Below are 144,179 nucleotides of genomic sequence, written 5' to 3' on the forward strand. Positions count from 1 at the left end.
AAAAATCCTCGACACTCAGTTGTGTTTGGAGTCTGACCTGCTGATACCCATTCCGCTTTTCTTGGTTTAATAATACTAACAGACTGTACATTTTTATAATCGTGCTTTAATGGACTCGGGTCCCTGCAATTAAAATAAAATGTCTTTTGTAAAATAATTGCCTTTTATAGACTTACTAAAATAAAATAACTTTTACAAATGAAGCCAGCAAAGTTACAGGACTTCGTTTACCTCCTTCAAATGAAAATACATCACCTAAGTTACATTTTGAATTAAAAAAAAGAGGTTAAAAGCTGCAAACTTCATCTCCATTCACACCTACGGTCAATTTAGAGTCACCAGTTAACCTAACCTGCATGTCTTTGGACTGTGGGGGAAGCTGGAGCACCCGGAGGAAACCCACGCGAACAACATTCAAACTCCGCACAGAAAGGCCCTTGCCGGCCACGGGGCTCGAACCCGGACCTTCTTGCTGTGAGGCGACAGCGCTAACCACTACACCACCGTGCTGCCCCAGCTGCAACCTTATAAAACCAAAAGTAAATAGATCTCTGATCTCCCTATCCCTGTCTCTGAATCGTACTGTCATGAAAACTAAATTGTGAGGCTGCGCCATGATGTCGATACTACATGGCACGAGTGTAGTATCCCTTGGCGGGAGGCCCTGTTGATCGACGACACAGTATAGCTGAGATGGCCGTAGGAACATCCCGTTGCTTGGTGCTGGAACTGATGCCGAGTTGACTTATCAGAACTGCCATTGTGCATGATGGCTATTGGCTCAAGTAGAGCTCATCCGCCCTTTGACAGTTCTTGTTTTTTGTCCTGCTGGGTGTCATGCCACCCTCCTTACTGGTGTGGAACCAGTGGGGGAGCCGGTTTAGACACCCGATCACCTGTCCATGCGGAAGGTTGTACTGGGTTACAATGTTACCAGTAGCAGGCTGTGAACCTGACCTTATTTATTTATTTATTTATTTATTTATTTATATCCCTTTCCAGCATTTTCAGAAGCACCAAGTTGACTTAACTCAGATGCCGAGGTTTTAGATGCTCTGTGGTACAATTTAAGCTTTATTTTGGATCATTTTCCATATATTTTTGGGAAAAAGTTCAACAACAAAATTTTCACCCCATTTCGCCACCCTTTGGTATCATTTTCTTATCTACAATACTACAGTAGAAATGTAAATTTATGTAATAAATAAATTTAATTTTGTATTGATTTCAGTTTGTAAAGTTATTGGTCACAAAATTCAATACAAGCAGTTCAAACTCGTCAAAAAGTTATTGGGTAAGTATCGTACATTCTCCCTCAAGGAGGCGTTTCACTACAATCATCATCATCCATGCACTTCTCCTTCAACAGTTAAGCACAACAATTCAGATTTGTTCTAAAAACTTATTTCTTAAATCATTTTTTCCGAAAATAAAGGAAGCAAATTCTGTAAGGCTATAACTGAACCTTACTTCACTGTAGCATTGGTTTCTCTCTCATTTTCCACCTCTACTATACTCCACATGTGGAAGCATTGTATGTGTATAGAGAGAGCATACAGAGGGATTTACGATGCTAAGCTAATCAGAAGCTAATGTTGTTGCTCCTTCTGCTCATGAAAACAAAATTGCTGTCTTAGAGCATTTTGTCTAAGGGTCCAAGTGCTGGAAACACAAATGAGACAGAATCTATTATTTATTACAAAAAAACTTGTTACGTTATGTAAAAATATGTTTAATTTTACACTTCCTTTAAGTTATGCTTGTATTGTTGGAACACCATGGCCTTTGCGTTCCCCCACAGGTAAAAGTCAATCTGGGAATCTTGGAGGCCACTCCACAGGGCCACAGCGATCAATCCAAGGACCTGGAAACTGTTGCTCCGGCCATCCACAACGTATGGAGCCTTTGGGGACACCAGGTAGGACATAAAGATACTTTTTGTTAGTATTTAGGACCTACACCTCACACTTCAGGGCGGCATGGTGGTGTAGTGGTTAGCACTGTTGCCTCACAGCAAGAAGGTCCGGGTTCGAGCCCCGTGGCCGGTGAGGGCCTTTCTGTGCGGAGTTTGCATGTTCTCCCCGTGTCCGCGTGGGTTTCCTCCGGGTGCTCCAGTTTCCCCCACAGTCCAAAGACATGCAGGTTAGGTTAACTGGTGACTCTAAATTGAGCGTAGGTGTGAATGTGAGTGTGAATGGTTGTCTGTGTCTATGTGTCAGCCCTGTGATGACCTGGCGACTTGTCCAGGGTGTACCCCACCTTTCGCCCGTAGTCAGCTGGGATAGGCTCCAGCTCGCCTGCAACCCTGTAGAACAGGATAAAGATAATGGGTGGGCCTCACACTTCCGGTCGGTAGGTGGCGGTAATGTACCCAGGTGACTGGATGATGCAGAATTTAAATCACCTGGCGGTTGAAGTAAACAGGTAAGTTCTACACTCCTTGTTATTACAGTCGCAAATGTATATATTTGTTGTAGTTTTTAAAATTGTTTGCATGTACTGTATAAATATAAGTATAAATATAGGCTGTTATGAGTTTCAGTGGATCATTCATTAGCATTGCATTTTTATTATTTGTAGGGTGGACAGGAATATGTGGCTGATCAGATCTAAGACAACATATGATGTAGAGATTCCATGAAAATATAAATTTCCTCATCCGCATGTGATTTCGTTGCTTATAGTGGTTATTTTCTGCAGTTATTCTTCTGCAATGCACAGTGAGTTTTTAGCATAGTTCGAATTACGTGGGAGCCAATGGGAGCTGAGCTCCCATTCCCTCAGGCTCCCATGAAAGAAGCAAACTTAATTTTCTGTAGAAGTCTCTCAAATACGTCATATCACCATAATAAGCTTGAATAGCCTATATCACCATAGAAATATAAATAAAACTCGTTTCATTTCCGATCACCATGCAGCCATAACTTCGTATTGAACGTGTTATTAAACCGCAACATGTGCGGCTGTACGTCTTCACCACCACACCACTATGCTCGCAAACTGACATTTGCAGCCTGCGAAATCGAATGTGAAGTTAAGTCCGAAGAAGACTTGTCCTCTACCTCACAACGATCTTCCTTTGTTTAACAATATATATAATTATATATATATACACTAGTGGTGGGACGCGATTAAAAATTTATCTAATTAATTAGAGCCTTTGAAATTAATTAATCGAAATTAATCGCATAGAAATATCTGACTTGAGAACAGGTAGAAAGACATATTTTTTCCACATAGATTTTGAATGACAATACATAAGCTTAAATCAAGAAAATATTGTTGGGTTAGCTTGCGCGCCATCTGCCAAGCTTGCTGCTACATGTTTGGCATTGAGGTGGTGTTTCAGGCTTGATGCGCTGCGGTGATACGCGAACTCCTTGTTGCACAATTTACACACGACCACGCTCTTATCAACTCTCCCATCCTGTATTTTATAACAGAATTTCCCCTGCATGGGGCCAACTAAAACGTTCTCATCCGCTTCTTGTACTTCTTCCATCTCTCCTTCCAAAAACCAGCGTCCTTTGAAAACCGGCGTTCTTCTCCTCCTGTTCTTTTTCTGTTTCCGTCCGGCTGTATTCCGTCCCGCATTAGTGCTGCCCCCACAGATAAAATCCCAAACGACTTCTTCTGAGTTTCCAGAAGGCTGTGTACACCATCAGACGTAATGCCACACACTCCACTGCTCTAATGCAGAAGGACGTGTCTGTTATAGTGTGCGATTAAAATGCGTTATTTTTTTAACGCGTTGATATTTGTGATTAATTAATCGAAATTAACGCGCTAATGTCCCAGCCCTAATATATACAATATATAATTTGTTTAACAATATATATGCGCAACACTGTGTGCGTGCGTGCATGCGCGCGCCTGTGTGTGAAAGCTGTGCACTGCAGTGCGCAAAAGTGCGCTGGTCCAGGAGAGCGAGTATGCATTGCTTTTTTTTTTTTTAAATAGAGACCCCCATAGGGTCAAATTTATAATTCGAACCCTGGTTTTTAGAAACCAGAACCAGAGAAGGCAAGATGTTCCTACTTGGGGATGTCTGTGTAAACATGCACAGCTCTGAAATACACAAACAGAGACTCATTTAAAGGTTTTACTGAAGAAAATGATTTGCTCTGCAGTCCTGAGCTCACAGGGGACACAAGTGGCAGCGAGAGCGAGAGATTTACGCTTTTGTTCTTTTAATTCCTTCTTTAAACTGATTGATTTCCTTTCTAATCTGGAATGTTGGTGTATTTGCTCTACAGCGGAGCAGCAGCGGCCACCATTAGGCTTTTAGTTCATAGTGTTAGTTTGTATAGCCGACTTCTACACCTGTCCTGTCTGTATATTTCCTCAAATAAATCAATAAATCTCCACCCTCGGGGGGTAAAGGGTCCGTTTGGAGAGATTTTCCGAGTTGCAGTGAGACCAGGGTAGGATTTAAGTCAGGACTCGCCCCGCCCACTTTTTTGATGGAGCGCTGTGATTGGACAGTTGTTTCAGTGTGCGCGTTTAAAAAAAAAAAATCTGATCCTGCTGATCCTCTGGAGAAAGGTGGAGAGTGTGTGTGTGTGTGTGTTGCGATTAAATGGTGTGTAATGCCAGTTCCTTTTTAAAGTTTCTCTTGTACCTATATTTTATATTTCATGTTTACTGTTTGCACTGCGGATAAGAGGGGAACGCAATTTCAGTTCTCTGTATGTCCTGCACATGGCATTACTGACAAAGTTAACTTGAACTTGATTTCAGTCAGCATGCTGGGGCTCTGTGACGTGGACTCGCCCCACCCACTTTTTTTTTGATGGAGCGCTGTGATTGGACAGTTGTTTCAGCGCGTGCTTTTTTTTTTTAAATCTGATCTTGCTGATCCTTTCTGTATGTCCCTTGGTGATGATGCAGATAACAGCTGATGATGCAGATAACAGCTCCAGTATGGTAGACATCTTATAAAAGTAGATTGGCGTTTTTGGTCTGACTTTGAACATACAGCACACAGCATATACACATGGCGTGAATCCACCTTTGTCTAAGTTTTATAAGTATTTTTTATTATGTCTCGACAAAGTTAGAATTCTGAGTTGAAGTGTTTACAAGTGGCAACATGGAGTGTTGATTGCCGAATGGACTGCTAGTTTGCACCCTTGGAAAGTGGAGCGAGGTATGCAATGTCTGTTTTTTTTTTTTTGTTGTCAAGATAATTAGTGAAATGTGTGAACCGTGAGTGTTGTTGAGGACATGTGACTATGAATGTTTTGTAATGTATGTAGGCTGTGCTTATTGGTAAACGTGTAATTATGGTGATGTGAATTGTGAAGGTGTAGGAATTGTTTGTACACAGACTTTTTTTTTATCTTTATTACTGGACTAGTCTTCTTCTTTGTGAAAGATGTATATTTTGTTATTAAATTTTAGTTTCACGGTGCTGAAGGAACGACGAAATAAAAGTGAATGCACCCGTTTCGAGACTCCATCTGCCTTTTCTTCCGAGTCCTGCTACACTCTGGAGAAAGGTGAAGTGTGTGTGTGTGTGTGTGTGTGGCGCGATTAAATGGTGTGTAATGTCAGTTCCTTCTCATTGTTTTCCTGCTTTGTGTTTGAACAAGACACGAAACGATGAAATGCTGATTTTGCTTCACACTGAGTTCTCTTCATCTCACACTGAATGAATGAATTTTCCTGGCGCTCCGGTTTTCTGCTCTCTGTAGAATAATAATATCGATAATAACTGATAGTTTTTCCCTCTCAGCCCAGAAGTTTGTGTTTCAGAGTGCCATGAAATCCTCTCCATAGCTTTATATCTCTCTCTTTCTTTCAGTGTAAAAGGTACAAGGTTGGTTATTTGTGCTGAAGTTTAAAGTCAAGTTCTGAAAATGCTGGAAAGGGAGATCAGACCCAGACTTTAATTTTATTTACATTTGCTTTTATAAGATTCCAGTTTTTTATCCATATGGTCTTTTAACCTCATGCATTTTTTTTTTAAATTTGAAATGTAAATAAGTAACGTATTTTTTATTTGAAGGTGGTCAAATAAGGTTTTGTAACTTTGCTGGTTTGATGAGTAAGAGGTGTTGTTTTTTTTTTTAAATTGCAGGAACCCGAGTCCATTAAGGTATGATTATAAAAATGTAGTCTGTTGTTATTAAACCAAGGAAAGCAGAATGGGTATCAGCAGGTCAGACTCCAAACACAACTGACGATCAGTATTGAGGGGTTTTTAATGCATGTTTGATTCATGATGTTTTTTCCTCAACAGGTCATTAATTTGAACTCTCGTCTCTGAAGAGAAGATGAAAAGAAGTTGCTCGAGCGTTATTGTGTACCATGGGTATGTATGTGTATAATGCAGAAAACTGTCTACTTGGTGTAAAATCTATAAACACAGTCTGTCATGCAGAAGGACGCCGAGGGTCTCTGGGCTGGACGGGTTGTGGGGAGAAGAGAGGGAAAAAAAAACCCTATATACTGTATGTATAAAGCACAGTCAGTGAACATACAAACATGGACCCATCTGCAGTAAATGGTAATAAAAATAAGAATCCAGGACGTAACTGTAGCGCACTTCAGTCAGATAAGTGGAATAGAAGTAGTTAACGTGATACAAGTTTTTATTTGTTGATGCCACAAAGGCTGGTTTGAGTGTTTCACACTTCTGATCTCGCATGTGATTTCACACACACTCCATTCTCTAAAGTTTATACAGAAGGGTGTGTAAACCCTTACTTAAACTGTGCTGAGTGTAAATCGGATAATCACTCGTTACAACTGTGGCGAGCAGAAAAGCATCTCAGAACACGCAACTACACAAGACCATGTCAGGTTCTGCTTGTGTTTTAGCAGTCCTCAAAAAAAATCTCCCAGCCTTACTTGCCCAATGGGCGAGCAGCACCCCAAACATACTTGCCCGAAAAACAATTCCACTTGCCCAGAGCTTTATTTTATTTTGGAGAGAACAGAATGCGCTTGCTTTTTTTTCAATAATGGGTGAAGAAGCATAATTATGATAAATCCACACCACGAATATATGCAGACACTTTCAGAAAGAAGGCAGTTCTAATAGCAGAGGAATGAGTCATTTAGGGTATATTACGCTGTGGAGAGTTTTGAATGAGTATAATAATAATAATGCTGGAGCTTTGTTTCTGTTATCAGAGGAACACAGTCCTGTACAAAATGTCACCATGGAACCAGAGTGTAGAAATGAACCTACAGTTTAATAGAGTTCTACACAAACACACTGAACTTTACAACAGCTGCACGCATGTGAAATGGAAATAAATCAACTAGGGCAGGAAAAACTATTTTGGATAAAATTGTTATTGTCCATTACACACTGATCAACCTGTGTGACTCAGCTGTGCCTTTGAGTTGAGAATAAATGAAGAGGGAACTGAACATTAACAGTTTATTGAAATTATTACACCTGGAATGTGCTGATTCTGTTAGTAATTATTGTACCCTCCACTATGAGAGAAAATTAAAATAAAATCTTCCAAAATTGTTTGAAAGTCTAGAGCAATATTTTATTTTACAAATAATTTCAGATATTGTTTTAACAGTAATAGAGTGCAGATAGCTGTGTAACTACATGTCCTTGGGGTTGTTGAACATGGAGGGGTGGGGAGACCATCCAGCCCACAGTTTAGGTCAGAGCCCTTCGAGAGTAAATGCTTTGGCTTTTTTTTTTTTTAAAATTACTGTCGGGACTTTTCAGGAAAAAGAAGGTATATTCCAACATGTAGCTAATGCTAACGCTAGGCCACAAATCTGCACCGTCACTTCGAGGAATTTTGTACGGATCATAACCGCTAATAAAGTCTAATTTCCGTGTATATCTGTCCTTCACTTTTTTCCGACCAAGACTGTCCAAGTAATCTGGTAGTAGAGCTTTTTTTTTTTTTTTTATAAGCTGTAGATCTCTTTGGACAACAGCAACAGACACCGGACATCTCCGCTTGGCTTCAGTATGTGAACAGCCAATCAGCGGGGCCCTTCTTTTGGGGAAGATTGGCAGGTGGAAACCCAATCATAGGCTCCCATGCCACAATGAGAGTATGTTGATAAATATTTAGAAAATACAAATATCATTACGCAATCTGAAAACATCAAAAGTTATTTTTATATATATATATATATATATATATATATATATATATATATATATACTGGGTCAGAGGTAAGGAACATTATTCAGTGATATCGTTTATTATTAACTCCAATCGTGATCTAAAAGTTCCAAGTTCGACACCTGCCCGGTTCAACCGTGCTGCTGGAAGATGATGTCCTTGACCCTCGTCGCCCTTAGCCAATTGGTATAATTGCGTCGTTACGTGGCCCCCTCTGAGCCGAGCTTTTCCAGTACACTCGAACACGCACATGCTTCGATGAATTATAACCAAAAACAAGGAAATTTGAATGGTTTCCTCAAAATATTTTTGTACTTTTATATATTGTCATGTTGATGAATAAAACTTTTGAATGCATTTCCCGTGAAATGAGACGAGCTACTTTAGACTGGTTCCCTGCTCTCTTGGCGCATAGTGAGCATACAGTCAGTGTCTCTGACGCTTGGTAGGATTAAGTTTATATGGGAACCAGTCCAGGAAAACAAGATTTTCGATAGACACAGGTGAACTTTGTTTTGATAAGGAGTCAGATGTCACGATGCGTGATTTCACTTTGCAGAAGAATAATAATAATCGAAATGTGCTACTGCCAGACTGATACTTCAAACCCGCATGATGGAGTGGTTGCCTGTGTTGCTTAGGTTGCCAGCACTAACTTTTGTCGGACGATTACCATTAAAGTTTTACTCGTCCTTGCACAAGCTTTAGTCGTCTCGGACGATCGGACATGCAGTTTTTTGAGCATTGTTTAGCCCAACGTTTTAAAGTTGCCAGAAGTGAAAGTGTGCGATTATTAATTTTTTTTCAATTTGTTTTTCTGCAGAACCTGGCTCAGTTTGCTCTTCATATTTCTGATAGACAAAGGTAAGAACTTGACTCACTTTCATAAACCACATGAAGTGCATTTTCTGAGGTGTGAAAATATCTACTTCCTGTGCTTTACCCTCAGACTGTAAATCCTTTTCCTCTGATTTTTATTAAAGTGTCGGGGCAGATCACCACAGTTGAAGCTGTTCTAGGAGACTCTGTGATCTTATCGTGTTCAGCCAGTCGCTATGAAAAGGACGTGCTCTGGCGTCACGATAACACCAAGACAGTGTACGACATCCTCGACGGTAAAGAGAATTTTCATGACCAGGATTCAGCGTACGGCGGCAGAGTCAAAGGTTTTCAATCGGAGTTCACAAAAGGGAATTACTCCATCAGATTAAGTGATGTGAAACACACTGATGCAGGAATTTACAGCTGCCACATCCCTGGCTCCAGGACTCTCCAAGTAGATCTGAAGGTTCAAGGTGTGTGTGGGTGTTTTTCCATTTCTGATTCAGTATTTGTTAGATTTGAGATTTCTGGAGCCTTAAATGCATCGCCTTCTGGTCCAGTTTGTTATAAATTCAAACATTGCACTTTGTTCCTTTTTATAATCCAAATAAGTATACAGTATAGTATCACTGGTGTGCAGATTATGCATATAGCCGAGTAAATGTTCAAGACAGATGAATCACAGAATTTATTCTTTTTTTTCCCCCCCAGCAGAGTCTTCAGACAGAGCTCCACAGCCCACAATTGCAGAAACGAGCCGAGGAGCGAGAAGACGGTGTGACACTCGTTTGCTTTTCTCTGCAGCTCTGTTGGGACTGAGTGTATGGTTTTTGTTTGAGCATTTGAGTTTTGTTAATTTGGTAGAAGACCTACACCTTTCTTTCTGATAAATGTTTATAATGTACATAGAGATGTACATTATAAACACATCGAAAAACTCTATGGGCGCTGTGTGAGACGGCTGCCTCTCCAGTAGCTCTGTAGTTTTTAGCACTTTAAGCCTCTTTTTTCCACCTTTTTTTACTTTACGTCTTCGTAAGAAGAGCAGAAGTGTGTTTTACTTGTTTTCTCGCTTTTAGTCGCTTTTTCTCACTTTTTAGTTTTCTCACTTATTTGAGAGAGGAACTGCTGGTCCTGAAAACAATGGGACGAGCCGGCATACGACACCCCATCCTGGCGGAGCTGAGGAGGAAACCCAGGGGCTGCAAAGCCGGGGCTAAGCTAAAGGCTAGGCTAGCGGACAACCGGCGGCGCTAAAAACCATCCATTCCCTCCGTTATCATGGGGAATGTGAACTCGCTGCTGAATAAAGTCGACGAGCTTTCCGCTCTGAACAACCAGCGGATTTACCGGGAGAGCAGCTTATTTATCTTTACGGAGACATGGCTAACACACCTTGTACCGGATGCTAGCGTGGACCTGCAGGGATTCACTGCTCTGAGAGCCGACAGAGACGCTAAAGCATGCAGGAAAGGCAAAGGTGGGGGACTCATCATTTATGTTAACAACCGCTGGTGTAACCCGGGACGTATCTCCGTAAAGACAGTTTTATGTTGCCTGGACTTGGAGCTGCTAGTCGTTAGCCTGCAGCCATATTATCTGCCGAGGGAGTTCAGTCACGTGATCACCATCTGCGTTTACATCCGTCCAAGGGCAGACGCTGTGCGCTGTGCTCCCAACCCCTAAAAATTGGGCGCACCAGCAAAAATCTAGGCGCGCCACTATAAAAGGTTGGGAGCACAAGCAAACGTCTTTGCCATACCAAGTATTACTCCTATTAATCAGTGTTAACAACCTTCCATTAAGTATTTGTATAGATTATAAAAGAAAGCCCACACTGATAGGTGCAAAAGAATTGGCGATGTGTGGTATTTTAGGTGGTTCTTGGGGAAGAAGGACAAATCACACCATTTGTTACAACCAACTGCTTTATTCCAGACTTGAACCGGCAGTCATGTCCAGGCATAACACTGATGATGTCAAGTCAAATACACAGCCAGGCATACTGACCTGACAGAACATCCTACAAGGTGGTACACAGGCATACTGACCTGACAGAACATCCTATAGTACGGGTGGGAGTATCGATTTGAGTATAGAGACCAAGGTGAGTATCGGAATCGGATCGATACTTTCGTCGCAGTTACTCTTCAAGACGTCCAGTAAATTACACGAATTTACTCAGAGCTCATGTGAGCATAGTTTCTCTCCAAGTCTGTCTGTGTAAACGGTGCACCCCTCTCTCTCTCTCTCTCTCTCTCTGCTGCGCACACCTTGCCTCCCCCCGCTTTGCCGGAGAGCTAGAGCATGGACAGAGTTCTCAGAAAAGGGAAGAATGTAAACATGTTACTGTTCCTGAACAAAAACCTTTTAATCTGTTACCAACATGGGAACAGATCCAAAAGGGCACCTCAAGGGATCCTTCCTTGGAGGGCCTTGTGAGCAACGAGACGAAGGTTATGAGCCACTTGTTGTTTACACCTGATTTGCACTATTTACTTTATTTTGTGCATATATTTGCATGCAATGGAAGGTTTTTTTTTTTTTTGGCGACATAGTCGAGGGAAAAAATCACCCAAAATTTCCCATTCATTTCTATGGAATTAATTGAAAAACAACGCACTTTTTCACAATGTTTTTCAAACCTCCGCTGCTCTGGCATGCTTTCACCTAGAGACATGATTCAAACTTTAAAACGTAGAGAAACTTCTCCTCTGTGGATCCTTCCCAAAGGGATCAATAAAGCTTTATCTAATCAATTAATGCTGTATTTTTCTAAAGATTAAATATTTTGTCCTGATTGATGTGATTCAAAACAGATTGGGACCATTTAATTTTTTACACGTGTACAATCCTGTATGTGTACAAAGCCAAGAACACCTGCACTTTTCTTTATGAAAATTTTTTTGTACTGTACATTACTGAATGCTGCATTTTTTTTCTAAAGATTAAATCTTTAACCCTGAATGTTGACTGATTTTTAAAACATAAGAATTAATTATTTTTTTACATGTGTAAATAAATGTGATTGAGAGAGAAACTTTCGGCACCCTTCTACATGACGGACTGTGTTTTATACATTTTACACCAAGTAGACAGAGTTTTCCACATTATACACATACGTACCCATGGGACACAATAATGCTCGAGCAACTTCTTTTCATCTTCTCTTCAGAGGCAGGGGTTCAAATGAATGACCTGTTGAGGGGAAAAAATAAAAACATCAATAAAACATGCATTTAAAAAAAAAAACCCTCGATACTGTCAGTTTTGTTTGGAGTCTGACCTGCTGATGCCCGTTCTGCTTTTCTTGGTTTAATAATACTAACAGACTACATTTTTATAATCGTGCTTTAATAGACTCATGTTCCTGCGATTAAAATAAAGACATTGTCAAATAATAGCCTTTTATTTACTAAAATGAAGTAACTTTTACGAATCAAGCCAGCAAAGTTACCGGACCTTATTTGACCTTCAAATAAAAATACATCACCTTAGTTACAATTTGAATTTTAAAAAAAAAGGATTAAAGCTGCAAATTTTCATCCATCCATTATCTGTAGCTGCTTATCCTGTGCAGGGTCGCAGGCAAGCTAGAGCCTGTCCCAGCTGACTGTGGGTGAGAGGTGGGGTTCACCCTGTACAAGTCGCCAGATCATTGCAGGGCTGACACATTGACCGTAGGTGTGAATGGTTGTGTCTGTCTATTTAGAGCCACCAATTATCCTAACCTGCATGTCTTTGGACTGTGGGGGGAAACCCACGCAGACACGGGGAGAACATGCAAACTCCACACAGAAAGACCCCTGTCGGCCACTGCGCTCGAACCCACAACCTTCTTGCTGTGAGGCGACAGTGCTAAGCACTACACCACTGTGCTGCAAACTCATAAAATCAAATGTAAATAAAAATAAACATCTGATCTCCCTTTCCAGCATTTTCAGAAGCATCGACTTGACCTGACTCAGATTCTGAGGTTTTAGCTGCTCTGTGGTGCAATTTAAACTTTACTTTGGATCATTTTTTCAAAAATACATGGAAAAAGTTCAACAGCAAAATTTTCACACTATTTTGCCACTTTTTGGTGTCATTTTTTTTCTACGTGAGATGTACAGTCGTGTTCAAAATAATAGCAGTGTGTTTAAAAACGTGAGTAAAGCTCAAAATCCTTATAATAGTTTTTATTTCCATGCATTGGGAACGCTGCACATTATATTCTACATCAAAACATGAAGAAAAATGTATCAATATTTTAATTACTTTACAGAAAATGAAGAAAAATGAATTTTGGGCTGTTCAAAAAAAATAGCAGTGTCTGCATTTTTCATTACAAACTCCAAATATTGACTGTATAAACTGAAAAAATCTTTAGGATTTAGCATTCCTGTGAATCACTAAACTAATATTTAGTTGTATAACCACGGTTTCTGAGAACTGCTTCACATCTGTGTTGCATGGAGTCGACCAACTTCTGGCACCTGTGAACAGGTATTCCAGCCCAGGATGATTTGACAACATTCCACAATTCCTCTGCATTTCTTGGCTTTGCCTCAGAAACAGCATTTTTGATGTCACCCCACAAGTTTTCTATCGGATTAAGGTCCGGGGATTGGGCTGGCCACTCCATGACTTTCATTTTGTTGGTCTGGAACCCTGATGCTGCTCGCTTACTGGTGTGTTTGGGGTCGTTGTCTTGTTGAAACACCCATTTCAAGGGCATTTCCTCTTCAGCATAAGGCAACATGACCTCCTCAAGTATTTTGATATATGCAAACTGATCCATGATCCCTGGTATGCGATAAATGGGCCCGACACCACAGTAAGAGAAACATTCCCATATCATGATGCTTGCACCACCGTGCTTCACTGTCTTCAGAGTGGACTGTGGCTTGAATTCAGTGTTTGGGGGTCGTCTGACAAACTGTCTGCGGCTCTTGGACCCAGAAAGAACAATCTTACTTTCATCAGTCCACAAAATGTTTCTCCGTTTCTCTTTAGGCCAGTCGATGTGTTCTTTGGCAAATTGTATCCTCTTCAGCACGTCTTTTTTTGAACGGTCGGACTTTGCGGGGGCTTCTTGCCGATAGATTAGCTTCACACAGGCGTCTTCTAATTGTCACAGTACTCACAGGTAACTTCAGACCGTCTTTGATCACCCTGGAGCTGATCATTGGCTGAGTCTTTGCCGTTCTGGCTATTCTTCGATCCATTCGAATGGTAGTCTTCCATTTTCTTCCACGTCTCTCTGGTTTTGCTGTCCATTTTAAAGCACTGGAGATCATTTTAGCCCAGCAGCCCATCATTTTCTGCACTTCTTTATGCGTTTTCCCCTCTCCAATCAACGTTTTAATCAAAGCACGCTGTTCTTCTGAACAATGTCTGGAACGACCCATGTTTCTCAGGTTTTCAGAGAGAAATGCATGTACAACATGTGCTGGCTTCATCCTTAAATTAGTGCCACCCGATTGACACCTGTTTTTTCACAGACTGAATGACCTCACTAATTGAACTCCACACTGCTATTATTTTGAACACGCCCCTTTCACTTAATTATTCAATTACACAGATTAGGGAACGTGCATATCATGAATGTTGGGTCTGTTGGTTTTCTACGACTTTACTACACCTACTGGTAAATTATTTGCCATGTAGTAATATAATTTCTACCAAAAGCCGTGATTGATCTGGTTAGTCATATTGGACTGCTATTATTTTGAACACAACTGTAAATATATGTAATAAAAAAAAAATCCTCGACACTCAGTTTTGTTTGGAGTCTGACCTGCTGATACCCATTCCGCTTTTCTTGGTTTAATAATAATAACAGACTGTACATTTTTATAATCGTGCTTTAATGGACTCGGGTCCCTGCAATTAAAATAAAATATCTTTTGTAAAATAATTGCCTTTTATAGACTTACTAAAATAAAATAACTTTTACAAATGAAGCCAGCAAAGTTACAGGACTTCGTTTACCTCCTTCAAATGAAAATACATCACCTAAGTTACATTTTGAATTAAAAAAAAGAGGTTAAAAGCTGCAAACTTCATCTCATTATCTCTAGCCGCTTTATCCTGTTCTACAGGGTCGCAGGCAAGCTGGAGTCTATCCCAGCTGACTACGGGCGAAAGGCGGGGTACACCCTGGACAAGTCGCCAGGTCATCACAGGGCTGACACATAGACACAGACAACCATTCACACTCACATTCACACCTACGCTCATTTTAGAGTCACCAGTTAACCTAACCTGCATGTCTTTGGACTGTGGGGGAAACCGGAGCACCCGGAGGAAACCCACGCGGACACGGGGAGAACATGCAAACTCCACACAGAAAGGCCCTCGCCGGCCACGGGGATCGAACCCGAACCTTCTTGCTGTGAGGCGACAGCGCTAACCACTACACCACCGTGCTGCCCCAGCTGCAAACTTATAAAACCAAAAGTAAATAGATCTCTGATCTCCCTATCCCTGTCTCTGAATCGTACTGTCATGAAAACTAAATTGTGAGGCTGCGCCATGATGTCGATAGTACATGTCACGAGTGTAGTATCCCTTGGCGGGAGGCCCTGTTGATCGACGACACAGTATAGCTGAGATGGCCGTAGGAACATCCCGTTGCTTGGTGCTGGAACTGATGCCGAGTTGACTTATCAGAACTGCCATTGTGCATGATGGCTATTGGCTCAAGTAGAGCTCATCCGCCCTTTGACAGTTCTTGTTTTTCGTCCTGCTGGGTGTCATGCCACCCTCCTTACTGGTGTGGAACCAGTGGGGGAGCCGGTTTAGACACCCGACCACCTGTCCATGCGGAAGGTTGCACTGGGTTACAATGTTACCAGTAGCAGGCTGTGAACCTGACCTTATATTTATTTATATCCCTTTCCAGCATTTTCAGAAGCACCAAGTTGACTTAACTCAGATGCCGAGGTTTTACCTCTGAGGTTTTAGATGCTCTGTGGTACAATTTAAGCTTTATTTTGGATCATTTTCCATATATTTTTGGGAAAAAGTTCAACAACAAAATTTTCACCCCATTTCGCCACCCTTTGGTATCATTTTCTTATCTACAATACTACAGTAGAAATGTAAATTTATGTAATGAATAAATTTAATATTGTATTGATTTCAGTTTGTAAAGTTATTGGTCACAAAATTCAATACAAGCAGTTCAAACTCGTCAAAAAGTTATTGGGTAAGTATCATACATTCTCCTTCAAGCAGGCGTTTCACTACAATCATCATCATCCATGCACTTCTCCTTCAACAATTAAGCACAATTCAGATTTGTTCTTAAAACTTATTTCTTAAATAATTTTTTCCAAAAATAAAGGAAGCAAATTCTGTAAGGCTATAACTGAACCTTACTTCACTGTAGCATTGGTTTCTCTCTCATTTTCCACCTCTACTATACTCCACATGTGGAAGCATTGTATGTGTACAGAGAGAGCATACAGAGGGATTTACGATGCTAAGCTAATCAGAAGCTAATGTTGTTGCTCCTTCTGCTCATGAAAACAAAATTGCTGTCTTAGAGCACTTTGTCTAAGGGTCCAAGTGCTGGAAACACAAATGAGACAGAATCTATTATTTATTACAAAAAAAGGTGTTACGTTATGTAAAAATATGTTTAATTTTACACTTCCTTTAAGTTAGGCTTGTATTGTTGGAACACCATGGCCTTTGCGTTCCCCCACAGGTAAAAGTCAATCTGGGAATCTTGGAGGCCACTCCACAGGGCCACAGCGATCAATCCAAGGACCTGGAAACTGTTGCTCCGGCCATCCACAACGTATGGAGCCTTTGGGGACACCAGGTAGGACATAAAGATACTTTTTGTTAGTATTTAGGACCTACACCTCACACTTCAGGGCGGCACGGTGGTGTAGTGGTTAGCACTGTTGCCTCACAGCAAGAAGGTCCGGGTTCGAGCCCCGGGGCAGGCGAGGGCCTTTCTGTGTGGAGTTTGCATGTTCTCCCCGTGTCCGCGTGGGTTTCCTCCGGGTGCTCCAGTTTCCCCCACAGTCCAATGACATGCAGGTTAGGTTAACTGGTGACTCTAAATTGACCGTAGGTGTGAATGTGAGTGTGAATGGTTGTCTGTGTCTATGTGTCAGCCCTGTGATGACCTGGCGACTTGTCCAGGGTGTACCCCGCCTTTCGCCCGTAGTCAGCTGGGATAGGCTTCAGCTCGCCTGCGACCCTGTAGAACAGGATAAAGCGGATAAAGATAATGGGTGGGCCTCACACTTCCGGTCGGTAGGTGGCGGTAATGTACCCAGGTGACTGGATGATGCAGAATTTAAATCATCTGGCGGTTGAAGTAAACAGGTAAGTTCTACACTCCTTGTTATTACAGTCGCAAATGTATAAATTTGTTGTAGTTTTTAAAATTGTTTGCATGTACTGTATAAATATAAGTTTAAATATAGGCTGTTATGCGTTTCAGTGGATCATTCATTAGCATTGCATTTTTATTATTTGTAGGGTGGACAGGAATATGTGGCTGATCAGATCTAAGACAACATATGATGTAGAGTTTCCATGAAAATATAAATTTTCTCATCCGCATGTGATTTCGTTGCTTATAGTGGTTATTTTCTGCAGTTATTCTTCTGCAATGCACAGTGAGTTTTTAGCATAGTTCGAATTACGTGGGAGCCAATGGGAGCTGAGCTCCCATTCCCTCAGGCTCCCATGAAAGAAGCAAACTTAATTTTCTGTAGAAGTCTCTCAAATACGTCATATCACCATAATAAGCTTGAATAGCCTATATCACCATAGAAATATAAATAAAACTCGTTTCATTTCCGATCACCATGCAGCCATAACTTCGTATCGAACGTGTTATTAAACCGCAACATGTATACGGCTGTACGTCTTCACCACCACACCACTATGCGCGCAAACTGACATTTGTAGCCTGCGAAATCGAATGTGAAGTTAAGTCCGAAGAAGACTTGTCCTCTATCTCACAACGATCTTCCTTTGTTTAACAATATATATAATTATATATATACACTAGTGGTGGGACGCGATTAAAAATTTATCTAATTAATTAGAGCCTTTGACATTAATTAATCGAAATTAATCGCATAGAAATATCTGACTTGAGAACAGGTAGAAAGACATTTTTTCCACATGGATTTTGAATGACAATACATAAGCTTAAATCAACAAAATATTGTTGGGTTAGCTTGCGCGCCATCTGCCAAGCTTGCTGCTACATGTTTGGCATTGAGGTGGTGTTTCAGGCTTGATGCGCTGCGGTGATACGCGAACTCCTTGTTGCACAATTTACACACGACCACGCTCTTATCAACTCTCCCATCCTGTATTTTATAACAGAATTTCCCCTGCATGGGGCCAACTAAAACGTTCTCATCCGCTTCTTGTACTTCTTCCATCTCTCCTTCCAAAAACCAGCGTCCTTTGAAAACCGGCGTTCTTCTCCTCCTGTTCTTTTTCTGTTTCCGTCCGGCTGTATTCCGTCCCGCATTAGTGCTGCCCCCACAGGTAAAATCCCAAACGACTTCTTCTGAGTTTCCAGAAGGCTGTGTACACCATCAGACGTAATGCCACACTCCACTGCTCTAATGCAGAAGGACGTGTCTGTTATAGTGTGCGATTAAAATGCGTTATTTTTTTTAACGCGTTGATATTTGTGTGATTAATTAATCGAAATTAACGCGCTAATGTCCCAGCCCTAATATATACAATATATAATTTGTTTAACTAATATATATATATATATATATATATATATATATATATATATATATATATATGCAACACCGTGTGTGCGTGCATGCGCGCGCCTGTGTGTGAAAGCTGTGCACTGCAGTGCGCAAAAGTGCGCTGGTCCAGGAGAGCGAGTATGCATTGCTTTTTTTTTTTTTTAAATAGAGACCCCCATAGGGTCAAATTTATAATTCGAACCCTGGTTTTTAGAAACCAGAACCAGAGAAGACAAGATGTTCCTACTTGGGGATGTCTGTATAAACATGCACAGCTCTGAAATACACAAACAGAGACTCATTTAAAGGTTTTCCTGAAGAAAATGATTTGCTCTGCAGTCCTGAGCTCACAGGGGACACAAGTGGCAGCGAGAGCGAGAGATTTACGCTTTTGCTCTTTTAATTCCTTCTTTAAACTGATTGATTTCCTTTCTAATCTGGAATGTTGGTGTATTTGCTCTACAGCGGAGCAGCAGCGGCCACCATTAGGCTTTTAGTTCATAGTGTTAGTTTGTATAGCCGACTGCTACACCTGTCCTGTCTGTATATTTCCTCAAATAAATCAATAAATCTCCACCCTCGGGGGGTAAAGGGTCCGTTTGGAGAGATTTTCCGAGTTGCAGTGAGACCAGGGTGGGATTTAAGTCAGGACTCGCCCCGCCCACTTTTTTGATGGAGCGCTGTGATTGGACAGTTGTTTCAGTGTGCGCGTTTTAAAAAAAAAATAAAAAATCTGATCTTGCTGATCCTCTGGAGAAAGGTGAAGTGTGTGTGTGTGTTGCGATTAAATGGTGTGTAATGCCAGTTCCTTCTCATTGTTTGGGTACCTGTGCAGCACATATAATTTCTAAAATAGATGTCCCTAGCACTACAACCTTGAGTTAACTTTGAGTTAAACCCATAATAATAATTAATCTCGAGGCTGATTAACTTTATTTTATTTCTACTATTGTTTAATTCTTATTATTTTTCTTCCCCAATTATTTTATGCAATTTTATTTTCTATTGTTTACTGTTCTGCTTTTACTTCTGTAAAGCACATTGAACTGCCACTGTGTATGAAATGTGCTATATAAATAAACTTGCCTTGCCTTACAACTGGACGTGTATATCCACTTAAGGAATGTGACATCAAAGCATCTGAAAGTTTCATGAAAGAGTTCAAATAATTTACAAGAGTTGTCCCAAAGTTACCAGCTTTATAATAAATTTAATAAATTCAATAAGGGTCATAAATAATAATAAATCATAATAATCAATTCTGATGGACTGTCCAAGTCTTTTTATCATGGATAAATACTAACTGAAGCATCCAGGTTGCTTTTTCTTCTAAATTATGGTACAACAGAAATGTTGTAATAGGGCTGTGCGATATATCGAATATACTTGATATATCGCCGAAAATTCTGTGTGCGATACATAAAATTATTATATCGTAACTATCGAGTATTTTATGGTCATCTTCCGACTTGCGTTCGTTTCGTGTTTGTTGTGTTTGTTTAAAACATCTCTCTGTCCCTCAGACAGTAACGTGAGAGGCTGCCTAAGGGTAAAGAAAACAATAACGTCACGCACTTGCCAACCAATCCCGGGCGACATCTCGGTGCTGAAAGGAACTTCCGGGAAGATTTTCTAGTTTTGCTGAAATATAGCAGCGCCGCTGACTCAGTTCGTGCAATCGCTGATTTTGCATAGGCTACCGTGTAAGCTCTGTCAATTTCAGCGGCAAATTAAAAATGGAAGCGGACGAATTGGTTCCTAAAAGAACTAGTAAGGGGTCAGTCATCTGGCATTTTTTTGGATTTCGCGAGGAGGACGTGGAACAGCAAATGCCAGTTTGTAAAGTGTGCAAAAAAAAAAACCTGTCATCACGAAAGGCAGCAGCCGGAATTATACACATCTGAGAGGCAGAGCCAGAAAACATTCAGTTCAAAAGTGCGCAAAGAGAAAAATGATGTTTTGCAGATCTCTCTCTTCTCTCCTTCAATCTCTCTCTCTATTGTGAATGTTCCAGTGGTTCTCAGTAGTCAGGTTAATAGCTTGGAGATCTATTTTTTAAAATAATTTAATGAATGAGCACTTTTCTGGGGCGGCACGGTGGTGTAGTGGTTAGCGCTGTCGCCTCACAGCAAGAAGGTCCTGGGTTCGAGCCCCATGGCCGGCGAGGGCCTTTCTGTGTGGAGTTTGCATGTTCTCCCCGTGTCCGCGTGGGTTTCCTCTGGGTGCTCCGGTTTCCCCCACAGTCCAAAGACATGCAGGTTAGGTTAACTGGTGACTCTAAATTGAGCGTAGGTGTGAATGTGAGTGTGAATGGTTGTCTGTGTCTATGTGTCAGCCCTGTGATGACCTGGCGACTTGTCCAGGGTGTACCCCGCCTTTCGCCCGTAGTCAGCTGGGATAGGCTCCAGCTTGCCTGCGACCCTGTAGAAGGATAAAGCGGCTAGAGATAATGAGATGAGATGAGCACTTTTCTTATTTAGGCTAAATGTCTCAGTGTTGAGCTTGCACTTTATTGATCTGAGCTCTGAGCAGCTCTGTATTGTGTTGCCCCTTTGTTGCAATTTTCAAGATTGTTTTTGCAGTTTGTGCCACATCTTTGTTGAATAAAAATAGTCTTATTTCAATTCAATTGTGATTAATCACTAACATGAAAATGTAAAATGTGTTGTTGAAAACCACCTGTAAAATTAACCAAGAATGTTATTTAATCTGCAGGGATTGTAGTGAAAACAGTAAAGAGTAAAAGTTAGATTTCATGGGGTCCTTTAGAGATTCAAATATATCGAGATGTATATCGTATATCATGAAATGGAGAAAATGTATCGGGATATTCATTTTTTCCCATATCGCACAGCCCTATGTTGTAATGAAAACAAGTTTCAGTTTTCACCCATATAGGAGCTCCAATATTTCAGTATCTAAAGGTTGCATAGAGGTTATCCTTCAGGTATAGTTTACCATGAACCAAATGAAGCATTTTTGTTGAGTTTAAGCTGTGTGTCATAAATTCAGGATGTTTTGTTAGCATTTGAAAATGCTTTCATACGCCATGAATGCTGTGTGTGTATGCGAACACCACATCTTCAAAAAATCATTTTGCAAAAATAAGGCAGGACACCATCACAAATTTTAAAAACAGACATCTAATCTTTCTAAAACAGTCAATTTTATGTTGGTGGATGCTTTTTTTTTTTTGCGCTATAACATGCCAAAAATGTCACCAAATTTAATTTTTTCCATTTTTAAACTTTAATATCTTCCAAACCGCTCATCACAGTTTTAGAATACAAAGTACACAGTATATATGGGAAGGTGTATGTGCAATATCAAGCCTCTGTCTTTTGAAATTGCACTTTCCACAGTCCTTCAAATATGCTGCCGCTGAGCATAGTGTAGAATTTCCGAGCAAATTCAAGCCCCCAGAATTCTATGATAAACCAAAAGCACACATGTAAAAGTCCATGTTCTACAAGTACCGGTGCCTGATTTTGACCCTTGAAAATTTGAAGGACCTAGCTTAAATACTTTTCTAGATACAGCAATCTCAAAGTGGCTCCCCAAAAAGCTCTGCTCAAAACGGGTCCGAGGTTAGTTGCAAAAATATTTTTTTATGACAAAACTATAAGGAGTTGGGAGCTAAAATTTAGGACTTTTCCTATTGGGAAGTGTGTGAACCTCCTGGATTTTTTTCAGCCAAATCTGAGATGTTCGAGTGGGAGCATTCGGAGATTTGATGTGGAAAGACCCAGGTTGGTTATTTCTGATGAAGTTAAGTCAAGTTCTGAAAATGCTGGAAAGGGAGATCAGACCCAGACCTTTTATTTTTATTTACATTTGCTTTTATAAGAGTCCAGTTTTTTTTCTTTAAATCCAGTCTTTTTACCTCATGCACTTTTTTTTTTTTTTTTTTTTTTTTAATTCAAAATATAAACAAGGTGATTGTATTTTTATTTGAAGGTGGTCAAATAAGGTTCTGTAACTTTGCTGGTTTGGTGCGTAAAAGTTATTTTTAGTCAATAAAAATAGGCGATTATTTTACAAAGTCAGGACCCTGAGTCGATTAAGGCACGATTATAAAAATGTAGTCTGTTCGTATTATTAAACCAAAGAAAGCAGAATGGGTATCAGCAGGTCAGACTCCAAACAAAACTGACGATCAGTATTGAGGGGTTTTTAAATGCATGTTTGATTCATGATGTTTTTTCCTCAACAGGTCATTAATTTGAACTCTCGTCTCTGAAGAGAAGATGAAAAGAAGTTGCTCGAGTGTTATTGTGTACCATGGGTATGTATGTGTATAATGCAGAAAACTGTCTACTTGGTGTAAAATGTATAAACGCAGTCTGTCATGCAGAAGGACGCCGAGGGTCTCTGGGGGTGGACGGGTTGGAGAGAACAAAACTATAAAGCGGAGTGTATAAAGCACAGTGAACATACAAACATGGACCCATCTACAGTAAATGGTAATAAAAATAAGAATCCAGGACGTAACTGTAGCGCACTTCAGTCAGATAAGTGGAATAGAAATAGTTAACGCGATGCCAATTTTTATTTGTTGGTGCCACACAGGCTGGTTTGACTGTTTCACACTTCTGATCTCGCATGTGATTTCACACACACCATTCTCTAAAGTTTATACAGAAGGGTGTGTAAACCCTTAAACTGTGCTGAGTGTAACTCGGATAACCACTCATTACATCATCATCTCTTCCCACTCGGCGTGGTCTCGGCCTTGGGGTGCTCCTGATATTTGCTCGATAGCAGGCAAACATCTATCAGTCGCTGTAAAGCTGCTTTGTCCTTCATGGTTCTCCTGATCTGCGTCTCATCAACTCCTAAAACTCTCTCAAGATGCGTCCGTTTCTTGTGGGATGTTCTAACGTCGAACAGGACCTGCTTCTGCAAGACATTATTGTCCATTCTACAGACATGGCCAATATACTTGACTTGCTAGTGTTGACAGAAATTACGAATGGGCAATGTTTGGGTCATTTCCTGTAGTCGTTCATTAGATAGCTTGAAACTCCAGTCTACTTGACCTTGAAGCTGGACGTCACGATCTTTCTGGTTTGGAGCATTCTTTCTCTGAAACCCACCTTTGACCATCTTCCTAAGAAAACCATGCCACACAGTCTCGACTTTGCCCGACTCTTTCTCTGTGAGTCCATGCCTGAATGCTGTATAGTAACCTGGAGCGAACACATGTGGTCAGAAATCTAATTCTTGTTGTTAGTTGTATTCTTCTATCTATAAGTACATGTTTCAGTTCATTCCGTTTCTGGAAGGCAGATCCGATCCTGGCATACAGGAACTGAGAGGTGTCCATTTCATCATTTGAGATGGTACAGCCGAGGTATTTAAAACTTCGTACGTTCTTGATTCTGTGGTCATTCATAGTTACCAAGCATCCCTGATTCTTGATCTCATCTTCTACGTGGAAGACCGTTGTCTCGGTTTTACTGTATGACATCTGCAATCCAAACCGTGTATAGGTTTGGTCATATATTTCGAGGATGCTCTTCAGTTCCTGGACAGAGTTAGCAAAAATGGCCTCATCATCTGCATACAGGAGTTCTGTAACATGAGTAATACCAGATTGAGGGGACTTCCTACGATATTCCCTTGGTGACACTTCATTAGGTATGCAGTATTCTATTTTAAGTCCTGCTTCTGGGTGCTTCTTCAGAACCTCACTCTGTGCTATTCGTACAACAAAGTTCATGTATATGTTGAAAATAATGGGGGACTCCAGGGCTCCTTGATGGCATCCTACCAACGTCTCAAAGAAACTTGTTTCGTTTAATACAGGCTTTCGTGCCAATGTATAATGCATGTAGTACAGAAACCACGTGAGGACACTTGAGTCGGATCTCCAAGCACCTGACCGGAGCATCTCTCGGAATCCAATCGTACGCCGCTTTAAAATGCATATCCTGGACCAATTTCGTGTTTTTTTTTTTTTTTTTATACGAAAATATGTCCCTTTACACACTCATCCAGAAGGGTAATTTTGAACAAGGCCATCTGTCTACAGCAAAAAAATAATAAAATAGCAAAACGCGTCTGGAAAAATCCCAAGGGAGCCTGGAGCCAGATTCGTGACGTCACCTGCGGAAGCGCCAGCAGGCTGCGAGAGCTTGCACGGTTTCAGTGCACAGCCTGTGTAGACCAAGTTTAGCAGCTAGCGATTTTGCATTGAAATATGGAATTGTCACCTGAGCGCAATGTTACTTCACCTTTGGATGAAGAATATAATGAGATGTCAGAATTGGGGCTTCATCTGTTTGGATTTGATGATGAGTCAAGTAGTGAAGACAACGGAGACAACACCGGGGATGTAAATAATACGGTCGTTTTCTCATAAACCAGTGCTGACATAGGATTCAGAAGGAGGCGTCCTGCACGTGACGTCATGAAAATCAGCATTTGCCGGGAAATCCAAATGCCAAGTTTTTTCAGAGGCGGACGAATTTGCCTCAAATGGCTTGATTTCAACTGAATTTTTCTGGTATTGTGCAAGGTAAAAAAAATTGCACAAAATGTGACAGATATTTGACAAAAGTTTAATATAAAATAGGAGAATTACATTGATCTTGCTCCTGAATTTACCCGTGATATGCACTTTAAGATCCACAAAGGCTATGTAGACCGGCGTTTTGGACTTCCTTGTACAACCCCGATTCCAAAAAAGTTGAGACAAAGTACAAATTGTAAATAAAAATGGAATGCAATGATGTGGAAGTTTCAAAATTCCATATTAATAGAACATAGATGACATATCAAATGTTTAAACTGAGAAAATGTATCATTTAAAGAGAAAAATTAGGTGATTTTAAATTTCATGACAACAACAGATCTCAAAGTTGGGACAAGGCCATGTTTCCCACTGTGAGACATCCCCTTTTCTCTTTACAACAGTCTGTAAACGTCTGGGGACTGAGGAGACAAGTTGCTCAAGTTTAGGGATAGGAATGTTAACCCATTCTTGTCTAATGGAGGATTCTAGTTGCTCAACTGTCTTAGGTCTTTTTTTGTCGTATCTTCCGTTTTATGATGCCCCAAATGTTTTCTATGGGTGAAAGATCTGGACTGCAGGCTGGCCAGTTCAGTACCCGGACCCTTCTTCTACGCAGCCATGATGCTGTAATTGATGCAGTTTGTGGTTTGGCATTGTCATGTTGGAAAATGCAAGGTCTTCCCTGAAAGAGACGTCGTCTGGATGGGAGCATATGTTGCTCTAGAACCTGGATATACCTTTCAGCATTGATGGGGTCTTTCCAGATGTGTAAGCTGCCCATGCCACACGCACTAATGCAACCCCATACCATCAGAGATGCAGGCTTCTGAACTGAGCGCTGATAACAACTTGGGTCGTCCTTCTCCTCTTTAGTCCGAATGACACGGCGTCCCTGATTTCCATAAAGAACTTCAAATTTTGATTCGTCTGACCACAGAACAGTTTTCCACTTTGCCATAGTCCATTTTAAATGAGCCTTGGCCCAGAGAAGACGTCTGCGCTTCTGGATCGTGTTTAGATACGGCTTCTTCTTTGAACTATAGAGTTTTAGCTGGCAACGGCGGATGGCACGGTGAATTGTGTTCACAGATAATGTTCTCTGGAAATATTCCTGAGCCCATTTTGTGATTTCCAATACAGAAGCATGCCTGTATGTGATGCAGTGCCGTCTAAGGTCTCGAAGATCACGGGCACCCAGTATAGTTTTCCGGCCTTGACCCTTACGCACAGAGATTCTTCCAGATTCTCTGAATCTTTTGATGATATTATGCACTGTAGATGATGATATGTTCAAACTCTTTGCAATTTTACACTGTCGAACTCCTTTCTGATATTGCTCCACTATTTGTCGGCGCAGAATTAGGGGGATTGGTGATCCTCTTCCCATCTTTACTTCTGAGAGCCGCTGCCACTCCAAGATGCTCTTTTTATCCCCAGTCATGTTAATGACCTATTGCCAATTGACCTAATGAGTTGCAATTTGGTCCTCCAGCTGTTCCTTTTTTGTACCTTTAACTTTTCCAGCCTCTTATTGCCCCTGTCCCAACTTTTTTGAGATGTGTTGCTGTCATGAAATTTCAAATGAGCCAATATTTGGCATGAAATTTCAAAATGTCTCACTTTCAACATTTTGATATGTTGTCTATGTTCTATTGCGAATATAATGTCGGTTTTTGAGATTTGTAAATTATTGCATTCCGTTTTTATTTACAATTTGTACTTTGTCCCAACTTTTTTGGAATCGGGGTTGTATTCTCAATCAGTTGACGTAAAATGAATGTAGCATCAGATGTTTATCTATTCACTCGGAAGCCAAATTGTGATGATAAGACATGTTTGTAGCTTCCCTAATCCTTTCAACAACAATCCTGGATAGCGCCTTGGAGACTGTTGCAACTATACTCAGCCCTCCTATAATTCTCCGCAAGTGATTTGAGACCCCTTTTGTACAGACAGGTTGTGTTGGCTCTCAACCACTGGGATGGTACTTGGAGACATGGCCATGTCATTCCAATCAGAAGCGTGATGTATTTTATTAAACTCATGGACATCGTATATTTAAGTTGTTCTGCATACACCTTGTCTATCCCCTGGCATCTGCCATTCTTAAGTCACTTCATGCTTTTCTTAACTTCTGTATTGTCGGGTATCAGAACACTTATCTCAGGAAGGTCATCAGGCGGTAGTATGTGTGGATATTTCTCCGGTTCTTCCAGTTCAGGTTGGGGCTCTTACACTCAGCTGCTAAAGTGCACACAAGTGTTTCTCTAGTTTCGGTGGTGGTATTAATAGATTATTGCTCCGCGAGAGTGATGTATGTTGTTTCATTAATCTGAATTCCTCCTCTGTGTCCCGTTGTTGACTTGGCATAATTCAGCTGGTCTGCCTTAGCTTTGAAAAAGGCATTTTTCAGTTGTGTGCAAAGCTTTCTCATTTCATAGGATAGCGGTTTTTTTTTTTTTTTTCCCCTTCACTGGGTCTTTTTCTGTCCGATGCCTGTCTGTGAGTGAGTTCCTGATAGGTATCGTTTGTCCACGGTTTTCAATTCTCGTCTTAGTCTTCGGGCGTACTGTCTCCTTCGGTGCCTGCTGGATGGCATTTATTACCAATTCTTCCATCTCATCTAGCTGCAAGAAGCTTGGGTCGTCAGTTAGAATTCAATCAAGTCTCACACTATATGAAGCTTGAATTTCAGGGTCGTCTCTGTTTTTGAATGTCTGGGTATGGGGGGGGGTGCTTTCCTTTTTCCGAAGATCTTTTTCACCTGTTTTCTTGTTGGAAAAACAGCCTGCATAACAACTATGCAATGGTCAGATTCAAATATCTGACTTTGCATTGGGTACACACGACAGTTCGTGGTCTCATATTTAATATACCAGTCAGCCATTATGTAGTCGAGCCTGCGTTTATAGCCAAGGTTGGAATAGAATGACCATCTGATCTTGTTGCGAACATTGTATTCAATAGGTAGAGTTCGTTGCTTTCTGCCGTCTTGATCAGCTTGACGCCATTAAAGCTTGTTGGATCCTTATCATTATATGGCCCTACACCTCTCCAGTGTTCTCCAATGGTGGCAATGATGTTTTTAAATGATGGATGGTCTTTCCTCATCTTCTGGATAGCCTTAAGGCCTCTGTATGCTCTTGTGACAAGGCTTTCGCAGATGGCTTTTCGCAGACAGTTGTAATTTATTGTTGAGCAGGGGAATAGGTGTGCATGATGTTATTCACTGGCACAACGCAAGGGGGCGCGAAGTCGCTAGGAGTAGTTGGTGGGTGTGGTTAGTGGAGTGTTTATCCTCCGGTTACTTATGACTAGAACTTTTTTTTTATTTTTTATAATGACTAGAACTGGAGTCGTATAGATGTACGTACTTCCTCAATCAACCGCTCTTCATGCTGCTCCATCTTCGCTCGTGTTTTTAAAAATGCCAGTCGTGAAAACAAAACAAACCGGGAAAGTAGGGAAGCAGAAGTGTGTGTACAGCGGGTAGAGTGGACCAATCAGAGCCCTCTTGTCTGCGGCGCTGTCTGCGAGGCTTCTGCGGTGGTCACAATTTTTGGGAGGTGCGCACAGAGCGTCTGCGAAGGTGGGGGGGCTACGCAGACACTGTCTGCGACACCATCTGCGAGGACTGGGTTGTCAGCATAAATTGGCCTTTATTCAGTGTTCGGTAGAAATTCTCTTTGGAGGAGATTCGGTGTTCTTCAGTTGGACAATAACAACAATATATTCCTCATTTCACCCCATTCACCTTAATCCTCACCATCGTCATTCTTCCCTCTATAATGTGCTCCACATCCAAGAGTCGAACATGTGGTGCTAGCACAAGTGCAACGCCTGCACGTGTAATATTCATACCATTTATGCAATACCCGCCAACCTTTAAGAACCTTGTCATCAAAATGTATTTCACCCTTGCCTCGCAAGCGAGCCTGCTGCATGCATGTTATATCCTGCATCAAATGCTTGCATTTTGTTACGCAATCCACTAGCTTACTCTCGCAGTTACAAATTCTAGCGTTGATTGTTCCTAAGTGAAACATGTGACCTCTCTGCCCTGATTTTGAGCTTCCGATGTTCTTCATAGTTGTCAAATACACACACACACACACACACACACACACACACACACACACACACACACACACGTAAAACAGAATGGTACAAATCGTTCTTCCACTCAATCAAGTTGTTACACTGCAAAAAATGGCCTTTCAAAAATAAGAAATAAAAGATTAAAACGAAGCATATTTGCTTGAATCAGGTGAAAAAAAAAAAATCTGCCAATGGAACTAGTCAAATTTGACTTGGTAAGATTTCTTAAAGTAAAATGAAAAATCTAACCTGTTTTTAGATGAAATAATTCCAAAATAAGATTGGGGAACTTATTACGCGAGATCTGATTAACTCAAAATAATCAAAATAGTTCTTATAACAAGATCGTACTTCTTACATTTAGCCATTCAAGTCATTTTTATTTATTTCATTTTAAGGGTATTTCACTTAAATTCATGACCAAGTCTTAGCAGTAAAAACTGAATTTAAGATAAATATACTAATATTAGGATTGTTAAATTCTACAACTAAGCACTGCTAGCTTAAAAGATTCTCCTTTTGCGACCTGTAATTAGTAAAATACTCTAGATACGAGACCAGAGACTATCTTGAATCAAGTTGACGACACGTGTAGCATTGCAACAAGTTTATTTTTTTTCCCATTTCAACATTCAAACATTAAAACATCTCTTAAGATTCCACTTCCTCAGGACCTCAGGCACCAAAAAAAAAAAAAAAACAAGTCTACGCATTTTGACTTACAGTGCTTACACAACGCCAAAGCAACAGTGCATTTTGGGGGCACCGACTATTCATGTGTACGAGGGGTTTACAAGATCAGGCACAAAAAAACCCCAAACAAACAAAAAAACACTGAACTTAACTCGCAGCATTCCAAAAAGACCTCACTAAAACGCCCTCCACTCACTCATAGCCTTTTTGAAGGCGCTTGTCTGGTCTAGAGTCTGTACAGCATCTAGAAGGACGTCATTCTGAATGACTGACTGAGAAAACACTCGCAGTAAACTTAGGATCTGTAAGGTGGAGTTGAATTGTAATGAAAGATTCAAAGATTTCAGTAAAGTTCATTTATTCCCAAAACAAGCATACTTTTTTCTTGAAACAAGATGAACCGCATTTGACACATGTCCAAAATGTACTTACTTGTTTTATTTTCAAAGGTGCTCCAAATAAGACTTTTTCAAGACATTTTGTCTCATCTCATCTCATTATCTCTAGCCGCTTTATCCTTCTACAGGGTCGCAGGCAAGCTGGAGCCTATCCCAGCTGACTACGGGCGAAAGGCGGGGTACACCCTGGACAAGTCGCCAGGTCATCACAGGGCTGACACATAGACACAGACAACCATTCACACTCACATTCACACCTACGCTCAATTTAGAGTCACCAGTTAACCTAACCTGCATGTCTTTGGACTGTGGGGGAAACCGGAGCACCCGGAGGAAACCCACGCGGACACAGGGAGAACATGCAAACTCCACACAGAAAGGCCCTCGCCGGCCCCGGGGCTCGAACCCAGGACCTTCTTGCTGTGAGGCGACAGCGCTAACCACTACACCACCGTGCCGCCAGACATTTTGTCTATACAAGATTTTCAAGATGGACTGTCTAAAAACTAGCCTTTCTAGCTAAATGAGGTTTTGCTTGTTGGACAATTATGTCTTATAATAAGGGTGGCGAGATGTTTTGACTTGAAAATAGACAAACTTCCTAAGATTATTTTTTGCAGTGTACTATCAGAATCAATCAAAACAGCTTCTTGCCTTTTATATCTATAGCCCAGAGTGAAAGACAGGCGCGGTTTTAAGGGGTGGCAAAAGGTGGCAGTTGCCACTGTAAAAATATGTCTTGCCACCCCAGTTGCCCCCCATTTTAAAAAGAAATATTTATTAAAAAACATTTTTGAAATTCAATTATCTATCTACAGAGATACTAAGCCCTCATCTCATCTCATCTCTACCTACCGTTATTTACCAGACCCTCCAGGATTTCGTGATGTTGCGATTTGCAACGTCAACACAAATTCAACCGATCCCCGTGAATTCAGGGCAGTGTTGCAATTATATCCAATCGCCACAACTTACCCGCAAATTTGACCAATCGTTGGCGTCGTCTTGAGGTGACGTCGACAAACTACCTTCTGCCTTACTTCCGTGTATCATAATTGTTTAATTTAGTCTTCAGGAGAGACTGCCTGCACTAATGACTTTTAATATTTAACATATCACTCAATTTTAATCACAAAAAGAGAAAATCGCAACAATTTCCCGCAACTTTCACTTCCTCCCGCAATGTAATCGCAACAAAAACCTAAACACCGCAACTTTCATTGCAATTTTTTGGAAAAACCCACGCAACATCAGACATTTTAGCCCGCAACAATCACAAAAAAGGCCCACGGAATCCTGGGGGGACTGGTTTACGTTATTTCACACCCCACCCCACCCCTGGAATTTTGAAATGGTTTCACCCAGAGAGAGACGTTCTGTTAGCATTACTAGCAGGCAGGGCTTTGAACCGGTTCAAGGAACGAAAATGAAAACCGGGAACTTTTTCTATTTCACATGGAACAGAAACGAAACCAGAAACTTTATTATTTTTTATGTTCCGGAACAGAAACGCTTATTAAAAATAATGGTAACCGGTTAATACCGGTTTTTATTTCGTTCCTCAAAGTTTCCGTAGCCTACAAATAAAAAAGCCATGAGTGTCTGAGCAAAGAAGAGCCTGAACGATACAACCTCCCTATTGGCTGTTTGTAAAAATGTATCCGTTGTTGCCCCTCCCACGGGAATCATCGCGGGCTCGAGAGACGAGACCTGACGAGTTAGTTCGTTGGTAGCAGAACAAAATGTCTGGACACAAATCGCGTTTTCAGAAAAGGAAAGAAAATAAACGGAGGGTTGAAAATACAAAAAAGGAGGCAGAAAATGCAAAACGAGTTTTAAGGTAGGACAAATGGTTACTTTTCTGAGGCAGCCCGCCGTGGCTGCCTGCAGGCTTATTTATTATAGCCCATTTAGTTAAAATAGTTGATATAAAATGTTTATAGTTATAGTTATGTGATGGTTGTCCTGATTTAGACTGGTGGTTTTTTTTTTTTTTTTTCTGGGGGGGGGGTTGCGCGATGTTGCACCTGGGTCCAGATTAGGGCAGAACCGGCCCTGGCTACATTTCAGGTGTAGTTTGTTTTATGTATGTATGTACTTGAATAGATGTGTACTTGGTCTTCCAATATGGCGCCTAACAAAATCTCGTGGCGCGGTGACGTCATGCGGTAGCCCTCTATAGGGCCTGACTAGCCTTTGGTAACACACTAAACGAATTATCTTTCATTTCTGGCACTTTTTCTGTTTGTGTAGATGGGAAGACATACTGAGAATCCAAATCACCAACATTTGAAATAATTGTTTTGAATTATTTCTTGTCTTATTTAATGAAGGTTGTAATAGAATTAGCCTACATTTGGCTTAAGCTGGATGAGACAGAGACATCATTTTATAGCCATTTGTTAAACAGCTGACAGGGAACGTAATTAACCGTTCCGGGAACGAAATTTTTTTGTTCTAACCGGTTCGGGAACGTCTATTTAATGGTGGAACCCAAAACCGGAAACGTTAAAATTCCGTTTCTGTTCGGAACGAACCAATAGGAAAAAAATTCTGGTTCAAAGCCCTGCTAGCAGGTCAGCCTAGCTCGCGTTTTTGTTTGTGTGCTATTCAGTTTAGTGATATACGGTACAGATGTGCCCATCCTCGATTTCCGTAAAACTAAAAGAAACAAATTAAGTATAAGTTTGAAGTCTTCAGTAAAGATCCACAATCAAAACCGTTCGCTATCTGTCTATTTTTTGATACATCGCTAGGGCAGAATAGTTCCATTCATTGCTTGGGAATATACTTTCAGAAAAGATGGTTTAGATGGTTGAATCCGTTTTCCTTGATGGTACAATAGCTCAATACATATTTGACAAGATGACTTGATTGTGAGTCTTTCTTGAGTGTAAGTAAAAATTATTTCTACGATTTGCATAAACTGCTGCATCGACAACCTATGCCCCCCTCCTGGAACCTATGCCCCTCCTTTGCCACCCTAAGGAAAAATCTCTGGAGCCGCCACTGGGGAAAGAGGCTACTTCATAAACTGGTGCCAGAGCTCCGTTCGCTCACCCAGTCGCAAGACTAGGCTCCCCGGGGTGTACCTGCCACACAAGGTGACGGAGGTGGAGATGGCTTGAGTGTGAGAGGTGATTAGACTTAGCTGGACTTTCAACCACTGCCTTCTAAGCCTAGCAGTAAAACTGAGAGTTGCGCATCACACAAATTTGTTACAACAATTGGTTACAACCGTGTTGAGCAGAAAAGCATCTCCGAATGTGCAACTACACAAGACCATGTCAGGTTCCGATTGTGTTTTAGCCTAACATTTTAAAGTTGCCGGAAGTAAAAGTGTGTTTTTATTTTTTTTTTCACTTTATTTTTCTGCAGAACCTGGCTCAGCTTGCTCTTCATATTTCTGATAGACAAAGGTAAGAACTTGACTCACTTTCATAAACAACATGAAGAGCATTTTCTGAGATGTGAAAATATCTACTTCCTGTGCTTTACCCTCAGACTGTAAATCCTTTTCCTCTGATTTTTATTAAAGTGTCGGGGCAGATCACCACAGTTGAAGCTGTTCTAGGAGGCTCTGTGATCTTATCGTGTTCAGCCAGTCGCTATGAAAAGGACGTGTTCTGGCGTCACGATAACACCAAGACGGTGTACGACATCATCGACGGTAAAGAGAATTTTCATGACCAGCATTCAGCGTACAGGAGCAGAGTCAAAGGTTTTCAATCGGAGTTCACAAAAGGGAATTACTCCATCAGATTAAGTGACGTGAAACACACTGATGCAGGAATTTACAGCTGCCACGTCCCTGGCTCCAGGACTCTCCAAGTAGGACTGAAGGTTCCAGGTGTGTGTGGGTGTTTTTCCATTTCTGATTCAGTATTTTAGATTTGAGATTTCTGGAGCCTTAAATGCGTCGCCTTCTGGTCCAGTTTGATTGTTATAAATTCAAACATTGCAGTTTGTTCATTTTTATGATCCAAAAAAGTATAGAGTCACCGCTGTGCAGTTGATGCATATACCCGAGTAAATGTTCAACACGGCTGAATCACAGTTTTTGTTTTTTCCACAGAGTATACAGTGAGAGCTCAACGGCACAAATTTGTGCAAACGAGCCGAGGAGCGAGAAGACGGTGTGACACTCGTTTGCTTTTCTCTGCAGCTCTGTTGGGACTGAGTGTATGGTTTCTTTGTTTGAGCATTTGAGTTTTGATAATTTGGTAGAAGACCTACACCTTTCTTTCTGATAAATGTGTTTATGTACGTCAATGAATGCTGTATTTTTCTAAAGATTAAATATTTTGTCCTGATTGATGTGATTCAAAACAGATTGGGACCATTTAATTTTATACACGTGTACAATCCTGTATGTGTACAACGCCAAGAACACCTGCACTTTTCTTTATGATAATTTTTTTTTATACTGTACATTACTGAATGTTGCATTTTTTTTCTAAAGATGAAGTCTTTAACCCTGAATGTTGACTGTGATTTTAAAACAGATCAGAATTAATTATTTTTTTACACATGTAAATAAATGTGATTGAGAGAAAAACTTTCGGCGCCCTTCTACATGACAGACTGTGTTTTTATGGGAATAACCATGGTGGGACTGGTGATGATGGGACTGTTGGGCTGTATTGCAGCTGATGTAGACCAATACCCTCTGCTTTAGCATCTCTTATCCATCCAAAACTTTGGAAATTAGATTCATGATGTTCCCAGCAATCTTTTGTAATACTTTTAGCAGGATGGTTGTCATAATGCCCCTGAAGATTGACCCAATATGCCATCATCAATTGTAGCCTTCCTTAATGGCATTTCCCGCATTTCCATCTGCACTGAAGACACTGGGGATGTTTGAAAAGACCCACTGCAAATTCTCAAAGCCTGACCTTGTATCCATCCATTATCTCTAGCCGCTTTATCCTGTTCTACAGGGTCGCAGGCAAGCTGGAGCCTATCCCAGCTGACTACGGGTGAAAGGCGGGGTACACCCTGGACAAGCCGCCAGGTCATCACAGGGCTGACACATAGACACAGACAACCATTCACACTCACATTCACACCTACGGTTAATTTAGAGTCACCAGTTAACCTAACCTGCATGTCTTTGGACTGTGGGGGAAACCGGAGCACCCGGAGGAAACCCACGCGGACAGGGGGAGAACATGCAAACTCCACACAGAATGGCCCTTGTCGGCCGCTGGGCTCGAACCCAGGACCTTCTTGCTGTGAGGCAACAGCGCTAACCACTACACCACCGTGCTGCCCTGAGCTTGTCGTACATGTAATACTTTTAATGTTTGATTCTGCTGCAGACATATATACGCTAGACATCCATAATCAAACACAGATCTCATAAGAGCCCAATATATGTTTTTTAAGGACGCTCTATTTGCTCCCCAAGTTTGTTCTGTCAAACACTGGAGAATATTGAGTATCTTTTTACATTTATTTTTGACCTTATCCAAGTGAATCTTCCATGTTAGCTTTTCATCAAATGAAACTCCTAAAAGGCGGCACGGTGGTGTAGTGGTTAGCGCTGTCGCCTCACAGCAAGAAGGTCCTGGGTTCGAGCCCCGGGGCCGGCGAGGGCCTTTCTGTGCGGAGTTTGCATGTTCTCCCCGTGTCCGCGTGGGTTTCCTCCGGGTGCTCCGGTTTCCCCCACAGTCCAAAGACATGCAGCTTAGGTTAACTGGTGACTCTAAATTGACCGTAGGTGTGAATGCGAGTGTGAATGGTTGTCTGTGTCTATGTTTCAGCCCTGTGATGGCCTGGCGACTTGTCCAGGGTGTACCCCGCCTTTCGCCCGTAGTCAGCTGGGATAGGCTCCAGCTTGCCTGCGACCCTGTAGAACAGGATAAAGCGGCTAGAGATAATGAGATGAGAAACTCCTAAAAATCTTACTACCTTGACTTGCTCAAGAGGATGACCATATTTTATAGAAATAGATGAGATTTTACGTCTTCTTGTAAAACATATTACTTGCATTTTGGAAACTGATGATCTAAATCCCCGTTTATTTGCCCATTTTTCTACTTCATTTATTGCGGCTTGCATTTTTGTTTTGACATATGATCTATTGCGGCCTCTAATCCGTAAGGCCCCATCATCTGCGTAGAGAGATTTGCCTATACCTTGTTCAACGGTTGAGAAGATATCATTGATCATCTCATCTCATTATCTGTAGCCGCTTTATCCTGTTCTACAGGGTCGCAGGCAAGCTGGAGCCTATCCCAGCTGACATTAGATTAGATTAGATTAGATTAGATTGAACTTTATTGATCCCTTTGGGAGGGTTCCCTCAAGGAAATTAAAGTTCCAGCAGCATCATTACAGGATAAACAGAGAATGGAAAATAGAGAAAACTTCTAGATAAATTAAATTAAGTATTTACATATACAAATATAAAAAAGAATAAGATATGGGGAGAAAAAAAAAGTCCATCAGGAGAGGTATTGCACATTGTCCAGTATTGTTTTTTTTGTCAGGCTAGGCTACTGCTCCTTCCCATCCTCTGTCCTCCTGTTACCCCTCCTCTCCCAGAGAGGAGTTGTACAGTCTGATGGCGTGAGGGACAAAGGAGTTTTTGAGTCTGTTCGTCCTGCACTTGGGAAGGAGCATTCTGTCACTGAACAGGCTCCTCTGGTTGCTGATGACGGTGTGCAGAGGGTGACTGGCATCGTCCATGATGTTCAGTAGTTTGTCCATAGTCCTCTGCTCTGCCACCGTCACCAGAGAGTCCAGCTTCACGCCGACCACAGAGCCGGCCCGCCTGATCAGTTTGTCCAGCCTGGATGTGTCCTCCTTGAATGTGCTGCCCCTCCAGCACACCATGGTGTAAAACAGGACACTGGCGACCACGGACTGATAGAACATCCACAGGAGTTTCCTGCAGATGTTAAAGGAACAGTCCACCGTACTTCCATAATGAAATATGCTCTTATCTGAATTGAGACGAGCTGCTCCGTACCTGTCCGAGCTTTGCACGACCTCCCAGTCAGTCAGACGCGCTGTCACTCCTGTTAGCAATGTAGCTAGGCTCAGTATGGCCAATGGTATTTTTTGGGGCTATAGTTAGATGCGACCAAACTCTTCCACGTTTTTCCTGTTTACATAGGTTTATATGACCAGTGACATGAAACAAGTTCAGTTACACAAATTGAAACGTAGCGATTTTCTATGCTATGGAAAGTGCGCACTATAATGACAGGCGTACTAACACCTTCTGCGCGCTTCGGCAGCACATTGATTCGGAGCTCAGATATCAATGCGCTGCCAAAGCGCGCAGAAGGTGTTAGTACGCCTGTCGTTATAGTGCGCACTTTCCATAGCATAGAAAATCGCTACGTTTCAATTTGTGTAACTGAACTTGTTTCATGTCACTGGTCATATAAACCTATGTAAACAGGAAAAACGCGGAAGAGTTTGGTCGCATCTAACTACAGCCCCAAAAAATACCATTGGCCATGCTGAGCCTAGCTACATTGCGAACAGGAGTGACAGCGCGTCTGACTGCGTCTGACTGACTGGGAGGTCGCGCAAAGCTCGGACAGGTACGGAGCAGCTCATCTCAATTCAGATAAGAGCATATTTCATTATGGAAGTACGGTGGACTGTTCCTTTAAAGGACCGCAGCCTCCTCAGGAAGTACAGCCTGCTCTGTCCCTTCCTGTACAAGTGGTTGGTGTTGCAAGTCCAATCCAGCTTGCTGTCCAGCCACAGCAAGCTGGGTGAGAGGTGGGATACACCCTGGACAAGTCACCAGGCTATCGCAGGGCTGACACAGAGACAAACAACCATTCACATTCACACCTACGGTCAATTTAGAGACACAAGTTAACCTAACCTGCATGTCTTTGGACTGTGGGGGAAACCGGAGCACCCGGAGGAAACCCACACGGACACAGGGAAAACATGCAAACTCCACACAGAAAGGCCCTCGCCAGCCACTGGGCTCAAACCCAGAACCTTCTTGCTGTGAGGCAACAGTGCTAACCACTACACCACCGTGCCGCCCAAATATATACAGTATATTTGGGCGGCACGGTGGTGTAGTGGTTAGCACTGTTGCCTCACAGCAAGAATGCTGATTTTGCTTTACACAGAGTTCTCTTCATCTCACACACTGAATGAATGAATGAATTTTCCTGGCGCTCCGGTTTTCTGCTCTCTGTAGAATAATAATATCGATAATAACTGATTGTTTTTCCCTCTCAGCCCAGAAGTTTGTGTTTCAGAGTGCCATGAAATCCTCTCCATAGCTTTATATCCCTCTCTTTCTTTCAGTGTAAAAGGTACAAGGTTGGTTATTTGTGCTGAAGTTAAGCAGAGATGCCGAGGCTCCCGGAAAATCAGTACAACTCCCGACCTTAAGGGCAACAAGGAAATCTTCCCGATTTCACAATAATAATAAACTAATAATAATAATAAATGTGTCTCTGTATAAACACGATGCTTCCACCTGCTATAAGATCCTCCTGAGTTTCTCAGATAGACCAGAAATGTAGGGAATGACAATGTTCTTGCGTTTGTTCCTGTTATCATCCTTGTCAGTTATGTTCCTTTTTATGCTCTTTAGGAAAGCCCTGCATTCACATAAATTGGGGGTCATTAGGACCTTGCAACACAGGGCTCAGAACATTCCTACAACGTTAGAGGGAAAAGAGGAGCAGAATCATATCAAGAAAGCACTTCAGAATTGCGGTTATCCCAACTGGGCTTTCCTAAAGAGCATAAAAAGGAACATAACTGACAAGGATGATAACAGGAACAAACGCAAGAACATTGTCATTCCCTACATTTCTGGTCTATCTGAGAAACTCAGGAGGATCTTCTACAAACACAACATTCCGGTACATTTCAGACCCAGTAACACCCTGAAGCAGAAACTGGTCCACCCTAAGGACAGAATACCCAGACACAAACAGGACAACGTAGTTTATGCAATTCAGTGCAGTGAGGATTGCATGGACTCATATATTGGGGAAACAAAACAACCGCTATACAGGCGCTTGGCTCAACACAGGAGAGCCAGCTCCTCAGGCCAGGACTCGGCTGTCTACATTCATCTTAACAACAAAGGACACTCATTTCATGATTGTAACGTATGCATTTTAGCCAGAGAGGATCGTTGGCATGAGCGAGGAGTTAAAGAAGCCATTTTTGTCAACCTGGAACAGCCATCACTGAACAGAGGTGGGGGTCTAAGGCTACATCCACACGACAACGGCAACCAGATGTTATTTAAAAAAAATATCGCGTCCACATGGGCAACGATCAGTAAAATATCAGGTCCATATGGCAACGCAACGCTTGCTGAAAACGATGCAATACACATGCCACACCTCTAGGGGCGCTGTAAGACGGTCCCTTCGGAGACACCAGAACAATAGAAGTAAGGACGCATGCGCATAAACTATTATGCGCGAGACTTCATATTAGCCACAAAGTCAGAAAAATCTGTTCATAAAATTACATTATAATGACCAAATACAATGAAAAGTATTTTTCCAGTCTCACCTGTGAAAGGTAATCCCATGTGATCTCGTTTGGACGGCAAACCTGTTGGTACAGTTAAACGCAGCACATGAATCTTTATTCTCCGCTTTGATCCATCCAATATGGCAGCGAGGATGACGTATGAATCTACGCGGAAGGCGGCGTCTTTAATGGTCCGGAATAAATTGAATGCTACACATTGATGGATTAATTTGTTCTTCTACGCCCTTTTTGAGGAATGTATTGTAGGACTTAAAGCAACATCTGAAGAGGTGAGATCGCTCCTTTTTTTCCCTATTTTTGCTGGCGGGATTGACTCTGCCCTAAGGGCTATTCTCTCTCTCTCACTTTGCACCATTACACAATAAATATTCACAGTGAAAATATTTTGTAAGCGCGTTTCATGAACCAAGTTATAGGATTTGTTGACAACTTGCATCGAGTTCATTACACTTCTACCCTGCGTGAAGCACTCACAGTCATGTGGTTGTGACGTCATCGTAAACAAATCCGTTCTACTCATCCAGACGACTTCGCAACGGCAACGTTGCCAGATCTTTCCACTCTGGAACCCGTTCTCAAAAGATTGCGTTTTGGGGCACCCAAAACGCCAGTGCCGTGTGGACGACAGGCCGAAACGATAAACAATTGTATCGGATTCACCTGAATCCGTTGCCGTGTGGACAGGGCCTAAGACATCATTTATCAACCATCTACAATGCGGTCTTGGACACTCTTCTCAGACGGCTGGGTGTACGCCAGGACCCAGCTGTTTTCGGTGACTCACAGGAGGACAGAGAGAGTCAGATTGCCATTGATCACCCTGACGGGCAATCCTTTGATCACCCTAATGACTCGCCGTTCACACCCAGCCTCCAGTGACCCACACCAACATGATGCCTCAATGACACCTTAGATGAGCTGGTCATCAGAATTCTGATTCTGATCCAGGAGAGGACACCGGCGCGGGAACCGGGGGTGCGGGGGGTGCGGCAGCACCCCCTGGTGGTGGACCCTCAAAACTGACATGAACATAAAACAAAACTTACGTGAAAATATTTGTTTATTTATTTGTTTTCATTTGGCTCTGCTGATTTTATATGTCATGTTTTAGATGTAGGATGATGAGGGCTACATTTTAGTTATTTAAAAAAGGATTTAATTAAAACTTATAACTTAATATGTAGCCTAGTGGACCATCAGAATTTTTTTTGTCGTGACGTTGACGTTCAGCTTTTCAGCGCGCGAAATTACAGTTTATCTAGAGCAGATGTAAAACCTGCGACTGTTAAACCACAGCTGTGCGCTTCTGCTTCTAAAATAACCTGTCCTTCGTAATCGTGTTAACTGAGAATTGTCATTGACAGACAGGCTTCAGATTCTTCCGTCATCACTCAAAAAAAAAAAAAAACGTCGTTTTTATGGATTAGGCCTATAAGTAGTAGGCAGTTTAACGAAATATTGCAATTGCAAGCTTAAAAGGATTTCGGACGCCTGATTGGTTAAAATGCAGGAACTTGCATCTAAGGCCCACTTTACACGGGGACGGTCTGAAACAAAAACGCAAAAGTCCGTTTTTGTTCTCACTTTTTTCCGCATCTACACGACCATTTTCAAGGAGGAAATCTGCGTCTATACGGTGACACATAAATGTGTGGAATTCAATTGGATGTGCATGCCAGGCGGCTAAGTGGTGCTGTGAAAGACCTCCGCTATGTCTGCACGCACGCGCAACGTCTTCCGTCTTGTCTGATCTGCACATCTGCGCTGCGAAAACTTTGACTACTCTGGCTATGGTAAGTAAGAAAGTAAGTAAAAAAGTAAGAGCATGCTATACCCGCCTCTGTTCATTAACGGTATATGTGCAGATTCGGTATAGATGTTCGAAGGACTCCTGGACGTTTATTAAAGCTGCCAGAGCAGCTTGAAGGTCCGTTGGATCGATGTAATCAGACATGCTCTTACTTTTTTACTTACTTTCTTACTTCCCGGGCTGGCATGTACAGTATATGACATATGTATGACGTGAACGCGTACCCGACGTGAGCAGATCCGAGCAGAGTTTCGCGTATTGGGTAGTTTAGACGGATATGCAACGGGGGCTGTTTTTAACTTATCCACTCTGGAAGGCGTTTTCAATTTTTTCTGTTTTTCAGCCTCGGAAACGCCGTCCCCGTGTAGACGAAAGGCACTTCCGATAAAATATTTAGGCCGAATCCCATTTCACCCCTTGGACCAACCCCTTGGCCCTTCCCCTCCATTTTGCGCGTTCACGTGAAGGGGTAGGGGTATCCCAATCCCAGTTAACGCGGAGGGGTAGGGGAAGGGGTAGGGCTTCTGTACCCCTCCAAACGGAGATTTTCCTGGAGCTGACTCCGAACGAAGGGGTTTGAGTGATTTCCCACAATGCCATGCGGATTTCAGCGAGATTTCATGCAGATTTCAGAAAGATGGCGGTTCCCGCGGCGAAAGATTGTCATAAATGTATTTTCTCCATTATTTACGTGTTTTAAGTTGTTATCCAGAGGAAACACGCCGCTTGATTCGCTTTCGAGCTGAGAATGAGCAGCGATTTCTGAAATCCAAGCTGCTGCTAAAAAGCTTTGGGAGTGAGTATTGTTTTCGGTTGCTTGACTGCGTACGTTTTGTTCTGTTATTCTCGCTTTTATTGTTTACATGAGTGTTCTGACACCTCATTCTGTCGGATGTGGTGCACGAAGCGCCAAAGATATCCCATTCAGTGGTGTTAGTTAACAAATCACACCCTGCCAGCAGAGATTTCTGGTTCTGGCTCTGACTGTAGCGGCTGGTCGCAGCCAATGACGCATTTGGTCGCGTTTTGCAAACGTAAACGCTGACGGAGGTACGCGATGACGTATGCGATCGTTGAAGGGCTATCCCAATACGTAGGGGTTGAATTTCAAGCCCTATCCCTTGTAGCTCAGTTTCAAGGGGAAGGGCCAAGGGGAAGGGGGAGGGGTAGAAATTAGAATTGGGATTGGGCCTTAGTCGTTTTTACCCGACAGCGTCCTCGTGTAAACGGGCCCTAAGAAATACAAAATTTTCTGGGGGAGGACCCCCAGACCCCCCTTCAAAAAAATGTCCCAGGTCACGTCACAGCACCCCCTGCCGACAATGTCTTCCCGCGCCGCTGGGAGAGGATAAATATCTGATACTCCCTATTAGTCAGACAGAACTGAGGAAGCCTTTCGGACGAGAGGTGAAACGTTTTCAAGAATCTTCAAGCAAGTCCAGTTGCCCATTTCTACCACCCACAACACCTGTTATGGCACCGATTCGGTGGAATGGCACATATGAACTGACTGGAATCAGTAACAGTGTGAGTGTCAGTCAGTCCAGCAGGTGGCAGTAATACACTTTCAGTTCGATCTGAGGAAGAAGAAGAAGAAGCAACAACATTAGCTTCTGACTAGCTTAGCATCGTAAATCCCTGTGTCTGCTGTAAAAAAAAAAACTAGTATTTGAAGTATAATTGTTTTAATCAGCAGCATTTATTTGCTAACGAGCTCTCGGTTTAATTTCACAAATCAGAAGGTTTAAATGATATTAATGTTGAGTTTAAATAGCCACGTATCCTGTATGTAACAGTTTAAATGTAGCTGCGCAGTGAAAGTTAGCCAGCTAGCTAAATGATGGAGTGATTTTCATTTGAGCAGAGCGGATTAAGTTTCCGGATAAATGAGAGAAAGTGAAGGAGGAGAAAGTGGTTAAACCCGGAGACCAGGAGAAAGGTATCAGCTCCTCATCTTCTACAAATATATTTCACACTGGAAAATACTCCAGTTTGCAGTGTCCGTGTTTCATCTAAACAGAGAAACTTCACGCACACGAGCCTAGGTTTTAGATCTCAGAGTTCATTATGAGGCAAAATAAAAGTGATCTTTCATGTTTCTGTTTTACTGCAACCTGTTCAGATGGGAACCCCGTTTAAAATCCCGAGGAAGAAGCCAAGCGGTTCGGGTTCCTCCGTCATTCACATGACGTCACCTCTATCCCGGCTTCAGGATGACGTCACACCAAAAGTATGACACTTAAAATGTAATATGGTTTGATTGCATTGAAGCTGGCTGTGTCTGAACATGTGAAAAACGGCGTGCACTTGTACAGTTCCCATAGTGCACCACGATTGCAGGGTTAAATGATGGGCAGAATAAATATCATGCACCCCTAAAAGAGTTCTTAGTGAAATCAGTTTCCATCAGAATGTGACACACTGTGATTAGCTGAACGGAGCTGACCTGTGTGGCAGTTAAGTTGCGCTTAGGGTTGCCACCATTCAGAAATGAAAATAAGGAACGCCCACCACGGCTCCTTGGGGCCATGACCACCACGGGCACGACTCCCATGGGGTGGCGTGCCCGCAGCAGTGGTATGTTTTATTTTGTAGGTGTTTTTAGTAAAGGCGTGATCGAGAAAGCAATTACTCATACTTAAAGCTTGAAATGCTTTATTGCCAGTGCTGTAAAAATGTATAATGTACAAGTGGGCAACAATGAACTTTTAAAATATAATCTAAATATATTGAGAACTTAATATCAGTGTAAATGTAAGTGCATAACTGTTCTTGGTGTAGGGACTCTCTTTGTGAATCTTGGGGACATTTTTACTTAGAGAGGAAAAAAGAGAACAAAAACACAACAAACGTACAACCCCGATTCCAAAAAAGTTGGGACAAAGTACAAATTGTAGATAAAAACGGAATGCAATGATGTGGAATTTCAAAATTCCATATTTTATTCAGAATAGAACATAGATGACATATCAAATGTTTAAACTGAGAAAATGTATCATTTAAAGAGAAAAATTAGGTGATTTTAAATTTCATGACAACAAATCTCTAGTTGGGACAAGGCCATGTTTCCCACTGTGAGACATCCCCTTTTCTCTTTACAAGTTGCTCAAGTTTAGGGATAGGAATGTTAACCCATTCTTGTCTAATGGAGGATTCTAGTTGCTCAACTGTCTTAGGTCTTTTTTTGTCGTATCTTCTGTTTTATGATGCGCCAAATGTTTTCTATGGGTGAAAGATCTGGACTGCAGGCTGGCCAGTTCAGTACCCGGACCCTTCTTCTACACAGCCATGATGCTGTAATTGATGTAGTATGTGGTTTGGCATTGTCATGTTGGAAAATGCAAGGTCTTCCCTGAAAGAGACGTCGTCTGGATGGGAGCATATGTTGCTCTAGAACCTGGATATACCTTTCAGCATTGATGGTGTCTTTCCAGATGTGTAAGCTGCCCATGCCACATGCACTAATGCAACCCCATACCATCAGAGATGCAGGCTTCTGAACTGAGCGCTGATAACAACTCGGGTCGTCCTTCTCCTCTTTAGTCCGAATGACACGGCGTCCCTGATTTCCATAAAGAACTTCAAATTTTGATTCGTCTGACCACAGAACAGTTTTCCACTTTGCCACAGTCCATTTTAAATGAGCCTTGGCCCAGAGAAGACGTCTGCGCTTCTGGATCGTGTTTAGATACGGCTTCTTCTTTGAACTATAGAGTTTTAGCTGGCAACGGCGGATGGCACGGTGAATTGTGTTCGCAGATAATGTTCTCTGGAAATATTCCTGAGCCCATTTTGTGATTTCCAATCCAGAAGCATGCCTGTATGTGATGCAGTGCCGTCTAAGGGCCCGAAGATCACAGGCACCCAGTATGGTTTTCCGGCCTTGACCCTTACACACAGAGATTCTTCCAGATTCTCTGAATCTTTTGATGATATTATGCACTGTAGATGATGATATGTTCAAACTCTTTGCAATTTTACACTGTCGAACTCCTTTCTGATATTGCTCCACTATTTGTCGGTGCAGAATTAGGGGGATTGGTGATCCTCTTCCCATCTTTACTTCTGAGAGCCGCTGCCACTCCAAGATGCTCTTTTTATACCCAGTCATGTTAATGACCTATTGCCAATTGACCTAATGAGTTGCAATTTGGTCCTCCAGCTGTTCCTTTTTTGTACCTTTAACTTTTCCAGCCTCTTATTGCCCCTGTCCCAACTTTTTTGAGATGTGTTGCTGTCATGAAATTTCAAATGAGCCAATATTTGGCATGAAATTTCAAAATGTCTCACTTTCAACATTTGATATGTTGTCTATGTTCTATTGTGAATACAATATCAGTTTTTGAGATTTGTAAATTATTGCATTCCGTTTTTATTTACAATTTGTACTTTGTCCCAACTTTTTTGGAATCGGGGTTGTATGTCTACTTATTCAAGAATGCAGAAAACAAGAAAGTGCAAAACATTACTCCTTCCCTCAACAGTCCTGAGTTCATCAGGAACTGTTGTGTTTCTCCTGTCTGTGGAGTAGACCAGATTTAAACAGTCAACAGATTTCCCTCACTTCTTGGTAGTGGAGTCCCAGGTGCAGTAGACATTTTTAAAAGGCCCGGGTTTTTTGAGCAGCGCCGGTGTGTGTTGTCTGTCTCTAGGCAACTGTGACAGCGCCACACGCAGTGACACAGGCAGCCAGGCACAGACGCACAGAGCGTGACACAGAGTGAAGGAGTTTGTGTCCTGGGTAGATCCTGCAACATAGTATTTCCTGTTTTATTTTGTTCATTATTGTTAGATTTAGTGTTGATATGTGTGAGACAGACATGTGTATTGGACATTTATGAAAATACGGAACAAATCGCATCCCGTATCGGTTCAATACGGGACACAAGATTTAATTGCCAAATAAAGGACGATTCCGTATTTTACGGGACGGGTGGCAACCCTAGTTGAGCTCAGTATAAACGTGTTCATGTTAGAGAACGTCTCAAAACACTTAGCATCACGAAGACCAAGGAGCTATCAAAACAAATCTGGGACAAAGTTCTGTAAAAGTATCAGTCAGAATTTGATTCCCAACATTAAAATGTGGAAAAGTACAGTATATGGCCCAGTAGTGGCTGTGAGTAGAGGAAGCAGTGAGGAGGAGAATAGTTGAAGAAGAAACCAAGAGCCCAAGGATGAGAACAGTCTGAGCACAATGCTACCACCTCCATGCTTCACAGTGGGGACGATGTCCTTAAACAGTTGGGTTTTGCCTTACATAGCACTACAAACTCTCCAGCTCCATCAGTGTTACCCTTGGCTTCTTGGTTGCCCCTTTGACTAACCCCCTCTTTGCCCACTCTCTCACGGTTATACTTCCATTTTTTAACAACACATATCATGTCACTCTGCAGCATGTTCAAAGTTTGGGATATATTTTTATAACCACACTGCGACTCGTACTTTTCCACAACTTTGTTTTGAAAGTGCCTTGATTTTCAGGATGCTGTTTTGTATTACAGTAGGAACAGTACTATGTTTATATCTAACACTTGATTAGGATCCATCCCTAATGTCCGGACATTTCCTGTTTCGTAGTCACCCTGGAATCGAGACCCTTTTAACGGGCAAAAGTTGAACCGAAGCAGCTGTGTCAACGGGAGAAGAGAAATGAAGCCTGGCTCTACCGGAGCAGACCGGTGAGAGACTGAACCTGAATGATGGAAAAGAAATAAATAGCCAAACCATTGTGTGTCTTACAACATGCTTTTGTGGAATAGACAGATTTTTGGTCAGTTATCAAATGCGTGTTATTTAGATCTCAAAGATAAAGGGATCCTGGACCAGTGGTAGAATTGTAACCGAACTTCTGTAGGATGCCACCAGGGGGCAGTGTTGGACTGAAACGTCAAATGACTCTACATCTACATACTGTGGTTGTTAAAGGAACAGTCCACCGTATTTCCATAATGAAATATGCTCTTATCTGAATTGAGACGAGCTGCTCCGTACCTCTCCGAGCTTTGCACGACCTCCCAGTCAGTCAGACGCAGTCAGACACGCTGTGACTCCTGTTAGCAATGTAGCTAGGCTCAGCATGGCCAATGGTATTTTTTGGGACTGTAGTTAGATGCGACCAAACTCTTCCGCGTTTTTCCTGTTTACATAGGTTTATATGACCAGTGACATGAAACAAGTTCAGTTACACAAATTGAAATGTGGCGATTTTCTATGCTATGGAAAGTGCGCACTATAATGACAGGCGTACTAACACCTTCTGCGCGCTTCGGCAGCGCATTGATACGGAGCTCAGATATCAATGTGCTGCAGAAGGTGTTAGTACGCCTGTCATTATAGTGCGCACTTTCCATAGCATAGAAAATCGCTACGTTTCAATTTGTGTAACTGAACTTTGTTTCATGTCACTGGTCATATAAACCTATGTAAACAGGAAAAACGCGGAAGAGTTTGGTTGCATCTAACTACAGCCCCAAAAAATACCATTGGCCATGCTGAGCCTAGCTACATTGCTAACAGGAGTGACAGCGCGTCTGACTGACTGGGAGGTCGCGCAAAGCTCGGAGAGGTACGGAGCAGCTCGTCTCAATTCAGATAAGAGCATATTTCATTATGGAAGTACGGTGGACTGTTCCTTTAAAGGGCTCCTGACCGCAAAATTATGCTCTAAAATAGGTTTCTGTAATAAAACTATAACCACCACTGATCACTTTCATGATAGAACTAACCACCAACAGAACGAAATCAGTAGATTTGTCTTTGTGCAAAGTTGCGTCAATCTGGCTAAGCGCTAAGCCGCTGTCAGTGGCCGCCATATTTGCCGTGACGTCACATGCAGAACGACTGCTCGGCCTTCAAGGCAGCTATGGCCGACGAAACAGAGCGATTTTTCTGACCAGTCTTCAGAAACTGAGGCCCTTTTTGAGATTGACACTGGACATGTTGGATTACATGAAGACGAAGCAGTGGGTGGCATTTTGCCTTATCGTTTTGAGCCGTATCTGGACGATTTGCCTGCAGAAGGCGAGATTTATGACTCGGACACAGATGACGACGGGCCCAATGCAGAGGACGTCGTGATCCCAACTGACGTCGGGGGGGCATGCGGACAATATTACCACACTGATTTCCTTTTAAAAAAATATGCTCTCTTGAAAGTTCATGGTCTTTTAGATTTGGGCCGTTTTCTCACATTTTTATTTGATAAGAATAAAAACTACTTCTATGAACTGGTGAAATTCAATTGCATGTTAGGCCTATAAGGTCCAGCCAACACGGTATTGCAGCAGAACTGTGGCCAAACTTTGAATCATGAACAAATTCACCTATTGCTATTATTTAGTAGTAAATATCTCATTACAAGATGAAGATCTACACCGAAAAATCATCAATGAACAACTAATCAAACAAGTGTCACATGTCTGTCAGAGGCCCACCTGTCATTGGGAGTCCACATGTCTCGGGTCCAGCGCACTTTGTTTTGCCCACTCTTCACGTCTGATGGGATCCTTGGGAAAGGGATACAGACTATACCCGGCTTCCCTGGCGTTTGAGCAAAATCCAGCCACACAACGAGCAGGCATATTCACCAAAATAAACGACTCGGACGCAAAAATATTCACTTGCAAAGCACCGGTGAACAACGAGAAGTTGAGAAAATGTCTGTCAGCGGTTCTGCATGTGGCGTCATATCCGCCTTCTTCCTCGGCTCGCTACGATATCGATTCTGTCGATTTTATTCGACTCAATATGGCTGAAATTAACAATTTAACATATTTTTTGCTGTCAGGAGCCCTTTAAATTAAAATGGACGTGTGTTTGCTAAAGCGAATATAAAACCAGCCACCAGATGGCGGTGTTCACTTACACTTTTGTAAATATGACGTAATTAAAAATGAGCTTGGATTGGGCAGTATTGAGCTTTCTGTTAGAAGCGTGTGACATAATGACATATGTTCTTTCCATGCATTTTGTGTGTGTGTGTGTGTGTTCCTTAACCATTCATCATTCAAATAAATAAACCATTCTGTCTTTTGATTTTTTACTCCGGGAATTAATGTGAGAATAAAACAAACAAATTAAATGTGAAATCCGTCAATACACAACTATATATCGTGTGTGTTTCAGTTGGAGACCCAAGAGAGCGTCAGATAAGCTGTGCCAGCGCGAGGACGACAAACACACGCCTGCAGCTAAGAAGCAATGGGGTGAGAACAAAACGCACACCAGAGTCCGAACAGGACGTAGTTCAGGTTTCGTCCGTCACGTTAAAAACGAATTACACACCGACACGTGGTTCTGTGGACGCACACTTTAGTGACAGGTGTCACGTGTTTCAAAATGGCCGAGCCACATTTTATAGATTTGTTTGTCTATTGATTTATTTTCCATTTCTTGCTGTCTACCTTTTATTACAGCACATTAAAAGCACATGCATTTTCTCAAAGCATAGTTTGCACGCTCCGTAATTCATTTAGCAGCGACGCCGACTTCTTTTGACGCACGATGAAGCTCGGCCTTCATATCTGGCCTGGATTACGGCGACGCTAACGAGGGAAACTTGCTTATGTGCGCTTTAATGAGCTCTTAAAGTTGAAAATTCGCCGTCGTTCTTTTTCTTTCTTTTTTTTTCTCCTCCTCTCTCCTTCTCTGTCCTCATTTCCTCTCCTTTTTCTCTCCATGCCCTATATTTTGCTGGAAGGCTGCAGCATTTTCCTGGCTTCATATCACTGATAAAGAAACTTGTTCAACTTTATAGAGCTTTAAAAGAACGTCCTGCTGTTTTCTTCTTCATCGTTTCTGACCTTCTTCTTCTTTCTGTCTCACTGAGATAACAACGGTGGAAAAAAAACAACAACAACAAACGAGTCTCGCATACAGTTGTGCATCGATGGCTTGGTATCAGAAGCCTCGTCTCGAGAAAATGAAACGTTTTCCAGAATAAGGAATGTAATAAAATGTATGTTATTTTGCTGGTTTGTCTCCAGTGTGTAATCATGACACAAATATCAATCTTTTCCTGTTTTTTTTTTTTTTAGGATCCGGTTTTATTGAGAAATGCACATCTTCACAGGACGATGAGGAGGGGGGAGAGAAGACGACTGCTTCTCCAGTCAGGGAAACAACAAAGAGCGCAGACACCCAAGAGTCTGTGGTGAGATTTGACGCTTTAAAGTTTCTTCTTTAACGCATTAACATGGCAGTTCGAATTCATTTTAACGGCAGCGCTATTAGAGTTCAATCTGTTTGTGTTTGGGCCACGTTTTGTGGAAAAAATTGTCGCCTTGATATTTTACACACGATTTAATGATTTTTTTTCCCCCAATCTTAAATTCTGACTGATATATACAGTACTGTGCAAAGGTTTTGGCACCCTAAAAATTTTTTCCTGGGCATTTTCCGGCCCTTTGGTTCATTCTGACCGGCCCGCGTAAGGTTAATTAGAAATTACAGAATAAACATATTTTCTAATTTTACCTCATGCATGGACTGAATGTGCATTGCTTTTATTTTGAAGTTGTGTTCAACAAAAACGCAATGCGCGCGACATGAACATGACATGCAGCGGTCTCAAAAGTAGCCGGTCACCGGCGGCAAATCGCCGGCTATGGCTTGTTATGCCGCCGGCTATTGTCAGTCGAGTCACAAAATTTAATATTAAATATTTCTGACAGCAAAAAAAGTTGTGAACGTAAATTACATCCACTATGTCATGCATGTCCGTTGCCGCGTCAACTGTGTTTACATCCTCGACACGAGTGCAGCCATTACTGCCGCCTGTGTTGCCAGATTGTGTTTACATCCTCGACATGAGTGCAGCCATTACTGCCACCTGTGTTGCCAGATTGGGCGGTTTTAAGTGCATTTTGGCGGGTTTTGAACATATTTTGGGCTGTAAAACGTCAGCAGTATCTGGCAACATATTTTTTTTTACTTAATACAAGAAATTAATGGATGCCAACGTTTTTGCCAAAATGGTATTTTATTTTCCATTGTTTAGGCAGCTTCAGCATCATACTGTGAGATTCTGTTCAAATTGTTTTTTTTCTTCTATGAAGCCTGAGCCATTTATTTTATTAGTTTATAATTATTGTTTAATTTAGTCTTCAGGAGAGACTGCCTGCACACAGTACTAGTATTAATAGTTTTTCTTCTTACATGAAAGCTGAGGCATTTATATTATATTTTAAGGTAACTTCATGTTGTGCTGTGAGGTTCTCTGCACTTTAACTTTTGAACCAACAGGAGCATTTGGATCAGTAAAGCCTATTTTTCTGCATTTTTGTAGTCCTGCTAATCTTTTATATTGGTAAAGTTGTTTATAGGACCATTTCTCAGTGTCTGTTTTTTTTTTAATCAATAGTTTTTCAGTAATAACTTAATATTTAACATATCACTCAATTTTAACACCCCCCCCCCCCCCCCCCCCCCAATGGGCTGCCCCCATAGTCTCCAAAATTTCTGTGGGAAACACTGGCGTGCGTAACAACACTAATCAAGCTTAAGCTAGACGACCCGCCTCAAATACCCGTCCCGGGTAAATGTTATCCCAATTTTAGATGGCCTGTTCCAAACCATCCCACCCCATGAAAAATTCGTACTTGCATATCTCCTATCTATCTATCTATCTATCTATCTATCTATCTATCTATCTATCTATCTATCTATCTATCTATCTATCCCTGCACGCATTGCATGCATTATGTCTGCCGCTGGCAGACATTTTACCATTTTGCACCCTGCTGTAAATTATTTGTACCCTGCTATTCTCCCAAACTTTGAAGCCCCTGACATGAAATCCCACGAAACCTAATCCCGCGATAACTACTTCCGTAATTTGTCCAGACCGACCACAAACTTGTACATCATCCTTCAAACGGTCCAGCCAATCACATAGCGTGACGTCACCAGCAGGCGCCGGAGCCCGAGCCGATCTGTAGATCTGATACCTACACCGAATCGACATTGTTGCGAGCAGGTCACAAGAAGACTTTAGCCCCCAAAATGTCCGCAAAAAGAAGAAAGGTAGATGCCGAATGCAGGGCTTTCAACAAAACACGGACTGCTAAGTATTTATTTACTGAAGTCAGAGATAAAGCCGTGTGTTTAGTTTGTGGAGAGCAGATCCGAAAAACACCAAATGAGGTGATTAGACTACAAATGTGGGCATCATTATTATAATATGATGTATCTTGCTTGATATTTGGAGTAGAAAGACAGTTTTGGGGTGAATGTGACTGAAAAAAATGGTACAAACGTTCATATTTTGTTAACCATTGCTTTGGGAAATTTGAGTGAATAAATGACATTTTTTGTAAGGCGACCTCGTTTTTTCCAGACTCTTACCGGTCTTAGCAGCTTGTAAAAACAATGTTATTTACTGCTTTAAATAAAGAAATACAATTAATATTATGCAGAATTTAGTTCAGCCTTTTGGTCCGGCCCTCCACAAAATTTTCTGTTTCTCATGTGGCCCCATGGAAAAAATAATTGCCCACCCCTGCCGTACATACACTACCGTTCAAAAGTTTGGGGTCACCCAGACAATTTTATGTTTTCCATGAAAAGTCACACTTTTATTTCCCGCCATAAGTTGTAAAATGAATAGAAAATATAGTCAAGACATTTTTCTGGCCATTTTGAGCATTTAATCGACCCCACAAATGTGATGCTCCAGAAACTCAATCTGCTCAAAGGAAGGTCAGTTTTATAGCTTCTCTAAAGAGCTCAACTGTTTTCAGCTGTGCTAACATGATTGTACAAGGGTTTTCTAATCATCCATTAGCCTTCTGAGGCAATGAGCAAACACATTGTACCATTAGAACACTGGAGTGAGAGTTGCTGGAAATGGGCCTCTATACACCTATGGAGATATTGCACCAAAAACCAGACATTTGCAGCTAGAATAGTCATTTACCACATTAGCAATGTATAGAGTGGATTTCTGATTAGTTTAAAGTCATCTTCATTGAAAAGAACAGTGCTTTTCTTTCAAAAATAAGCACATTTCAAAGTGACCCCAAACTTTTGAACGGTGGTGTACATTGTTATAGATTTCTATTTTATGACTTTTACATTCATTATCGAGTCAAAACATTACAAAAGCATTTTAGAGCTCCAAATGTTAATTTTTTCCAGCACAGAATTAAATATTACAGAAAAAAAAGTTTGCGTTTGAAATCTGAGCAGTATATTCCATAAAAGAGCACTTTTCAGGTTAAAAAAGAAAACATAATGAAGGCTGCTGGGTTTTTGGTGTAAAATGAAGAAGCGAGTGTGACGGTCAAAGTGTCCAGAAGAACTGGGGCTGGTTCTGTAAGCTGCTCAGGAAAATCTACAGATAATTTCTGCATAAAACTGCACTCACTGGACCTGAGACTACTGTTTTTTTTTTTTTTAAATAAAACAAAGGAAATTTTGTTTCACACCCAATATTGATGATGTTTCATTCATTATGGCTTACTTACGGAAGCCGAGAGAGGCCTTTCATATAATCTTTTTTTATTCACCTTGTTATCCCGAGATAACGACATAATTAATTCAGGATCTCAAGAAAACAACACAACTAATTCGAGATCTCGAGAAAACAAAACAATTATTTCATGATCTCAAGTAAACAGCTGAGATTTCTAGCAGAGCTGCGCCCCCTGTGGGTCAGACAATGAAGACTTAGAAATTGGCGGACATGTAACAGAGTAGAAATGACTTTTTATGATGCCTTGAGAGAGAGGGGGGGGTCCCAGAGGAGAATTTTGAAATTATCCCTTATTAAAAGACTTAATGCAATCTCTCCCTGTGTCAACCCCTGATCAAAATATTGCCTTATTAGGTGATCGATTATTCCAGACATTCTAATGACCAAAGTTGCGTCTATACAGAATGAGAAATAGCCCCAAAGTCAGCATATCACAAGTCTCTTGGCGCACCTGAATGAACCATTTCTCTAGCCTAGTAAACTAGACCCACCCGCCTAGCGGCCAAAAATATTTTTTGCCTGCGAGTGGGTCTAGCCTCGCACCATATAAACAAAAACAACCTGGGCATCAAATCGTGCCCGCCAATCACAACGCAAGGTTTGTGTTTGGATTCTTTGGGCGGGCTTTTGCAGGAGTGACGACAAAGCTGCGCGACACTGGAGAAAGCACAACAGGAAAGATGGCTACGGCTAGTGAACAGCGCGCGTTTGACTCCGCTTTGGAATCAGTTTTAGAAGAATTAGACTTGGAGTTTTCGTTGAAACATGAGCAGGAAGAGGCTCTCCGCTCATTCCTTTTCAAGAAGGACGTTTTCGCTGTTTTGCCGACCGGCTATGGCAAAAGTCTGATCTACCAGCTGGCTCCGCTCGTAGCCAAAAGGATGGGGCTAGTTTGTGCAGTACGAAGAATTAATAAACAGCTTTGAAACATTACTTTTTGATTGTTTCTTATTTTCCCATTATTTTAAATTTAAGGGAAATTATTTCACCAAACACCACTAAATAAAAACTCTCAAAAACAGTTTAAGCAAACCCTTGAAAAACACTTGGAAAAAAAAATGTGTATGTTAAGTATGTAGTACAGACTCCAAACTTGCGGTCATTATCTCCAAACTTCTTAATATCTAGAACCTGTTTATTAATTAATACGCATTTTGAAAAATTATTTATTTCAAGGCCTCCCCCACTGCTTTCTGTCGCTCTGACTACGTCACAGTCACTGTTGCGCTGATTGGTCAGAGCGTTGGCCTATACGCACAGAGACAGTTTGAAAGACAGCGGTTTGTTCCTCCCACACCCTTCGGAAATGTCTACGGATCGAGGCCAGACTACCATTTCTCAGCTGTTTACTCGAGATCATGAAATAATTGTTTTGTTTTCTCGAGATCTCGAATTAGTTGTGTTGTTTTCTCGAGATCCTGAATTAATTATGTCGTTATCTCGGGATAACAAGGTGAATTAAAAAAAAGGATTATATGAAGGGCCTCTCTCGGCTTCCGTGCTTACTGTCTATAGTATTTTTTTTATTAATGTTGAAACATTTTATTTAATTATTTTTGGCCGATAGCATTTCTTTACATGTGCCTAAGACTTTTGCACTTACAGTACTGTTTTTTTTTTTTTTAAATGAACCTGTTCACCTGTAGAGACCAGAACAAACCTCACACTCCGAGGACGGCGTGCAGGCGAAGCTAGTGAGGACACCAAAGGACACACGTGTCCACTCCGATACCGTCCCAAAAGCTGCCAGAGATCATCCGTACACCAGGAGGAATCTCCGGCTGAGGCTTTCACTCAAAACCTACCAGAGAATCAAAGCAAACTGTGCAGAACCGAGTGCGTACATTATTTCAGGGCTTTATTTACTTTTTTTTTTTTTTAATTCTCTTTCATTTTATTTTAGATTTATTTCTTTTCTTTAACATCCAAATACACACCAATGTCACCAATCCCATAATGTTGTGAACAAGTAATGTAAGCCAGTAGCTGCTTAGCTTAGCTTAGCTTAGCTTAGCATCGTAGTTCAGTCTGCATGTTGAAATCATCACTCCACTCCAGCAACAGTCTCTGACCAGAAGTGCCGCCTAAGGTCCGAAGGCGGGGCATTAAAAGTGATTTAGGTTTTAAAATCTGCTAGTTATTGTGAGAAATGACGCAACGTGCAGTTTGGCCATTAACCCGGTAGCTATCAAACTGCATTACGTGTTGGCGACACGAAGAGCAAAATCTTATACATTAATCAATTTTTGACTTTTTTTTTTTTTTCATCGATAAAGACATTTGTAGTTCCATCAGTTCTTGTCAAGCTCAGAGGTCACTTCTGTAGAATCACTTTAATCCACTCGCTCTGGAAAGGAATCCGAGTGCGTTTCCTGGAAGTGTGACTGGAAAAATGTTCCGCCTCGTTTTGGGACTAAATCTTGTTTTTTAAAAGTGCTTTTTCCATTCAAAGTCATTACGGCGCACAGGAATAGGAGAAGGTGTGACGGCTGAGGTTTGCCGAACACACTGGGCTAGCGTGAGCAGCTAAAACCAAATCCTGAAAACCTCGTTTTCGGCTTTATCCAGGCTCGCTGTACATCTCGTAAATATCTGTCTCTGTAATAGCTGAGAACCGGAATCCGATCCGGCACTCGACCTGATTGGATGTTTTTTTTTGTTTTTTTTTATTCGGATCACTAAGCCTCAAAAAATGTTTCCATTTTGTTCCCTGATATTAACTTTCACATGTTTTCCTCATTCTTTACAAGGTTCTGTTATAATATCCCTCAACTCAACATAATCGGATAATTAAAAGCACGTGTGTAATATTCTCTTAATACTTGTAGCAGTGATGTACCTCCGACTTCAGCGTCATGAAAAATCATATCTGTGGCTAGCTATAATCCCCAAACCATTTTTTTACAGCCATAAACCGTTTTGGTTTGGCTGCTGAGTTTGTTTGGGTTTTGTGGAAAGTGATCCGGCTGTTATTTACCGGCAGTTCTCTCGTTTCTCCACCACTCTCGCAAATGTTTACGAACACGTGGTCGCTTTACTTTTCCATCGACCCTGTTTTTAACCTGATTAAAGACCTAATGAGCGAAACACTAGTGCACCCTGACATTTGGAGATCTCTGGTTCGAATCCCGACAATGCCACGGCCAACCGTGGCCGTGAGCTCAAGAGAGCAAAATTGGCCATACTCTCAGGGAGGGAGGGGTGGAGCATAGGTCTCTCCTCTGTCAATTACAGCGACACTAGCTTTTCATGGGCATCTGTCCGCTCATGTATACGGAAGTTGGCGGATAGCGTTTTACCTGGAGTGTGTTACACTGCCCCCTAAAGTTGCACAAGCAGCAGTGTGAGAAGATGCATTCAGCGTCCCGCGCCTCGGAGGAAACACGTGATGGCCTTCGCCTTTGCTGTCTGGTGGGTGGGAATTGGCCGTGAATAAATTAGGGACAAAATAAGAGGAGAAAAAAAACCTCATGAGTGAATTATTGGATTATAGCTAAATGTCCTTTATTCATTTCTGTACAAGGGACTTGTTTAGTTATTAATAATTAACTTATTTAGTATTTAATTAAATAAACATGCCAGTGGCGGCTGCTGGTTTTTAAAACAGGGGAAGCCCATTTTACGCATTCATCGTAAAACCAGTAGGCCGGATATCAAAGCATAGAAAGGTGTGCCCCATTAGCATAGTGAACTAGACAACCCCACCTAGTGGCAGAAAGTATTTTTGCTTGTACATTTCATGTTATAGTCTGGCTTGCCAGGCTAGTGCCTCATATCCTTAATCAAAAATATCAAACATCCAAAAATCACTGGCTATTCAACGAAGAGCCTTGAACATCATACCCTGATATGCAACACAGAGTCTTTAACACAACACCCAGCTGTGCAACACATCCTTGAACATCTTCTGCAACACAGTCTGGAAATTCATAACCAGGTAGGCTATGCAACACACAGAACCTTGAATATTATACCCAGGTATAACCTATAACACAGAGCCCACCATTCTCTTAACATTACTGAACAATATACACACTTCACATTCATGAACATGAACACTATTTATACACAAATTCTGCCCTCCGCTCCTTTTCCAGAAAATGGTCTGTGACCCTGTCATACCAGCTGGTTGTGCTTTCCAGAGACTTCACCAATTTCTGTTAGCAGCTAGCACTGCAGATCCCAATAAGGCTCAAGCTAGCCTACAACCAGATTGAACTACAAATGAAATAAACGAGTGAATTCGCGAATGATCAAACTGATAGAATGGATGAAAGTTAACGGAGCACAACGAGTAATATTTACATTTATTTACAGAGTAATGTACAGAGACATCAATGAGAAGAACCGTTTATATGAAAAGAAAGTCGGACAGCGCTTTGGCACACGACTGCACTTTCTCGACATCCGCTAGGGACTGACTCATACTTCCGTGTTCCTCGCCGAAGTACCGCCCTCCTCATGTCTTTCAAACACCACCTCCAATAATCCTTCATCAGCCCGGCTTCTTGCCCCTCCCACTGTCTTGTTTAGTCCCAGAGAAGCCCGGCTTCCCTGGAAGTGACGATTTTGTCGATTTTAACCAATAACAACTGGCCGAAATTGGCTGTTCAGAGCCGTCTCATAGACTGCAACGGATACCCGGCTGCCAGTCCATAGAGCCCATTGAAATAAGAGGTTACAGCCAGTGTTGCCAGATTGGGCGGTTTTAAGTGCATTTTGGCGGGTTTTGAACATATTTTGGCTGGAAAACGTCAGCAGTATCTGGCAACGCTGGTTACAGCCTGGCAGCAAAGGTGATTCTCGTAGCGAACTGCAAGTTCGTCAGACATCACTCAAATAAGTTACAGGATACTTATGAACGTAAATACAATCTTGGGCATATATTATGTTATGCAAGTTATTGTTTTAATGAGAATTCAACGTCGTAGATGCCGCAGTTTGGGGAGAGAATTTTAGGGGACGCTCGGCTTCCCTTGTTGTCTCTGAGAAATCGCCCCGAAACATGCATATTTATTTATCTGACAGATTCTTTGTTTAGAAACTAATTTACTTTTATTTTACTGATTGTTTTTATCTAGCCATCATTTAGATGTATTTATTTATTTATTAAATCTGTTTGTTTATAATTAATTGTAAATGTAAATCATTTTTGTTTGGTTTCATTTATTCAATTATTTATTAACTTACTAATTGTCTTCTATCTATAAATTAATGCTTTTAAATTTAATTTTATTTATGGCATTGTTTTCAATTTATAAATACTGAGGATAGCGTTATTAAATTGTTGAATAACATTATTATTATTATTATTAATACACTGATTACGTTATTATTAAAAATATACAAAAACAATTTCTATTCCATTTAAATTAAAAGAGCACTCATGTTTGGTAAACAAAAAATTTTGAGAATCTGAAGTTAAAGGATTTGTTCATGTTTGCACTACAGTTGTTCTGTCCAGTGATGATGAAGATGAGGGAGAGGATGAAGCACGCAGTGATGTTCGACTAAATCCAGATGTGCAGGTGAGTGTTAAAGTCAGGATTCAGGAGCTTTAGTGTCTTAAATATTTTAAAATGTCTGCAGCTAATTAACTTAAATTAAAGCTAGACGGCCTTTCGAGTTCATAAAATCTCTGAAATTTAGTTCCGTCTGAAACGTGGTCATTGCGATATCTGTTTATTTCTGTAATATCTCAAAAATATCAGGACATTCTGTGGCTGGGAAGTTATTTAATTTGACGGGATTAAAGCAAATAATGGCGCAGTCAAGCAGACAGAGGAAGTCCGTGTGCGCATGCGCAGGTTTACCTTCTTCTTTTGGGTTTTACGGCAGCTGGCATCCACAGTGTTGCATTACTGCCATCTACAGGTTTCCCTTTGAGCGTGCACTGACAGTTCCGTCATTCTGTCGCTAAACGAACAGCTGATCACACCGAGGTGCTCGCTGAGCGCCCATATTTATTAGTTTGGTCCTGCGTTTCCTTTCCTTCGTATATAACATAATGTCTTCTCGCTTTCTTTCCGTTACAGTCATCGCTCTTTCACGTTTCATTCGCACACTCGCGTCCTCCATTTTTCTCTCCTCCTGTTTCAAATTTGTATCCCACAATGCCGTGCGTGAACAGGGAAAGCCCACTACATGATGCATGACGTAGTATGTTGTATTGGGTCATGGTGAAGCAGGAAAAAATAGCAGAGAATTTAGAGCCCTGAATTCATTAATTGTTCTATTAATAAATGAATCAAATTGGAAGTCTGTGATTTTAATTCAGTAGCTTTCGGTCAAAAATAATTGGGTGTCGGGGAAAATTTTTTTTATGACCTACGCTGAAAGGCAGTCTACCTTTAAATAAACAGACCTTCGGTTAAAGACAAGACTCATCTCTCCTCTCTCTCTCTCATATACAGAAGAGCCGAAATATCATTTCAGGAGGTCAGAGTTCATCTCCTGCCATGATGGAACTTGCCTTCTCCGTTCTGTACTTTGACACAACGCAGAGTCATGCCGACGGACCCATCATGGTGTGTGTGTTTTACACAGACGTGTGTTCCTTATTTTAGCGTTCCTCTGTTCTGATTCCTTCTCCACATTCCATTATCAAACATTCCAGTGTGTTTTTCTTTTTCTGGAGTTTATAATGAACGCAAGTGAGGAAAGGAGCCGAAATGAAACGGGCATTGTGATGGACAGAAAGAAAGAACAAGTGTTCAGAGACGGTAAAAACAAGCTTGATGTTCCCACATTAAAGTGAAAGCGTTTCTAATTCACACATCTGTTATAAATCCAGCTGTGGCATCGTGTCTATGTACGACACTTACTTCAGGGTCACGTTGGGGAACTTGCCATGATGACGCAGCTTGTATTCCGAAGCGCACGGTAATGCCTGACACATACAGACTGCGAGGGTGTGATTTTGTAACTGTTATCGACGGTGTTGTAAACAGTTTACAGCCTGAGTCAGGACAACACACACACACACACACACTGGATGTTCTCTCTGTCTTTCTGTCTAGAGTACAAACTGAACTGCAAAAGAATAAACAGAAAAAATAAACAAGAGGTGGTGTGTAAACTCGCTGAGATTGTGTAATGCAGAAAAGTTGGGATATTTTCCAAAATGCAATAAAAACAAAAAAAAATCCGTGACTTGTTCATTCACGTGAATCTTTTTTTTTTTTAACTGACAAAAGTACAAAGACATCAAATTCTAACTTTGCGTACATTTAAAAAATACAATTAATTTTTTTTTTTTAATTATGGCCAGGTTTATGCCTGAACTCGTATCAGTTTTCAGCATCATCAGTTTTTCTTTGGCTGATCAGACACAAGGTACGCCACCACGCTTGCTAGAGCAGTTGGGGTCAGGTGCCTTGCTCAAGGGCACTTGAGCCAGTCGTGCTGGTTCAGGGAATCGAACCAGCACCCTTTTGGTCCCAGAGCTGTTTCTCTAACTATTTAGCCATGGCTTCTCCTAAATACACTTAAAGTGCCATTCCACCATTGGATGTATTCTTTGGCATAAAATACAATATATTTTATGACAACATGACTAGACAGAGAAATCTTTTAGCTTCAAAATGATATATCAAACATAATTTTTTGACAACGACAAGTATATTAATTTTGCGACCAAAGTCGCCTACCCTTTTAATTTCCGCGCGTGATGTCATCGGCAGGTTCCCCTTCTTGTGTACCACGTGACGTGGCACATATTATCAGCAATGGCGGATAGAACGCGATAAAAATAATACCAGTAAATCTAGCTAATACCAATAAATCTAGCTAACTGAAAGATTAACTCAAAATTTTTCGCAATTTTTTTGGCCCCCATATACGAGGAGAAATGACTCTCTCACTTTGGGGGTTTCCTGGTCTAAAAATAGACCGACACGTGGTACACAAGAAGGGGAACCTGCCGATGACATCACGCGCGGAAATTAAAAGGGTAGGTGACTTTGGTCGCAAAATTAATATACTTGTCGTTGTCAAAAACTTATGTTTGATATATCATTTTGAAGCTAAAAGATTTCTCTGTCTAGTCATGTTGTCATAAAATATATTGTATTTTATGCCAAAGAATACATCCAGTGGTGGAATGGCACTTTAAGTTGGTCAGTAAAACTGTCGAACGTCTTTACTTTGTACTTTTATCAGTTTAATAAAGCTTCACGTGAATTAGCAAATCACAGATTTTATTTATTGCGGTTTGGAAACTATCCCAACTTTTCTGGAAATGGGGTTTGTATCGTTTCTGTGAAGATACTCAGTCATCCAGGTACGTAGTAATCTGTGGTTGGTTGAAGAGAGCAACTGGACTTGCTTGAAGATTCTTGAAGACGTTTCGCCTCTCGTCCGAAAGGCTTCCTCAGTTCTGTCTGACTAATAGGGAGTATCCAGTATTTATCCTCTCATGGATCATCATAGAATCCGAATCAGAATGCTGATGGCTGCATTGTAGGTGGCTGATAGATGTCTTAGGGTGTATTCAGACCAGGATAGTTCGATAGTTCACTTGCTTTGGTCCGAACCAAATGTTTTTTTTTATTTTTTCATTTTGGTGCGGTTCGCTTTCACACTGTACATTTTAGTAAGCCGACCAAAATCTGTCAACAAAGCCACGCACCCTGAGGTCGTTCAGCTATTGGTCAGAGATGACACGCGCACAAAGCGTTAAGTTCAAAAGTAGTCATGGAGGCTTTCCGTGCTGTTATTCTTTTTAATGTCATCAAAGCGATATGTTTTTTCCAGTTTTTACTGTTTTCACAATGGTGCGATTACTATGCTGTTGTACAAGTAATTTATCAACGACGACGACAAAGGGCAAGGCGGCTACGGAGGATAGCGCTGATGAGCGCACATCATGTTGTGACAGTTCTGGCGCTTCACGCAATAGATGAATTTCTTTTTTGCGTCGCTAGCACTGCCACTTTTTGAAAGAATGTCCCTGATTTTAATGTAGGTCTGACGGAGTTTCTTCCCTTTTAGCCGACATTGTTCTGGGGAGTGCGTGAACCCCTTCTCCTTCATTTTCTCACTGAATACAGCAAACACATCGGCATCTTTTTGTGTTCTCTCCAAAAGCTCAGATATGTAGACATCTGCCCATATATCCACAAGGGTGCGCGTTTCTTCCTCGGCCCACGTTTGCCCCCTACTCATTTTTTGTACTCTGTAGTCTAGCCTACCACTGGTCTGAATGACTGAACGACTGTTGTAAGGTTCCCTTGACAACCGAAACAGTGTTTGCACTTTGCGGTGGAGTGTCAAGACTCTGTTTCCCATAATGCTCGACAAACGACGGAAGCTCCCGAGGTACAAAAAAGCAAAACTGTTTGATTAGGTCTGGTCTGCTTTCACACCTCCAAAAGATCCGCACCAGGGTTCCTTTGGTCCGGACCGAGTCCGACCTTGCAGCTCGGTCTCGGTCCGCTTGTTTGGTCCGGACCAGAGTTCGGTGGTTTGTATTCAGACCAACCCAAAAGGTCCGGACCAAGGGGAATTTGGTTCGTTTGGTCCGGACCAAACAACCTAGGTGTGAATACGCCATTAGACACCCACCTCTGTTCAGTGATGGTCGTTCCAGGTTGACAAAAATGAACGATCCTCTCCGGCTAAGATGTCTGCCAGTTTTCTGGAAGTCCTCTCATCCTCCCACACCAGTCGAAGGGAACTCATCCCAAAGTGCGTAGAAACATATCTGTGAAGAATCTCAGTCATCCAGGTACATAGTAATCTGTGGTTGGTAGAAGAGAGCAACTGGACTTGCTTGAAGATTCTTGAAGATGTTTTGACTCTCATCTGAAAGGCTTCCATCACTGAACAGAGGTGGGTGTCTTAAGACATCTTTTATCAGCCGCCTACAATGCAGCCATCAGCATTCTGATTCGGATTCTATGATGATCCATGAGAGGATAAATACTTGATACTCCCTATTAGAGGTCTGCGCGGATCGGATTTTTCAGTCCCGCTCCCGCCCGCGCCCGCATTGTGCAGTCCCACTCCCGCCCGCGCCCACAAAGAATTATGATTTTTCAGTCCCGCTCCCGCCCGCGCCCACAAAGAATTATGATTTTCAGTCCCGCTCCCGCCTGCGCCTGCCATATTTTGTCCTGCTCCTGCCCGCAAATCCCGCATGATGCAGACGTTCGCGTTATTTCTCAGGAAAGTTCTTGTCTTGACACAGCGTGATGGTGCCCTGCCCCCTACTTTGAGTGGATTTGAGCATAAATATCTACAGCTCACGTTCACATTTGTTATTATTTACCTTGTTTCTGAATTCAGCATGTAGTGTCTCCTAATAATAATAATTAGTGCTGTCAAGCGATTAAAATATTTAATCGCGAATCGCACATTTTTGTCACATATGAAACCATTGTAATTCTCTGATCAGCATAAAAAAGTGAATGGGCTTGCTTTGTACCATGAGTGAAGTGATTTACTGCTTGAGTTAGTCTACAACTCTAATCAGACAAGTTACACAGTGACGGTAGGCTTGACTCAATGCTATCCCAGAAATCCTTCCTGTAATATGCAAATTTGGCTGCCTCTGATTGGACAGCCAAATTTGCATATTACAGGAAGGATTTCTGGGATAGCATTGAGTCAAGCCTACCGTCACTGTGTAACCTGTTTAAAACACGTTTTTAGTTAGCGGGACTGCAGCTTATCACCGCTCCCACCCACGCCTGCATATGTGCACTCCCGCTCCTGCCCGCGCCTGCATATGTGCACTTCCGGTCCCGCCCGCGCCCGCAATGAGCTTTCAAAATTTGTCCCGTGCCGCACTGCTTTGCGGCGGGTCCCGCGGGACTCCCGCGGGAGTGCAGGGCTCTACTCCCTATTAGTCAGACGGAACTGAGGAAGCCTTTCAGATGAGAGGCGAAACTTCTTCAAGAATCTTCAAGCAAGTCCAGTTGCTCTCTTCAACCAACCACAGGTTTGTACCGTTCCACAGTCTTCCATTGTCACCTAATTACGTGCTCTGACATCACATCACCTCTCACTATCTATCTCTCGCTCTTGGTTTGTAGATCACAGAAGAGAGCATCTCGATCCGACTGAAAGGTAAAGCACCGACGTCCACGGAAGGACGGTCCCTGTCACTGATAGTTTGCAGCATGGAAATGGAAAGCAAGACTGTCTCAGTTCTACGTAAAAATGCAAAATCCAAACGATTGGCTTTCAATAGCTTCCTTGGATCAATCAATCCAACGGCACGTGATGACGCCGTGAAATAAAAGTTCTTGACACTAAAATTCAGGGTGCATTCTTTATTGTTGACTAAAACATTGTTTTCATAAAAGACTCCATTTCCATGTTCCAGGAAAATAGCCAATGGTGTGAATTTATATACTAGAAACAAACAGGAAGTGACATCAACGAGTTGTCGCTTCTTGGTACGAATAGCAGATTAAGAAAGTTTGGATCGAATCTGTCTTTCCTGCGTGTCAGGGTCAGGAGCAGCGGCTGACGGTGGTGACGGCGAGTGTGTGTCGGTGTGCGTGGTTCCCTCGGAGCTCAGAGCGTACGGCGTGTGGGATGCCGTTGGCACCGGGTTGATGCAGCTGCGCGACTCTTCGTCCTCCCTCCTCTTCTTCACTCTGAGCGATGCTCAGGCCCGACTGCTGCGCACCGAGCTCTCAGTGCTACACACAAACACAGCAGGTGAGATATAATAGCATTACTGATGTAAAAACACACCTCAGGCCAGCCTTAAAAAAAATCCGTTTCCTGTCCACCGGGTGAGCAAAAACACTTTCAGTCGGGAGGGAGGGATTTTTTTTTTTATGGATGGATAAGAAATCGCATTGCTGTTTGCTTTTTCTTTCAGTACTTTTTTATTACAAAAGCAGACACATTTAATAAAATATGACAGTTTAATCAACTGAAACTTAGCATTTTAAATGCTGACTGCAACATTTGCAAAACTTTTACAAAGGTACTTAAAATGTCCGACACACGGACTTTTTGTAGTTCTAAATCGAGCGTTAGGCCTAGTTCGGATGAAATTACGCTATTAAAATGATCACTGAATGATTTGTTTTTCTGAATCTTTACTATTTTGTTGTTCGCCAGAATGCCATTTTGCGATTTCACACTTAAGCAAATGTTTGAAAACTCCGGATCTCCTTCCTTCATGGTGGCGGACATTTTTTTGTGCCGCACAGCGCATGCGCAGAGCTGATTCAGTTCTATATTCTGCGCGGAATGCAGGGCTTTCCACAAGCGCCGGCTGCCGCCATACAGCCGACTACACAGTAAGTCCAGCCGGCTACTTTAATGACTATTATTTTTGTAGCCCACAGGCTCTAAATATTAATTTTCGATTTTAATAAAATTAAATGTTTATCTAACGGACTGACAATAATGTCAAACTGAACCGCACTCATTTAAGTTGTGATTCGCGCTGTTTGTACCGATAATAACCACAAATTCCCCGCCGACTTCGTTGATCAAGGGAGAGTAACTCATCCGCGGCCCCGACATGCGGTGTGTGTGCGCGCGCACTCGGCGGAGGCAGTAGTGTGTCGGAGACGACATCGGAGGGAACAGAAGCAAAGATAACGCTTATCTTGTCTCCGGTAAACCAGTCTTCTCTCGTTCAATTACGTGCTGGCATCAAAAGACACCGTTGGTTGTAAATGAACCCAAACTGAGTGGTTGGAGTGTATTTTCATACACAAATGGAGAAATGTTCACTGAGTGTTTAATTGTGTAGCCGCCACTGCAGACCGTTGTCGTTGTTAATTCATAGCATGCTCAGCTGCGTGAACGTGTCATGCACCGAAAATAAGAGATTTACAAGCCAGGAACGCCTCATGATGCAATACGCAAGAAAAGAAAGAAGATTTACTGCCATTTTACTTTGTATTTGAGTAAAGTGAATAAATAAATGGTCTGTGGAAAATACATTTAATCCTGGGAACTGCGCGCACAGGAGTTTATTTTGTGTTTACTCCCCCCCCCCCCCCCCCCCCCCCCCCCCCCCCCGGCTGGCTACTTATTTGTCATGGCTGGCTAGTATGAGCCTTAGTGGAAAGCCCTGGGAATGCGTAAATGTCAAGTTCGATTTTAGATTTACGAACCCGAAAAAAATGTCGAAAAACCGGCGTTAAAAAAATTTTAACCGCGCAAACGGCACTGGCGGCACGGTGGTGTAGTGGTTAGCGCTGTCGCCTCACAGCAAGAAGGTCCGGGTTCGAGCCCCGTGGCCGGCGAGGGCTTTTCTGTGCGGAGTTTGCATGTTCTCCCCGTGTCCGCGTGGGTTTCCTCCGGGTGCTCCGGTTTCCCCCACAGTCCAAAGACATGCAGGTTAGGTTAACTGGTGACTCTAAATTGAGCGTAGGTGTGAATGTGAGTGTGAATGGTTGTCTGTGTCTATGTGTCAGCCCTGTGATGACCTGGCGACTTGTCCAGGGTGTACCCCGCCTTTCGCCCGTAGTCAGCTGGGATAGGCTCCAGCTTGCCTGCGACCCTGTAGAACAGGATAAAGCGGCTAGAGATAATGAGATGAGATGAGACAAACGGCACTCACCCGGCCGGTGGACCGGAAACAGAACATTTTTTAATAATGGCCTCAGTTGAGAGATACGCGCATTATACAGGGGGCTGCAAAAGTAGGCATGCGGTAAGGATTATTCCAGTATTATAATAGTCGTGCTAGGTTTCATTTAATACTAGAATTCATTAAAAGATAAGGTTTTCGCACACAAGCCACGTTCTGTTGATGCCATGATTCAGTTCATGCGGGAGGCTTGCCAGGAAATTGATGCTGATAAAGACGTTTGTGCCAGAGTGTGCATGGGTGTCCGCACTCGACTAGCGGAGTGTGTGAATGCCGGGGGCAAACAGTTTGAACATTTGAGAGGTTGACATGTTTGTATAATCAATAAAATAACGTTTTGTACGAATGTTTTGTTTTTCATTACTGTATACCTACTCTTGCAGCCGTCTGTGCATGCGCGTTGTGTCCTTCTTTAGCCCCGCCTTGCCCGTTTGTGTTGGTGCACCTGATTGGTCGATTGGATGAGCTGCAGGAAGCCACCTTAGCATCTCTGATGGAGATGATGGCTCTGAGGAGCGGACACCCGTCCCTGGGGACCCCTCTGTCCCAGGAGGAGGGGCTGAAACGGGTACTGTACCACCCTAACGGTGCCCGCTTCCTCACCCTGCTGGGGAACAAAGTAACCGATCAGGTAAGCACTTCGCCGTTTCCCCACCTCCTACACCTCGCCGTTAGATTCAGACGGTGTGGAAACTCCTCTAGAACATTTCAAGTTGTTTTTACGACGTCTTTTTCAGAATTACGTACCGCCATACTGACGCATCTTCGTATCCTGAGTTCTGATCCGTTTCTGCTTGCTTACAGGAGAGTCACAATGGGATCAGAAGCAGCAAAGCACCTGAGGTCACGAGTACCAGACACACACTACGCAGCCATACAAGACAGCCAAGCATGCCCAGAAGGTACTCTAGGATTGACCCTGTATTCCTTTTGCTCAGATCACTCCCATCACCAGCTGCGTTATGCTTTTATTATCATGCTGATTTTGTAGAATGATTTTTGTTCTTGTTTGCTCTCCTGCCTATTTTGTGATGCCTGAATAAATAAATGAGTGCACGTCTTTTGGTTTCTTTTTATATTGTTTCCTCAATTTCCTTGGTTTCTTAACTTTGTAAAATGAGAGTAACAAAGGAACTAATTGCATTTGGCTGTCTTCCTCCCTTGCATCTGGCATGTTCCTTGGTTCCCTTATTTCCGTTGATTCCCTTGTTTCCTTTGATCCGTTGGGTTCTTTGGTTCCTCAGTCCTGTTCTTTCCATTGCCTCCTTACTTTCTTGGTTCCTTTATCTCCATTGGTTCTTCAGTGCCCTGATTTCTTGGTTTTCTTGTTTCCCTTGGTTTGCTTGGCTCCTTTATGACTTTGTTTCACAAATTAGACTTGGCTCTCTTAGAACCTTGCTGGTGGCCTTTTCCTTTGCTTCCTTTTTTGACTTCAGTTTTTTTCTGGCTTCTTGGTTCACTCCTCTCATTTGGTTTCTCGTTTCCCTTTGGATTGGATTGCCATTTGTTCTCTTCTTTCCCTTGTCACTTTGGCACTTTTGTTTCTTGTAGTTTATTCATTACCCTTCTTTACTTCCTTCCATGGGTTCATTTCTTTTGCCTGATTCCTTCTGTTGTTTTCCTTGGTTATCGTCTTTGCTTTACTTTTTGGTTTCTTCATCCCCCTTCATCTCTCAGTTCCGTCATGTCCCCAGATTCCTTGGTTGTCTTGTTACCTTTGATTCACTGGCTGCCCCATTATCCCGGGCTCCTGGGCTCTCTTGTTTCCCTGGTTGTCTTTTTTCCCCCCTGGTTCCTGGGTGCTCTTCTTTCCCTCGATTCCTTGGCTGCCTTGCTTCTCCAGGCTCTTTAGTTGTCCCGTTTCCCCAAAGTCCTCGATTCTCTAGTTTCACTTGCTTTGCTTGGTCCCTTGGGCCTCTTGTGTCCCTTGGTTCTCTTGTTTCCTTCATCCTTTGGCTACCTTGTTTCTCCAGGTTCCTGGGTTGTCTTATTTCCCCAAAGTCCTTGATTCTCTGGTTTGCTTTGCTTGGTTCCTGAGGTCTCTTCTTTCCTGGGTTGCTTGTTTCCCTTGGTACCTTTGGTGCCTTTCTGTTCCTTGCTTCCCCTGTTTCCCCTAATTACTTTTGGTCTTTTGTTCCCTTATTTTCTACTTTTCCCGGTTTTGTCTGTTTGATCTTGATCCTGCTCTGCACATGTCTCCATGTGGTGTTGTGATATGAGCTGTACTGTAGACTTTAATGATGATTACTGGAACAGAAATTAAACCCCTTTCTCCAGCTTCTGTACTGTTTGATAATAGTGATTAAGCTGATTCAGCGCTTTGTGCTTTGCTTGGCGCTGAATATCTGGGCTCTGTTGGAAACTTCTTCGTGTCACTGCGTTTGGTCTTTCCATGAAGTTTCCACTTTTCAAAGCTTTTGAAGTTAGGGTTTGATTAGTAAACCAATACTGCCATGCATGAGGTTTACAGAGGAATTTCAGCTTCCAAGAAAGTTGCCCAGAATATGACAAGTTGGTGTTATGTAATGCCTCAACGTTTTTATTGTAACTGTGTGTGTGTGTGTGTTTGTTTTACAATATTGTATCAGGTTAATTCAGTACCCCCCTCCACCCTTGAAAGGCGGCATCACCGTGACAACCGAAGACCTGGAGTGCCTTAGGGATGGTGAATTCCTCAATGACGTCATCATCGACTTCTACCTCAAGTGAGTTACAACGTGACATAATTGAGTCCTGTGGTGATGTTTAACATTTTTATTTCATTATAATAAACTTCATTAAGTGGCGGCACAGTGGTGCGGCGATTAGCACTGTCACGTCACAGCAAAAAGGTTCCGGGTTCGAATCTCACGGCCAACGGGCGCCTTTTTGTGTAGAGTTTGCATGCTCTTTGGGTGCTCCGGTTTCGTCCTACAGTTCAAAAACATGCAGATTAGGTAAAATACCCAGCCACTGGGGTTGCACAAGCCAGTGCGTACTTGGTGCCAGTCCCAAGCCCGGATAGATTGGGGAGAGTTGCGTCAAGAAGGGCATCTGGGTTTAAAACCCACTGTAGATTAAGTAGGTGGATCCTAAGAAAAATAAATTGCATGATGTCAGTTCAAATGAAAGTTCTCTCCATAGGTACCTGCAGCTAGAGAGGGCGGATCGGGACGTGGCCAACAGGTCGCACATTTTCAGCAGCTTCTTCTATAAGCAGCTCACACGCAAAGCCAACAGCAGCGAGGGGGAGGCCGGCGGCACGTGAGCAGCGCACACACTTTTCACACACTTCAACTGTATATAACCTGTATATTTAAATAACGTTGGCTGGTGTTGAGTGGTCTATCAGATATGTATTCCATTCAGCTATTTATCTTCGACTCGTTCAATATGGAATCAATTTTGTGCCAAAATGTTCATACAATACTTTTGAAATATCAAACAAAAACGACAAATCAAAATACAAAAAAAAAAAGTCAATTTTTTTAGACTGGCAAACAAATTATTCATGTAATCGTGCAAAATATCAGTCTATTACTCTTCAGAAACCTTTTATTTTTGTTCCGTGTCTTTCTCAGTTTTGTTTGACGTAATTTATTCTGGTTGCGATTCCAGCTTTCTCGTTTGCGCTCCCTGACTTTTTGCTTGCAGTTTTGGCACAAACTTGACGTGTGGGCGGGCTGTCCAGGAATGCATTCCCATTGGCTAACTTGTGTTTGACTGACAGCTACGCTCAGCCATTCCCTACTCGGATTCTGGCGGCCTGTTTGACGAGTGACCGATCCATTGACGGTAAACAAGGATGGAGTGGACTTCAGTGGCGACTATGATATTGAATTTACACTTTGTTGAATTAATTCAGTATCATAGTTGCCACTGAAGTCCACTCAATCCTTGTTTACCGTCAATGGATCAGTCACTCGTCAAACAGTCCGCCAGAATCCGAGTAGGGAATGGCTGAGCGTAGCTGTCAGTCAAACACAAGTTAGCCAATGGGGATGCATTCCTGGACAGCCCACCCACACGTCAAGTTTGTGCCAAAACTGCAAGCAAAAAGTCAGGGAGCGCAAACGAGAAAGCTGGAATCGCAACCAAAATAAATTACGTCAAACAAAACTGAGAAAGACACGGAACAAAAATAAAAGGTTTCTGAAGAGTAATAGACTGATATTTTGCACGATTACACGAATAATTTGTTTGCCAGTATAAAAAAATTGACTTTTTTTTTTGTATTTTGATTTGTCGTTTTTGTTTGATATTTCAAAAGTATTGTATGAACATTTTGGTACAAAATTGATTCCATCGTTCAGTATCATGCTAGCTGAATGGAATATATCTGATGTACCACTCGAAGCCAGCCAATATTATTATTACTGTACGTACATATTCCTTTCGGGTGTTCAACGCGTCTTTCTCTTTCAAAATTCTCTCAAAATCTTCCGTATTTAACAAAGCAAACCTGGCGGCCATGTTTGTTTACAAATTGCCCCAGTCACTCACTCACTAGCGTGGAAGTTTAACGTCTCTGACGTATCCGTTTTCCAGTTTTTCAATGTCCTTTGGTATGCTTTTCTTTTGTAAATATGCATGAAGACTATATAATGAAGTTTTGATAGCCATTCGGGTGTTCAACGCGTCTTTCTCTTTCCCAGTGAACGAAGAAATGGTTCTCCGCACGCACAGCAGAAAAACTTTCTCATTGGACATTCACATCAGCTTTCACGTGCTGTCTTGAATATTGAACCATGCAATAATCTTAAACCATATTCGACGCTCATTCTCTATTGGGTAGAGCGACGTAATACACGTACACTACCGTTCAAAAGTTTGGGGTCACCCAGACAATTTTGTGTTTTCCATGAAAAGTCACACTTTTATTCACCACCATAAGTTGTAAAATGAATAGAAAATATAGTCAAGACATTAATTTTTCTGGCCATTTTGAGCATTTAATCGACCCCACAAATGTGATGCTCCAGAAACTCAATCTGCTCAAAGGAAGGTCAGTTTTATAGCTTCTCTAAAGAGCTCAACTGTTTTCAGCTGTGCTAACATGATTGTACAAGGGTTTTCTAATCATCCATTAGCCTTCTGAGGCAATGAGCAAACACATTGTACCATTAGAACACTGGAGTGAGAGTTGCTGGAAATGGGCCTCTATACACCTATGGAGATATTGCACCAAAAACCACACATTTGCAGCTAGAATAGTCATTTACCACATTAGCAATGTATAGAGTGCATTTCTGATTAGTTTAAAGGAACAGTGCTTTTCTTTCAAAAATAAGGACATTTCAAAGTGACCCCAAACTTTTGAACGGTAGTGTAGGATAAGCAATATGCTAACAATATCGCATGCTATCAAACCAAATGGGGGCGGCACGGTGGTGTAGTGGTTAGCGCTGCCGCCTCACAGCAAGAAGGTCCTGGGTTTGAGCCCCATGGCCGGCGAGGGCCTTTCTGTGTGGAGTTTGCATGTTCTCCCCGTGTCTGCGTGGGTTTCCTCTGGGTGCTCCGGTTTCCCCCACAGTCCAAAGACATGCAGGTTAGGTTAACTGGTGACTCTAAATTGAGCGTAGGTGTGAATGTGAGTGTGAATGGTTGTCTGTGTCTATGTGTCAGCCCTGTGATGACCTGGCGACTTGTCCAGGGTGTACCCCGCCTTTCGCCCGTAGTCAGCTGGGATAGGGTCCAGCTTGCCTGCGACCCTGTAGAACAGGATAAAGCGGCTACAGATAATGAGATGAGATGAGATGAGATCAAACCAAATGAATGAATCCCGCTAGGAGGGAATAGAACACGTTTTTATTCCATCGAAAAAGTGTCCTGTACGGATAATAATACGCATTAACGCATAACACAAATATAAGGTGCGTAAACATGGATGCACGAGATAGTAATACGTATAAACCATTCCAGTGTGAATGTACGAATGAACGTACGACTTGTGTGTTTTGTGTCTCGCAGAGCGCAGTATAGACGCCATGGGAGAGTGAGAACATGGACCAGAAATGTCGACATCTTCAGCAAGGACTACCTCTTCATACCTGTTAATCAGGAGTGAGTGGGTTTTTGCAACACGTCCTCTTTCTCAGTCGGGAAAGAGAACATGGAAAAGCATGTTTGACTGGCGCTTTCGATGAAGTCATCTTGCTGCTTAGAGACATGGGGGCAAATGAGACGAACGATAATGGAAGGGGGGAAAAAAAACAAAACAAGTGGACATTTTACACACAAACATTAACAGTGTGTCCAGATGTTTTAGCTGTTGATTATACTTCAGTTTGGACTGTGAGTCCTGCAGAATGTACACTCTCTGTTGAGGTTATAATCTGGACATTATGTGTCTGTGTGTGTGTGAGACTGTTTGTTTTTCTCACCCTCTCTCTCTCTCTCTCTCTCTCTCTCTTTCTCTTTCTCTCACTCTTTCCCACCCTCCCCCCAGAGCCCACTGGTACCTGGTAGTGATCTGTTTTCCAGGTCTGCTGCAAACCGAGTGCGTGCCGTGGAAGAAAAGCCAAACAGGTGCTCTAGACACACACACACACACACACACACACACTCGTCTAATCTAATTACTTTCAGCAGCCTTGTTCCCTACATGTGGTTTGGATGCCTCCCAGAGGTGGAAGAACATCCCGTTTCGGTCTGAAATGATGAGATGATGTAAACGCATACAGTCACAGAGAGACTGGAACACACGCTTCCTCATACACTCATTTATTCCATTTATTCCAAAAATCCATCTCCGTCACCCTGCACTGCGTTTTCTCATTCTCACATTCATTCACACGGCACCTGTTACAGCTCGGACAAACAGGAAATGATATGCAAAATAAAAACATTTAAAAAACAAACAAACAAGTGTGTGGTGCTACAGTTGCAGTCAGACGTTTAAATACACTGACATGAATGCCATGGCAATATTAGGCTTTCAAGGATTTCTTTGAACTGTCTGTTTTCTGTTTAATTTTTTTACTCTGTATTTATAATTCAACTCAATGTTGATTTCAGAAAACCCAAAATATTCTTTTTTTTTCCCCATTTGTTTCGATGAGAAATGTGCGTCCTACCATCGTTCTGCCGCAGTTCAAGAAATAATTGAAATCCCAATATTGCCATGATATTCATATCGGTGTATGTAAGCTTCTGACCCAAACTGTAGCTATCACCAGTATCACTACGGGAGAAGTTACGATTTTATTCTCTCCGCATTCACTTTATATGAGCAATCGCGTGCCCTGATTGGCTACTCTACTACAAGGCTATCAGCTCATATACCATGAGTAGAGAAAAACAAAATGGCGGGGCGTGTTGCTGAACCAACCGAGGACGAAATAAAGACTGCTCGAAAACAAAATCACAGAAAAGCAACAAAATATGGAATAAAAGTATTTGATGGTAAGAACGTATGTTTTTAAAAAAATTTTCAAGAATTATTATTATCGCATTTTTCACAAATTGCTCCTGTCATTTCGCCGGTTTGTTTACATTCTGAGCGGAAATGATTTTGTCAGGCGTTTTGTACAAGGTTTTTTTTTGTTTCTCGAATTTGCAAAAGATAAAAATAAACATGCAACGTTTCTCAAAATCCAGTGAATGTGGATAGAATAGAACAGTTATTCCACTCAATCTCGTCAAATTCGGTGTTACGTGCCTCGTCGGCTGTCAGCTCATGTACAACTCGATTCCGTGGAATGAATATATATATATATATATATATATATATATATATATATATATATATATATATGTGTGTGTATGTATGTGTCAGAAAACAGAATCCAGGGACACATGTCTGCCCGGGGGCATTTTGAGTTATTGACAGATTCAGAAAGTACAGTTTCTAAGCTTTCCAATGATGCCTTCCATGTGGAGATCTGACAATATTTGAAGAATGTGTGGCCTTTTGAAAGTGTATACTTCTTAAAACAGAAAAGGGAGAAAATCGCCCTCAAAGTTTTCCATCTCAGCTACTCTGGGTGCAGGGCGGGCACATAATGGTGCTCATTTGCATGATATTAAGGAAAGCCCTACCCCCTACTAGCTAGCACGATACTACTTTCATGTAAACAAAGATCACCACGTCAATTTTCCTTCCATGCAAAGTATGCCCAACACAATTATGAAGTAAAAAAATAAGTCCTAAAGTATACTTTAACGTTTTGTGGTTGAAAAATTACTCACACCGTAAGAAAGAAAGATAGCACGATGATGACACAACTAACACAACACTAGTTTCATGTAAAGCCTCGGTCACAACCGGCCGTACCGTGCTCCTACAGCCGGTCTACACGCAAAAAACGCAAGAAACGCATGGAGGGCGCACAAGAAACGCACGGAGGGCGCGCATGAAACGCACGAGAGCGTGCGTGTGACGTGCTGATTTTCGAGCCGCAGACCGGCCGCAGAGGTTCTTTGTCATGTCAAAGAAACTCTACGGGCGCTTACGGTTTTTTCAGGTTGCAAGACAAACTTACGGCCAACGCGCGTCTTTCTCCTTGAACAAAAAAAAAAAACGCAGCGATTTGGGAAACGCCAAAAATTGCACGGCCAAAAAATCGTACGTCTGGTTGTGACCTAAGCTTACCCAAACCACAACACTCTCCGTTACATGCAAAAATAACCACACAGCCTTAGATTAATAAACTCACCCCATCAGAAAGAGAAACGGCGCCTTGCACACACCAATGCCTCCGATGGAATGTAATCCTAGAACGGTCCGTGTATCATCCGATTATTCAAGTATTCCATTCAATCTGTAAAATGAGGTTGCGTTTTTTTTTTTTGCTAGAAATGGTTATCTCCGATGTAAATACCGTGTGTCTGTTTGCTTCGCGGTGTTTCAGCTCCTCTGCGCTCTGTTTAGCTTGCTCATTAAATAGTGAAATTACACGCCTGTATGCAGCTTAAGTAGCCACGAGCTCAGCTCGTATCATACAGCTGATTCGCGAAAAAAAACCCCAAAAGACTTAAATCATCATGTGAATGGCCCATATGGTAATTTACCCACACCCCCCAGCAGGCTACAGTCCTGACAAAAATGAGACAATTTGCAACAAAAAATGTATGCTTTTCCAACAAAACAATCTATTATCTGAAATACTGATTGCATTCTTCAAGATCTCAACTTGCACATGATAGAAAAAAACAAAAATCACAAATTTCGAAAAAAAATGCTTCTTTTGCGATTATCTCGGATTCGTTTCGGCCGACATGCGTCCCTGGATTCGGTGAGATGTCACACACACACATATATATATATATATATATATATATATATATATATATATATAATAAAACACACTGGCATTTTGGACTTAACGAAAAGCATTTTTCAAATAAATATTAGTAGTTATAGTGAAACCTCAGTTCTCAGCATGCATCCCCCCCCCCCCCCCCCCCCCGAGTATCTTATTGTCCAGGAAATCTAAATATTTCAGTGCGCTTGCAAACCATGACTTGTCAAGACACGACAATCAACGGTCTTAGGTTAATAATTCACTCAGTGACTCATAACGGTAAACCTCACCCTATAAACCGTTTTTGTGTTGGTGTTTGCAGAAAGTTCGGTTGATGATCCAAAGGGCAAACCAAAGGACAGCACTCTTAAATCCACCAATCTTCCGGTAAAACACCACACACACACACACACACACACACACACACACACACACACACACACACACACACACACACACACACAGGGTTTTTTTAAGGACTGCCTCTGAAAACCTTGGATCCTTCCCAAACCTCTGGAAATGTGTTCTTTATAGAAAAGCACAAACAAATGCAAGCAATAAATATTGATCTTATAATCATTCCATAAAAGCAAAGTTTATTTATTGCTGCTTTATTGAGGCAGTATTTACAGGAGAACGTCATCGTTAAGCTGAAGAAAATGGTGGGTGTCGCCCAATAAATTTAAAGTTTTGGGAATTTTCCCAAATGGCGTAGTTGGCTAAAGTCTCAACATGCTGTCTTTTCGATGCACCTAATCAGGGATTATATGCTGGTATGCTAGAAACATAAAAAGATGTTGATTTTTCCCTACTCACGTTTTAGCAACGTAATAAAATCTCAATACTGTATGAGTCTCTTGCCAATGCAAAATACAACCCCAATTCCAAAAAAATTGGGACAAAGTACAAATTATAAATAAAAACAGAATGCAATGATGTGGAAGTTTCAAAATTCCATATTTTATTCAGAATAGAACATAGATGACATATCAAATGTTTAAACTGAGAAAATGTATCATTTTAAAGAGAAAAATTAGGTGATTTTAAATTTCATGACAGCAACACATCTCAAAAAAGTTGGGACAAGGCCATGTTTCCCACTGTGAGACATCCCCTTTTCTCTTTACAACAGTCTGTAAACGTCTGGGGACTGAGGAGACAAGTTGCTCAAGTTTAGGGATAGGAATGTTAACCCATTCTTGTCTAATGTAGGATTCTAGTTGCTCAACTGTCTTAGGTCTTTTTTGTCGTATCTTCCGTTTTATGATGCGCCAAATGTTTTCTATGGGTGAAAGATCTGGACTGCAGACTGGCCAGTTCAGTACCCGGACCCTTCTTCTACGCAGCCATGATGCTGTAATTGATGCAGTATGTGGTTTGGCATTGTCATGTTGGAAAATGCAAGGTCTTCCCTGAAAGAGACGTCGTCTGGATGGGAGCATATGTTGCTCTAGAACCTGGATATACCTTTCAGCATTGATGGTGTCTTTCCAGATGTGTAAGCTGTCCATGCCACACGCACTAATGCAACCCCATACCATCAGAGATGCAGGCTTCTGAGCTGAGCGCTGATAACAACTCGGGTCGTCCTTCTCCTCTTTAGTCCGAATGACACGGCGTCCCTGATTTCCATAAAGAACTTCAAATTTTGATTCGTCTGACCACAGAACAGTTTTCCACTTTGCCACAGTCCATTTTAAATGAGCCTTGGCCCAGAGAAGACGTCTGCGCTTCTGGATCGTGTTTAGATACGGCTTCTTCTTTGAACTATAGAGTTTTAGCTGGCAACGGCGGATGGCACGGTGAATTGTGTTCACAGATAATGTTCTCTGGAAATATTCCTGAGCCCATTTTGTGATTTCCAATACAGAAGCATGCCTGTATGTGATGCAGTGCCGTCTAAGGGCCCGAAGATCACGGGCACCCGGTATGGTTTTCCGGCCTTGACCCTTACGCACAGAGATTCTTCCAGATTCTCTGAATCTTTTGATGATATTATGCACTGGAGATGATGATATGTTCAAACTCTTTGCAATTTTACACTGTCGAACTCCTTTCTGATATTGCTCCACTATTTGTCGGCGCAGAATTAGGGGGATTGGTGATCCTCTTCCCATCTTTACTTCTGAGAGCCGCTGCCACTCCAAGATGCTCTTTTTATACCCAGTCATGTTAATGACCTATTGCCAATTGACCTAATGAGTTGCAATTTGGTCCTCCAGCTGTTCCTTTTTTGTACCTTTAACTTTTCCAGCCTCTTATTGCCCCTGTCCCAACTTTTTTGAGATGTGTTGCTGTCATGAAATTTCAAATGAGCCAATATTTGGCATGAAATTTCAAAATGTCTCACTTTCGACATTTGATATGTTGTCTATGTTCTATTATGAATACAATATCAGTTTTTGAGATTTGTAAATTATTGCATTCCGTTTTTATTTACAATTTGTACTTTGTCCCAACTTTTTTGGAATCGGGGTTGTATTCACTCACCGGCCACTTTATTAGGAACGCCTGCTCTTTTGTTTTAGGCAGTTCTCTAATCAGCCAGTCGCTTGGCTGCAGCACCGTGCATCAAATCACACCGATACAAATCTGTGAAAAAGTGTGACTTTCTTTCACTGTGGCATGGGTGTTGGTTTGAGCCAGATGGACTGGTTTGAGTATTTCAGAAACTGCTGATCTCCTGGGGTTTTCACACACAACAGTCTGTAGAGTTTACACAGAATGGTGCGAAAAACAAAAAACACTGAGTGAGTGAGCGAGTGACAGTTCTGTGGGTGGAAACAAACGCCTTGTTGATAAGAGAGGGTCAGAAAAAATGGATAGATTGGTTCGAGCTTTTTTTTTTTTTGCCAGGAAGGATATAGTAACTCATGTAATCACTCTTTACAACCGTGGTGAGCAGAAAAGCATCTCGGCATGCAACAGCAGAAGAACATATTGGGTTCCAGTCCTGCAGCCAAGAACAGGGATCTTAGAAACAGCAATAAGTTCCTGTTAAAGTGTCCGATCAGTGTATATTCTGTATCTGAAATACAGCTTCAGGGTAAACACCACTGGACATTGTGATGCTGTCGAGCTGATTCAGTAATTATCGTGCACACATCTATAAAGATGAAACAATTTAACAATATACTCATCTATTGGTTTCTTGGTCACGTGACGTTTTATTTTTGACACTGTGTGTGTGTGTTTTCAGGACTGCACGGTGCTCACCTGCCAGAGGAACATGGTCACCAGGAGGTAGGAGAGCTTAAAAGAACCGCCTCTATTTCATGTCAATTTATTCAAAAGTATTTTTACTGAACTCTTCGGTTCAATTGTAGCTTTATATTCAAGAATGAATTGTTTACGCCAATATTTTTGCTGTGTGAGAAATCCTCACATGAAACTGAACTGTCTCTGAAGGCCCCCTCCACCGCTTTCACCCAGAACAGCTGCGTTTCTGGAAATAAACAAAAAAAAATGTGGTATTAATGCGAGATCTTGCATCGCCAAACATGTTTAAACGCTATGTTCATGTGTGGGAAGGCTGGTAACTTGAAATAAATCAATTAACAAAAAAAAAAGGGTTGGCTATCACTGAGGGTAAAGCATTACCAGGTACATACTTAGCCTGTTTGTTACTATGTGCACATGGCGGAGTTCCACACATGTGGCTTCAGCAAATCCAGCTCTTAAACAGCAGAGGGAGGTGTGTAGGGTGAGCGTTGATCTGATTATTCTCTCTCTGTCTCTCCTCTCTCTTTCTAGGCCTTGCATTCTGATCATGGACTCTCTGAAGCTGTCCTACCACAATCACATCTACACACTGTTGCAAGAGTGAGTTTGCTGTAAAAATGTACTGCAGGTTACGTCGTGTACCACAGATAATTATATTCAAATTATTTTGACTTTTGAGTTCTCACTAATGACCTCAACGACTTGTACAAAGTGGCTGCAACATAACATTGGGCTCAGCACATAACCCTGAGGAATGCCAGGATTTAATAGAATAGTTAACGGTGACGTATTTGCTAATCCTGATCAACTCCAAGGGCGTTTTCACACCTGTTAGTCCGTTTATCCAGGCCAAATTGGAGAAAAATAGATTTGTTGCTCTTCTGTGAGGGAGAACATGCTAGGGTTCCATTCAAACGCTTTAAACACTGGACAGGGGCATTTAAAAACTATTAGAATATTGTGAAGAAATATTTCAAGCCTTTTTTTTGTTTGTTTTAATTTTGATGATTATGGTTTATAGCTCATGAAAATCAGAAATCCAGTATCTCAAATTAATAGAATATTTCCTAAGATCAATCAAAAAAGGATTTACAATACAGAAATGTCCAATTTCTGAAAAGTATGTTCATTTATACACTTAGTGCTTGGTAGGGGTCCTTTACCACGAATTACTGCATCAGTATGGCGTGGTGTGGAGGCGATCAGCCTACGGCACTGTTGAGGTGTTATTGAAGCCCAGGTTGCTTTGATAGTGGCCTTCAGCTCCTCTGTATTTTTAGGTCAGGTGTTTCTCATCTTCCTCTTGACAATACCCCATAGATTCTGTCTGGGGTTCAGGTCAGGCGAGTTGGCTGGCCAATCAAACACAGTAATATCGTAGTCAGCAAGTCATTTGGTAGTAGTTTTGGCACTGTGGGCAGGTGCTAAGTCCTGCTGGAAAAGGAAATCAGCATCTCCATAAAGCTTGTCAGTAGACGGAAACATGAAGTGCTCTAAAATCTCCTGGTAGACACTGCATTGACTTTGGACTTGATAAAACACAGTGGGCCAACACAAGCAGGTGACATGGCACTCCAAATCATCACAGACTGTGGAAACTTCACACTGGATTTCAAACACTTTGGAATCTGTGCCTCTCCACTCTTCCTCCAGACTCTAAGACCTTGATTTCCTAATGAAATGCAAAATTTACTGAAAAGAGGACTTTGGACCACTGAGCAGCAACAGTCCTTTCTCTCCTTAGCCCAGGTAAGACGCTTCTGACATTGTCTCTGGTTCAGGAGTAGCTTGATATTAGGAATGAGACAGTTGTAGTCCCTTCCCTGAAGACGTCTGTGCGTGGTGGCTCTTGATGCACTGACACCAGCCTCAGTCCACTCCTTGTGAAGCTCTCCCAAGTTCTTGAATCAACTTTTTTTGACAATCCTCTCAAGGCTGCGCTCATCCCTGTTGCTTGTGCACCTTTTCCAGCCAGCCTTTTCAGCATTGTCCTTCTGTGGCTTACTCTCCTTGTGGAGGGAGTCGATGATCGTCTTCTGGACAACCGTCAAATCAGCAGTCTTCCTCATGACTGTGATTGAGTTTACTGAATTAGTGCAAGAGATACACGGAAATGAAATGAAATATTCTACTTTGAGATGTTTTGTGACATTTTTTGCGCTGTAGGCCATATTTATTCTTCTTCTTTCGAAGAATAATTATCAAAATTAAAATAGAAAAATGCTCAAAACATTTTAGTTTATGTGTAATGAGTCTAGACTATTAAATTTTCCCTTTTTTAAATAACTGATGGAAAATGTTTAACTTTTTCACAATATTTTAATTGTTTGAGATGCACCTGGATATGTGAAAGCAGCCTGAGGTGTTCCGTTCCAGAAAGAGGTTTTAAATCCTGAAGCGCGAAGCTCAGCTCGTGTTTTCCAACTCATCACTGACTGAAGTGGGTTTTTACTGAAATCTCATTTCTAATTACAAAAGGTACAACAATTCTAACAATTGTGTGGTCCTCACCAACCTCTGTAAACAAACATAATCTAATGGCCCTTTTCCACTACCCTTTTTCAGCTCACTTCAGCCCGACACGGCTCGCGTTTCGACTACCTTAGAGCAGCACGACTCAGCTCGCTTCAGCCCTACTCAGCACCCAAAACTTGCACGGTTTTGGAGTGGGGCTGAAGCGAGCCAAACCAAGCCGAGTGGGGCTAGGGGCGTGAGGAGACACTCCCCTGTGCACTGATTGGTGAGGAGGAGTGTCCTCACGCGCCCCGCGAGCACGCTGGGATCTGTAAACACCGTAAACCCGGAAGAAAAAGAATTACGAATTATGAGAATTTCTGAAGCCTTATGCGCCTCGCCTCATCTATACGCTCTTGCCAGTATCTGTTGGCGTTGTCAGTGACAACAAGCCACAGCACCAAGACCAGCAACACTAACGACTCCATGTCCTCCATGTTTATTGTTTACTATCCGGGTCGTGAGACTACTGCTTAAAAGATCACTGATGTCACTGTTTGCGCCGCCTAACGACATCACGTGACGTCCACCCACTTTCGCTAACTCCACCCAATGTGTCCACCCACTTCCAGCCAGCACGGTTCAGCGCGGTTGTAGTCGAAATGCAACTCCAACAGCCCCACTCAGCTCGACTCAGCCCAACTCGGCACGGCACGGCCCAGCCCAGCCATAACTCAGCCGCGTTGGTAGTGGAAAAGCGGCATAAGGTGACAAAAAAAAACAACAAAAATGCAACAGGTTTCAATATGTGGTAATTTTTTCCAAAAATTAAACCAACATTCAGAAACCAGGTAGAAAAAAATAAGTACACCGTATAATTCAGTAACATGTAGCAACAATACATCCATCCATCCATTATCTATAACCGTTTATCCTGTGCAGGGTCGCGGGCAAGCTGGAGCCTATCTCAGCTGACTACGGGCGAAAGGCGGGGTACACCCTGGACAAGTCGCCAGGTCATCACAGGGCTGACACATAGACACAGACAACCATTCACACTCACATTCACACCTACGCTCAATTTAGAGTCACCAGTTAACCTAACCTGCATGTCTTTGGACTGTGGGGGAAACCGGAGTACCCGGAGGAAACCCACGCGGACACGGGGAGAACATGCAAACTCCGCACAAAAAGGCCCTCGCCTGTTTTATCAGTCTTTGACATCATTGTGGAGAAATTTTGGCCTGTTATATTTCCAACATTGTTGAGGGAATTCATATATGCACAGCTGTCTTGAGATCTCACCCTGGGGTTGAGGTCTGGACTTTGATTTAGCCATTCCAGCACCTTCATTTTGTCTTCTTTATTCATTCAGATGTTGATTTGCTGGTGTGCTTGAGATCATTGTCGTGTTGCATGACCCAATTTCATCCCAGCTGTTGATATAAAGTGGAGTTAATTGTTGTCTCAATTACTGCAAGTTCCCCAGGTTTTTTTTTTTTTAAATACTCTGAGCTTTAATAGGTCTGAGGTTTGCCTGAATTTGCTGGGATGCCTACTCCAAGGAATATTGGCAAATGTCTCAAAGGCTCTCCATTGCAGGATTGTAAACAGTCCTCCTCACTGTAGAATGGTGTATTTCAGATTGTTTGGAGATGGCCTTATAACCCTTCCTTGATTGAAGAACAGCAACAATTACTTCTCGGAGGTCATAACTCCGGTCCTTTCCTTTTGGTATGATGTAGAACTGCCCAAGTTCTGTTTTAATAGATGTAGTTACAGTTCTTGATGATTAACTAGTCTTGTGCATTTCATTAGTATCGCCTAGCTGCTAATTACTCTCTTAATGACTGTGAAAGTAGGAAGATTGTACTTATTTTTTTCCCACCTGGGTTCTAATGTTGGTTTACTTTTTGGGAAACCACACAATTGTTGTATTTTGGCCCTGATAAAGAACATTTCAATAATTTCTTTTTCCAGTGACTGTATGTTTCACAGCAAGGGGCACGTCTTGTCAACATGGTAACTTTGGATTGTTGAATATTTCAAAAAATCTCTTAATATTCAAATTTTCTATCCACATTCACTGGATATGAGCAATCGCGCGCTCTCATTGGCTACTCTACTACTAGGCTATCAGCTCATATAGACCCCTTTCACATGACGTCACCGCGCCGCGAGATTTTGTTAGGCGCCATATTGGAAGACCAAGTACATGCACTCACAATATAAAACAAAGTACGAGCGAGAGTAAAGTGACACGATGGATGATAATTCTGGTTATGTGAGTACGTTACCAGCTGCAGAAAGGGCACGGTATGTGGAGAAACTGGCTGTGATTGATGGGTTTGACCCATATGATAAGACTCGCGGCAAGGGAGAATGGAAACATAAGGACGACCTGACACCAATTCTGCCATCTGTTTGCTACCCAGACATTGTGAACTATTTGTTGTTTACACCCAGTGCCTACACTCAGTGTTCGAACTATGCCGATATTTTCGGGGTGTCCCTTTTTTTCCCTTGGGGGGGGGGGGGGGGGGTGCTTGCGCTTGTCTCGGAGCGCGGATCTCCAAACACATAAGAAGCCTATCTTACGCACATATCACGCGGACTCCACACCTCCACACACGCATCGCGTCTGAAGTCATAACTCATCAGGGGAAATCGTGTCCGCATTGGCATGTTCAAAAAACAACCTCGCGTCAACAATGATACCACACGCAAGAAAAAAAAAAAACAGTCAGGCTACTCAACAACCAACCTGGCAGCAGCGAGCAAGCCCCAAACCATCCTAAATTATAATTATTATTAAATTGTAGAAGTCTGGGAGGCTTGCTCCTCATACAGTTATCAACTTGGGGCCAATTTAGCATGTTTTAAATCTGAATTTCTTGCGTTTGCTTACCTCAAATGGCCCTTTTCCACTACCCTTTTTCAGCTCGCTTCAGCTCACTTCAGCCCGACATGGCTCGCGTTTCGACTACCAAAAACCAGCACGACTCAGCTCGTTTCAGCCCTGCTTAGCCCCTAAAACTCGCACCGTTTTGGAGTGGGGCTGAAGCGAGCCAAGCCGTGCCGAGTGAGGTTGGGGGCGTGAGCAGACACTCCCCTGTGCACTGATTGGTGAGGAGGAGTGTCCTCACATGCCCACACATGCCCCGCGAGCGCGCTGGGATCTGTAAACACCGTAAACCCGGAAGAAGAATAATTACGAATTACGAGAATTTCTGAAGCCTTATGCGCCTCGCCTCATCTATACGCTCTTGCCAGTATCTGTTGGCGTTGTCGGTGACAACAAGCCACAGCACCAAGACCAGCAACACTAACGACTCCATGTCCTCCATGTTTATTGTTTACTATTCGGGTCGTGAGACTACCGCTTAAAAGATCACTGAATCAGTGACATACAGAGCATCGTGGACGAGTTCGCGGAGCGCAAGGCTCGTCGTATGCCCTTCAAATAATGCGCGCAGTAGGCTATTGATGTTTTATTATGAGCCATGTACAGTATGTCGCCTAATGTTTTTTTTTTGTTTCTGAGTTACATGTTCGTTTGAAGGACTTAATGTACAAAATAACATAGTTGCACCCCGTAGTGTTGAAATTGGTAAACACAGTGCATTCAGTGAGGTTTGCACCGCCCTCCTTTTATTTCTGACTCTTCCTGTCACCGTTGCAACCTCTGAGCGCTCATTCGTATGCCCTTCAAATAATGTGCGCAGTATAGGCTATTGATGTTTTATTATGAGCCATGTACAGTATCCTAATGTTTTTTGTTTCTGAGTTACATGTTCGTTTGAAGGACTTGATGTACTAAATAACATAGTTGCACCCGGTAGTGTTGAAATTGGTAAACACCGCAGTTGCGGACATTTTGTAGCCTAAAATGATGTTATGATAAGCTTTAATAAAGGGCCCGGTCATTTGCCCCGCCCCCGGCCCGGCTCTGACTTGTTCCGCCACTGTCACTGATGTCACTGTTTGCGCTGCTTAACGACATCACGTGACGTCCACCCACTTTCGCTAACTCCACCCAATGTGTCCACCCACTTCCAGCCAGCACGGTTCAGCGCGGTTGTAGTCGAAATGCAACTCCAACAGCCCCACTCAGCTCGACTCGGCACGGCACGGCTCAGCCGCGTTTGTAGTGGAAAAGCGGCAAAAGTGTCCACAGATCATGCACAGACTTATCCATTATATCCACAGTTTTTTGCCAAGTCTCACACAGGTTTCTTTCAAGTCTACTGTTGGGCCAATAAATCATAAATAAAACAGCTCAGATTTGTTTGTTTAAGTCGTTTGCCACTCCACTTTATTCTCGTGGGTTCACATACCGCTGTTGTTATTTCCCCCTAATCACGAGTTTGTTGGTCTTCCAAAATGGCGCAGGGTCTGTTTACTTCCGGTTTCGGGTGACGTCAGTGAAAGGGGTCTATACTGTGAGTAGAGAAAAACAAAATGGTGGAGCGTGTTGTTGAACCAACCAAGGATGAAATAAAAACTACTCGAAAACAAAAGACAAAAAAAACCACAGCAAAATATGGAATGAAAGTATTTGATGGTAAGAATGTGTCTTTTTTTATTTTTCAAGAATTATCGCATTTTTCACAAATTGTTCCTGTCATTTTGCCGGTTTCTTTACATTCTAAGCAGAAATGATTTTGTCGGACGTTTTGTATCAAGTTTTTATTTATCGAATTTGCAAAAAATAAAAATGCTCCATTCCTCAAAATCCAGTGAATGTGCATCGAACAAAACAGTTATTCCACTCAACCTCGTCATACATGGCTGATAGATGAGACGCGTAGCACCGAGTTGGCGACTATCAGCTCATGTACGACTCGATTTTGTGGAACAACTGTTAAATGTTTGCTAGCAGAATTTCTGGAGAACTGTTCCTGTGACAGTCAAATCCAGAACAGCACCAGTTGTCTGCTACAAAAATAATGTCTTCAGGCTTGAAAACAACTCGTTTTTTTTTAAATCGCCTTTGGGGTGTTCTTGATGTGATTTGTTTTTATCCCACACATGTGGGTCTGAGATGGAACATGCCGATGTGCATCGTGGTGCAATTCATATTCATCAGATACAAACCGCCAAATCAAAAACGAACAGCTGTAAAAACAGGAGATTTGGCAGGAGATGAGCACTTCGGAGACACGTTTGTGTGCGCACGCGTGGGGGGGGGTGTTACTTGTGTGCACACGCTTTTCGGAGAGTTTGCGAGGAATCAGAGCAACGTGATGCCAGCAAAAATGCACGTTTATTTTCTGGGTCAGATTAAAAAAATGAAATGTATTTAGAAGAATGTACAGTGTACTGGTGCATCTCAAAAAAATTTGAATACCATGAAAAAGTTCCTTTTTTTCATAATTTAATTCAAAAAGGTAAACTTTCATATATTCTATATTCATTACATGTAAAGTGAAATATTTAAAGCCTTTCTTGTTTTAATTTTGATGATTATGGCTTATAGCTCATGAAAATCAGAAATCCAGTATCTCAAATTATTAGAATATTCCCTAAGATCAATCAAAAAAAGGATTTACAATACAGAAATGTCCAACTTCTGAAAAGTATATTCATTTATACACTCAATACTTGGTTGGGGGTCCTTTACCATGAATTACTGTATCAATGCGGTGTGGCATGGAGGTGATCAGCCTGTGGCACTGCTGAGGTGTTATTGAAGCCCAGGTTGCTTTGATAGTGGCCTTCAGCGTATCTGTATTTTTGGGTCGGGTGTTTCTCATCTTCCTCTTGACAATACCCCGTAGATTCTCTATGGGGTTCAGGTCAGGCAAGTTGGCTGGCCAATCAAACACAGTAATATCATGGTCAGCAAACCATTTGGTAGTAGTTTTGGCACTGTGGGTAGGTGCTAAGTCCTGCTGGAAAAGGAAATCAGCATCTCCAAAAAGCTCGTCAGCAGATGGAAGCATGAAGTGCTCTAAAATCTCCTGGTAGATGGCTGTGTTGACTTTGGACTTGATAAAATACAGTGGACCAACGCCAGCAGATGACATGGCACCCCAAATCATCACAGACTGTGGAAACTTCACACTGGGCTTCAAACACCTTGGATTCTGTGCCTCTCCACTCTTCCTCCAGACTCTAGAACCGTGATTTCCAAATTAAATGCAAAATGTACTTTCATCTGAAAAGAGGACTTTGGACCACTGAGCAACAGTCCATTTCTTTCTCTCCTTAGCCCAGATAAGACACTTCTGACATTGTCTCTGGCTCAGGAGTAGCTTGATATTAGGAACACTTTTCAATCAACTTAGAATCAACTTTTCTTGACAATCCTCTCAAGACTGCGGCCATCCCTGTTGCTTGCGCACCTTTTCCAGCCACCCTTTTCAGCAATGACCTTTTGTGGCTTACCCTCCTTGTGGAGGGCATCAGTGATCATCTTCTGGACAACAGTCAAGTCAGCAGTCTTCCCCATGATTGTGGTTGTGTGTACTGAACTAGACCGAGAGATACACTGTGTTCATACTGTTTTACTCAAACTCGAAATGAAATATTCTAATATTATATTTGTATTATAGATAATGGGAACACACCCAAATTTACTTGTCCCTATGCTCCACCCACTCAGGTACCTCCAGGTGGAGTGGGAGGTGCGGAGAGGAACTCCTCGAGTGTTTAATAAGGACAGCATTAAAGGGAGCCACTGCAAAGTGCCATTGCAGGACAACAGTAGTGACTGTGGACTTTACCTGCTGCAGTACGTTGAGAGTTTTCTGCAGGTATGCACACACACACACACACACACACACACACACACACACACACACACACACACACATTATAGACACACACACTGACCGGCCTGGACAGCTCATACTGCCATTAAAGACAATCCTGACGTCCGGGAACAGATCAGACAGATCAGATCGCACTGTGCTGACATGTTTGTGCAAACAGTTTGTGTTTCATCTGAGACGCATTTGAATCTCCTCTGCCATGTTTTTAATTATTTCTTTCCTTTTCAGAATCCAGTCATACACTTTGATCTCCCGCTTCGGCTCGAGCGCTGGTTTCCACGGCAGCAGGTCCGCAGGAAGAGAGCGGAGCTCCGCGAGCTGGTGCTTCAGCTGTACCAGGACCGAGTGGGCGGAGCCTTACGGAGCAGCAGCTAATGAAGGGTTGGACTGATGATCATGGCCTTGTTCTAGTGGGATGATGTTTTGTACTAGGGTTTCCCCCCAATCCCGCAACTTTTAATGCTGCACTAACACGTGTGACTCGTTAGGAAACACTTTAGTACGTTGAAGCGTGTAAGATGTGATTCATGATCACGTTCCTGTAATTCGACAACATGCTGAAACCAGCTTGGTAAAGATTTTATAATGTGCGTGTTAGTGTGTGTAAATGCTAAATTGTGCAAAGAGTAAGAGTGAGAAACATCATTTTACTAAGATATGAAGAATATTTGTATTTCCTGTTAATTTATTATATTTGTATAGTTTGTGTTTTAATATATGAAGGCAAAAATAAAGCAAGAAATGGAATGCTTCTAAAGATGTGACTATCATTATTATTATTATTATTATTATTATTATTATCAACTCTGTGTGTGGCCACACACTTCCAGAATCTTACAGACATCATAAACCTTAGTCCAGTCTTCTAAATATTTTGCTGGTTTTTTTTTCTGATTACTTGCACAGCTGCAAACAATAACAGCCAGTGTTCACTGTGTTAAAGTCTTTCTGCTTTTCATCCATCACAGAAGGGTGTGTGCGGGGAGGTTGTTTAAATGAATCCCTGAAGGCTTGTGTAACGTGTGTATGTGAGCCCTTCCTGCTTAAAATGAACCCCCACACGAGCTCCACCGGAGGCATGTTCACACTATGCACGCTACTTTTCATGTATGTGCCGAAGAAAGGGCCGTTAGCCACATGTAACCACTCGGAATTAACGAGCAGGTTCAAGTTATTTAGCGTGTTGAGGTTAATTGTGGCTACACTGATGGTTGACCTTTCAGGAAATGTAACCGGTTGCATCCATAATGAATGTCGCTTCTTGTGCTGAATGCAGATAATCAAAGCAGCTGTGTGTTCCCTCAAAACTGCCTTTGAGTCATGACTATAAAGCTGTTCCATAGAATTTATAGGAAACAGCCTTCGTTACAAGACAAAGCCAAAGGTTACAGTGGATGTGGAGGCTATCCTGGAAATACACCCTGGATGGTAGCGTGGGATGCCAGTGCAGAGAAAACCTCCTGCTTTGATTTTACGGAGACGCAAATGGTACATGAGAAATAAGGATCAAACTCTGAACCCTGCTGCACTTTATTGACAACGAAATGTATATTTGTAATACAACCCCGATTCCAAAAAAGTTGGGACAAAGTACAAATTGTAAATAAAAACGGAATGCAATAATTTACAAATCTCAAAAACTGATATTGTATTCACAATAGAACATAGACAACATATCAAATGTCGAAAGTGAGACATTTTGAAATTTCATGCCAAATATTGGCTCATTTGAAATTTCATGACAGCAACACATCTCAAAAAAGTTGGGACAGGGGCAATAAGAGGCTGGAAAAGTTAAAGGTACAAAAAAGGAACAGCTGGAGGACCAAATTGCAACTCATTAGGTCAATTGGCAATAGGTCATTAACATGACTGGGTATAAAAAGAGCATCTTGGAGTGGCAGCGGCTGTCAGAAGTAAAGATGGGAAGAGGATCACCAATCCCCCTAATTCTGTGCCGACAAATAGTGGAGCAATATCAGAAAGGAGTTCGACAGTGTAAAATTGCAGAGTTTGAACATATCATCTACAGTGCATAATATCATCAAAAGATTCAGAGAATCTGGAAGAATCTCTGTGCGTAAGGGTCAAGGCCGGAAAACCATACTGGGTGCCCGTGATCTTCGGGCCCTTAGACGGCACTGCATCACATACAGGCATGCTTCTGTATTGGAAATCACAAAATGGGCTCAGGAATATTTCCAGAGAACATTATCTGTGAACACAATTCACCGTACCATCCGCCGTTGCCAGCTAAAACTCTATAGTTCAAAGAAGAAGCCGTATCTAAACGTGATCCAGAAGCGCAGACGTCTTCTTTGGGCCAAGGCTCATTTAAAATGGACTGTGGCAAAGTGGAAAACTGTTCTGTGGTCAGATGAATCAAAATTTGAAGTTCTTTATGGAAATCAGGGACGCCGTGTCATTCAGACTAAAGAGGAGAAGGATGACCCAAGTTGTTATCAGCGCTCAGTTCAGAAGTCTGCATCTCTGATGGTATGGGGTTGGATTAGTGCGTGTGGCATGGGCAGCTTACACATCTGGAAAGACACCATCAATGCTGAAAGGTATATCCAGGTTCTAGAGCAACATATGCTCCCATCCAGACGACGTCTCTTTCAGGGAAGACCTTGCATTTTCCAACATGACAATGCCAAACCACATACTGCATCAATTACAGCATCATGGCTGCGTAGAAGAAGGGTCCGGGTACTGAACTGGCCAGGCTGCAGTCCAGATCTTTCACCCATAGAAAACATATGGCGCATCATAAAACGGAAGATACGACAAAAAAGACCTAAGACGTAGGAGCAACTAGAATCCTACGTTAGGCAAGAATGGGTTAACATTCCTATCCCTAAACTTGAGCAACTTGTCTCCTCAGTCCCCAGACGTTTACAGACTGTTGTAAAGAGAAAAGGGGATGTCTCACAGTGGGAAACATGGCCTTGTCCCAACTTTTTTGAGATGTGGTGTTGTCATGAAATTTAAAATCACCTAATTTTTCTCTTTAAATGATACATTTTCTCAGTTTAAACATTTGATATGTCATCTATGTTCTATTCTGAATAAAATATGGAATTTTGAAACTTCCACATCATTGCATTCCGTTTTTATTTACAATTTGTACTTTGTCCCAACTTTTTTGGAATCGGGGTTGTAAAGAGAAAAAAGGTAGATTCAGCATGCTCTTAACTAAAGCAGCACTACGTCCGAGACATGTTTGTGTATTTCTCAATCCAACTCCTGTAGTAGAGGGATTGAGTTGGGATTGGAGCGTCTCCTCTATAATTAGATGTGATGTTGTTCATGTCTGCGCTCAGAGCCACGCTCCTAACCACAGGTGACTGAGGTCACGGCGTTCTGCTGCCGTGGATTTGCTAATCAGTGCTGGACTGTGAGATTAGAGCCAAATTAGGTCCTCTGACACAGATGGGCTCTAACCCTCCCTCCCTTGTGTCTCCATCCTAATCCTGAATTACCGCAAGAAGACTTTGATGATGGTTCTCAGATTTTCCCGATACTAAGACTATGGACAGATCCCTTTTGGTAAAGTCTTAAAAGTTGAATCTAGGCTTCTATTTATAGCCCTATACCAGAGGTGTTCACTTTCAGAAGTTGTTCCAAGTAGAGCCCCTCTGAAGAACCAGAAATGTTAGCCATCTGAAAAAAAGCCCTTTTGTTTTTCTTTTATATTTACACTCTTGTGTAAATGTTTCATGTTGCGTCCTAAAGGGTTCTTCAGTGTTCCTTTGGTAGGAACTCTTAAAGGATCCATGCAGAACTCTCCCACAGATTTGTTCTCCCTTTCAAAAAAGGTCCCAAGCAGAACCCTCCACACTCACACCCTTTAGAAAGGTAGAATTAGAACACTGGAGGAAGCTATGGCCTAGTGGTTAGAGAAGCAGATTTGGGACCAAAAGGTCACTGGTTTGATTACCTGGAATGGCTGAAGTGCCTTTAAGCAAGGCCCTTAGCTGATCCCCAGGCTGCTCTGGGTATGTTGTACATCACTCTGGATAAGACCATCTGCTAAATGTCATGAATGTAATTGTTGGCCATCCAAGGAACACAGTTCTGGTGCAGGCTCTATATAGCACCATATAATGTTCTTTAGGCTTTTTTCTCTTTGGTGGGAAGTCTTAATGGCTCAATATAGAACCCTCCATCAGATGTTTCTTACTTTTTCAGAAAAGCCAAGTAGAACCCCCTTGAAGATCCAAAATTGTTAGCTAGCCTAAAAACCCTATTTCCATCACTACATTCTTATAAAAGGTTCTTCAGTTTGTTCCTTTGGTGGGACATTGTTAGATTTTTTTTTTCACTTTCATTGCTGGTTAACCAGCCAAAGAACTTCAGAAGTACCCAGTCTTAGGTTTTGTGACAGAACCCAAGAAGGAACTCTTAAACCCTTCAACAGATGCTTTCCATTTCAGAAAGGTTATAAATAGAAGCTAGTATCATTAACCATCCAGAATACAGTCAAGGAATCGAGTCTTAGTGTAGGATCTTGCAGCATGCTAAAATGTTCTTTGTTTTTTTTCTTCTTTGTTGGTAGGAGCTCTGAGATTCTAGACAAAATCCCCCATCAGATGTCCTTTCTAAAAGGTTCCAAAAGCTAGAATCGTTAACTATTGTAAAAAACACAGATGAATCCTGTCTTCATATAGGTTCTACACTATGTAACTTGGATTTGCTCCTTTTGTGGGAACTCTTAAGGCCTTTATTAAAGCCAGAACCCTCCATCAGACATGTATACCCTTTCAAGAACAGGTTCCAAGTAGAACCCTTTCAGAAAGCTAGACTCTTCAACCATCCAAACAATCGCAGAGGAACCCATTCTTAGTGCAGGGCCTATGGAGCACGATAAGTTGATCTTTGCTTCATTACAAATGGCTCCAAGTAGACCCTCTTTAGAAAGCTAGAACTGTTAACCACCCAAAGAACTACACAGGAACCCAATGTTGTCCTGATTCTATGTAAAACTCTAAATAATTGTTCAATTTTTTCCCTTTGATTTGAACAAAAAGACAACCACAACAAGTTACTTCTGAATTTTCTTCTCTGATTATTAATAACCGAATTTGGTTCCGAGTGGTCCTGTGGCCTATATTCGTGCAGTCTGTAGAAGATCAGCTCTGTATCTTCACCAGGTCAAGTCTCTCACGTGAGCTCTTCCTACACCCGCTTTCCTCAGAGGACTTAACAAATAGGATTAACACTGAAAAACCTCTGTAAAGACCCATCTGCTGAGCAGAGCCAAGCAATCAGATGACCTGTAAGCGTGCGCTTTTGTTATCACGCTAACACAGGTTTTTTAAGCCATGCATGCCGGTATGCAGATGATCATGTATTTAAGCTCATAGCGAATTAATATTCATTGACAAAACATTTTGTAAAAGAGGCTGGAATTAGGTTTGGAAGCTACAATGGTGGATGTGCAGTGGAAATATGTTTGGTGGATGCTGATGGTCTTACTTTTGAACGGACATTTTTACATGGATGCAGGTGTGTATTCCATCATGGTGTCAAATACGTGTGTTTAATATGTGTTTATTCAGTAAAACAAAAAATGTTTGATTCAGAAAAGTATAGAAGCCCTGAAGTGCACGTTGTTGAAAAAGTTGAAGTCCAAGCTGCTTATTTTGACAAAATAACTTTCAACTTCTATGTACACACCATTATCGTTATTTTTGACTTGATAATTCATTGTTTCGACATAATAACTCAATGTTTTGACTTAGTATTTCATTATTTTGACCGAATAACATAATTTCAACTTAACATGGCATTTTGAAATCAAATATCGTTATTGCAAAAAAATTTATTTCAAGATGTCTCACCAATTCGACCAAATTCATTATTTCAAGATATTGTGCTGCTAGCTTATTTTGACTTAAAAAAAACCCAACTTTTTATAAACTTTGCATTTCTGAACGCAAATAAAATTTACTTTTGTTTTATGACAACTTCATTCGAGGCAAACTTTGACAAAACCTTGTTTTGTGAACCAATACAAAACCAGAGGCCCGGGCTGTGGTCTCTGGTCAGTAAAAGAGTGGGGTATAGAATTATGGGTAGAATATGCTATTTATAATTTACACATTTAGCATTGAGCTATCGACATACGTGAAGGATTTTGTGGTAGAACTCAGCTTTTGTTCTCTGGCTGTTAAGATTTTCTTATTAGCAATGTTGGCTCTTTTGAAACAATACCAGATGTTTACTCCCAACACACATTTTTAACACAACTAACACCTCATTTTGATGCAATTAACACCATCCACTACGCATTCACAACTCTACTGCTTTCGGTCTTGGATTTGTCCTAATTGATTCTGTTTAGCAAATTTTGCCTTTTAGATGCTACACACCGTATCATGTTCACCAATATGTTATAATATTAAATAAGTCGTTATTTCCGGATTGCCCATCTTTAGATGGAACTATCAGGGTTCCTGGTGATGGCTCTGAACTGGAAGGCTGGCACTCGGACAATGCTGGAAGTTCTAGCACTCCAGAAAGTCAGATGATGGACAGCTTGGCATTGGCTTCCAGATCTGGAGATGTGACAGGTGCCCTGTCCAGAATTAAACGAGGTGTGCTCTTTCCAAGCGGAGTCAAACTGTGCTCTCAGGAGACGGTGAAGCAAGCACTCCAGAACCACCTGGACTACTTTCACTTAAGAGGTGAGATATCGAACATATGGTGTTTCAGTGGTGCATGAATGGGTTCTACAGTGTTTATACACACACACACACACCATAGTGCTCTTGAAATCTAGATTCTGGTTTTCTATAACAGTAGCTGTGAGAGTTGGGCAGCTGCAAACCAGAGGTTTATAGTAAGGTGCTTGTTCTAATATGTTATTTTTAACCATTTCTTCTATGGCAGATGCTTCACATAAACAAATTTTTGTTATACTGAACTTTTCGTCAGAGATGTTTATGTAACATTTATGGAAGGACTCTCCAGTGTAAGTACTCTGTAACTGTCAGATGAAAAGCTGGAACTTTGTTTCCAACATCTTCAGGTCTCTCAGTAACATGACAAGCTGCATTTATTATTATTATTATTATTATTATTATTATTTTTGTCTAATTCACCTCAAGAGAGAAAAAAAGACTGGCTGGTGAGGGAACAACTATTTATAGCTGCTATAACGTAAGTGCGAACATGAACTAACTTGTTTTGTGGAAGTTCCACAATGTTGAATTGCGAATTATTATATTTATTTAGATATTTATTGATTTATTAAAGAACGGCACATCATATTTTATTGGTTTAATGATGTGGAACACCAACAAAAGATGGACAGACCTATAATTTGTGGTGGTTTCTTGTTAATTTCTTCATAATTTGCCTATTCATATTACAACAGTAAAGTTGAAATATCAGGCTTGAAATATTTCCTTTTCTTGATTTTAGGTTGGTGAATATGGTGTGACCATTATTATTACTAGAATGTCCCTCAGGAGAGTGCATACCAACATCAACGTCAAATCCCATCACTTGAACCTTGGGTAATACTAAAGCTGTACACCAAATTTCATCCAAATCCGTTCACTACTTTTTGAGTTACATTGGGAAAAGACAAAACATTCCTGGATCCACATACCGTACATATCTGGATTTGTATCAATATGTAATCGTCGTTGGCTGTCCATCGCTAGCAATGATGACTGCTTCATTAGGATGTGCAGAAATGCACATGGGCTGCGAGGCCCACACCAGAGCGACAGAGCTGTCCACAGCGGCGGCACGAACAGCCCGGCTGAGCCGCCATGGAATGCCTGGCCTCGTGAGCTCTTGTATACTGTTCTCCTCTCCTAGTGAAGCACCTTGCACAGTAAGGTAAGACAAACGATGTCATGCCCCCATCGTACTGACCTCCAGACCTGATGCCAAGTGGTGCACAAAAGTGCCACAGACCTGACGGGTATGGAAGTTGCCCCGCAGTGACAACTGACTAGCCGAGTGATGCCATCCGTTGGCCATTTTAGTGGCATGCCATCAGGTGGTGCTCCATTGACGCTGTTGGGTTCATTTGTTGGGTTCATCTGTTCATCAACGGTTGAAACGCCGTCAAGCCAAAGCTTGCCCAAGTTCAACTAAAAATAAATCTTTATTAATATTATAATAAATGGTAATTTATCGAGGATCATTTTAATAAATTTTTTTTAGACTTTACATCGGCGGCACGGTGGTGTAGTGGTTAGCGCTGTCGCCTCACAGCAAGAAGGTCCTGGGTTCGAGCCCCGGGGCCGGCGAGGGCCTTTCTGTGTGGAGTTTGCATGTTCTCCCCGTGTCCGCGTGGGTTTCCTCCGGGTACTCCGGTTTCCCCCACAGTCCAAAGACATGCAGGTTAGGTTAACTGGTGACTCTAAATTGACCGTAGGTGTGAATGTGAGTGTGAATGGTTGTCTGTGTCTATGTGTCAGCCCTGTGATGACCTGGCGACTTGTCCAGGGTGTACCCCGCCTTTCGCCCGTAGTCAGCTGGGATAGGCTCCAGCTTGCCTGCGACCCTGTAGAAGGATGAAGCGGCTAGAGATAATGAGATGAGATGAGACTTTACATCAAACAGCATTTTTTTGTGTTGCGGATTACACTGGATTTATTTATGACTCAGAAACTTTATGTCTTCACAATAACAGTTGGAAAAGTTTTAAGCTGCTGTAACAGCATGCACAGACTCTTGTTCAAGATGCACACGTTGTAGATTTACATGGCAACTGGAAGAGTTTAGACCGTTTTGTCCTTGGCGTTCTTATTTTTTTATGGAACATCAATATAATGGCTTGTCATCACAAGTCTGCATGGTTGTGTTTGTTTGAACATCAAGTCCCACTCCTGGAAAACAGTCAGCTGTCCAGCTTTTCAGAAAGGAATGTACTGTTGATCTCCTTCAAGCGTCTTGAAAGTTGTATATTGTGATAGAATACTGTTTACAGGACAAAATACTAGTATCATCAGCTGTCCATCACTAGGGATGATGACTGCTTCATTAGGATGCGCAGAAACGGAGATGAGCCATGAGGCCCGCACCAGAGCGCCTCTCCTAATGAAGTGCTTTGCACAGTAAGGTAAGACAAACGATGTCATGCCCCCATCGTGTTGTCTGTCTGGACCTCCAGATCTGATGCCAAGTGGTGCACAAAAATGCCACAGACCTGACAGGTATGGAAGTTGCCCCACAGTGACAACTGACTTGCCGAGTGATGCCATCCGTTGGCCATTTGAGTGGCTCTTCTGCATGCCATCTGGTGGTGTGCCATTAACCCTGTTGGGTTCATCTGCCACATTGCACCGAAAAGCACCCTGCTGCCAGCACCTTATTGGGGATGTACTATTTAGCCCATAGCTGGAACCCAAGCAGGTGCTACCACTCTGGGTCAGAGCGGACTTGGGAGCAATGGTGATTAAGGGGTAACTCCACTTTCCCCAATACTCAAGTCTTCCTGGACCTGAGACTCACCACCGGTTGCAGTTTAAAGTCATACCCAGGACTGGCAATATGTAATCAATGGTTCCTTGACCCATGACTCACCTTTCCTCCAAATTTCACCCAAATCCGTTCACTACTTTTTGAGTTACATTGGGAACAAACAAACAAACAAACAAATGGAGGCGAAAACATAGAAATCTGCAATGTGTGCTTGCATGCTCTCTTTACATCATCAGAAGTTTTATTTCATGGATTTTGTCTTTTAGCTTGCGTATGTGCACAAGAGAACTGAACTAGAAACGTCTCTATCGTGCAGGCTTCTTTCTTCTCTTTCGCTGCCACTACCACCATGACATTGCATACAATAATCAGTCCTTTTAGCCTGCCAGGAAAATGTGTGCTTTCTGTAGCAGAATCCAGTTCAGTGGGTGAACATCTGAAGAATGTTCCATAAATGTTATCCAGGATGAAATTTCCTGTGCTAGGCCTGTTTATTTTTCTAACACAGAAAACATCAAGAAAACATGCAGGTGTCATACTTTTGTATGCATTTCTCCTTTACTTTTGATTTCTAAATAATGAACAGTTGGTTAGCGAAAGGTTGCGGAATGACTGGCGTGTGGTAGAGTGAATTAACAGAAATGTTTCCATTATGCTGGGCTTTGCTTTCACGGTTAGTCATTTTCCTCCCTGAAATAGTCATTTATCATACGAGTTGGTGTGATGGTTACACGGCTTGAATAATGACTCAATTCTGTCCACCCCAGGATGTGTTTGCATAAAAGTGTACTAACCCATGTGCTTTAATACCGGGAATTATGATGTGTCAGCGGATATGGTGAAATGGACCAACTTTTGAAATCAATGTGAAAATGGTGTGGAAATCTGAACCATGACTTACATTTCCCACTCAGCTTTGAGTTTCCGTCCAATTCTTCTAACAAGACATCTCTCTGTGCATTATTCAGTGTGTCAGGAGACTATCTGGGAGGCATTTAAGATCTTCTGGGACAGGCTTCCCAAAAGAGATGAGTACCAGCTGTGGATAAACAGGTGCCAGAATGGCAGTATTAGTGTCTTCGATATTGGTAGGAGCTTCAGTCAGTCGCCTGAGCATCTCGCCATCATAACCAGTGTAAGCAATTCCTGCATCTTCACCCTATATTTTTAAAAATACATCATGAATAATTGCTACAATTAGCATTAATCCTTGTTTTCTTTAATGCTAATACTTATGTTTCCCCAACAACATGATATATGTCTTTTGTTCTCATTTCAGAGGGTGCAATTGGCTTCAGCGATGGGGTGAGTTATCATCTTTTCAAAGTCACAGATACAATTTTTCCCCCAAAAAAAACAAACATGCACCTATATATAGAGAGAGTGAGTTGACAAATTAATAGAAAAAAAAACCCCCTAAAGTGTCTTACTAAGGGCGGCACGGTGGTGTAGTGGTTAGCACTGTCGCCTCACAGCAAGAAGGTCCGGGTTCGAGCCCCGTGGCCGGCGAGGGCCTTTCTGTGCGGAGTTTGCATGTTCTCCCCGTGTCCGCGTGGGTTTCCTCCGGGTGCTACGGTTTCCCCCACAGTCCAAAGACATGCAGGTTAGGTTAACTGGTGACTCTAAATTGAGCGTAGGTGTGAATGTGAGTGTGAATGGTTGTCTGTGTCTCTGTGTCAGCCCTGTGATGACCTGGCGACTTATCCAGGGTGTACCCCGCCTTTCGCCCGTAGTCAGCTGGGATAGGCTCCAGCTTGCCTGCGACCCTGTAGAAGGATAAAGCAGCTAGAGATAATGTGTCTTACTAAGGTGGTGGGCCACCACAACCTTCCAGAACAGATTCAGAGCATATTGTACTGGAGCAGTGAACACCAAATGAACAATGATTGTTGTGGAGAGTACTGTCTAACTCACCACTAAGGTGTTCAGTTGAGTTGAAATTTGATGGGTGTGAAGAACATAGTCTACAATATACACCAAACCATTCAGCAAACCATCTAGCCATGTGAATTGGGGCGGAGTCATCCTCGAAGAGACCCCTGGCTTAAGGATGGAAATGTTTCAGAATAGTTTCATTATTGGAATCTCAGATGGAACAAGTGGACCCAAACCATACAAGCAAAAATAAATACAAACCTTTCCTAGGTTCTGCGTAACTAGAAATAATCATATTTCATAAATATTAAAGAGTTGAAATGAAACATCTGGCTCCCTTTTTGTTTGGAAGTCCAGAGAAAATAAAACCTATGTTGATTTCAGCATTGTATTTTTTTTTAAATCTTCTCATCTTCCTTGGTTAAGCATTGCGTTTTACTGATGAACTTTTCATTCACAGTCAACAGACTACAGCTGATCCTACAAAAGTGGATATCATCTCCACCACTGATGGAGGTTTGTTTACTTACCCATCACCAGAGATTACTGATCTTACTAATAGGAAATTCATAGTGTGACATTTTATGCTAGTCTTAAAGCGATTTCCCCTGAATATGACAAAATTTGGAAAAGTGTATACAAAATGCTCAAAATAAATTAAGATTCAAGTAATAAATGGTTTTTGGCCATTTTATGTAGTATATTGATCAGATTCGAAAGAAATTACTGGCACAAGGCATCACAGCAGTGCAGACACACGATGTGCTCAGAATAGCCACTAATCCCTCTTATTTACTCAGAGGCATCTGACAAGAGGGTAGTGGCAATGTTAGCATAGTGTGTCAGGTCCTTTAAACTGCTTTAACAGAAAATAACTAAACATGACATATGAGTGACAAATTAAAGACATAACATGAAAGTATTCTGCAATACAATTACCATTTGTCTAATACAATTTAAGGGCTTGACATCCAAAAGTACAGTGTCACATTTAATTTCATGGTTTACATTGACGATACAAGCCATTACTTTTTGTACTTCATCAGGATCAGTGTTAACATGTGTATCTAATGTGTATATTTTAAACTGTCCATAATCTCTCTCTTTTTCTTTCTTTTTTTTACAGTTACCAGTGTAACTTTCCTCCTACCAGAAGTGAATTCAACAGAATTAACAAATACAACAGCAAAGACTACACTTACTCCATCAGAAGCTAGAATAACCACAGAAGAGCCTGAGGTTACTCCAACAGAAGTTATCGTAACCACAGAACAGCCTGTGGTTGCTCCAAATGTAGCTATGTTAACCACAGGAGAGTATTCGAATACTCCAACAGAAGCAATAGCATCCACAGAACAGTCTACAGATATTGCGACAAAAGCAAAAGCAACTATGGATAATTCAAATGAAGCAATAGTAACCACACAACAGTCTGTGGATTTTGCAACAAAAGTGATAGCAACTACAGAACAGTCCACGAATACTCTGACCGAAACAGTAGAAACCAGAGAACCACTGTTTATGGACACTCCAACAGAAGATATATTAACCACAGAGCAGTCTACAGATATTCCAACAGATTCAATAGAACCGTCTTTGAATATTCCTAAAGAAGCAATAGTACCCACACAACAGACTCTTGGTACTCCAGACATAGCTATGGTAACCACATGGGAGTCCACAAATATCCCAACAAAAACATTAGTAACTACAGAACAATCTATAAATACTCCAAAAGAAGCAATAGAACACTCTCCAGATACTCCAACAGAAGCAATAGAACACTCTACGGATACTCCAACAGAAGCAATAGAACACTCTCCGGATACTCCAACAGAAGCAATAGAACACTCTCCAGATACTCCAACAGAAGCAATAGAACACTCTATGGATACTCCAACAGAAGCAATAGAACGCTCTACACATACTCCAAAAGAAGCAATAGAACACTCTACGGATACTCCAAAAGAAGCAATAGAACACTCTCCAGATACTCCAACAAAAGCAATAGAACACTCTATGGATACTCCAACAGAAGCAGTAGAACACTCTATGGATACTCCAACAGAAGCAATAGAACACTCTACAGATACTCCAAAAGAAGCAATAGAACGCTCTACACATACTCCAAAAGAAGCAAAAGAACACTCTACGGATACTCCAAAAGAAGCAATAGAACACTCTACAGATACTCCAACAGAAGCAATAGAACACTCTACGGATACTCCAACAGAAGCAATAGAACACTCTATGGATACTCCGACAGGAGCAATAGAACACTCTACGGATACTCCAAAAGAAGCCATAGAACGCTCTATGGATACTCCAAAAGGAGAGATATTAACCACAGAACAGTCTACAGATATTCCAACAGAATCAATAGAACTGTCTTTGGATATACCAAAAGAAGCAATAGTACCCACACAACAGACTATGGGTACTCCAAACATAGCTATGGTAACCACATGGGAGTCTACAAATATCCCAACAAAAACATTAGTAACTACAGAACAATCTATAGATACTCCAAAAGAACCAGAAGAACACTCTACAGATACTCCAACAGAAGCAATAGAACGCTCTACGGATACTCCAACAGAAGCAATAGAACGCGCTACGGATACTCCAAAAGAAGCAATAGAACGCTCTACAAATACTCCAAAAGAAGCAATAGAACGCTCTACAAATACTCCAAAAGAAGCAATAGAACGCTCTACAAATACTCCAAAAGAAGTAATAGCAACTACCCAAAAGTCCAAAAGCGATGCAGCAATGGTAGCCAAAGAAAAGTCCATGATTACTCCAACAGAAGTGATAGTAACCATAAAACAGTCTATGAATATTGCAACAGAAGCAATAGCAACTACAGAACAGTCTATAGTCACTCCAACAGAAGCTGGAACAACCACAGAAACATTTACAGATACTCCAACACAAATGGTCGTGAAGACAGACCAATCTATATTTACTGTGACAGAAGTAATAACAACTTCCAAACAGTCTCCAGACAAAGCTATAGTCTCAACAGCACAGACTACTCCACACTTAACCTCAGTCTTCAGTATAGCCACTGTAGAGGTCAGTGCTAAACCTTCTTTTAATTTAAATACTGGGGCTTCACAGGGGGTAAACCCTGATTCTCTGATAGAGGTCACTGGTCAGGCAACTGAGAAGATAAGCCCAGGGACTGAACTGGAGGTTACCTATAATACCCCTGAAATGCCTTTGACTACTACTTCCATTGTGTTTGAGAATGGTGAGGATGACATTATTGTTGAAGGTTCTGTCAGTTCTGCTTCTACCAAAATAGACACAGCAGAGGCATTACCTGAAGAACCTGTGAAGGTAGATGAAGATGGTGTTGGCAGAGTAGCACTTCAGTCTTCACCAAGCCCTACTCTAGGCACAACATTTGAACCAAGTGAAGGTGAGCAACCAGAAATGGAGACACTTGAAATCACCCTACCAGATGACTTCCTAGACACATCTCTAGCTAAACCACCACGTTTTGGTAGTGAAGAAACACATGAAGGTGATGAAGTCACATCTGGGTCTGTTACTCTGGAAAAGGTATCTGGGACTACTGAAAATCTGTCCAAAATTACTAGTGATAAGGATTCATCAGTGAGGACAGAAGATGATGCAAATGTAACTATTTTGCAGGTTAGTAATGATGTTGATGATATCAGATTGGATGTGGATGGTGAGGTCACAGAATACAGTGTTTCTGAAGAGAAGGAAACCCTTGCAGGGGCTGAAGTTTCACTTGAAGCCCCTACAAATGAGCTGTCCTTAGAAGAAAACACACCTGTAGCTGAAGATGTACATGCCTCTACCAGTGCAGAAGTTTCATTTGATCATACAGTAAAGGATAACACTGAAGATTTACCAAATGAAGCTGCGAAGGTAGAGACTGCAGCCCATGAGGTGCCAACCAACACTATGGTTGATATTATAACTGTTGAAAATGACAAACCTGACTCAGCTGGTGAAGTGGAGCCACCTGAGCTTATACCTGACACTAATGGTAAAGATGTCACGCTCACTTTCACGCTTGACCCTAGTGTCATTATTCTGGATGTTGAAGATTTCACACACAAGATTACACCTACCACTGAAGATTACACACATGGAACCTATAACATGGAAACTGACGTCAAAGAAGAAACCCCTGAAGAGAATCTACTTGAATCTACAGTTGAAGGGAAGCCACCAGAAGTTCTTGAGGACAGTACCTCAACCTTACCTGAAATGACAGTGTTGGAAGGTGTAGATATTGATATAGAGGTTCTTGAGGACACAACATTAGACATACCTGAAACTACACCACCTGTGGTTCCTGATGTTACAACCTCAGAGCTACCTAAAACTGTAGATAAATCTTCAGGGGTACTAAAAGTGGATGACACACCTGCACCATCAGTTGAAATTGAGAAATCTATATTGGGCTTAAATGAACTGACAACCAACATGCAGCAAATGACCGTCTCATCCATGGTACAAGAATCCACACAGATCTTCAATAACATAATAGATGAAGGGAACATGGTGCGTAGCCACTGTCTCAGAGCTTATCTATAGAATTTATTCCAGAAATCTTAAGCAATTACTCTGCTGTCTATTTTCCAGATTGGCAATGAAATTTACGATATTTTGCCACGTCCTGTGCGACCCATAATGGATCAAGTGGTGGAGCTGAGCATTAAACTCAGAGGAGAGACGTATGATGATACTCTCAGAGATCCATCAAGCTTTTACTACCAGCATCTGTCTAAACAGTTCATTGGAAAGGTGTGTCACAGGCTTCCCCTAGGGTAAATTACATCAACATATGGAAATGTTTAATGTAAGTAAACAGGCCTGCATTATATCAAAAAGGTTTCTGTGCAAACCGAATCGAATTTTCAGATACAGGATTTGTGACCTGTGCTGTACTCTGGGCCTGTTTTCTTGTTTTAAAGGCCATATGTTTGATCTATAGCCAAAAAACAGCATCATGACATTCTGGAGATCCCAAGCTGAACTTCTGACCACAAACACTTTCTCTGTTGCAATCTTCTTCTTCTTCTTCTTCTTCTTCTTCTTCTTCTTCTCTATTTTTCAAACTACTTTTCCCCCCATTGCTGTATTATTAGCATATTGCCTGAAATTAAAACTGTTTTTTTTTCTATGCTAACACTGAGAATTATCCCCAACTGTAACATATATAAAATGTAAAGAATGTAAACACCATGGTATAAACAGAATTTCTCATCATTTACATCCGTGTTTGGTGAAGTGATGACTTCGGAAATTTGTCAGGTCCGACTAGGAAAGCCCGTGTTCTTTCCCAGATGCATTCTCATTTATTGGGATTTCATCATATAGTGAGTCCTGTCTTCTGGAAAATCCCTAATATCCCATTTCTCTTTCTTTCTTTCTTTCTTTCTTTCTTTCTTTCTTTCTTTCTTTCTTTCTTTCTTTCTTTCTTTCTTTCTTTCTTTCTTTCTTTCTTTCTAAGATTGAAGATGCCTATAAAAAACTTCCAGGCTTCCAGAGGGTTTTTATTCGTGAATTCAGGTAACTGAATTGACTGAAATAAAGAAATGCTCTATCTACATGGCTCCAGAAATGACTGGAAGGGTATCATTTGAGATGATGTTAAGAACTTTGTTCCCTTCTTTTCTTCTTGACAATAAAACCAGGCCACAAAAAGACATCCAAGGGTGAGTAGTTCCTATTTTCCATTTGAACTCATACTCTGACCTAACAGCTATATATCTCTATTTTTAATATGGGCATTTATGGTTTACGGTTCACATGTGATGAACACAAAACAGATTTTCTGATGCTAATCGTGAGACTGCTGAGTCATCACTTTATATTACCTGTACAAAATTACCCAAGAGACTGATAAATCTATAACCTGGCAGCAAAGCGTTTCCCTGTACTGCCATATCGCACAAGCAGCTGTAGGAATCAAGAACTCTTGACTCCTCCCAAACAACTAATGGGAATTTCATGTGCGTGCATTTGGCGCTGCAGGATATTGGAACCTGCGGCATTTTTCTTTTACCTTCTATATTATTTTACGGTCTCCATCTCTGATCTCTAGTCTCACAGTGTTTATAGGATAGGATTAGCTTTTACAGGGTAGCTTTTGTTTTTGTAGCAAAACCCAACCTGACACTTCAGATTGGTGCAAATTTCTCACGAATGGATTTAAATTCTAATTGCTCTCCAATTATTTATTCCTTAAAAAAAGGAAAAAAACACTTTGCCCACCAACACAGCATTTATGAGCATGCAGTTCAATTTAATTTGTTGTCACCAACTGTTAGATTTTTCAGTTGTTATAAAAACTGCATGTTATGAGCTCCATGAGACCATTAAAACACCAAAATAATGCACATTTGCACAAGAGGGTGTTAGCGTATTAATGTATTCTGGCTTTGTCTCTTTGCCTGCAGGGATTAAGATATAAGACATAAAGGAGATTATGGGTGTCAGGGGAGAGAAAATGGACAGCCATAAACCCACCAGGGTTCCTCACAATTATAAAAAATGAGAGGCAAAAATAAAAGAAAAATTAAGATTAAAAACGAAAGAAAGATCTCCATCAGTGATTATCCTGAACAAAAATGTTTGTTTTTTTGGTTGGATTAACTGCATGTGATATCACAATGCTAGATGTGTCGGAGACTAGAATTCTGTTTTGGGAATTAACTTTTACTGCTTGATATGTGTGGAGACATTTAAACAAGGTGGCGAACAATTTTTGTCAGGTTATAACATTTAGTTTGCGTTTAATAAAACCAGACATGATACTAATCCGATAAACCTCAGGTAGCACATTCGTAGTCCAATACATAATCACACATTGGGTAGACAGGTGGAGAATAGAACAGCAAATACCAGAAACAGGACTGATCTTGTAATTCAACAAATGAAAACAGAGAATGTTATCCGAACATTTTGTAAGTATTGGACATGTTCTAAAAATTAACACTCCAGCAGTGTTCTAAAAACATGGTTTAGTTTGCAACATTATTCCAATGTTGTACACACAATGTTAAGGTTAGTCCAAAAAAAAAAAAAAACATTATGGAATTTTATTTTTCTGCTAGCCTAAAATTGTTAGCTGGAACTACAGGGCTTGTTCCTTCTGCTCTGCAGAGGTCTTGCAGTGGTGGTCCATTACGCCATTGTGTTGGAAGGAGACGTAGCAGGCATTAGCAACGAGACCATAACTGACATCACCCTCCAGTCCAACCAGGTGGAGAAATCCTACACAGATCTGGACGAACTGCCCACTGTGATCTACACTGTCACAGACTTACGCCATTACATCACTCAGGCACTGCACAAAGAGAGCCTTGGGAACAACGGGAACACCAGTTTAGATGTGGACCCTGACTCTATGCAGCTGGAAAATGGTATGAAGCACTCCACATCGTGTTCCAGTCCACATGTCTATGGCTGTGAGCCAAGGAATTACTGGTCTGATGATAAGTGAGAGCTTTATGCCCATTATACACATGAGGACACTCCATCTTCATTTGGAATAAACCCAGAAATATAAACCAAAGCCATTTTCAACTCCTAATCCTTCTTGTGATTATTTCAATACGTAATAGACATAATCAAATATGAATACATTATTCAGATTGACAGATAACGCATTCGAAACAGATATGAATATGCACTGCACTATTAGTTTTATGTTTTTTAAAGAAAACTTGACAGAAAGACATTTAGATTTAGAAATGTAGACTAAACTTGAGTGATGTAAGATTGCGCTTCTTAGTTATGTAACTGGGGGTGAATACATTTGAATTGATTAAAAATAAAAAACAACAACATGCTTCAGAGGGTGGCACGGTGGCGTAGTGGCTAGCACTGTCGCCTTACAGCAAGAAGGTTCTGGGTTTGAGCCCAGTGGCTGATGGGGGCCTTCCTGTGCGGAGTTTGCATGTTCTCCCCTTGTCTGTGTGGGTTTCCTCTGGGTGCTCCGGTTTCGCCCACAGTCCAAAGACATGCAGGTTAGGCTAATTGGTGGCTCTAAATTGAGCGTAGGTGTGAATGTGAGTATGAATGGTTGTTTGTCTCTATGTGTCAGCCCTGCGATGACCTGGCGACTTGTCCAGGGTGTACCCCGCCTTTCGCCCGTAGTCAGCTGGGATAGGCTCCATAGTTTTAACAAGTTGAAACTGGATTATTTTCCACGCTTGTTGCATCTGCAGAGTTATCACTAGCTGGAGAACATCACAATCCCTAGTCTCAAATTGATGCCATGGTTATTAGAAATTATTCTCTGCTTTCCTAGTGCATAATCCGATCTTATTTGTGTCTGTTTTTACTTTCTCAGTGGAGACATTGCTGCTTTCCAAACCGACCAGCAGACCGCTTGACTCCAATAACATGATGGTGAGTTCAGGGTCATTGGGAAGACCACCTAGATATTAGAAAACCATGCCTCTCTCTCTCTCTCTCTCTCTCTCTCTCTCTCTCTCTCTCTCTCTCCAGATCTGCTCTGCTTTCTTTGTTCTGCCATCTTCCTGGCCACATTTTCATGTGCAACTAGTTCCCAACGAAAACTTGTTTTGGCACTTTGGAAACCGTGTGTTAAATGCCAAATGATACCCTGTAATGGCAATCATCAGAGATTACCCCACTCTAACACTCATTACAGAAAATCTAGTTTCTGTATTTTTCCCTGTGCCACATCATGAAAACTGTTTGAGTGTGTTTTTACTCTTGCTATGACATTGAGCACAGTTTAATTGGAAAGACACATCGAAGAACCAAACAACACAGACCTCAGATTTGACTCATTCTGTTTTTCCTCTCGTCTTTGTCAAAAGTGGCACTTTTTTCCCACAACACATATTAAACAGATTTACAGCCCAAAGGAGGAAAACGCGTTTTGGTCTCGGCCATATGGTCACGTGCTGGTAAAACGTTTTATGTAGTTTCAATGTGTTTTCCTTTGGGCATGTTGTTAATTATCTGTTGAGATACAGGCTGGAGAATTCTTGAATTAATGAATCAAACAATGCTGGCTCACAGGCAGTAAAGATATTTTTCTTGCTTTTAATGGCTGGTCTGTGTCACTCGTAACCCACTTTCTGGAGTGACACTCCATTTATTGCCTCGTTGTTCTTGCAGCTCATAAATAAAGTCAAACGTCCTGTGGTTGCCAGAAGAACTACAGATAGGTGACAAATTAAAGGAAAAAATGTGGCCCTGTTGCACTGTAGGGGATATTTTTTTATTTATTGAGTTATTTATTTTTGCTAGCATGGTTGGATTTACTTGTCTGCCTCCGCAAGTCAATCAGACTGATCCCCTTTATCCTACGATGGGTGTAATCTCTTCCAGGAAGACCCCACCCCCACACCAGGGGTTTGATCTGAATCATATGCTATGGCCTTCACGCTCAGCACATGTCAACTGAATTGAACACTTATGGGAGATTTTTTTTTTTTTTTGTATTTTAACCATGTGTTAGCTAGACAGCACTCTCCATCATCATCATCATCATCATCATCATCATCATCATCAGAACACCCGCTGTGGGGAAAATCTTTCAGAAGAATGGCGTTCAGCACTCCAGTACAGTTCTACAGTGTGGTCGAATGAATTCCAATGAGCACTGAAGCTGTTCTGGCAGATCGTGGTGGCCTGACACCTTTCTAACACACTTGACAATATGTTGAGTAATGGAAGAAGTCAAGCATTACAGTATGATTTAAGTTATGTCCTGTTTGGCATCTGTGGCCGAAAGGAATTGCTGTTGATATAGTTAATGGTGATTCAGGTTTCATGTTGGCTGTGGATTTGAAATCCTTTATGCTTAAATGTGTATTTTCCACAGTTACTCCAGGAAAGATATCTTTCCACCGCAGTTCACTAAGGGGATTAAGGAAAATTTCTTCCACTTAGACCTTAAGAGCATGGTTTTTCCTCTGTGTGCGCCGGGATTTGTGATCTGTGAATATGTGCAAAGAACCTTATATTCAGAACCTTCAATGAAGAATTCGACACATTTTCTGCTGATCGTATGTTGGCAAGTGCTTGAGTTAATTAGAAGACAGTGAGCAGAAACATTGCCCATGCCTTAAAGGTGTTATTTGTTTCACTTGGACATAACTGCAGTACTCCTAACAATTGTTTTGTTTTGTTTTTTGTAATTTTGCATAAACCCATGTCCAAATGCATAACTGTAGTTTACATGTTTACTTAAACCATGAAGATAAGAAGGTTTGGGTTGATTTTACATCAGAAAGATTGCTCTATCATTTTTGCCTTCTCACTTTAGGACAACGTGCTTGCTGCAGAAAAGCCACCCGATATCCCTGGACTGGAATTCAGCAGTAATGATTTCTTCATCGAAGAAGACGATTTCCTGCTTGACACTGTGCACCCGTATGACCCCTGGATGGACAGTGAAATCGAGGTGGCTAGTGAAAATGACATCATTCTTGACGACAATCTACACCACTTACCACTGACCACCACAACTACACCACTGACAGAGATCCCATTTAAGACAGCGGATGTTGAAATTATAACCAAACCTGATGACGCCAGCACAGATCCCACATTTATCACAGAGAGTAAGCATTTTTGATATTTTTTTCACTATATACTGTTCAAATACTATGTCAGTAGTTATGCAGGGAAAGTAATGTGTATTCAGAGTCGGTTTACACAGGTGCTTAAGTTGTGTTTTTCTGGGCTCCCCATTCTGATTATTTAAAAAAAACTGCACATAGTTCAGGCCTACAAGGTTGGCAGCTTTTTCTTGAGTAGAAGACAAGGTTTTTCAGTAGTGTCTAGAGTCTAGACCACCAGCTTTAAACACAAACACTTGCATGAAATCTGTAAGTAAGTAAGTAAATAAATAAATAAATAGACCAGGGAATAGAAATTATGGACTGAAGAAGGCAGTTCCCTTCTTTCTTTGCTGTTAAAGGTAATACAGTTCATATATGAATGGCAAGCATTGAAATAATGAGTCTAGTTTATCGCCATTGTAGTGCTGCATGAACCGTCCTTGTTGTAATTATCACATTAGTTGCTACAAATTTGTTTTAATTTAACAACATGGCTTTTATCCTCCTTGTTCAGCAGCTTGTAAAATAGCACTTGATCCAGTACTGACAGTTAATTATGCACCACAACTCCAGACAACATCAAGGTCATGCAACTTCACGTAACTTCAAGTTCATGCATAATAGAGACATGCATTTTATTCAAACTCCACCCTGGATATGTAAAGCTCTGAACAGTGCTTAAGTCTGTAGTCATCTGAGGTCTGAATACCAGTGTGTGGTATTTCTGGATTAAATCCTCATTATGTGCATGTGACACAACTTTTTAGTTAAATGCCAATAGTTTTCATCCTCCAAACTGTCCTGGTTCATCACTGTTACCTGATTAGTGCTGTACATGTTTATTCCTGTTTTTAAATATTATTTTCCTTCATTTTAGATGCGACTACAGTTGAAGAATTTGGCTTCCTAGAAACCATAACCTCTACTAATCCTTTTCCTGTGGTTGAGGAGGCACATCCTACCCAGTTTGAGGCTAAGAGTACTACAACAGAAACACCTCCTGTGAAACTTCCAGGAGTAGAAGAGTCAGTTGAAGATGAACATACAGACATGGGATCTGGATCCGGCTTTTCCAGCAATGACCAAATCCCTGACATGTGGCCATGGATAACAGTAAGCTTAGAGAAGGACATTCCAAAAGCTGAAGTAGACCAGGAAGACCATGAAAAGGAAAAAGTAGAAGAAGAGGAGAAATCAGAGATTCCTATCCAGCAAACAACATCGGAAGTGCTATTATTAGACACTGTTCTGATCACTCAAGACACTCACACACACCATCAAGACACAACCACAGAACATGCCCCTGTGTTCTTTACTATGAAGACCCTGACGGTGGAGCTTTCAATGCAGAACAAAGAAGCTTCTGAGATTTCTGATTACGACCCAGGTGAACACTCCACTTCTGTTGCTGTAACCGAACTGCCAGGGCAGGTTGATCCTACTACCAAGACTCTTACCATAGAAGGGTCAACAGTTCAACGCCCAGAAGTTGCCCCTAAAAATGACAATTCCCACCATACAACTCGTCCCACTACACCAACAGATATGTTGGTTACAGAAGCATCTCCAGTATCTACCAATGTTAAGTCAGAGGAGACTACAACAAAAACACTACAGCAGACCACAGAACCTCCTGCTGTAGTTGACATTAAGGTTGATACTGTAGAAGAATCTCCCATTGTCCCTGGTTCTAATGAGCAACCTTTAATTGAAGCTGTGACATGGTTGCCAGTGATCTTTGAGTATGAGACATCAAATGCTGGGGTGGAGATTATTGAGGATATTACATTTGAAGTCACTCAAGCTCCAGTTTTGGAATTCTCAGATGAAGATCTCACCAAAGATGAAATCATTATGGTTAACACGGAACCTGCAGCATTGGTCACTGAAGCACCAAATGTATATATGTCAACCCCACATTCAACCCCGAAGGAGTCTCCATTCACCAGAATATTTGAATCTCTACTTCATTCAACTGTGAAACCTTTACACAGCCATACATCTGACCCAGTTATTCCTGAAGAGCTGACATCACAGACTCCAAGTCACTCAACTGCCATTCAAAATGATGCTATTGGACCCAAGGAAACAAGCACCAATAATGTCAAACTGTCTACAGCATCTCACCCTTCCACAACTTCTGTCACTCTAAATGGCACTGAGAGAGAGTTCCCATCTACAACCATACTCCCAGTGTTTCAACCAACCTTCCAACCTACAGACAAGATAATCGATACCGGAATCTCCAGAGATGATCATCTACCCAAGAACGATCTTATATCAACCCCTAGTATATCTGATCTCATTTTCTTCCATGAAAACAAAGAGAACCATAGCAGCACAGAGCAGTCTCACATTTCAAACAACCCAAGCATAACTGACTTTGATGTGTCTTTTGACATTATCCATTATGATGATGAGAATGGCAGTGGATTCTCTCATGGTGATGACATATCTAGTATCGCTATGCCAGTGAGTCCTGGTCGGGCCCTGATGGTATTTTTCAGTCTTCGAGTCACCAACATGATGTTTTCCCAGAATCTGTTCAACAGGAGCTCCTCTGAATACAAAGTTCTGGAACGACAATTTTTGGATTTGGTAAGATATCATCATCATCATCATCATCAAGCATTTGTTAAATGATCTCCAGTGTGTATGTGTTTTTTCACTATCTACCTAGGTTCTCCTAATAACTACAACAATGACAAAAAAAAATCAGTGCTAAACTGTGTATACACTTGATCAATCTATACATAGATCCTCTGGAGAGTGTTTAGAGGCAATGGTAGGTTTTTTGGCAAGAACACTAGAGAGACTTTTGGTATAATTTGGTGCAAATTTTGGAGGAGATGTCTTTTTAATGGGTAATCTCTGTCATGTTTGTTTGCCCCTCCAGCTGGTCCCATATCTACAGTCCAACCTTAGCAACTTCCAGCACCTGGAGATACTAAACTTCAGGAATGGTAGCATTGTAGTGAACAGCAGGATGAAATTTGGGAAGCCAGTTCCCCATGAAGTGACATCTGCGGTCTACCTTATTCTCGAGAATTTCTGCAACACAGCTTACCAGACGATGAACCTTTCTATAGACAAGTACTCTCTGGATGTCGAATCAGGTGAGTTGCAACAGGTACCTTTTAAAAAGCAAAGCAAGTGTGAGGAGAATTAAGAAAGCATTTCTAATTTCTCAAGTTAGACACATTTTCACAAGTTAGACGAGGTTAAAAACCTCTTCAAGCACCAGTTGTTATGATTTATGCTGCTTGAGTGATACAGAGTCTCCATGACTGACTGGGAGGTGATCCACTGGGTATAAATGATCAGCTCTTAAAGAAAACTTCACATTTGTCCCAATTTGCACCCACATGCAAGTGTAACAGGAGCATTCTGGAAAATCTTGTGTAGTGTAATTGCTCAACATGGCAAGGCTGACTTGTTTTTACACTCAGCAGCAGTCATAATGTAATTGGTAGCAGATGTATCTGTTATCAGATCGAGCCTCAATATTAAAGCACTAGCATTTCTGTTTAGATGTCTAATTTGGGGCGGCATGATGGTGTAGTGGTTAGCGCTGTCACCTCACAGCAAGAAGGTCCGGGTTCGAGCCCCGTGGCCGGTGAGGGCCTTTCTGTGTGGAGTTTGCATGTTCTCCCCATGTCCACGTGGGTTTCCTCCGGGTGCTCCGGTTTCCCCCACAGTCCAAAGACATGCAGGTTAGGTTAACTGGTGACTCTAAATTGACCGTAGGTGTGAATGTGAGTGTGAATGGTTGTCTGTGTCTATGTGTCAGCCCTGTGATGACCTGGCGACTTGTCCAGGGTGTACCCCGCCTTTTGCCCGTAGTCAGCTGGGATAGGCTCCAGCTCGCCTGCGACCCTGTAGAAGGATAAAGCGGCTAGAGATAATGAGATGAGATGAGATGAGATGAGATGAGATGAGATGAGATGAGATGTCTAATTTGGGGTGGCACAGTGGTGTAGTGGTACAAGAAGGTTCTGGGTTTGAGCCCAGCGGCCGACGGGGGCCTTTCTGTGTGAAGTTTGCATGTTCTCCCCTTGTCTGCATGGGTTTCCTCTGGGTGCTCCAGCTTCCCCCACAGTCCAAAGACATACAGATTAGGCTAATCGATGGCTCTAAATTGACCGTTGGTGTGAGTGCGAATGGTTATTTGTCTCTATTAGTGTCAGCCCTGGGATGATCTGGCAACTTGTCCAGGGTGTACCCTGCCTCTTGCCCGTAGTCGGCTGGGATAGGCTCCAGCTTGCTCACAACCCTGCACAGGATAAGTGGTTACAGATGATGGATGGATGGATGCCTAATTTGGTATTGTACGTTATATGGTTAACTTGGTTTGAGTGAATCTACGATGCAAACTATTCACAATTCTGACATTTTGACACAGATCCAGCAGTGTTATCAATAGCGTCATGGTGGTTGTATAAAGACAAGTAATTTTGTTGTTTCTGTTGCAGTTTAAAGGGCTGATGACACGAACATGACTCTATGCAATTTCTTAAATAAACTATACAACATGGCAAACATGTTAGATTTCTGTTATAATTACGTGAAAATAAGCTGTTGTTACGCGAATATCCAACTTTTAATTGCACAGCACAAGAAAACTGGGTCCGTGGCTCGCGGCCATGTTGTGACGTCAGCGGAAGAACACGCTGCGGTTCACTGGCTGTTCTACTCTGGTTCTACTCAATGGAAATGGCGCATGAAAATGCCAGTGAACTCTCTAGTGCTAGCTCTTCCTCTTCTGGGAGTCTAGAATTGTGTTGATCTCTTCCGAATAGAATCTATGATAGCCTACCCTCTTTACCCTTTGCCTCTCGTTGCTAGGCGGCAGTTACATGAAAGCCACAAGCTTTCACAAGCAAATACATGACTGATATCACGCCGACTTTATGATTACATTTATGATTATTGTGTAGAATCTATAGCTCTACGTACCTTTATCTTATGTCGTTTCACAACACATGTTCTGACAGGAGGACTGTCTTTGGATCCGGCATAGCTACTAGTAGACCCCCTCCGGAATACTGGCAGTGTTGCCAGATTGGGAGGTTTCCCGCCCAGTTGGGTGGTTTCAAGTGCATTTTGGTGGGTTTTGAACATATTTTGGGCTGGAAAACTTCAGCAGTATCTGGCAACAGATACTGCTGACGTTTTCCAGCCCAAAATATGTTTAAAACCCACCAAAATGCACTTGAAACCACCCAACTGGGCGGGAAACCTCCCAATCTGGCAACACTGTGTAGGCACTGCTGATGGTAGTAACACACGTTTGTGCTGAACTAAACACCCAAGAGATTCTTTTAAGCTGGGGAGGGTGTCAAAATAATCCTAATCGAAGTGTTCAGAGCACAGGACGGATGTTGTTGAGGGCTCCCACTTGTCACGAGTGTGCCTGACTTGCTTCACCCACTTCGCATGCAGCTCGGGATCTCTGGGAAACTTGAATAAACTTACCCCATCCTTGTGGGTTTTGGAGCAAAAGCCGGCAACAGAACGCGAAGGCATAATAACTATATATATATATATATATATATATATATATATATATATATATATGTATATATATATATATATATATATATATATATATATATATAATGTATAATAATGTGTAATAAAATTACTAATAATGATAAACTGAACACCTGTCGCATCAACAACAAACTGGTAAGTTAGGAGGAAGGTTCTTTCGCTGATGTCATATAGCTCCTCCTCCTCCTTCGTCTCCTGGGTGCTGCAGCCCTGTCAAATTTGCCCGAATAGCCGCGTTTTTTATCATAACTTGTAAAATAGGCGTCTTCGTGAATTAATATATGGATCATCGGGAATTACTTTTTATGTTATAAAACATCGCCAAAGATGTCAAAAACGTGTCATCAGCACTTTAAGCTGTTTGTATATTGTCTTAAGTCTTTTAATTTTGTGTTGGCATTGGAGTCTGGACCAGCTGTATCCTTGCGTTGCCAAGTCCTCATAGTCTGGTCAAGATACCAGTGATGCTGGCCTCTCCTGTTCTTCGGACCTACCTGATCCATCCTGATGCCCTACTTCTGGCTGGAGTCTCATCACATCGCTCCTATCGAGGATGGCCCTATATGGGCTGTTGAAAGATATACTTAGGAGATGGCTCTGGACATGTACAGTTTTACTACAATGGTTTGGAACTGTATTTGTCATGGTGACTTTGGGACCATGATTGTCATGAACGCTTGTGCGCTCGGGTCTCCATCGATGGACAGCTGGTGGCTTTAACAAAATAGACTTCATGCTGGGAATATAGTGAATTTCCTGGTGACACAGATGTACTTTGTGACTATATGGGACACAGTTATCAAAACAAGTTATTTATAATCACCCAGATGAGGATCGGTTCCCTTTTGAGTCTGGTTCCTTGAAAGGGTTCTTTCTCGTGTTGTCTGAGGGAGTTTTTCCTCACCACCATCACCTCAGGCTTGCTCATTGGGGTAAATAAATTTATTAGGGATAAAATCAGTTCATATGTTTAAAGTTGGTGGTGTAGTGGTTAGCACTGTCGCCTCACAGTAAGAAGGTCCTGGGTTTGAACCCAGTGGCCGATGTGGGCCTTTCTGCATGGAGTTTGCATGTTCTCCCCGTGTCTGTGTGGGTTTCCTCCAGGTGCTCTGGTTTCCCCCACAATCCAAAGACATGCAGGTTAGGCTAATTGGTGGCTCTAAATTGACCGAGAGTGTGAATGGCTGTTTGTCTCTATGTGTCAGCCCTGTGATGATCTGGTGACCTGTCCAGGGTGTACCTCGCCTCTCACCCATAGTCAGCTGGGATAGGCTCCAGCTTGCCTGCACAGGATAAGTGGTTATGGATGATGAACGGATGTTTAAAGTCTTTATTTTTCTGCAAAGCTGCTTTGCAGTAATGTCTGTTGTAAAAACATTATATAAATCAACTGCCTTGACTTGGCTCTGTTTTTGTTGCTGCCCTGTAGCATTTTTTTTGAATGGTTGCTTCCTCTGATAAGACTGTTTATTTAATCTGGACTCCACTGACCACTCTCAATGATTTGTGTGTGTTGTTTAAGCGCCAAATAATGAATTGTGATATAAAAAAATCACCACATAACAACAGGAACAAGTAAACAAGAAAATCGGATGTGAGGGTTTCAATTTGAGTCAATTGCCCAGATATCTGATTTGTGACAAAATCGGATCCGACCTTGACCTTGTTTATACATATGTGGCAATATCTGATCTGAGAGCAAATAATTGTTTTGGAAATGTTAGGCCACATAAATGCTGTCTTAAACACCATACTGTCAGCTTAGACATGCAGCACTGATTGCTGTCTGAGAGTGTGTGTGTGTTGTTTGTGTGTTCTTGAGCTAGGACCTTGTATAATCTGTCTGATCCTTTTGTGCTTACATACAGTTCATCTGAACGACCAAACAGTGAGTCATTTCCCTTTAGTGGATTAATGACTCCTCATTCTAACCACTTTGCTTTTAGGCCCTGTCCACACGGCAACGGATTCAGGTGAATCTGATAAAATTGTTTATCGTTTCGGCCTGGCGTCCACACGGCACCGGCGTTTTGGGTGCCCCAAAACGAAATCTTTTGAGAACGGGTTCCAGAGTGAAAAAATCTGGCAACGGAGCCGTTGCGAAGTCGTCTGGATGAGTAGAACGGATTTGTTTACGATGACGTCACAACCACATATGCTTCACACCGGGTAGAAGTGTAACGAACTCGATGCGAGTTGTCAACAAATCCTATAACTTGGTTCATGAAACGCGCTTACAAAGTATTTTCACTGTGCATATTTATTGTGTAATGGTGCAAAGTGAGAGAGAGAGAGAGAGAGAGAGAGTGAGAGAATAGCCGTTAGGGCAGAGTCAATCCCGCCAGCAAAAATAGGGAAAAAAAAGGAGCGATCTCACCTCTTCAGTTGTTTATTCCGGACCATTAAAGAATTCTGGAGGATATCAGAATGTTGGCGTACCGGCTTCCATCTACCCCTGTTCATTCCTCTTTCCGCGTCTCCATTCAAAAAACGAGCACGTGATTTAAAGGGACTATATCCATAGGATAGGGAGTGAGAAAGTGTGTGCGTGTGACAGTGACAGGGATAGTCACTGTGCGCATGCGCAGTTATGCGCATGCGTCTACTTCTATTGTTCTGGTGTCTCCGATGGGACCGTCTTACAGCGCATGTAGTGGTGTGGCATGTGTATTGCATCGTTTTCAGCAAGCGTTGCGTTGCCATATGAACCTGATATTTTACTGATCCGTTGCCCATGTGGACGCGATATTTAAAAAAGAAAATCTCGTTGCCGTTGTCGTGTGGATGTAGCCTTAGTGCTCAAAGCATTCAACAGCGTAGATCTTTAACTACACAAATATACGCCAATCAAGGATGTTGGTGTTATATAAATTCAGGAAAGATGACAAACAGTGACACTGATACTCCTCTCTCCAATGTGTACAGGTGACAGAGCAGACCTGTGTAAGTTCCAGGCGTGTAACGAGTTTTCTAAGTGTACGGTGAACCAGTGGACAGGCGAGGCGGAGTGTGTGTGCGACCCTGGCTACTTCAGTGTGGACGGGCTGCCATGTCGGAGCATCTGCGACATCCAGGAAGACTTCTGCCTCAATGACGGCAAGTGTGACATCATACCTGGGAAAGGTGCCATATGCAGGTGAGAGGGCGGATGCAGAAGGTTGACCTTTGACCTATGCATCCAAATGAGTTAAGTGAAAATTATCCAGGGGTGAGAAATAAACGTCCGCACTTAAAAGAAAATGATTTTTTTACATAAAAAATGAGATGGATTTCCCCCTCAACATTCAGTGAATTTGCGACCTTTGCAGATTTGAATCTTTAGATGCAAATCACTGTTTATGAAGAGTTATGAAATTAAGGTTATGTAATCCAAACACACTGTTCTTATTCTTTTGTACAAAAACACTTTAATCTTTGGTAATAAACTAGCTTAATGATTGAAGATTAATGATTAATTATGGATCAATTAATGAATAAGTATTGAATCAGCCTCAATTCTAATGATGTATTAACATTTATCAGGTTAAAAATGTTGCGATAAAATTTCAATTTAATGAACAATTTATAATTTAATACGAAGTGTGTAATAGTGCCTTTCATTTCGTGAATTAGTGTTTTATCATGGTAATACATTACATTACATTACATTTAGCAGATGCTCTTATCTAGAGCGATGTACAACAAGTGCAAAATTCAGGTACATGAAGTGCTGGACTTCTAGATAAGAAAGTTTTAGTGCCAACTGAACAAGTGACAGCAATACCAAGTGTAATATGCTGTGGGAATACCAATACTCAAACAGCCAAGTACACTGCAAAAAATTGAAAACTGAATTTGAGGAGATATTTTTACTTGATAAGAAATCTTAGAATAAGTTGGTTGCAATCTAGAACTAGGTTTAATAATCTCAGAATTGGTGTCTTGTATTCTTCTAACAGGAAATGCTAGATCATTTAAACTATTTTCAAGATATTTTTACTTGCTAAGATATCATTTTTTGCAGTATACAACTAAATAGAGAACTCAAAATGGCTAACCCCAGGCTAGACCATACACAATGGGTAGGGAAGAAGGGGCGAGGTGCGGTCTGAAGAGGTGAGTCTTCAGTCTGCGCTTGAAGGTGGTCAGGTAGTTGGCAGTTCTGACCCCAATGGAAAGGTCATTCCACCAATGGGGAACCAGGACAGACAGCAGTTTTGAGAGGGCTGGGGAGGAGCGTAGAGGAGGAGGGGCCAGGTGACCAGTAGTAGCATCGCGTAGGGATCTGGCTGACATGTAGGGGTGGATCAGACTCTGGAGGTATGCTGGTCCTAACCCCTTGAGAGTCTGGTAAGCTAGCACCGATGTCTTAAATTTGATGCGAGCTGCGATAGGTAGCCAGTGCAGATCGGCAAGCAGAAGGGTGACATGGGATGAACGAGGGAGATTGTAGACCAGGCAAGCTGCAGCATTCTGGATGAGCTGTAGGAGAGCCAGCAAGGAGAGAGTTGCAGTAGTCCAAGCAAGAGAGGATCAGTGTTTGGACCAGGAGCTGAGTAGAGAAGGTGCTAAGAAATGGGCGGATCCTTCTGATGTTGTTGAGGAGGAATCTACATGTCTGGGTCACTGCAGCGATGTTCGCTGAGGAGGCGAGTTTGTCATCGAACACGACCCCTAGGTTCTTCACATTGGGTGAAGGAGACCTAGAGATGTCCCCCAGGGAGATGACAATGTCCGGGGTGGAGAGGATGGAGCAGGAATGTAGATTACCTCTATCTTGCCTGGGTTGAGCTTCAGGTGATGGTTGTCCATCCAGCTCTGGGTGTCACACAGGCAAGCAGAGATGCTAGTGGAGATCAGTGTGTCAGAAGGAGGAATAAGTTATTATTTATCATTAATTCTTTTATTCATTAATAAATAAAGTTAAAAATGTCAACAAAAAAAACCCTGATAGTTGAATCTGTAGGCAAAAATTAAAAAAGGGGGAAAATTTGAGATATGTAATGAGAACTTGAGAATTCTAGATTTAAAAAAAGAGAAAAAATGTAATTGGATTAGACTATAAGTATTCGATTCTTGTTTGTCAGGTGAAATTTAAATGCTCTAAAATGTGTGTGTGTGTGTGTGTGTGTGTGTGTGTGTGTGTGTGTGTGTGTGTGTGTGAGAAGGTGTCGTGTTGGGGAGAATTGGTGGTATCGTGGTGAACACTGTGAGGAATACTTCTCTGAGCCTCTCGTGGTCGGGATCGCCATCAGCTCCATCGCTGGCTTCCTGCTTGTTGCCTCAGGAGTCATCTTCTTCTTGACGAGAATGCTGCGAGAGCAATACGACAAAGATGACTCGGAGGATCCGTTTCGGTAAACAACACAACACGCGTATCCATATTTGCGACATAAAAGTGTTCGACCGATCATCTTGAGATCGTGAGTTCGAATCTTGATGATGCCACAGCCGTCCGTGGCCAAGAGCCCAAGAGAGAAAATTGGCTGTGCTCTCAGGGAGGGAGGGGTGGCGTTCTTCCTCTCTCATGTCAATTACAGTGACACTAGCCAATCATGAGCATTTGTCAGGTGGACGGATAGCGTGGATTTCCTCTGAGTGTGTTACGCTGTCCCCGAACGTTGCCTGAGCAGTAATTTGAAAAGATGCAATCGAAAGAAGCATGTGATAGCCTTAACCCTCCCAGATTGGTAGCCGTCATGTGACAAGGGAAAGTTTTCTTCCTAAATTAGGGAGGAAATCCATAAAAGTTCAATATTTTACAAACCAACGTTCAGTTTGAACAAATTAAGTCAAAACACCACTTTTCACGTATAAACACAATTTATACAATTTACATTTTATTTATCACCTACAACCCACACACACACTATTCATGTGCTCAATTTATGATCGCATTACATCTGTAAATTAGGACGTGTTAATTTGGATAAAGGGTTTGAGTATACACACTAACAAATGAGATGTAAATAAGTCTTGAGAAATGTTTAGCATTCCCATTTCTTCCCCAGTCTATTCGAGCCAAAATGCCCTGAGCATGCTTGGCTGCTACGCTGCACCTGAACAATAAATGGAGATGTTTATTCAAAATGAATAATGCAGTCCTGATTGTGTTTGAACGAGCTGAGACTGGTCTTTGTGAGCGTGTGTGGCTTGAACTACAATAGCTAGTAGGCCAAGTTTGTGGGTGGGAAGTTTCAGACATGGTGTGATAATGGCGTGACCTTATTTTGGGATAATTATCTGCAGTCCGTTCGTCAATGGATTTCTTTGCTAATTATTTCATTCCTGGGTGATATTAGTGAACTTTTGGGTTATACCATCAATAAGAACCTCATTTGTAGCAGCATTTGTATTTTTTTTCATAAATTGTTTCTCACTGAGCTCTCTTATTTATTCATTCTGCTTGACTGGTTTTAATTACACTACTTTCCACTTTGAAAGAAATATGTATAATGGTTCTTAGAGGACATGTGAAGCTCGTTACTGTGACACATTTGACAGAATTTTAGTCTTTTTAGTCCATTTTTATGATAAATAGTAAAAAACGTTCAACATGTTCTTTAATAAATAATATTTAAATAATGAATTTGTCATGGTATTAGTAACTGGGGGGGCAGCACGGTGGTGCAGTGGTTAGCGCTGTCGCCTCACAGCAAGAAGGTCCTGGGTTCGAGCCCCGTGGCCGGCGAGGGCCTTTCTGTGCGGAGTTTGCATGTTCTCCCCGTGTCCGCGTGGGTTTCCTCCGGGTGCTCCGGTTTCCCCCACAGTCCAAAGACATGCAGGTTAGGTTAACTGGTGACTCTAAATTGACCGTAGGTGTGAATGTGAGTGTGAATGGTTGTCTGTGTCTATGTGTCAGCCCTGTGATGACCTGGCGACTTGTCCAGGGTGTACCCCGCCTTTCGCCCGTAGTCAGCTGGGATAGGCTCCAGCTTGCCTGCAACCCTGTAGAACAGGATAAAGCGGCTACAGATAATGAGATGAGATTAGTAACTGGTTGATTGTTTTCCAAAAACATCGTATCACGATGTTTTATTCTTCACTAATCGTTCTCTTTCCCAGCCATGAAGACATCATTCCATCTTTGGAAAGAGGGGCAAGATTCAACACCACTTTTGAGAGTGATCTAACCTCACACTGTGGCCGAAATCAACAGATGTACTTCAACACCCCTGACGAGATGCGACATGTCTACGAGAACCCTCAGCTCACTCAAGAGGTGTGCAGTGGTGTGTGGTGGGTGTATAGGGGTGTGTGAAGCTAGCATTTATGGTTAGAATTCATGACACAGTTGGACTTGATAAGGAGAAAGGCTTGGGCTGGGTGGAAAAAAATTTTATTTTGAAATTTAAACATATAAATGTGACATGTTTTGGGAGGGGGAAATTTCCAACCCATCTCAAAACCCACCTGAAACTAGCCCGAAACATTTGAGCATTGTAAAAACAATGTCGCATTTTAAATAATTTTCTCAACATTTTGCACTGGGAAACAAGATCATCGTGGTGCGCACGCATTTCTAATCCCACAGAAATGGTTCTGTGATTCATCCAGACACACTAGCTGCACTTAACACATTTATTAGGTTTAATTATGATTATTGGCTATAAAACAAGCTCGTTAGCTGTGCAGAGTATTTTTAAACCAGTTCAGTTTGATGTAAAAACATGATCCTGGCAACTCTGTCATTAACTGCTCCAATCCCTGAGGCAGCGTGATTCCTGCCCCAATGGGTCTCTATTGCTGGGTTTCACATGATGTCAAATCCGCCTCATTAGTTATTCAAAACTTTAGCTGGTGGTCTACCAAAGCTCAGTTAACAAAGCGTTTATACCGGTACGGAGAAGGTGCATTGCTTGCATGAAAAAATGCCTTACGCTTGCATTGTTTTATGTTGTTTGAATCGATCAAACCATGAAACTGAAAAGTTTCTTCAAGGTTCCCCATGAACTAATAAAAAAGGGTGAATGAACACAAAATTTCACAAAAAGACGTGGAGAAAGGTGGCTTTCGAACCTCTCACTGAAATCAAAGGGAGCTGAGTCGAAACATGCTCGAGTTTGTAGTGATCACTTGGTGAAAGGTTTGTATCTCCCTCTCAGCTCTGTCCTTAGTGTTTCCCAAGTACTTTTCTCGCTATGTGTTGTTATTTTACGGTACTTTTTTTAGTCACGAAGCGCTAAAATCCCCAGGTGTTTCTTTGTTTACTCCTCACAAAGTCCATATGCATGAAGGTCACGACAAAATTCTTCCCCAGCCGTACAGTTACAATGCGCCGTGATCACTTCTTCTCCGTCTTGTTTAACTAAGCTCCAGGTCTTTAAAGGGGTTTCTGATGATCTTTGTGAATGATTTAGCTGAGAGATAAGAGCCAACACAAGTGAGAATCAAGCCAACTGTTTGTTTACACTTCAAATTGCAATGCTTCGTTGTAAAGACGTGAACGAAAAGCTTAAAAAAACGTACTTACACGGGCAAAAACAATACAGGATTCATTCAGCAGTGACTTGATAGCGAGGTCCTTTACCCAGCCACATACAAAAAAGTTGTAATCCTCCATACTCTTCCATGCTTTCATCTGTTTTGCGGTGTAGAAGGACGTCTGCAACACCAGATAGTTGGAGATGTCGGGGAACTCGACTGAAGGGTAGTTTTCGAGATCGTATGACAAATCCTTCTTTCCCAGACTGTAGGGGTCGATTCCATTGCACACAGCAATCTTCTGAATATATCTAAAGCAAGCAGTGGCTTCTAGATTACGAGAGTACTCTGATAACTTATCACTAGTTGTTTGCATTATGGCAGCCGTTTAGGCCACCAGCTATTTCACTTCCAGTAAAACCGCTAAGAAAAGTCACTTGACCAAAACCCAGAAATTAGTATTTGTTGCAGTTCCCATTTTGGCCACTAGGTGTAATCGTGAGCACACTGAGCAACATCTAGAAAAGTGAGCAAATCACTGGAACATCAACTTGTCAAAAAAAATGTTTGTTGCTCACTCAAAAAAGATGATTAGTATTTTAACAATTTAAAACGAGGAGTTCTGAAAATGAAGATGACTGGCTGATATACAGTATAGGGTGGCACTCTGTTTCTCCTGCCACCCTGGATGCACTGCTACTACCTTTTAGCTGTGCAGTAATTCACAGACCCATATGTACCGTGCTCTAATGCAAGCCTTGTTTGAGCTTGATTTAGAGACAGAAAAAATCAACTGGAGGCTAAAAACAGGCCTGAGGTTAAGTAACAGCCTCACCTTTTCCCCCTTTCTCTCTTGCCCACTTTCTCTTCCTGCAGGAAATCCCGGATCATGTTCGGATCCTCGAGCTCTCCGCCAAAGACTACCAGTTTGCTGATTTTGCACAGCAGCTTCGGGTCTGAGATTTCCCAGGATTACCGGAGTTTTCTTTTCTAGCAATGTTTATTTCCAGACTGTTATTATCGTTCATTTCCTTCGTAGACACCAGAAGAGTCAAAATGCAGACTGTCATCACACATTATCTGACATCCTGTCTTCATGCATTTACACCACAGCGCTGCTGAAATCTGGACTCTGATTGGTTGGAAGGTGTTGGTTACGTTTCCCTAACAGCAGCTCTGACAGTAGTGCAGGTTTAGATTAATGCACCTGGTCTAATATGTTATTGTTTCTATAGTAACAGCTGATTCACAGAGAAGTGTACAGTGAATGCTACACTGATGTACCTCACTTGGTTCTACATATTTATTTCAATCTTTATTTGCTTGTTTATTTAGACACTTTTTCAGGGCCAGGTACTTTCTTGGGGTTTGTTGGTGCCTTCCTATTTTTTTTTTGGTCATTGTTTGTTACTATTGTAGTACGAGATACTGAACAGTGATATGTTTAGACAAATTTAGGCTAATTTATGAAAATAATTATGAATCCAGATCTCACATTTTTCATACAGGACTTCAGGTAAAGGGCTGTTTTTTTTTTTGAAAAGATATTTTTTGGGCTTTTTTCACCTTTATTGGATAGGACAGTGTAGAGACAGGAAGCGAGCAGGAGAGAGAGACAGGGAGGGATCGGGAAACGACTTCGGGTCAGAATCGAACCCAGGTCCCCGGATTCGTGGTGTGGCGCCTTATCCACCCGAGCCACGACGCCCCCTAAAAGGCTGTTTTTGTAAAGTGGTGTAACCAGGGGTGCTGCCAAAAATTTTGGGCCCCATGAAAGATTAGAATTTTGGGCCCCCCAACTTTGCCCACCCTCGTCACAATTGCACTATTGTCATTATTTGACTTTTGATAGCCCATGGACCTTGAGTTTGTGACTTTGTTATTACATTTTATGTATTAACCTACCAGGGACTAGATGAAAACTGGTCATTCCACACACGTAACCATGTCAAACACTTGACTGGTGTCCATTATTAGCAACACTTTAATCTAGCAAACTGTATATGGCGCTCGCTCATTAAAAACTTCAATCCTAAATCATTTATGGGTTGTATTGCTGCTTACCTCCTTCTCCAAAGGGGGGTTCAGTGGTTTGGTAGGGCGGAGGTCTGTGCATATTTAGGGCACCCCATTAGTTATGAAACTGGTTATTAGCACTAGTTATTAGCACCAGCATAACGTAATATTTCATCTTGTTTATCACACAAGTCAGTTCAGTTATTAAAATGGAAAAAATGTCACTGTACAAACTGTTCTCTTGATAGGCTAATCCAACCACGTTCATACTGTTAATTTACCATCTCATCTCATTATCTCTAGCCGTTTTATCCTTCTACAGGGTCACAGGCAAGCTGAAGCCTATCCCAGCTGACTACGGGCGAAAGGCGGGGTACACCCTGGACAAGTCGCCAGGTCATCACAGGGCTGACACATAGACACAGACAACCATTCACACTCACATTCACACCTACGCTCAATTTAGAGTCACCAGTTAACCTAACCTGCATGTCTTTGGACTGTGGGGGAAACCGGAGCACCCGGAGGAAACCCACGCGGACACGGGGAGAACATGCAAACTCCACACAGAAAGGCCCTCGCCGGCCCCGGGGCTCGAACCCAGACCTTCTTGCTGTGAGGCGACAGCGCTAACCACTACACCACCGTGCCGCCCTCATTTACCATTCGCTAATATTTTGAACACACGTGAGCGATAGCTACCTTTCTTTGGGAAAAACTGAGTGACCAGTTGCCTGCCTCTCCGGTCCCTCTCAGCTTTCAGCTGCCTTTCTTTACGTTTTTGACAGCCACTCTTCATATTTAGCGATCATAGACTGTACGCACTCCACTGCTGGCTGGCTGGCTGTTGCACCGCGACACAGCAGCAAGTAGTGTTGCACTGATCAGCACACAGATTTAACGCATCGCGCTTCTACCAGAACTGGACCGTACCATTTCGCAAAAGGGGGAGGGTTAAATGACAATATGTTGAAGAACTCAAGAAATAGACAACCTTGTTCAATTAGCTCATTTTACCAGATGGAATATTGCATTGTTGTTATTTCAAAAGTCTTACTAAAATCATTAAAAGCATATTATCAGCCCCTTAAAGGGCCCCATGGCAGTGCTGGGCCCCTAGAATTGTTCTAACCTTTCCCCCCCCGGCGGCGCCCATGGGTGTAACAATGATTGGGCGTTTGATCTGATGCATGCATGTGAGAAAGAAACAATTTTTATTCTAGCTAATATTTACTGTAAGGATAAAACAAATTTAGATTTTGGTTCGAGTTTACTCTAATTGTGCTTTTGAACAGATCCATAAATACATACACAATGCAAGCCAAAGGTATGGAAGCAAAACCGTCTTTTTAAAGAAACTAAAGATATTCCTGAAAGCTTGATTTGTGCATTAAATAAAAGAAAATCTGTCAGTGTAAGCAAATGCAAGGGTTTTTTTTCCCTCATATAATACACAAACAGTATATAACTGCAAACCAAAGGAATATTTCTGGAGGAAAAACACTGAAACCACATGTCAGTAAAAGTGTGTTGGGTTAGTCATTGGCAAATCGTGAAATTTTTTCGAAACTATAAAAATGGCTGCTTGCTTCCACACTTCTGGCCTGTGATGTGTTTTCCTTTAACAGCTAAAGATGTTTATCTGTCAAGTATCAGGCTTTATTTATTCCTCGTCTGAATGTAGAGTGCAGTGTAATGTGGTAACATGCAGGTTTTATGGTCTAATAAAACCAGGTTTAATAGTATCTCTATTTTGTGCAGTGTTTTCTGTGCTGTTTGGTTCTATTGTTGTTTACTGGCTTTGATACTCCTTTAGAAAACACGATTCTCCTCAGGTCAAATATTTTCCATGCTGGTTTGGTTGGGTCATGCCTGAGTGCCTGGTATACAAACACACACTTGTTTCTGTTAGGAAACATGCTGTCTAACAGCATTAATGGGAACCTGTTCATTAGACTTTGACCCCGTCCACACGTAGCCGGGTATCTGCTAAATCGAAGATATTTTTCTACGTTTTGGCCTGTCATCCACATGAAAACACATCAAAAACGAATATTTAAAAAAACTCCGGGCAAAGTGAAGATTTTTGAAAACTCCGTGTATGCCTTTTCGTGTAGACAGAGATAACCGGAGTTTTGCGTTTTAGAACGTCACAATCTGCGCCAAAAAATGACAACAAATCTGCCCTGACGTCAAACGTGCGACCTTTGTTTACTGCAGAAGCCAGATTAAGCATGGACAAAGAGTAATGGATCGGAGTAGTGCCTTGAAAAGCGTTAATTATTGTGCAGGTGGTATTTACATGTTTAATTTTAGAAGCCCAACTACTGCTGATGTGATTAGGGGGTAGGATTTGGGGAAATAATGCCATCTACAGGTTTGGAATGCTTATGAATGTGATTGAAAACGCAGATGTTCGGTTATGTGTGGAAGGGATTTTTTTCGAAGACGAGGTGGTGTGGATAAAACATTTTTATAAATGGAGGGGGGGGAAATGTTCGGTTTTAAAAATACCCGGCTACGTGTGTACATGGCCTTTATGTTTATGCACACGCGTGCACGCACACACACACACACACACACTGATTGCAACAGCACCGCCGATGGTCGTTCATAAAAACACACATAACGGTGTGAAGAAACAAGATATGAGTCTGGGGCTGATTTCTTTCTAGCCCAGACTATAGATTCATGCAGACTTTTAGTAACAGTCATGTCAGGTGATTACACAGAGTGAACAGAGAATAACAGTAGACAGACAAAACATACCCTGTCTCACGTGCGCCTTACAATTACAAACAAATAAGCAAATTAAAAAACTTTTTCCTAACATAGTCTTGCACAGTTGAATTTAGACTTAACATCGTCTAGTCTGAAATCTTTTCAGACTAACAAAGTACAAACAAAGCTGCTTTCTTTACTTTCTGTCTTCTTGTTTTTTTCCCCACCATCTCAACGATTCCACATCACGCAGTGGTAATTAGTAAATGTATTAGTTGCACAAAAAGTGAAGCTTTGTGTAATTATACACATTCCAATTATTAAAGCTAATGTAACGGTTTTTCAGGCATTTGCCCCCCCCCCCACCCCAAACACACACACACACACACACACACACACACACTCTAACGTGTCCAGGAACATAGTTCTGACCACAAGGAAGTAAATGACAAAAGCAGATTACGAATGACTAATTCTCCTCCTCAGGCAGTAGAAAATGATCTTTTAGCTGGAAAATATATATTTTTTCAATTACAGTCACTCTACAGTAGGTCTAGCACATAGCTTTGTCCCTTTCCAGCTGCTGCTGGCAGGAGTGGACAATCATTCCCTCAGCCCCCTCGGCCAAGCTTACATAATATAGATAGTGGTTAGAACCTGGAGAAAACCCACACGTACAGTAACCCGAGCTCAGTGTCAAACTCCAGATCATGGAGTTGTGAGGCGGCAGTGCTGCATCTGGAGCAATTGGTGGTAATTGTAAGGCCATTGCCTGTTCAGGTTATCCAGAAGTCAGCTAGATCCTTATCACTGGCTTTTTTTAACTTCCCTGGTTTACTTTACCGATTGCTGAGGAGATGCTGGGGACATAACTCAAGATCAAGAGCATCCGTCCATCCGTTATCTGTAACTGCTTACCTTGTGCAGGGTCGCCGGCAAACTGGAGCCTATCCCAGCTGACTGTGGGCAAGAGGCAGGGTACACCCTATACAAGTCGCCAGGTCATCGCAGGGCTGACACATAGAGACAAACCACCATTCACATTCACACCTCTGGTCAATTTAGAGCCACCAATTAGCCTAACCTGCATGTCTTTGGACTGTGGGGGAAACCAGAGCACCCGGAAGAAACCTACACAGACACGGGGAGAACATGTAAACTCCACACAGAAAGGCTGCTGTCAGCCACTGGGCTCGAATCCAGAACCTTCTTGCTGTGAGGCAACAGTACACCACCGTGCTACCTAGATCAAGAGTATTCAACTAAAATTTGTAATGGTCCAGCTACATACAATTTGTTGCTTACTAACATGACTGAATGGTAACAACACTTACCTTTATTTTATGGCTACAAATAAGATGATTTGAAGTAGTTATATTTTACTGTGTATTGCATTTAAACCACCAGGACTCTAGCTTTTTAGTTCCTCAAAGCTTTGAAGCTGTTAAGATAGTACTGAAATGGTTTAGTTCTCCAGAAAATTCTGAAACTGTCCATAAATTGTGTGATTTTTGCTCTGGATAGTTCTGCCCCTGTCTCATTCCTCAAAATATTCTAAAGCTGTTGAGGCACTGAAAATCTTGCTAAGGGTAGTTCCAGAATGGTTTAGTTCCACAATAGGTCAAGAAACTATCTAGGAACTGTGTAATTTTTGTTCAGGATAGTTTCAAAACTCATCAGGTCCTTCCTAATTTCTTCCAGGATAGCTCAGTGATTTCTTGTTCAAATTAGTTCCATAATTATTTATTTTCTTAAAAGTTTCTGAAACTGTCCAGGAACTGTGTAACTCTTGTTCAGAATTGTTCTGAAACCATTTCATTATTTAAAAGGTTTTGAAACTGTAAAGAAACTGTGTAATTCTTGTTCAGGATAATTCCTCAATGGTTAAGTTCCTCAGAAGGTTCTGAAACTACCCAGAAAAAATGTACAATTCTTACTTTCGATAATTCCAGAAATCATTAGTTTCTTAGTGATTTCTTTCAGGATACTTTAAGATAGGATATAACTTTCTTGTTCATGATAGTTCCAGAAACTCTTCGGTTCTTAAAAAGGTTCAGGAACTGTATAAATTTTGTCCATTATAGTTTCAGAATAGTTTAGTTCCTCACAAGGTTCTGTGTACTTCTTGTTCAGGATAATTCTGGAGCTCTATTTCTTTAACAGCATCTGAAACTGTCCACTTCTTGTTCAATATCTTTCCAGGACAATTTTAAAAGTGTCCAGGAACTGCATAATTCTTGGTCATCGATAGTTCTGGAACAGTTTAATTCCTTAAAAGATTATGAAACTCTGCAACAACTGTGTAGTTCTTGTTCAGGATAGTTCTAGAAGGTTCCAGCACCTTGAATCAAATGTGCCGATAGGAAAGACACACAAATGGATGCATATTAACTAGCTGGTATAGACTCATTCCTACCACTAGAGGGCTCTGTGTCTTAGTATGTCTGGATCACTGCTCTACTTTTCCTCACATGCCCCTGAAGAAGAGACACAAGTCTGTTTATGAGCTAAACAACTCCACTTCACCCAGTGTGGTCTAAGTGCAAGTGTGTGTGTATGTACATCTGCATAAAGTTTAAGCTGTATGAAGTTATTAGGGCAGTGTGTGTGTGTGTGTGTGTGTGTGTGTGCATGCATGTAAAAGTATGATTTGTTTGATGGCTACTCTCTCTGCATCACTGACCAAGCATCTCTTCATCCATTAATAGTGCTTCACTAACAGTTTACTCCATCGAGAGAGAGAGAGAGAGAGATGTGTATCTTTGAGGACATTGCACAAGAAGCTACTGTATGTGTAGATGGACTTCCTTGGTTGCCTCCAGCTGAAGGAACTGTAAAAATTTTGAAAGTATTTTTTTCAGAAATACATAGTCTGATCTTCCAAAGCCCTCTGAGAGTTTTGCATGCCAAACAAGACCCACTCAGAGAAAAAAAAAACCCTTAAAAAACAAAAACACATGCACAAAACAGATTCCATGCTTTGCAGTAATGGCAGGGCTGTGCAAAGCTCTGAGGCCGCTGTGTTGCTTTTTTTAATATAAGGGACACTGGTCCCACTTGAATGCTGGTGATTTATGGAGATCCGACCCTAGCAAAATGCTAGTTATGCAGGTAACTGTGGTTCTATGAGATCCAGATAACTGCCAGGATATGGCCACATGGTCACTATGGATTCATACAGGGTGAGCTTAGTACCAAGGCGTGCACTTCTCCCACTCTTCTTGTTGACATGATTGTCAGCAAAAAAAAAGCGGTCTTAAATGATGCCCATTTCAGGAGGGCACTCCAGTTTGGGGGAGCATCGTGGATGGAGGTGCTTTCTGCCCTTCAAAAATGCTCTTGATGGTCTTGGTCAAGGATCTAACCTTAGCACCTTGGTGGTGTCTGGATTTGAACTTACAAACAAACAGTAGCCCGATGCCTTAACTACTAAACCACCATTCCTTCCAATGCTCTTAGTGAAGCTAGTCATCAGTGAGCCCACTTGAGGAGCTTCCAAGTTGACAAAGATCCTTCCTGGTGTATCAGGCTCTAAGGACATCTCAAAACACGTAGGTAGAAATATAGGAAAATTTCTGGTGGGTGTTCTGTATTCCATATGCCTCCTGTACCTCTGAGACACAACACTACACTCCACCCAGTGTGGGAGATGTCCATGGTCACAGTCTCTCTCTGATAATAATTGTTCCTAGATCTATCGATTTCATAAGAAAGGCTTCAAGTCTACATTGGGTGAAGGTCCATGCTCCTTTTGTGAGATTAGAATACATTGCTGGTAGTTGACACATCTCTGAAAGTCCCTTAGTAACAACAGGCCCAGAGGAACCACTGCCCCTGACTGAGGTCAACAATTCCAGCATCCTCAGTAGGTTGGCTTACATCTTGCTGGTGAGTGTTGTGATGTCTATCAAGCTCACTGAATCCAGCTCTACACTATGTGGTTTGTTGTGGTGTTAGTGAGTCCACCCTGAGACCAACCTTCGAGATGTCAAAAAGTCAAAGTCCCTTCCACACCAGGATCTAGTCTTCCCAGGTAGTCTCCTATCCTAGTACTAACCAACTCTTTTGAGGCATATGGGTGGTGCCAATCTCCGTTTCCATAGCCCTCAGCCTCTCACCTATACAGGTGGGGTTACAGTGGGGGGGCTAGTCCTCTGGTAACCATGAGAGTTTGACTTCCTACTCACATCTGTATTGCAGCGTGCCTTGCCAGATGGCAGTAGGTACCATTTTTATGATGGTCTTTGGTATGACCCAACCATAAGTAGAACTCACGATCTCCCGGTCGAGAGGCAGACACGCTAACCACTAGGCCAACTCACGATATACCTTCGAGATGTGCATGAAGAGATTGTCCTGAATGGCTTGTTCTCTGCTGGAGGCATACAGGAGTCCAAATATGGGAGGACCTTCACATGTCTGGCAATCAGGTGTGACAAGGCAACTTAAATACATCTGAAAAACACCCATGGAGTCTCAAGATCAAAATTGGAGATCAAAAATTGAACTGGTATGCCTGCACCAACCTGATATTGAACCTCAAGAAGCACCTATGTTCTGGGACAATGGGAACATGGAACCTGCTTCATTTGCTTCTCCTATCCTTATAGAATATTGAAGCTATGGCTGTCGTCAGGTCCGCAGTTGTCAAGTCTAAGACCAGGACTAACCAAGATCGAGTCAAGACCAAGTTTTAATGAGGTCAAGGCCAAGCCAAGATCAGAGAGTCAGGACAAAAACCATCCTTATCAAGGTCAAATATTTGCTTCAACTAGTTGGTTTCATTTGTGCATTGTGCCAATGATTAGACTGTTTTCTAGAAGAAAGAATTACTTCTCATCCTACTTTGTGCATGTAAAAAGAAATGGTGGGATCTGGCAACCAAGACAGAGGCACAAGATTTCATTCGAAGTTAATTGGACGTTTATGGGATTAATAGATAGAAATAAGCATCAAGATGCAAAAATTATTATATTTCTGATAATCTTAAATGTCCCTCGACACTTTAGACTAAATTCTGTGCCACAACACGACCCAGGAAATCATTATTGGTCAGCGAAAAATGCAACAGGAGCAACATGAACAAGAATATTCACAAACACTTGCCTCTTATCACTGCAACCAGTGCCTATGAACGTTCTCTACCAACCAAGGGAAGAATATTCATCTTAGTACTTGCAGAAAAAGGCTTTCTTCTTCACAGCCAGCTCAATTTCAGCCACCTCAGTGAGTTCAAGCCCAAACTCAAGAAAATGTCAATATTACTACAGAGAGTCAATCAACATTGGCAAAAATATGGGGAATTTATACTAAAGAGGACATTCATCATCCCATCCATTATCTGTAGCCACTTATCCTGTATAGGGTCACAGGCAAGCTGGAGCCTATCCCAGTTGACTATGGGCAGGAGGCAGGATACACCCTGGACAAGTCACCACAGGGCTGACACATGGAGGCAAACGACCATTCACACTCACAGTCAATTTAGAGCCATCAATTAGCCTAACCTGCATGTCTTTTAGGGAAACCAGAGCAAACCCACACAGACAACACGCAAACTCCACACAGAAAGGCCCTTGTCTGCCGCTAGACTCAAATTCAGGACCTTCTTACTGTGAGGCGACAGTGCTAACCACTACACCACTGTGCCGACGACATTCATCATAAGATTGATAAAATATATGATGGAATAGTTTTGTGGAGAAGGAATTTATTTATGTTGCTAAGTGGAGCTGCAGGAAAGAAATTCGTCTCTGAAATTACAAAATGGATTGAATATTGGAACAATGATATCATGGATTTTAAAGACACTGCTCTTAAAGTGATCATGGTAATGCCTGCTTTATTTCTTCAGAAACCAACCTTTAAGTCAACATCAAAGGAACACTTTCAATGCTTGACAAGATGTGTGATACAATGGGAGTCTGGTGAGTTTGATGCTCTGCTGAGAGAGGCTCGTACAATTCAAAGCAAATTGCCATCAAATTCAAATAGCCTAAATAATGAGCGTTTAGCTAAAACTTTTGCCAAGCTTGTGTTCGAAGGAAAGACAAAGGCTGCTATGAGGCTCTTGGATCAACAGAATAACAGTGGTGTACTTCCCTTATCCCAAAACACAATAGATGAATTGAAAAGGAAACATCCAGAAGCGAATGAAACTGAACCTTCAGTTTTAATGGATGGTCCACTACCCTTTGTCGATCCTGTTATGTTTCAGAATATAACAGAATTCATTATTATGAATTCAGCTTGACGGACAAGGGGGTCTAGTGGACCTTCTGGATTAGATGTGGATGGATGGAGAAGAATCCTGGTATCTAAGAACTTTGGAACGACTGGTCAAAATCTCAGGTGTGCACTTGCCATCTTTGCACAGAAGATTAGCACTATTGAAACGGAGGTTAAAGTTGAAAATGGCAGAAGTTATACAAATCTTGAAGCATATCTAGCCTGCCGGTTGATTCCCTTAGATAAGAATCCAGGTGTTAGACCCATAAGCATTGGCGAGGTACTGTGGAGGATTGTAGGTAAAGCTATATTATCAAGCCTGAGATAATGAGTTCTGCAGGAAATTTACAACTCTGCGCAGGTCAACCAAGTGGATGTGAGGTGGCCATACATGCCATCAGGGACATTTTTGATGAAAAGTCTATTCATAGTCTAATAGCATTGCTATTGGTGGATGCAGACAATGCCTTTAATTCCCTTAACTGGAAGGTTCTTCTCTATAACATCAGGTATTTATGTCCACTGATGGCTATTTATATCAGGAACTGTAATATCACACCATCTTGTCTTTTTGTTCTTGGTGGCACTGAAATTCTGTCATTAGAAGGGACTACAGAAGGTGATCCTCTTGCAACGCCAGTATATGCCATAGGCATTACACCCTTGCTGGAAATTATCAAACCGGATGTTTTCAGAGTAAAACGTAGCTTTTGCAGATGATTTGAGTGGCGCTAGTGAGCTAGTCCACCTTTAAAGCTGGTGGGACAATATTGTCACTTTCAGTCCTAAGCTGGGATATCACCTCAATGTATCTAAGTCATGGTTGGTTGTAAAGCCAACAACAGAAGAGAAAGCACAACAAATCTTGAGAGATACTGACATTAAAATCGTAACAGTAGGAAGAAAGTATCTTGGTGGGTTCACTGGAAGTGATAGAGGATATTGTAACTATACTAAAGATTTGGTAGACACATCGTGTGACCAACTGACAATATTGTCCAATATTGCAAGATCAGAACCTCAAGCCTACTGCCCCTCCTAGAACTGCCACCTTATTGTGGTGGAGGGGTTTGTGTGCTTGAATGATCCTAAGAGCTATGTTGTCGGGGGCATTACGTCCCTGTTAGGGTCTCCCAAGGCAGACAGGTCCTAGGTGACAGGCCAGACCAAGAGTAGTTCACCAAAACCCCTTATGGATAACACTCAATCAAGGACCGTGACGTCGCCTGGTATGGCACAGCCGGGGCCCCACCCTAGAGCCAGGCCTGGGGTTGGGGCTCATATGCGAGCGCTTGGTGGCTGGGCCTTTGCCCACGGGGCCTGGCTGGGCTCATGCGGTGACATGGGCCCGACCTCCTGTGGGTTCACCACCCACAGAGGTAGCCGTAGGGGGCTGGTGCAGTGTGGATTGGGCGGCAGTCGAAGGCAGGGGCCTCGATGACCTGATCCCCGAACACAGCAGCTAGCTGCTGGGACATGGAATGTCACTTCTCTGGGGGGGAAAGAGCCTGAGCTTGCGTGGGAGGTTGAGAGGTACCGGCTAGAAATAGTCGGGCTCACCTCCATGCACAGCTTGGGCTCCGGAACCCAGCTCCTCGAGAGGGGCTGGACTCTCCACTTCTCTGGAGTCGCCTATGGTGAGCGGCGGCGGGCTGGTGTGGGCTTGCTTATAGCTCCCCAGCTCAGCCGCCATGTGTTGGAGCTTACCCCAGTGAATGAGAGGGTCGCCTCTCTGCGCCTTCGGATCGGGGAGAGGGCTCTTGCTTGTTGTTGTTTGTGCCTATGGGCCGAATAGCAGTATAGAGGATCCGGCCTTCTTGGAGTCCCTAGGAGAGGTACTGAGAGGTGCTCAGACTGGGGACTCCATTGTTCTACTGGGGGACTTAAACGCTCATGTGGGCGACGACAGTGACACCTGGAGGGGAGTGATTGGAAGGAACGGCCTCCCCGATCTGAACCCGAGTGTTGTTTTGTTATTGGACTTCTGTGCTAGTCATGGTTTGTCCATAATGAACACCATGTTCGAGCATAGGGGTGTCCATAAGTGCACGTGGCACCAGGACACCTTAGGTCGGAGGTCAATGATCGACTTTGTCGTCAATTCATCAGACCTCCGGCCCTATGTCTTGGACACTTGGGTGAAGAGAGGGGCTGAGCTGTCAACTGATCACCACCTGGTGGTGAGTTGGATCCGCTGGCGGAGGAGGAAGCCGGACAGACCTGGCAGGCCCAAACATATGGTGAGGATCTGCTGGGAACGTCTGGCAGTTGCGGAGGCAAAAACTCGGAACTGAGAGGAGTTAGGTGAGGCCATGGAGGAGGACTATCGGTCGGCCTCAAAGAAATTCTGGCAAACCGTCTGGCACCTCAGCAGGGGGAAACAGTACTCTGCCAACACTGTTTACAGTGCGGGTGGGGAGCTGTTGACCTCGACTGGGGGCATTGTCAGGCGGTGGAAGGAATACTTCGAGGACCTCCTCAATCCCACCATCACGTCTTCCATTGAGGAAGCCGAGGCTGATGACTCAGGGGTGGACTCGTCCATTACCCAAGCTGAAGTCACTGAGGTGGTTGGCAAGCTCCTCGGTGGCAAGGCACCGGGGGTGGATGAGATCCGCCCTGAGTATCTCAAGTCTCTGGATGTTGTGGGGCTGTCTTGGCTGACACGCCTCTGCAACATCGTGTGGCAGTCAGGGACAGTGCCTCTGTCAGACTGGGGTGGTGGTCCCTCTTTTTAAGAAAGGGGACTGGAGAGTGTGCTCCAATTATAGGGGAATCACACTTCTCAGCCTCCCAGGGAAGGTCTGCTCCAGGGTACTGGAGAGGAGAATTCAGCCAATAGTCGAACCTCGGATCCAGGAGGAACAATGCGGTTTTCGTCCTGGTCGCGGAACGCTGGACCAGCTCTATACCCTTCATAGGGTGCTCGAGGGTTCATGGGAGTTTGCCCAACCAGTCCACATGTGCTTTGTGGATCTGGAGAAGGCATTTGACCATGTCCCTTGTGGTATTCTGTGGGGGGATGCTTCGGGAGTATGGGGTTCGGGGCTCTTTGCTAAGGGCTGTCTGGTCCCTGTACGAACGGAGCAGGAGTCTGGTTCGCATTGCTGGCAGTAAGTCAGACCTGTTCTCAGTGCATGTTGGACTCCGGCAGGGCTGCCCTTTGTCACCGGTTCTGTTCATAATTTTTATGGACAGAATTTCTAGGCGCAGCCAGGGGCCGGAAGGAATCCTGTTTGGGAACCACAGGATTTCATCTCTGGTTTTTGCAGATGATGATGTTGTCCTGTTGGCTTCTTCAAACCAGGACCTTCAGCATGCACTGGGGTGGTTTGCAGTCAAGTGTGAAGTGGCTGGGATGAGAATCAGCACCTCCAAGTCCGAGGCCATGGTTCTCGACTGGAAAAGGGTGGCTTGCCCTCTCCAGGTTGGTGGAGAAGTCCTGCCTCAAGTGGAGGAGTTTAAGTATCTCAGGATCTTGTTCACGAGTGAGGGAAGGATAGAGCATGAGATCGACAGGCGGATCGGTGCGGCTTCCGCAGTGATGCGGTCGCTTAACCGGTCCATCGTAGTGAAGGAGCTGAGCCAAAAGGCGAAGCTCTCAATTTACCGGTCGATCTACGTTCTGACTCTCACCTATGGTCATGAGCTTTGGGTAATGACCGAAAGAACAAGATCGCAGATACAAGCGGCATAAATGAGTTTCCTTCGCAGGGTGGCTGGGCGCTCCCTTAGAGATAGTGTGAGAAGCACAGTCACTCGGGAGGAGCTCGGAGTAGAGCCGCTGCTCCTCCACATTGAGAGGAATCAGCTGAGGGGGCTCAGGCATCTCTTCCGGATGCCTCCTGGATGCTTCCATGGGGAGGTGTTCCAGGCATGTCCCGCCGGGAGGAGGCCCCGAGGAAGACCCAGGACACGCTGGAGGGACTATGTCTCTTGGCTGGCCTGGGAACGCCTCGGTGTTCTTCCTGAGGAGCTGGCCGAGGTGTCTGGGGAAAGGGAAGTTTGGGCTTCCATGCTCAGACTGCTGCCTCTGCGACCCGGCCCTGGATAAGCGGAAGAAGACGAGACAAGACAGAACCTCAAGCCGCTTATGCAGCTTTTGTAAGTGGGTTCAGACACAAATTGAGCTACCACCTTAGAACAATGCCCAACATCAAGGAGCATCTTTCTAGATTGGATGCAATTGTGGATAACATATTTATCTCAGCAATTACAGAGGGTCATATCTGCACTACTGATGAACACCTTTTGCTTTCCTTACCAGTAAAGAAAGGATGCCTGGCAATACCTATCTTCTCAAGCATTGCTGATTTTGAGTACACCAATTCTTGCGTAATTACTCAACAACTAATTACAAACATTAAAAATTAAGATAGTACTCCAGCAATAGATAATTAACAACACAAGATCTCAAGGAGAAATATAGTCAGAGCTAGAGAAGAAAGGAACAATACATCTTACAAAAAGTACGTGAGAAGATGAATCCAGACCAGCTTAGAGCAAATGATCTAAGCAGGATGAAAGGTGCTTCAAGCTGGTTAACAACAATATCATTAAAATCGGAAAATTTCATCCTTAACAAGAGAGAATTTTACAATGCGCTCAGCCTTAGGTACCGCTGGACGCTGAAGTATCGTCTATGAACATGTCCCTGTAGTAAGAGATTTGATGTCGACCATGCTATGTGATGTATGAAAGGTGGCTTTGTTTATAGGCACCACGACGAGGTACGAGATCTGTTTGCTGACCTTCTTAAGGATGTATGTATTGATGTTCAGGTTGAGCCACAACTTCAGACCTTGACAGGAGAAGTTCTCACCAGTAGTGCCAACTCCTCTGATGAAGCCTGACTAAATGTCAGTGTTTTTGGCAAAGGGGCCAAGGTGCATTTTTTAATGTAAGGGTTTTCAACCCTTTCGCAAAAAGTCACCTGAACCAAAACCTGGATGTGGCTTTTAAAAGCAATGAGAATGAGAATAAGCATCATTATAATCAACGTGTGATAGAGGTAGAGCATGGTTCCTTTAGTCCTCTAGTCTTCATGCCATACAGAGGAGCTGGCAGACAAGCTGATCACTTTATTGCTGAGCTGGCATCCAAAGTAAGTGAGAAGAAACAGGTTGAATATGGTGAAATAATGCACTGGTTTGAGACAATTTGAGAGCCAAATTGTCATTCAGTTTATTAAGCTCTGCAGTGTTATGTCTAAGAGGCTCCAAGACAATTAAACTAGAGAAGAACTTTGATTTTAGTAATGTACAAATAGTAAATGCAATTGGAAAAATGGACTAGTTAATTGTCTTTTATAACGTATATATTAAATCCAGGGTGGCACAGTGGTGTAGTGGTTAGCACTGTCGCCTCACAGCAAGAAGGTTCTGGGTTTGAGCCCAGTGGCCGACGGGGGTCTTTCTGCGTGGAGTTTGCATGTTCTCTGTGTGGGTTTCCTCCGGGTGCTCTGGTTTCCTCCAAAGACATGCAGGTTAGGATAATTGGTGGCTCTAAATTGACCGTGAGTATGAATGGTTGTTTGTCTCTATGTGCCAGCCCTGCGATGTTCTGGCAACTTGTCCAGGGTGTACCCTGCCTCTAGTCAGCTGGGATAGGCTCTAGCTTGCCTGTGACCCTGCACAGGATAAGTGGTTACAGGTAATGGAATGGAATGTTAAACCCATGTCCAGGGTCATGTAGTTAAGAACATTTTTTTTTTAAATGTATATAGTTTTGTTTAGATCTTGAAATAATTATTTTATTTTTTTAATGGAGTTTTGAAATACAGGTTTTCCAGTTTGTAAAAAGAAATGACAGCACAAGCATTATTCGAGACCAAGACCATATTTAGCAAGACCAATGCCCCAAAACCGAGACAAGTCAATCTAGAAAACATCCTGAGACCAGACTTCAGTCCTATAGCACTAAATCAGATATTCAGGCACACTATTCTAAAACTAAAACAATCCTAGTGTGTAGTCGCTCAATCATTTTAACATACATTTGTGGACATCATGAAGCTTGGATCCATGGAAAATGAGCTGGGATTTAAGATGAAGAACAGTGACAGCAACTGGCATCAAAATGGGAAGCTTTACTCTCTGTCTGTTTTCCATCAGTTAAAATCTTGAAGGAAGTGTGCATGGGCCTCAGGTATTTCAGAAGGAGTGTTGATACAGTGCACACACAAACACTTCAGTACATCGAGGAGACACCAGACCAGGGGACAAGTTTGAGCACCACTTTTTCTAAATATGGTACATATCTCTGAAAAGTTCTCACTGAAATGTAGGTGGCATGTTCTTTGAGGTCTTCCCTTATATTTTACATACAATATAGGAACAGGACCATTGACAACATCTCACAAATAAACAATTATAAGACTCTGTAGCTGTTTGATAAATGTTTTACAAATGATCATTGGTTTTTATGTCAAGGAAATGAGGTTAGTGGCCATTCATATGAAATCCTTGAAAATGACCATCAGTGGTAGGCCATGGAAGTGGAGCTTTGCATAAAATCAAAATAAAACTTCGAAAATTCTGCATCAGATAGCTAGCAAGGGCGGCTAGCATGATACCATCCATCCATTATCCATAACCGCTTATCCTGTGTAGTGTTGCTGTTAGGACTGGGACTGTTTTGGCCTCTAGAGGCCGCTGTTATTTCCTGTTTTTTGTCTATGTTTGTTTTGGCCTCTAGAGGTCGCCACTGTGTCCTGTGTTTTGGGTTGGTGTTTATTGCCTGTTTTCATTAGTGTCACCTGTTTCCAATTTATTTTTTGTATTTATACCCCCTGAGTTCAGGGCCCTGTACTACGAACGGAGGTTAACCTACCCAGAAGTAACCCAGGGTTCCCCCGCTAAACCGGGGTTGACAAAACCTGGTTATCTTGTTTGGGGTTAAATGGTACTACAACGCCAGTTATGAAGTTGATTTGTTGAACCTGGTTTAACCTAATCAGGGTTAATGCGCGTTCACGTTAAAGGGGAGGTTATCAGCGCAAATCCCCACTGTTCACAATGGCACGGTCGCCGTACTTCACGGAGGAAGAATGCGCTGTCATAATGCAAAGCTACGAGGAGTTCAAGACAACATTAAGAGCAAAATCTAACACAGCGGCTGCCAATAAGGAGCGGCAAGCATGTTGGCAACGAATTGCCGATCGGGTAAATGCGCAAGTACATTCTCCCTTCTACATGTTCCAGAACAGAAGTATAGGATGAGAGAAAGCTTCATGATCAATCACAAGTCACAGAAAATGGTCCTTCGACGTGGCCCCAGTCATATATAGCTTAATGTCCGAAAAATCCTGAATAAAATTTGGTATGGTAAATTCATGGAGTAGCCTACTTAAACTGATATGTGCACAGAGTCACATGAATTAGGATGACTGACTGTTCAGTCACTTTGACTAAGTTGGTGTATTATGTCCTGTGAACATTTCAGAGGCAACAGCAGTGCCAAACGCACCTGGCAACAGGTGAAAATGAAATATAAAAACATCATTCATAATAGGGTGTGTGTGTGTGTGTGTGTGTGTGCGCGTGCAAGCAAGCATTCATTTGCCTTTTATTTATTCAAGTTTTATCTGTTTGCCTAATAGTTCAAATTGTTTTGTATACAGTTTATAATGTTGTTGTGTGATATTAATGATAATATTGTGGGAAAACTACTTTGCACGGACGTTCATTTAATTTATTCTATCGTCATTTTGTTTGTTCTATTTTTGTGTATTTTATTTATCTGTTTGTCTAGTTGTATCTATTTTCTAATAATAATATATTTTTTGCATTAATAGTTTGTTTTTTCCTATTAAAATAATCTTGTGTTCTTGTTATAACTTTATCTATTTATCTGACTGTTTAGTTGTATCTATTTTTGTTACAATTTCAATATTTTTAATATAGAAAGTTTGTTTTTT

At 42.0% G+C, this 144,179-nt stretch overlaps 3 protein-coding genes across 15 annotated transcripts; all 3 read left to right on the plus strand.

The window, feature by feature from the left end:
• The first annotated feature begins 1,246 nt into the window (after window positions 1-1,246).
• On the plus strand, window positions 1,247-12,337 carry LOC132875152 (CD276 antigen homolog). Of its 11 annotated transcripts, none has more exons than XM_060911795.1 (6): window positions 5,404-5,501; window positions 6,083-6,163; window positions 6,245-6,316; window positions 8,923-8,978; window positions 9,098-9,409; window positions 9,648-12,337. In XM_060911795.1, the coding sequence occupies exons 3-6, from the start codon at window positions 6,279-6,281 to the stop codon at window positions 9,821-9,823; spliced, it is 582 nt and encodes a 193-aa protein (XP_060767778.1). In that variant the 5' UTR covers window positions 5,404-5,501; window positions 6,083-6,163; window positions 6,245-6,278; the 3' UTR covers window positions 9,824-12,337. The 11 variants fall into 11 exon arrangements, with proteins under 11 accessions (XP_060767774.1, XP_060767780.1, XP_060767779.1 ...); XM_060911794.1 differs by having other exon boundaries at window positions 6,083-6,100; XM_060911800.1 differs by having other exon boundaries at window positions 6,083-6,100; window positions 8,938-8,978.
• A 4,298-nt stretch (window positions 12,338-16,635) lies between these two features.
• LOC132875154 (CD276 antigen homolog) lies at window positions 16,636-34,708 on the plus strand. 3 transcript variants are annotated; one of them, XM_060911804.1, is made up of 5 exons: window positions 16,636-16,752; window positions 22,887-22,958; window positions 33,758-33,798; window positions 33,918-34,229; window positions 34,455-34,708. In XM_060911804.1, exons 2-5 carry the CDS (start codon window positions 22,921-22,923, stop codon window positions 34,586-34,588), a joined length of 525 nt encoding a protein of 174 aa, XP_060767787.1. In that variant the 5' UTR covers window positions 16,636-16,752; window positions 22,887-22,920; the 3' UTR covers window positions 34,589-34,708. The 3 variants fall into 3 exon arrangements, with proteins under 3 accessions (XP_060767787.1, XP_060767785.1, XP_060767786.1); XM_060911802.1 differs by lacking the exon at window positions 16,636-16,752 and adding an exon at window positions 17,213-17,267 and having other exon boundaries at window positions 33,743-33,798; XM_060911803.1 differs by lacking the exon at window positions 16,636-16,752 and adding an exon at window positions 17,213-17,267.
• An 8,585-nt stretch (window positions 34,709-43,293) lies between these two features.
• senp7b (SUMO specific peptidase 7b) lies at window positions 43,294-90,167 on the plus strand. The gene is made up of 21 exons (XM_060911709.1): window positions 43,294-43,638; window positions 43,822-43,929; window positions 47,280-47,380; window positions 49,827-49,906; window positions 50,738-50,853; window positions 55,821-56,010; window positions 59,626-59,702; window positions 60,588-60,701; window positions 65,211-65,244; window positions 65,632-65,844; window positions 68,161-68,375; window positions 68,549-68,646; window positions 70,333-70,449; window positions 70,868-70,987; window positions 73,694-73,786; window positions 74,172-74,251; window positions 77,291-77,355; window positions 80,168-80,211; window positions 80,722-80,790; window positions 89,252-89,402; window positions 89,649-90,167. Exons 2-21 carry the CDS (start codon window positions 43,822-43,824, stop codon window positions 89,793-89,795), a joined length of 2,232 nt encoding a protein of 743 aa, XP_060767692.1. The 5' UTR covers window positions 43,294-43,638; the 3' UTR covers window positions 89,796-90,167.
• Window positions 90,168-144,179: the final 54,012 nt, after the last annotated feature.

This window comes from Neoarius graeffei, chromosome 27, assembly GCF_027579695.1.
Source record: "Neoarius graeffei isolate fNeoGra1 chromosome 27, fNeoGra1.pri, whole genome shotgun sequence".
Lineage (NCBI taxonomy): Eukaryota > Metazoa > Chordata > Actinopteri > Siluriformes > Ariidae > Neoarius > Neoarius graeffei.

What these genes read in the sequence shown, in the direction of transcription:
- LOC132875154 (XM_060911802.1), top strand. Translation starts at nt 22,921, where the DNA reads ATGAAAAGAAGTTGCTCGAGTGTTATTGTGTACCATGG. An exon ending in AGTGTTATTGTGTACCATGG is followed by an intron (nt 22,959 to 33,742) that starts GTATGTATGTGT and finishes TTTTTTTTTCAC; the next exon opens with TTTATTTTTCTGCAGAACCT. An exon ending in CATATTTCTGATAGACAAAG is followed by an intron (nt 33,799 to 33,917) that starts GTAAGAACTTGA and finishes TTTTTATTAAAG; the next exon opens with TGTCGGGGCAGATCACCACA.
- LOC132875152 (XM_060911791.1), top strand. Translation starts at nt 6,279, where the DNA reads ATGAAAAGAAGTTGCTCGAGCGTTATTGTGTACCATGG. An exon ending in CATATTTCTGATAGACAAAG is followed by an intron (nt 8,979 to 9,097) that starts GTAAGAACTTGA and finishes TTTTTATTAAAG; the next exon opens with TGTCGGGGCAGATCACCACA. An exon ending in AGTAGATCTGAAGGTTCAAG is followed by an intron (nt 9,410 to 9,647) that starts GTGTGTGTGGGT and finishes TTTCCCCCCCAG; the next exon opens with CAGAGTCTTCAGACAGAGCT.
- senp7b (XM_060911709.1), top strand. Translation starts at nt 43,822, where the DNA reads ATGGGAACCCCGTTTAAAATCCCGAGGAAGAAGCCAAGCGGTTCGGGT. An exon ending in GGCTCTACCGGAGCAGACCG is followed by an intron (nt 47,381 to 49,826) that starts GTGAGAGACTGA and finishes TGTGTGTTTCAG; the next exon opens with TTGGAGACCCAAGAGAGCGT. An exon ending in ACGTTGAGAGTTTTCTGCAG is followed by an intron (nt 89,403 to 89,648) that starts GTATGCACACAC and finishes TTTCCTTTTCAG; the next exon opens with AATCCAGTCATACACTTTGA.